Source organism: Xiphias gladius, chromosome 20 (genome assembly GCF_016859285.1).
Source record: "Xiphias gladius isolate SHS-SW01 ecotype Sanya breed wild chromosome 20, ASM1685928v1, whole genome shotgun sequence".
Taxonomy (NCBI): Eukaryota; Metazoa; Chordata; class Actinopteri; order Istiophoriformes; family Xiphiidae; genus Xiphias; species Xiphias gladius.
The window spans coordinates 12,214,183-12,346,389 of NC_053419.1; the positions used below are offsets into that span (position 1 = coordinate 12,214,183).

The 132,207-nt window shown below is 39.3% G+C and overlaps 8 protein-coding genes across 12 annotated transcripts; 4 read left to right on the forward strand and 4 right to left on the reverse strand.

The window, feature by feature from the left end:
* Nucleotides 1–7,669: 7,669 nt before the first annotated feature.
* rai14 (retinoic acid induced 14) lies at nucleotides 7,670–47,194 on the reverse strand. The gene is made up of 21 exons (XM_040157685.1): nucleotides 46,873–47,194; nucleotides 45,447–45,520; nucleotides 25,208–25,338; nucleotides 22,868–22,956; nucleotides 22,440–22,504; nucleotides 20,910–20,967; nucleotides 20,202–20,272; nucleotides 16,727–16,833; nucleotides 16,416–16,600; nucleotides 15,954–15,979; nucleotides 15,168–15,254; nucleotides 14,502–14,591; nucleotides 13,796–13,933; nucleotides 13,089–13,190; nucleotides 11,147–11,881; nucleotides 10,410–10,897; nucleotides 9,965–10,133; nucleotides 9,657–9,824; nucleotides 9,272–9,430; nucleotides 9,048–9,113; nucleotides 7,670–8,585 (listed from the first exon to the last, which is right to left on the reverse strand). The coding sequence occupies exons 2-21, from the start codon at nucleotides 45,480–45,482 to the stop codon at nucleotides 8,499–8,501; spliced, it is 3,057 nt and encodes a 1,018-aa protein (XP_040013619.1). The 5' UTR covers nucleotides 45,483–45,520; nucleotides 46,873–47,194; the 3' UTR covers nucleotides 7,670–8,498.
* A 2,717-nt stretch (nucleotides 47,195–49,911) lies between these two features.
* scarb2c (scavenger receptor class B, member 2c) lies at nucleotides 49,912–61,335 on the forward strand. Its single transcript, XM_040158000.1, has 12 exons — nucleotides 49,912–50,139; nucleotides 51,220–51,377; nucleotides 52,658–52,802; nucleotides 53,302–53,493; nucleotides 53,716–53,807; nucleotides 54,404–54,523; nucleotides 55,488–55,666; nucleotides 55,875–55,993; nucleotides 57,350–57,423; nucleotides 57,881–57,932; nucleotides 59,129–59,281; nucleotides 59,950–61,335. The coding sequence occupies exons 1-12, from the start codon at nucleotides 50,017–50,019 to the stop codon at nucleotides 59,986–59,988; spliced, it is 1,446 nt and encodes a 481-aa protein (XP_040013934.1). The 5' UTR covers nucleotides 49,912–50,016; the 3' UTR covers nucleotides 59,989–61,335.
* Nucleotides 61,336–62,984: 1,649 nt separating this feature from the next.
* On the forward strand, nucleotides 62,985–63,638 carry LOC120806685 (liver-expressed antimicrobial peptide 2). The gene is made up of 3 exons (XM_040158060.1): nucleotides 62,985–63,061; nucleotides 63,227–63,366; nucleotides 63,617–63,638. Exons 1-3 carry the CDS (start codon nucleotides 62,996–62,998, stop codon nucleotides 63,636–63,638), a joined length of 228 nt encoding a protein of 75 aa, XP_040013994.1. The 5' UTR covers nucleotides 62,985–62,995.
* A 5,849-nt stretch (nucleotides 63,639–69,487) lies between these two features.
* Nucleotides 69,488–76,588, forward strand: LOC120806686 (iporin). Its single transcript, XM_040158062.1, has 9 exons — nucleotides 69,488–70,834; nucleotides 71,549–71,837; nucleotides 72,000–73,031; nucleotides 74,147–74,223; nucleotides 74,337–74,511; nucleotides 74,702–74,807; nucleotides 74,917–74,963; nucleotides 75,597–76,281; nucleotides 76,474–76,588. Exons 1-9 carry the CDS (start codon nucleotides 69,488–69,490, stop codon nucleotides 76,586–76,588), a joined length of 3,873 nt encoding a protein of 1,290 aa, XP_040013996.1.
* Nucleotides 76,589–78,294: 1,706 nt separating this feature from the next.
* On the reverse strand, nucleotides 78,295–82,402 carry fam166b (family with sequence similarity 166 member B). The gene is made up of 6 exons (XM_040158003.1): nucleotides 82,338–82,402; nucleotides 81,524–81,729; nucleotides 80,316–80,470; nucleotides 79,681–79,807; nucleotides 78,525–78,737; nucleotides 78,295–78,389 (listed from the first exon to the last, which is right to left on the reverse strand). The coding sequence occupies exons 1-6, from the start codon at nucleotides 82,400–82,402 to the stop codon at nucleotides 78,295–78,297; spliced, it is 861 nt and encodes a 286-aa protein (XP_040013937.1).
* Nucleotides 82,403–88,244: 5,842 nt separating this feature from the next.
* si:dkey-106l3.7 lies at nucleotides 88,245–97,558 on the forward strand. Of its 5 annotated transcripts, none has more exons than XM_040158049.1 (8): nucleotides 88,607–88,671; nucleotides 90,106–90,241; nucleotides 93,053–93,735; nucleotides 95,800–95,952; nucleotides 96,154–96,337; nucleotides 96,497–96,579; nucleotides 96,791–96,888; nucleotides 97,189–97,558. In XM_040158049.1, exons 3-8 carry the CDS (start codon nucleotides 93,091–93,093, stop codon nucleotides 97,274–97,276), a joined length of 1,251 nt encoding a protein of 416 aa, XP_040013983.1. In that variant the 5' UTR covers nucleotides 88,607–88,671; nucleotides 90,106–90,241; nucleotides 93,053–93,090; the 3' UTR covers nucleotides 97,277–97,558. The 5 variants fall into 5 exon arrangements, with proteins under 5 accessions (XP_040013979.1, XP_040013980.1, XP_040013981.1 ...); XM_040158048.1 differs by having other exon boundaries at nucleotides 88,609–88,680; XM_040158045.1 differs by lacking the exon at nucleotides 90,106–90,241 and having other exon boundaries at nucleotides 88,245–88,680.
* Nucleotides 97,559–98,124: 566 nt separating this feature from the next.
* On the reverse strand, nucleotides 98,125–107,242 carry rnf208 (ring finger protein 208). Its single transcript, XM_040158050.1, has 2 exons — nucleotides 106,384–107,242; nucleotides 98,125–100,712 (listed from the first exon to the last, which is right to left on the reverse strand). Exon 2 carries the CDS (start codon nucleotides 99,642–99,644, stop codon nucleotides 98,868–98,870), a length of 777 nt encoding a protein of 258 aa, XP_040013984.1. The 5' UTR covers nucleotides 99,645–100,712; nucleotides 106,384–107,242; the 3' UTR covers nucleotides 98,125–98,867.
* A 3,791-nt stretch (nucleotides 107,243–111,033) lies between these two features.
* On the reverse strand, nucleotides 111,034–119,672 carry slc5a1 (solute carrier family 5 member 1). The gene is made up of 15 exons (XM_040158182.1): nucleotides 119,535–119,672; nucleotides 118,846–118,917; nucleotides 117,818–117,922; nucleotides 117,514–117,573; nucleotides 117,188–117,292; nucleotides 116,953–117,058; nucleotides 116,370–116,450; nucleotides 116,024–116,232; nucleotides 115,272–115,407; nucleotides 115,002–115,109; nucleotides 114,745–114,895; nucleotides 114,487–114,655; nucleotides 112,649–112,864; nucleotides 112,425–112,530; nucleotides 111,034–112,327 (listed from the first exon to the last, which is right to left on the reverse strand). The coding sequence occupies exons 1-15, from the start codon at nucleotides 119,670–119,672 to the stop codon at nucleotides 112,113–112,115; spliced, it is 1,977 nt and encodes a 658-aa protein (XP_040014116.1). The 3' UTR covers nucleotides 111,034–112,112.
* Nucleotides 119,673–132,207: the final 12,535 nt, after the last annotated feature.

Sequence of the window (132,207 nt, forward strand, 5' to 3'; positions counted from 1 at the left end):
GTCTTAAATATCATTGGAAGCTTCATTATAAGCATTTTCTTAATTAGAACCAAACTAACCTGAAAAACCTGCCTAGACCAAAAGTATGCAAAAGGGGTGTCCATTTATTTTTGGGCATGTAGTATCCATCCTATCATCAGTCCGAAGTGTGCCAAAGGGTCCAGAGCAGTGACATGGGGCTAAGCCGGCTGAGTATTGAGTTAGATTGAGAGGATATTATGCAAACACAGACGTGCTGCCTTCCTATAATAACTTCCTCAGAAGTGAGGGCAGCTCAGTGTTGAGCTATTTAAGACCAGCAATCCTTTGAGGAGAGAGGATTTTCCTTCCCCACTTCTCTCTCTCCCAACCTCTGTCTCTCTCTTTCTGTCATTAATAATATGATATTGTCCCATCTGTCGGGGCAGCCAGCATGGAGCACGTGTTTCCAGTTAAGCTCATCAGAACCTGATGTGGGGAGGCCGGAGTGAACACGAGGGACTGAAACTGGGAAGCCTGGCCTAGAGTGGGAACGGCGGCACAGGGCAAGGTAATTAAATCACAGGGCCTCCACCATTTCGGTGCACAGGTATACACTTCTGTGATGTATGAAAAGTCTGTTCGGAATGAGAAGGACTCATGGGAAAAACAGAGCTGCAAAAATGATTCTCCAGCTTGCACAATAAACTGTCAAATAAAGTGTTTTTTCTGACCTCGTTCGCGTGATTTAAAATTAACACACTGTACAAAACGTTTTTCCCTCCCAGATTCTTCTGTTACATGGCTCCCTGCCAAAACGTAACATGCACATAATTTTCATGATATACAGGTGATCATATAATTATATTGTCTAATGTGATTGCTTTACAAAGTAAAGCGTAGGTGCCCTGGGACACGAGTAAGTTGACATCACTATAAACATATTTCTAAGATGCCATAATGTAAAACACTGATGAGAAAATGGCCAGATCAAAGGCCTTGTTCTGCCCACTGTTATTACCCCACCTCCAGACAGTATTGCTGCAATCATTCTGTGCTAAATCAGACGCAGAAATAAACATATCTGGGGTTTGGATTTGTAGCCGAAACTCGCTGAGATCAGGGATTTCATCCAACTATCCCAAGTCCATACAGAGGAAAACAGCCCTTCTGATTCTGATGCATCATTGATTACAGGTTGAACATGATCAACACATGAGCAAAAATTGGAGATTTGTAGACGCAGAACTGTTCACGGTACACTTTTGGCACTGTTTCTGTGCAGTACCCTGTGGTCTGCTGTGTTGTGGTCTTCCAGTGTCATGAGTGTAACCGTATCTCAGTGACCCGGGTTACTGCCGCAGTCAGCACTATGATGTCAGGGAAGGCATCAGCGTGCCCGGAGATGGTGTAGTGGTTGTAGGGGAATACCCTTCAATGTAAGAAATCACATCTGCTATCATCATGGCATAGTAATGTCAAATCTCTTTTTTCAGGACCCGAGCAGCTTTTCTCCCAAAGCGAGAAACCAGAGAGCTGAGGCTTTAATCTGTGATGTCATCCGGATGTGCCGCCCGCAGTGACAATCACGATGAGACTGAATTTTGTAAAAATATTTTGTGATCTTTCGGTGATGTTTGATTTGAGTCATAAAGCTTACATTTTCCCGGAGGAAATGTCCCGGCATACTGTTACAGTCGCCTTTTCCAACTTCTAAAATTGATTCTCTATGGACCTGTGTGCTGGGCACAGACTCTTTATCGTTTCAGATTATAAGGGACAGCGTTAAATGTTCAGATGAAGGGTATGGTGTCAACAGTCTTAGAAATATTACACTGTACAATCCTCATATTTAAGATCAAATCAGACCAGAGCCTCTCTTCAGTCTCTCTGATCCTTCCGATTATCTAGCTGCTGTAATGCTTCATAAATGCTTACCAAGAGCCAGATATAGATTACTCCAAAGCATCTTTGCATTAATATTATCTTTTATCCATTAGACTTTGGTTCAAAGACCACCGTAAGAGGCCTCGAGGAAACACAACCCGTAGATTTTGAATCATTTAGATTTGGTTTGCTTCAGAGAGAAGAACCTTTGAATATTCTCCATCAAAGAACAGCCTTGTAGGAGAAGTAAAACCTTGTTTTTCCCCCAAAAAAACAAACGAAAAATGTGTCTATGAAGTGTGGACCAGTGCCTTGATACAGAGCAAAAAAAAAAGCCATGTTGTAAGTTAGTAACACACTTAGAACCGTTTGTGTTTTCTGTACTGCATATACTACACATTTGATTGCGTGCTTTTTTATCTGTGTGTGCATGCTTTAATGTGCATGAATGTGTGTGAGTGTGTTTGTGGGCCACAGTAGGCTGCAGGCGAGGTTACATCTTGCAGCAATTAAGCTGCATGCGTCTCTTACGCCCCTCCATTCGTCTACTACAGGGTCTTGTTTCAAGGCCAGCCTGCACTAGACAAACGGAGAACATTTGACGGCTTGGTGGCCGGGGCTAAACGGGGGAGCACAGCAACAACTTGTTGCACACAACAGATAATTACTCAACAATAAAATGTGGTTGTATTAGATGGAACATGAGCATGTTAACAATGTTGACAAACCATAGAGATGTGTAACAGAGGGAAAGGATGAAAAGGAGGAGGGAGAGGAGGAGGTGGAAGGAAGGAAAAAGAGAGTAAAAGGGGGATGGACAGATAGGTGAAAGATGTAGTTGCTGAAAAATGGGGACCAGAAATGAAAATAAGATTTTAATTTGGGAATGTGTCAGACATGTTTCATTTTATTCCTCCACAGTGCTCATTACCATCAGACCTCCCATCAAAATACACATATAAACACCCCTGCGGTCTCAATGTTCTGAGAATCCCTCTCTTTTTCTTGCCTTGAGCTCCCAGATGACAACATCCCTGGAACCATGCAAGTAGTTATCATTGCAGAGATTACTGACATACCAAAACCTTCCCTTGTTTAAGGAGCCTGGATCCCGAAACCCAATTGTCTCTAGCATTGCTGAGAGGCCCCTTAGCACAGTAAAATGTCACAATGTAGAGACAAGTATTTGTTTGTGGAGACTATGAGTATACTGAAAATATTCTTTTAGGCTTTGTAGTGGAAATGAGTATGTAGATAGCTCTACACTGCCCCTGGAAGGTAGCTGTAAGAGTGATTACATATTCCTAGAGTTTGAAAAACTGCCAGTGTTTAATCACATTTAAGAGACTCAATTATATCCCATTTTATATTTGACATTCTTTGGCAAATTTAGGTTTGGTCTCAAGTTACATAACCCCAGTGGTTATGGATAAGCAAGTTCTTTGCTCTCATTGACCCACCAGGAGCTACGCTACCCAGCCAAAAGTATGTGGACACCCAAAACATTACACCTATACGCACAATGTCACATTAATCCACCCTCCCACCAGAAGAAAAAGCTAAAGGCCTGCAGAGTCACAGATATGACACATGGGTTGCTGTGTGCACACACTTTCATGTACAGATGACAACCTGTATATTTCCCCTTGATGGCTGGACAATGCGAACCAGACTGGAGTGAGGTTCTTTAACAGTCTTTTTGAAACTGCATTTTATCGTGGGTACAACTGATCAGAATGTTATCAGTCGCAGGGCAGAGTTCAGCTGCACCACGGATATGTTGAAAGTGGTCACCAGGCAGAGGAACCTCTCAGCTTTGAAGGTTTTCTGATTTACCAATATTTCCAGTCCAGATGTGATTATTATGAGCTTAAAATATTCAAAAAACACTTTATTAATAAAGCGGCAGAAACATTAACAAGAAGATACAAATACCAACAGTTTATCAGATAACACAGCACAACACCTGCTCACTGAGTGCAAACATAGAGTCTATGACACAAATTTGTGGGAAGCCATTCATAGGTGTTAACCAAGCACACAAACCTCGATTAAAAGAAAATACACAGTATAAGCAAATAGCAATGACATGGATAGAAAAAATTTAAAATGTTCTAAAAGTGGTGAGTTTGTGGTGAGTTTGCAGCTGAAACTGCACTATTTTATTGATGCGATGCTTAATCAGTAGTGAGTTTTGGTAGACAAGTAAACTAACCAGAAAAGGTATTCTTTCATCTGCAGCTTCCGCTCCCCCTCCTTCTTTCCATCTCCAGACTGATCCCCTCATACTTCTAGCAGCTGATACAGGTTTGTATGCTCCTTCGAAAAGAGTCTCTTAGTCGCAGGTTAGTCATCCTTCCAGCAATTCAGCATGTACACTTGTCCCACTCTCTTGATCTGCAACTCTTGCTTCTCCATGTTTTTTTTTTTTGGCCACAACCTCTTCTCATTTCCTCCCCAAATGGGTTCCTTCAGCCGCAGTCCTCCTCTCCTGGGCTTTGACCTTCTGTTATGACTTCTTCACATCGTCTAAACTCTATCGCTACTCTTCATTTCTGATCTCCCGTCAGAAAATTATGAAAAATGCCCACCACAGTTTCTCAGAGCCAAAGGATACGTCTTAAAATAGTTTGTTTTGTTTGACGAACAGTCTGAAACCCAAACAACCCCATTTACTATTGAAGTTAACAGCTATTGAGTGGCTGTTGTATTTTTGCATGAAAAATTATTTAAACCATTAATGGATTACCAAAATTTTAGACACCTAATTTTTTTTATTAATTGTTGCAGTTCTGCTTCAGAGTCCTTGGAACAAGCAGATAAAGAACATATTTGTACCATTGTGTGGATAAATAGTTTTATCTAACGTTCAAGCCACTCAAAGAAATCAGATATTGAAGGAAAACACTGAAAAATCTATTTAATCTTAGTCAAATAAACAAACTGAAATAAAGAAATTACCAACAACAAAAAAAAAGTCCCATGTTTGATCATCCTCATCACATAACTTCAAATTGAACATTTCAGTTTAGCCAAGCGGAGTTCATCCTGCCACTCACAGACTCCTGACTTTGAGATTTTACTGCAGCCTGGGATGCTTGACAAATATGGGCCCTAGCTGGATTAGGATCACAGCACTAGATCTCTCTCCACTAACCCTCAAGGCCTGAGGCCAGAACGTGCTGGAAAGCAAGATTGACAGGAAGTTGTCGTGTAAAGGCCGAGGTGTATGTGTATGCGTGTGTGTGTGTGTGTGCTTTCTTGCGTGCATATGGGTAATGTGTGTGTTTGCCCAGCAGGCAGAACACAGGGCCAGGGCAGGAAACGAAGTGGTTGTGCCACCGGTTAGAGGAAACAGAACGGCAGATAAATTACCCAGAGTCGGGCTGGCAGGACTTCTGACAAGCCAAAGCTGAGTGGACACTGAGGGAGGACAGAGTGTTGACACGGATGAAGGTCTGCCTAACCCAACAGGAAAATAAACAATGCATCTGATATTTTTTAATTTGCCCAGTATTTCAAACTCTGCAGTGTATGTTTTACTCTGATTCAGGAAGATGTTATAGTAAATGCATGTGTTTTGAGAATAAGAACAGAAACAGAACATTATATATGCTATATCATGTGTATATATGTATAGATGGATGATAAATTAGGGAAAAACCAACATAAAATGTCTTAGCAAGGTGTTGGGCCACCACAGGCCACCAGAACAGCTTCAATGCACCTTGGCATTGATTCTCCAAGTCTCAGGATCTCTACCAGAGGGATGAACACCTTTCTCCCAAACGATACTCCCTGATTTGGTGTGTTGATGATGGTGGTGCAGTCCAATATGTCCCATCAGTTTGGTTTGGTGAGTGTGAGGGCTATTTAGTTTCTTATGTTTCTCCAGTCATTTATTCAGCCTTTTCCTTTATTCTCTCACCTAAATGTTAATTTTGTGAGGGAGGATGGCCTTATGGGAGAGATGAGATCCAGTTTTGGTAAAGGTTTCCATCTAGTGGCCATTTGTTGCCTGTTCAGTCTTATCCTGTTCTTGGACTTTACCAAACACTTCCCACAGGTTAAGTTTACACTGACTCTTTAATGAAAAAAAAGAGTTTGTGGCCCATTTTTGGCTAACAGAGGAACAGCTTCTGTCTTTGCCAACAAAGGTTTAATGAAACTGAACACTTGATAGGCTTAGAAACCCTCCCCTTCTAGCATATGTCCCTGAATCATACGTCATGTTCTGTTTACCTGGAGGCCAAAGATCTTTAGATGCACAGTTGAGAACTGGTGATCTTCCTCTGGCTGATTAAAAACAATCAAGAGGAAAACAGATTGTGTGAGCTCTGTTATTTGGGAGTGTGTCCCATTTTCTGTTGTACTGGACATACCATGATGTTCTAAGTAGCACAATTCTACATTCGAGCGTACAAGTGTAATGGTTGGTTAGTTTTGATATGTTTTAAGTTTGCCAACATGGTCTCAAAAGCCTGGGAAAGATGGTCATGTTGCTGTGTTGTATGTGGCATTCTGAATCTGGGTTATATTTATCTGTGGTGGCTTGTAAACCCATGTGAGCTGAGCACTTCCCATTTTATGCAAAACTACTATTAAGGTTTCAAATTAAGTAATACTATCTTCTGTGCAATAATCAGGTAATTTTCACACATTCTGATACATAAGAGATAGAAAACATAAAACAGACACACGGTGCAGTATCTTGAAAATTTATTAATGTGGGGAAAAAAAGAAGTTGGGAAAGGTGTTTTTTTTTCATGTCACTACAAAACTGTTGTTTAAGTTGGTTCTCTCTTTTCCCTTTCTTTGTACAAAACATTTCAGTCAAGGCCTAGAGAAAGAGAAAGTTGAAGACATGCAAAAGCTCTACACTGGGTGTAGCAAATCTCAGTCAGGTCTAAATCATGTTCAGTAAACAAAGTTCCTGGATGAGAAACGATTGTGGGAGCTTCAGTCAGTCAGATCCAAATTCATTTAATCTCACTCCAGTTGAACAGCGTTAGTGTTGTGCGTATTTTGAACAGCCTCAAAAAGCTGTTCAGAAGAAAGGCGACATCTCAGGGTGTATGGCTCTAAGTACAGTACTAAGGCAAAGGAGTGTGATGTGAACTCCATGCTCAAAGAAATCAGCCAAAACATATTCTCAAACACTGTACAGTGTACATCCGTACCTACAAGCGAACACTGAACGAGATCGCAAACAAAAAGACAAAAACAAACGAACAAAATGAATAGGATGAGGAGGCCCGGTGAAACTTGCATCCATAACAACTGAGAATAACTGATACTGATGGTAATTAATGTTGTAAGTACTGCAGAGGTGCAAAAATACTGTCTGATTACTAAGTGCAGGCACATGACACAAGACAGAACAAATGTTATGCAAAACTCAACCTTTTGCTTTCATGCCTTTTTTGCATGCTTTTCAAGTAAGGAAAAAACCAAAAGACTTCAACGCAAAAAAGAGGAGAGGAAATGTAAGAACTAAAAATCTTGCCTCCTATCTATCCTCTGAGTCATAAAGACAAAAATATTGAGCGCATACTGTTGGGTATTTGTTACAACTGAAATGTTTTGTTTTATGATTACAGTAAACAGTTATGGTCAACCCCTAATATGTAAAATATGAATACAAACAAGAAATGAAAGTAATTCACGTGTCACTAGATCACATAGTGCGATGTTATATTGGAGGAAAAAGCATCTCATTCACACAAAACACACACATAGACACAAAACAATGCCATTAGAAATACAGCTATCAAACCTCTTCATTTAAGTACAGTAACTTAGAAAACATGACAAAGCAATACAATTCAGTAAAATACATTTTTATAATTTTTTGTGCTAATAGGAAAATAGCAATACAAACAGTATCATGCTTTTCTTCATAGAAGTGCGGCAAAAAAACACATTTGTGTGATTTGGGCTGGCGCTGAGCAAAGTCACATGCATTGTTATCAGGGCACAAATAATTTAGATGGTATCAGGACATTGTGGACAACCATGAAACATTTAGACAAGTAAAATTGACTAACACTGTTTTATCACAAAAATAGATACTATTAACAACTGCGCCAACTGAGTCTTTTCTTTCTGTAAGCCAACGTTGTAACAGAAACAAACCATATCAAACTTCGTGCGCATACATGTATGTTAATGTCTGAGTGCACACACACACTGTATGTTTGCATTTTCACACTTGTGCAACTGCATGTGATTTAAAGTTACTGCACATTGTCAGTGTAGTGTTTATGTGAACATATATGTTTGGCTAGTACACAAAAGATAACCCCCTTGCTCCTACATTCATCTGAATGGTCAGTTGGCTGATGTACAGTATCTGAAAGCTGGGCTGGGGTTTCCCAAAAACATCTTCTATCATATGATTGATGACATTTTAGATCTTAATGGGTCAAAATGACAAAAGCAAAGGCAATGAACATATATAATTGTAAACCTATTTCTCATTTACAAATACTCAAGGTTTATCCAGAGGCACCATGTGTTGGCCTTGCTTGTTATCGGCACAAGCAACGTGTGAATTCGGACGGGAGGACATGTGGTGACAGATGCAGCTGACAGCAGCAGTTCACTACAACTTCAGTCACGACATGCTCTTGGGAAACCAGGCTCTTTGTGTCTCAGCAGGCCTCCTTGGCTTGGCTTGGCATCTTGCACATCATCAGGATCTGCTTCAAGGCTTTCTGGACATCCTCGTCCATCTGACCCTGAGGGCGCACAGCACGGGTTCAGTTAACTTAACTAACTAAAAATAAAATACATATGTCGGCTCATTTCAGTTTACAGTAAGCGAAACACAATGCGACGTGATTTAAAAGGGACAGATCACCAGAATACAACTGCCCTCACTGAACAGGTTTCAGTGGAACTACTTTTTACTAAAGAAATGATCACATATGATGCAGAATATATAAAAAAATTATTTTTTAGACTTGTGATTGGCTCAAACACTATTCTATTAACCGCCATTTTTTTGGGATGGAGGCAGAACTGTTAAGGGATTGATGTTTAAAAATCTTGGAAAATAAAACCAAAACTGTCTGCATGGCTAGATACCACAACTAGTAAGTGAGAGCATGTTTTTTTCATACTTTGGGTGAACCATTCCTTTAAAATTTAAGTTGAAAACTTAACTTGCAAGCTTTAGACAAAGTAATGGATGAATTTACCTGGACAGCATAAAGGAGGTGCATCCTATAGACTGACACTATGTCATGGTGCTGCTTCTTTGACTCCTACAAAGAAAAGGCGAGCTAATTACAAATTTCTTCAGTATACTAGTATACTACAGGTAGCATTCAGGAATCACATTTAAGTATTCAAAGTACACTCTCTTGGGTCTCAAAACGAGAATTCTTGTGTTCTGCTTTAAAATAAGTTGAACAAAGCATACCGCGAGCTGGTACTGCAATTGTTTGATTTGTTGCTGCATCGTCTCCAGCTGCTGGTTTTGCTGCTGTCTCTTGGAGGGGGAACTGGCGCTGTAAGAGAGCTGTGACAGGCTGTTTAAGGCATCCTTTAGCTTCCCCACCTCCCGTGACAGGTCATCTATCTGAGGGCGAATAACATAAAACATGTGGTGAATGAACTTTAAAGAGATCCATTTCCTTTACATTTCTAAGATGCTATGATAATAGAGAAACAACATGATTAGACTGAATGTAGTTATGTCTCAGTTTAGGTTGTAAAGTAAGTGCACTGTCAGACAGACACCACCGAAGTGTCAAGTACTACAGTAGTGATGGTACTTCTGCAGGAGCTACCAGATTACTACCGACCCTCTTGTTCTTTTCTCTTTCAGAGGCGACGTGGTTCTCCACCAGCTGTTTGAGCTGACACACAGCGTCCTGGGCCTCAGCCAGCCTGGAGGACAGCGTCTGGTTCTCCTTCTCCCTCGACATCACTAGCTCCTGCAGGGCTTCCCGCTCTGCACGATTTTCCCGTGCCTGATGAATGGATAAAAAGGTGCTTAGGTAAGTATTGGGAAATACATGGATTTAGTGATTTGATTATTAATATTTAAAAAATTTGTTCTCCAACTTTTTTCCCTCCTTCGATTTTCCCCTAGGCTCCTCTTTCTTCTCACCTTCTGCCAGGCATCAGCAGCCTCCAGAGCCATCTCATCCTGTTTCCTGAGGGCCCCCTGGAGGAGCTGCGTCAGGTGGTTCACTTCACCCTCTAGCTGCTCTCGCATGGTCTCATGCTCCGGACGGGAGACTGAATCATCTGGGTTGACATCTTTTTCTGCCATCGGTCTTTTCATGAAAGCAGCACCAGAACCACATGGTGACACACGCAAACAGATAATATTGGAGTGCATTTTTTTCAAGCAGACAAAAAAATAAATAAATATAAAAATAAAAAATTTGCAAGGCTGGCAAAGTAGTTTGACTACTGATCACAATGTTCAGATGCACAGTCAACTTGATCAGCCTACCACTACAATATGAGAAACAATCTTCATACTCATCACCTTTTAGCCCACACACACACCCACACACACACACGTGAAATCAGTATTCTCTCCTCACCTGTTCTGAAGAGCCTCCACCTGCAAGGTCTTCTGGTGTAGTTGCTCTTTCAGGGCTTCTGACTGGCTTTCCAACTCTTTGATGGCATTTCCCAGAGATGACATCACCTGTGTGTGATCGGCAAGGGCCACAGAGCTCTGTGCCTGAGCCTCTGCCTCCTGCCTCAGCGCTGAAATCTCCTCCTGAGCAGCCGAATACTTCTTCTCTGTGTCAACTAGCAAAGTCTGCAGCTCCTCCACCCTGCTGTTTAGCACCTGGATTTGCTGCTGTTGTTGTTCCAAAGAGGGAGATGATGGAGCACTGCTCTCAGCTCGGGCCTCAGCCAGCTGTTTCTGAGCAGCACTTAGCTGATTCTTGGTTTCGCTGTAGGAGTGTGAGAGTTCCAGCAAGCGACGCTGCAGCCCAACAATTACCTCGTTTAGCTCAGCCTTCATTTCTTCAAAGTCTTTGGCTGCGGCCTCAACAGGCACTGTGCCCCTCAGAGCCTCCTAAACAAGGAAGGAATAAATGGAAATAGAAATTAATGAAATGAAAGGAAAGATTAAAGATTATGGTAAAAAAGTCATTGAATTAAAGTAGTAAGTGATGTAATTAGACTAAAAGAGTGAAAGAATGATTAAATGACTGGACAAAATGTTGAAGGAATAGTTAAAAAACGTTTAGCTATTTCATTTGTGCTTTTCTGTATATTCAGTCATACAGAAATTCTGAGAGAAGAACAAGAGGCCTATATCCACCTGGAGCATCCTAATCTCTTCCTGTGCCTCCTTGTACAGCCCCTCAGTCTTTGCACTCCTCTGTTCCTTCTCCTTTACGCTCTGTCTTTCCTCCTCTGTTCTCCTCAGTGCCTCCTCCAGCTGTCCAATTCGTTGAGCTGCTTTCTCTTGTTCAGATCCCGATTGGATGAGCTGAGCCTTCAGCTGTTTTACTTCATGTTCAAGTGTGGATGATATACCTCTCTGGAACTCCTCTTCCTCCAGCAGCTCACCTTCTTCTCTTCCCATCTTTGCTCTCAGCTCTTCAACCTCCTCCACAGCTTGGTGGTACCTCTCCTGAGTGTCTGTCAGCTTCGCCTGCAGCTCTGCTAGACTCTCCACCAACTCTTCCTCTCTTCCCTTCTCCCTCACTCCTTCATCCTCTTCTCTTTCTCTGCCTCTCTCAGGTTTCAGCTGAGCCTGAAGTGAGCGGTTTTCCTTCCTGGTTTCGAGCAGTTTCATCTGAACGCTCTCTAATGCCTGTCTCAAAAGCCTGATCTCCTCTTTGCTCCCTCCTCTCCCTCCCTCACTCTCTTCTTCCTCCCGTCTGACAGAAACACCTACTGAACCATCCTCCCTTTCCACTTGGGTAGTGGAGGGGACTGGTGGCAGTAAATCAAACTCATCCTGGGTGGAGTGGAAGGAAGAATTGGAGGCCATGCTGTTCGGACGACTGGTCTCCTTCAGGTCTTCGTTTCCTTGGAGGGATGGATGTTTCTATGAAGTGAGGGTGCAAAGTGAGAAGAGATAAGACTGAAGTTAAGGGATAAAAACATTATTTTAAAAATAAGTGACTTGCTAAGTGTTTTTATAGAGGCTTCTCATTCAAATTGGAAATATAAAGCCACTCATAAACATTAAAGGGGAGTTCTACAAACAAAAGGGAATTTACTGCTTATACAACAGAAATAGGAAAGATGTGCCAATCTGAATAAACCCTCAATGTATGACTGGGTTGAAATTATTTATAATGGATTAGGCTTAGTTTGTGAAAAAATGGGAAAGTTGGGTCATTTATTTTACACCTTTACGTCCATCATTTGTTAATGTGAATTTTTTTAAGTTAAATATTATCATGGTACACCCAAGCTTCTGATTCTATTTCTTTTTTCTTTTCATTACAGATGTTTAGAGGTACAACAATTAACTGATCGAAAGAAAATTAATCTGCAACTATTCTGATGACTGATTAATTGTTTTTGTCATTTTTCAAGAAAGAATGGTGTATATTTGTCATATATGATCGTACACTTAATGTCTTTGGGTTTTGGACCGTTAGTAGAATAAAACAAGAGAAATTTAAAGGGCACTTTCCCCCACAATTTTCTGACATTTTATTGACGAAGCGATTCAGTGAGAAAATAATATTTATTTTCTTTTTCTTTGATTACCAGGTTAATTGACAATGAAAGTAATCATTAGTTCTTACCCTTCACATTTTATTGGTCTAATTATAGGTTATACATTAAACACTTTAACAGACAGGTTCACATTTTTTCAGGTTGACCTTAAGCGACGCTAATCTGCCCATATATACATTGAAAGAGTTTTGGGTTGCTGTAGTTGTTCTGTCCATACTGGCCATGGATTTTGTCCCTCATCCTTTCCTTACATTGGAGTATCATTAGCAGAGGATTTCTTCAAAGCCAGTATAACTATTTCAATGTACTCATGGGCGTGAGTAATGTTTTAAGACAGACTTGAAAAAATATCAACATATCCTTTAATTTTAGTGCTTGTATGTTATTTTAGGATGTGTGTGGGTTTTTTGGTTATAGTTTCAGTTTTTAGCCTCTCACATGAAGAATGTGCAGCAGTTGTTTTGCTTGATATAAAATAGTATACAGTGTATTACCCTTACTTTGAGGCATGTTCATTCATTTGTTTATGGTTTAACTCAAACATGAATGAAGGGGTTATATACCTTAAGTTTGCTTGCAAGTTGCTGGTTCTCCAAAGTAAGAGTGGTAATCTTGGCTTGCAGGGTAGAAACCAGAGCTGCAGATGCTGTAAAATTGTGCTCAACCTGTCAATACATACAACACATATATTACATGCAGAGGCACACAGAGAGGCATCAAAGCAACGTTAAGGACCACTAGTTACCTACTGAAAAACAAAACGAGTTGTGACACGTCGAAAGCTTAGGTTAGACCTCCTTCAAGAATGCTAAGGTGAAAAAGTTCAGCAGTTGTCTGGTGTCTGAGTATAGTGCTGATCTTAGAGAAATAGACTTAATTGAAGATTTTAACAACCAGAAAGACTTTTAGTAAACTGCAAGACATGGAAAAAAGTGAATTAAATATCCAAATAGCCACCATGTGAAATATCTGGCTATATCCAACTCAAAAATGTTTGAATAAAAGTACTTCTCCTCCAGTTGGGAAGAACATTTTAGTTGGATTGGGTAGATTTACAATATCTGTTTTCCATTTACAATATGTTTATACTCCAATAAATATATTCGCTGTATGTGCTGTACTCAACAATGTGTTTTAATGGTCTTCTTTCAAACTAAAAGTCTGACATCATTTACTCTCAGGTCTGCTGTTCTTGTCATCACATCTGTTTTAAAATTTGCTCATATGTAATGGAAGCACATCACTATAGAATTTCTTTGTTATATATTACCTTTGTATCCAGCTCAGGACCAGTCACTGTCTGCTCCACGGTCTGCTTCAGGTCTTCGATTGTTTCCAGCAACATGTTTCTCTCCTCATGGAGCTTCTCAACCTCTTCTTTCAGCACCGTTCCTCTAACCTCATCCTCCTTTGAAATGAGAAAGGGGAGGAGAGAGAGGTGAAGGGTGGAAGGAAAGAGGAAGGGGAGGGGAGAAGAGCACAAGGTGGGCAAGGAGAAGGAAGAGAAAGTAAAGGAAAGAGAAGGAGGAGAAAGTAGACTGACCTACTTATAAATGTACCATATTTAATTATGTATTTACACATCATCATTGCCCTTGTGGACCTTTACATATACAAACTGAAATTATCCCATAATATGCTCTATCTATTTTTATGGATCCTGTGAGTCTCATTATTCCTTTTGTACTACCACTGATACAGGCTTGAAGCCATTTACTTTAAGTTTGGGGATTACTGAATATTTTGTTTAATATATTAAGTAGCTGTATATTTACTCATCTTGTATCTTTTCCTTTGATAATATTAGCCATCTGGATGTCTGAGAAAAAAAAGACTCTTAAGCTCTGAAGAGGGTGGATAATTGCAGAAACATCATCTTATGGAATAAAATCTGTGCTGCACATCTGTCGTTTTTAAATGCCCCTGCTTCTTATTCAAGTAATTATATTTTATATGTTGATTGCTGTTTATATTACCTTGTAGTTGAATCTCTTGGGAGTGTCACTTTTGTCAGATGCAGGGGTCCCAGTAGAGGTAATGAGTGAAGGAGAGGAGGGTCCAGAGCTCTGAAGGAGGACAAAGTTGATTAGTTTTAGCTTAGTCAGTTTTTGGATTTGTTATCCTCATAAACCATTGTCATGTTCTGGTTGGAAAAATACAAAAATAAAACAAACTTCAGATTTTTTTTTATTTTTATAAACAAACAGTTGTTTGCAGTGCTAAAAGCCAGTGAGTGCATTAGGTTTATAATCTGTTGGTACAGAAACACAAGCAAAAAATTTAAAATTAAACGTTAGTATCCTTTTACAACAGTTAAGTTACAAAATTAGTCATTACTGCCCTAGATCTTTGTATTAAGTACATTTTTAAAATCATAATCTCTGGGAAAAAAAAAGACAGATTAGTATAAAAATTAAATGAACATATTACATGAATTGAATACTTTGTTATACTTTGACAAACAACAAAGTGATATCAGGTGAGAAAAGACTGACCGAGAAAACAAAAATATTACAGGTAATATGTAAATAGACAAACAAAAGTCAGACTACTCATTTTATGAAAATACTGCAGACATGCATTAATGTAAAGAGTGGCATATTGATACAAGCAGACAAATACACGGAGAGACATGCATTTACCTGCAGTGGGCTAATAGGAGGTGGAGGTGCTTTTCGTTTTTTGGGAGTTGTGATCCGTTCATCACTTAGCTTAGCTACTTGATCATGCTGAAGAGCCAGCAAAGGAGAAAGAATAAAGAGGTAACGAAAAGAGAGAAAAAGAAAGGTGGGATTCAGTGCTTGTTAGTAAAAGGATTGTCAATCAAGTCCTACAGTAAGATTCAAGTTTTGTTTTTCTGAAAAATGGCAACTAAAATATTTTTTACAAGCTGAAAAATTTAATATTGACACATTACAGAAGTTGACACTAAACTACTATCCATGAGATGTAGCTACACACCAGAAATTATAGACAAAATTCTGCTTTTGTTGCTCCTTTTTAGCTCTTCCTCATGATTTACTTTGTGGTACTAAAACCCATTAAGACTTGTTATTACTTCCGCCAAAGCGGTTATGTGACCTGCCATGTCTGTTTTTCTGTTTATTTATCTGCAGGATTACGTACAAACTAATGAATCTGTTTGCACTGAACTTGGTGGGGGGATGGGGCATGGGCCAGGGTAGACCCACGTAAGTTTTGGGGCTGATTTGGATCATTTACTATGAATTTAAATTTTTTCCTCTGAAAAAATCACTTAGCTTAAGCTAAGCTTAAAAAGTATGTTCTTTGACATTGACCTTGGTGGAGGTCTGCACTCTACTGAGTGCATTTTCTTGTTAATAAATGATTGGTTTGAGAACTTAGATATTCTTTTAACTTTGACTGCCTGTTTGTGAGAATCTCAAAAATTACTGAAAATATCTTACCTGGGGACTTTTAAGAGACTTTGTATCTGTCAAAGGAGATAGGAAGAACATCAAAAATGGACAGCACACCAAAAGAAAAAATTTTATCAAAAGAAACTTTAGCCTTTTCTTTAAAACATTAACATCTCGTTCAGAGAGAATGGCAAACACAGTAAATGTAAAAAATAATAAAAATACTAATAGTAAAACCAGTCATAATAACACGAGAAGTCCTCCAGATGGCAGTGTTGACTGCATTGAAACCATAGCAGTATGAATCTCTACCTGTGTTTGTATTTGTATTTGTATTATGATGTAGAGGCAAAGATCAGTTTAAACAGTCACATAAAGGGGACTAAACTCCTGTTGGGAGGTTAAGTCTTTGTGTTTTAAGGTTAGGGTTAGGTTTAGGCATGCTGTGGTCATGGTCAGGTCTCTAGGGAATGAATGTGGGTCAATACAATGTCCTTGAGTAACTCGCACCTGAAATCTGCTGTTTGTTCAGGGCTGCTGTGAGGGCAGTTTTGACTTCTGAGTTGCCCAACAGCTTGGCATAGTATAGGACATCATGGCCTTGTGAATCCACAGCTGACAGATCTGCTCCTCGGTGAACCAAGACTTCAACAACAGACACTGTGTTGAACTCGCTGGCCAGCATCAAGGCTGTCCTATGACACAAAAGCAAAAATATTGATCATCAGTGCAACATCCTCCAACATCCAAGTGTCTTTACTCAGTCATCACTACTCTTACATGTGTCATTCCTGAATTTTGTATCTTTACTGCGTTCGTACCTGCCACTGTTGTCAGAAGCGTTGATTTCAGCACCACAGTCCAGCAAAGTGCTGCATACTTCAGCATGACCGTGTTTGGCTGACAACAGCAGGCAGGTGAGTCCATCCTTTGAGACAAACAGACAGTCATTATAAGCATTAGATATGACTGAGATCATCTTATGGAGGGACCACACACACCCACAGATTGATAGGAGCACACACAGACATACATACATAATTTATCTTGTGTGACATCAGGACGTGAGCCCAGACATGGACTATGGTAAGTGTCTGCGTGGTGAGAGAAGTCTCAGATACATGTGAAAAAGGACTGAATGTCTCCTACTGTAAACAGAAAAGCCAAAGTTGTTCCACTTTGCAGAGTTACGTACGTCTTAGGATCAGAGAAATATGAGCAAGGGAAAATCCCAAAAATGATATATTTACAGTTTTAAATGAATGGGTTCAGAAGAGTTTATTGCCTTGAGCTGGGCAACTGGGGCAGTATTTTATGCAACGTAGACATCCCACATTTCTCACCAGGATTGACAGATCCTAACCCCAAGCATGGCCCTTAACCTAACCCTTAACCATCTATTACCTAAATTCAACCTAAAAATTTGATTGGCTGGGATTGTTGAGGGCGGTGTACGGCCTGGGAGGAGCTGCTGGCTGGAAGGCTCAACTGTGGCTCAACATTGAGGTTTGAATGCATAGTTTTTCAACACAATAAGTCAACACAGTACAAACAAAAAACAACAGATAAGGACCTCAGTATTAAACTGTATGAACAGACATTTCCACAGCTCATTTAGTGAAACAATAAGTAAAAAAACAAAACAAAAAAACCCCAGAAGCTCTGTCAAACTGGAAAAAGCAAAAGAATGTCAAGAAACAGTAAGTGTGTCAGCATAGCTTTATGTTTTGTATTACAAGGCTGCTGCTTCCATACCCGCAAAGAACAAAACTATGTTGTGGGTTCCTTCGAGCTCTGCTAAAGACTTTAACAGTCCTGTGTCTGCTCTGCTCAGTCTGTGTTTCTACTGAACTGTTTCTTCTCTGGAATCTAAATGACAGACACTATTTTTCTTCTCAGGGTAATAGATTCAGTGCCTGTGTGGATGTGTGTGGGTGCACAGGTGTATTAATACTTGTTTGTTTGCACGTGTTACTTAAGTTATGTTTACAACTAGCTACTATCCTGCCAATTGTTTAAAGCCAGATTGCCAAACAGCCTAAAGCCTGAGTAGAGCTGAAACGGGGCAAGCAATGATGGAAGTGGTCATTGTGCCCAAACAAGTGTGCTAATTCTTCATCACTGTGCAGTATGTGCTGCAGTTGAAGCAGTGGGGGTAGAGATACTATAAACCAGTGGTTCCCAACCTTTTTTTTTAGCAATGAAGAAGGAAATGTCTATGAGTGACCCTTCACCACATATTTCATGTGTCCAATGAGTTGAAAGTGATCCGATTGTTCAATTTAATCATTTAAGAGGAAAAGTTGAGAAGTTAAAAAGAAGTTAATCATATGATATGGTTTGTATGTAAAATGTTCATATGTAAAGTAACTAGTAACTCGAGATGCCAAATAAATTTAGTGGAGTAAATAATACAATAATTCCCTCTGAAATGTAGTGGAGTACAAGCATAAAGTGTAACAAAATGAAAATACTCACAATTTGTACAAGTACCTCAAATTTGCACTTAAGTACAGTACTCGAGTAAATGTACTTAGCCACATTCCACCACTGCCCTTTTGAAGTCCTCTTAAGAGTTTTCGACCAACTCAAACAAAGGTGGTTAAAGAATTACCAGGTCTGTGAATTATATCAAGGCCGAGTTCCCTTTAAGTAACAGAGAAATCTATTTCTTTCCAACAGCAAACATAAGGAAGCTTTTATACTACATAGTACCAATGTCTCTGAGCAGACTTTAGGTTTACATTCACTTGATTTTCTATAAACATTCTTTGTCTGACATATGTGAGAACCGGTAAATGTTCCTCTGTTTCGTGCAGTATCTCTGTGAGTGTTTACTGAGGTCAAATATAGATCAGATATAGATATGCTGTATGCTTCAGCCATGACGTATGCCTGAGGCTAACAAGCTGGCATGTTCAACTCAGCGCAGAAACAGCGATATGTTCCAGACAACTTTGAGGTTCTCAGTCTATATGTCCACTTACAGCAGACACAGCAGCTCAAATCACCCACCCACATGCACACGCACACACACACGCACACGCACACACACACACACACACACACACACACACACACACACACACACACAATTATGGCTGGAAAAGTAAATGCTGCTGAATTAAACTGATATCAGATTTTGCCTGTATGTTAACAGAAAACAGTGTTGTGACAATATGATTAATGTATAGAACACATACATCAAAATTTTGTTGACATGTTATGAGTGAAATGTGTATCATTTGCCCATGCCATTGACAGGTTCCTAAAAGCACTGAGGCGGAACCTTTTTGCTTAACAATTGTTGGATTGATTAGGAAAAAATTTTAAAAAGGCTACATAGGGGGAAAAAAGAATCCAAACGTGTTGTGGGGCCTTCTGTGATTGTACAAGGACTTCAGAAACCTTTTTGTTTAGCTTTAAAATCCTTCATGCCAGTGGTAAAGTGGTAGCATGGACCAATTTCAAAAGCCACAACATATAACTTGTCACAGGCTTAAACAACCAACAAGGCTGCATTACATTTTTATAAAAAAATAACATAACATCTTTATATGCAGGCTGAGAGACCTCTGTGAGTGAGTGTATGTGTGTTTATCTCCAACAGCCCAGCTGTGGCATGATAATAAAAAGGGAAATAAATGGGCAACACATTCTCTTCTCTTTTCTTTTCTCTCACTTGCTCTTTTGTACACACGCACGCACGCACGCACACACGCACACACAAAAAATATATCATGCTAACACACCCCAGTTGGGTAAAACCACAGGCATGGAGCGTCACTGCAATGGAGACCACATGTCTGCGGCTTGAGAACAGTTTCCCACATTACGCTGACCCTCTATCTCACACACATACACGCACATGCACACACTCTGAACAATATTAATCGATCTCAGAACACAGAAGGACAAGGAGAGGAAATGTCATTTTATGAGGATCCTTAATATTGTAGACTTACAGCTTTGAGAGACAACTGCAGTTAATAGGTTTCAAAACAACAATGCTTTACTTCTACTTTCTTAATAAACTTAAAAAAATGTGATTTAGGAAACAAGAGATTTGACAGCACATAGATACAGAGAGATAAATCCTAAAGAAAATCCAGAGCGCACAAAGAGTGATTTACCTTCCTCGAACAAATTCCTCTGAAAAACACGGTATAAAGTGATATGAATGAGACTGAATGGAGCATTTCTGTGGTCTTTATTCTGTTTCAGAGCCTCTTACTATCCTGCCAGGAAAAATAAGTCTGGGAAAGAAAGAGGGAAAGTAATAATGAAAGTACATACTGCATCTTTCAGGTTGACGGGACTTTTGAGTTCACACAGCAGCTGGACGGTCTGGATGTTCCCAGTGGCAGCTTAGGATAAAACAAAACAACAGTCAGACAATGAAAGAAAATACCCAGGTATCCAGAGATCGCAGCTTGGTCCATTTGGGTCTAAGTTTGAATTTGGCAAGAATTTCCCCTCATTTGTCTCCCTCTCTGATTCCCAAAAGACCAACTAAATAAAAAATAAAATGAGTCAAACACGATTGGACCGTCTACTTTACTTTTCATTAAAAAGCATAGGCAGGCTTATGGTAGCTGAAGGAAGACATGACACTAGTAAGCCTTTGCTTTGACTTTAAAAGTGAAAAAGTTATAAATACTTCCAATGATTAACCTATACAGCCCTGAAACATCAGTACTGTAACACAATCTGGGGAGATCCCTCATGAAAAACATAACCAATTATCAAGTCTGGGAGAATCTTCTCATCGCTCAGAGTAAGTGTAGAGTTGGGTTTGAGTATTAAAGATACTTTTGATTGAACGTTACTAGACTGAAATCACATTTAATCACTTCATTCCAAATATGGTCAAAGATTTCATCGAATAAAACTAGAGCTTAAAATTAATCTCACAAGATCTTTTCCCACGTTGTTCTCTAAGCGGACTAACTTTCAATAAAAGCACTTTTGTTTAATTAACTCTCCGGATACTGACACACTTACCAGCATGATGCAGGGCAGTCTTTCCTGAGCTGTCTACAGCATCGATAGGACATTTACTCTGGAGGGGAAACAGAAAAATATTAGACATGCAAATCAATGTTGACATGAATTATGAATGATTATGAAAAGAAAGTTAAATACTCTTACAGTTTGTTTTTTTTATATCAGTGGAATGCAGTACATTTCTGTTTGTGTTTTGTGATGAACCTCTGCGATTTAGTAGCCACTCTCCATTAACTTGTCACATCTACTAATTCTTACATTTCCCTAAATGCCTTTCAAAACCTTCCTTGCCTAACTGTGTCAAGACATGTGTCCAAATAATTCTCAAACTCAAAATATCTTGTGCCTGCATTTCTTCCTGCTGGAGAGTATCTGCAATATTGTTAGTGAAAAATATGGTTTGTCTGCTGATTGTTCCATTTTTGATTTCTTCAGAAAAACAGTGTGTATAGAAAGAGTTTATTTTCTGAGGAACTATTACCAAAATCCATTAACCACCAGAGGTTTATGTAGTTGGAATTTTGTTCTTTTCTCCCAATAGTCTGCTAGTAGCGATGACCTGCTTTTTAAATTTTAGAAATCATAGCATTATATGTTGCTTGTTATAAACAACCAGTTAACAGTTTGCAATTAACAACATTTTGGCAACAAACTGTCATTATTTGGCACAACTTTATGTCAAGGACAGACATATACTTTATGTTTGTCAGAACCTTGCAGTACAAAGTAGTGTGGAGGACAGGGGCAAAATAGGTGTTGAGAACTTTACGAATTTTGTTGTGTGTAGCAGCAGACTTGCATGGATGTTTGACCAGGCAGGTGTGTGTTGTTGAGATGCTGGAGACTGTCATGGGATAGGTAGGTCAGCAGATCAGAGCAGTGTGTGTGTGTGTGTGTGTGTGTGTGTGTGTGTGTGTGTGTGTGTGTGTGTGTGTGTGTGTGTGTGTGTGTGTGTGTGTGTGTGTCCGTCTGTCCTCCTGTTGAGATCTGCTGATCAGCGTGTGATCACAAACACACACACACACAAAAACACACAATCAGCAGACTGAAGAAATGAAGCAGTGAAACGGTCTGGTTTCAAACATCTTAACAGAATAGTGAGACTATTCAGAATGGTATTCAGAATAGGTTTCACACGCTTCATGCTACTGCTTTCACACAATCCTTATTTGCTGCACCAAGTAACGCGTCCAAGAAGGAGTCCTGCTGGCTGACTAGATGCCCTGCCATAAAAATATTTTTTGTTTCATATTTCTTGCACTTTTTATTGTATAACACATCTTGAAATATAAACCTTAAATCGTGCCCACCTATTATATTCAATCAAATGCTGTGGATTATTTTAACACCATTACAACGCTGTGGGATCATATTCTGGCAGTGATTATAAATACATGGCTTGTTATATTGCAGCCAGTTGTTGTATTATTGATCATCCCAGTGAGTTATGACTCGTATCCTAAGCATTTAGACTCACATATCGCGATTTGTTACTTTTGAAAGCCTCCCTCACTTTATCCATCTTACCTGAAGGAGCTTTTTGCAGCACTCAATGTGATTGTTTTTGGCAGCCAGGTGTAATGGATTGAAGCCTGAACATAAAGCAAAACAGACTTTAGTTGAGATCTTCATTAGGCCAAATATTTTAGTGACAAACTGAATCAAATGAAAAAGAAAATGATCACAAGAAATCCTCTTAGAAGGTAAAATGACACTAAAAAGTATATAAATCCTAAATTTGATGTAAAATGTTACAGAACTTTTATTAAGTCCTAAAACCAAACAACAATGACACAATAAACCAATAACCCAAGTAACACGAAAACATTTTAGTGTTTTATGTATCTATTGAGAAAAATACTATCATATCATATTTATGCAGAAATACAGAAGATTCTAAACAAATTCACATTCCATCTAGCACCACTGTTTTTATCAGCAGTAGAGTTACATACCTGCAGCATCAGTGACTGACAGGTCTGCTCCGTGGGCCAGGATGACAGAAAGGCAGTCTGTCTGACCGCGTGTAGCTGCTACATGAAGGCTGCACATAAGCCCAAAACAATAAAAAAATATGAAAAATAAACAACAGACTCAAAATGCAGTACACTAAATGTCAGTAGAGGCTAAAGTCATCACACAATCAAACAATCCCACTTTTCTTACCGTCCTATCAAATGCAACTGCTTCTGTCCATCACTAATGGCACTTTGGATTATAACGAAAATTGATCCCTCACTATCTTACTGAAATACATTATATTAATTGATTTTTCAACATTTTGGGAAGTACGCTTATTTGCTCTCTTGCCAAGGTTAGATTGAGAAGACTGATACCACTCTCATGTATGTCCATTAAAAATGAAGCAAAACTCCAGAGCCAGGCTAGCTGTTTCCCTTTTTATGCTAAACTAAGCTAACATGCTGCTGGCTGTGGCCTCAAATATAGCATTTAGATGTGAGTGTAATATCAATCTTCTCATCTAACGCTCAGCATGACAGTGAATAAGTGTATTTCCCGAGATAATCTGTTTTCATTAAGAAACTGATGATTTTGTGAGACTTTTAGGGTTATAACAGAAAACATGGTGTAGTGTTGAGCAGCTCCCCTGACGACATAAGAATAGTACCTTGACAATTTTATAGTGTAACTACAGTTTTTAGAATTTAAACTTTTCCACTGATCAGTGTAATTCTGGGTGCCTTGAGTGTAAGAGGTAAAGCACAGCCTCGTGTGCAGGAATGTCATAAGCTGATATCCCCCTTTAAGCAAAAAACACCCTTTGACTTTTGCGTGTCTCTTTGTGCATATGTGTGCAGTAGGCAATCAATGCAACCCCTTTCCACCTCAGCGAGCAGGGTGAAAAAAAACACTACACATGCCCAGCCTTCCCTTGGTGTGTGATTAGGACACACACACACACACACACACACACACACACACACACACACACACACACACACACACACACACACACACACACACACACACACACACACACACACACACACAAACACACACACACACACAAACACGCACACTCTTAAACACGCACACTCTTAAACACGCACACAACTATGCCCACATGCCTTTCAATCAGGTTTTATCACCATAGAGATACTGTAGACTCCTCTTTTGTGCTTTCTGAAAGACTGGAGCATTGCGATCCCAAACCACCACATTCATCATGGTTTACAAAGGCTGTGAGTATGCATCTGTATGTGTGTTTCTCTGTCCTAGTTGCACACGGAAAAAAGGTCAAGGATGTGAACTACTGGTGGAATAAAAAAGGCTGTGTGTTTGTTTCAGCACGTGAAAATCTGCACATTTGCTTCTCTCCACATTTTTTCCTGTGTTTTGATGTTCCTGGCTCTGCGTGAGCTGCTCAACACATTGAGGTCAGCGGGTGTTGTGTTACAGAAAAAGAAAGAGGTCAAATATTAACACTGAGCCTCTGTGTTATCAACTATCTCACACGGTGAGACAACGAGTTGCATTGCCTCTGCAGAAATGAACTGGCTCTCAAAACACTGAATGTCAGGGAGGCTGAATGAATGGTTGCAAAATGTCAACCTTTCAGGAACTAAGAAAAACTGTCGTATTTTTAGATCGGCCATTCATTTTTAACATTGTTCTGCGGTGCATTAAAGTAGCTTCATAAGCCCAAGACTTGAGAATCTGAGCTTATCCTGTAGAGATATATATAATGCTTTGGTGCAAGGGAAAAAAAAAAAAAAATCGCCAAGACTGAAGGATGTTTCCCTGAAAGTTACACTTTTATTTTACTATAGACACACTATTTCTTGTCAGACCTTTGTTGTTAAAGTGTTAGCAAAGCCCCAGACAATTCCTAAATAGCTGCACTTGTATTTACTTGACACTTATCACTAAACCAGGCAGCAAACTAAAATCTGTACATTTTATTCTACTCTGGTTTATGGTTTGTTTCCTTGTCAGAGAAGCAGATCTCAACCAAAGTTTCTTTCTTTTTTGGTTAAAGCCTCCTCTACCATCTCATGCTAAAGCAAAAGAAGCCATTGTAGCTTACCGTCTCTTGGCTCTGTAAATTAATTACTCCGCAGGAATAATTTTTTGCTGTAGGCATGTTATGATTCTGATGTACTTTATTGTCCCTATGGGGAAATTGAATCCACTGGGATTCATGCGCTGATTACAGAAACTTATAAATCCATATACAGCACAAATGGGCAAAAAAGTAAAATTCCTTGACTGCTAAATCTGTACCAAAGCCATTTTTCATTTATTCTTTTGTAGATAATAGTAAGAATGCTTACGCTGATTTGCCCTCGTTGTCCAGCTTTACAGCACTGGCACCTTTCTTGGCGAGAAGTGATGCAACCTTCTCCAACTCGCCATGCTCCACAGCAGCAAGCAGGCGCTCGTCATTTTTGTTCCACTCATTGACCTATAGTAGATAAAAAAAGAGAGAGGCAGAAAGGCAGAATGGAGGAAGGAGGAAAAGGGAAAATAAGAGGTGAAGTGAGATAAAAAGTTGATATCAAATGTCATCAATGGGGAATCGGGAACCAAGAGTTGGAAGACAGCAGAATGTATATATTGTGCTGTTTATGTATTTCAAATTAAGTATCACTAAACAAAACCATCATAATCATCAACATCATCATTAGCAGCATAGCTCACAGGCTGCAAAGAAAGACATTTTACAGATATGAGGATATTTATTTTACTTTCACTGTGATTTATGTATACATGATTTTTTTTAATTCTAAGAAAGTATGTTGTATCAACCATTTACTTCTCCCTAATAATAATGTCTATATTCCTAAAAACGACATAATGTTGTCAGACATGAACAGACACATTAGCAAAACTTTCTCTGCAGCCAAAATGGCTGAGATGCCCCAAACCTGAGTAATGTTTCTCAGAGGGAGAGTGTTTTCTTGGCTCTGCTATGGCCCACACAAAACATTTGTGAGCGCACGCGCACACACACACACGCGCGCACACGCACGCACACACACGCACACGCACACACACACACACACACACGCACACGCACACACACACCAAATGGCCCCACATTTGTATCGCTGACATGCTATTCAGATAGAGAGAAGTAAGCTATTGGAAAGCTTCAAGCATGATCTCATACAGAGACTACCTTGCAACACAGCAAGCTTTAAGAGCTATATACTACAGCCTTTAACTCTGGCCAAAAACACAACTCTAAAAAAACATTATGAAAACAAATCTAAAATAACCTTATAAAGAGAACTAGACTCAAACTGTGACAGGAATATCAAACCAGGAAAGAAGAAAAACGGCCATAAACATGTAGGGAATCTGATCATTTGACAGAGAGCTTATGTCAAATACTAGGGCTGGATTAAAAAAAAAAAAGAAGAAAAAAATCTTAAATCAAAAAGATTGATCATTACATTTTTGCCTTTTGTTCGTAAACACGTACATTTGTGCTAAATATTTTGTGTAGGCAGTGGTTACGTCTTGTAAGTGATTCAGTTAGGGCTGACTGATTTGTAAAATGTCTATTTCTTGGAAATCGAGTTATTACAATTTTCCCAACAAGAACGTTATTTAAACTTAAAAAGTAACATAGATGATAGCTGGCTACATGAGCCACCTTGAATCACGACAGTCCTGTAAACTGCGACGTGAATAATTAGTCAATGCGGACTAATTACAGGACTGTCGTGATTTGGGATGGTTAGCTGACTCTGGCTATCTCGTAGCAAATCTAGTGATCACTTCAATAGAGAAATCCCTACAACAGGAATAGACTGAAAAAAAGACTCTGCACATTGAACTGAGCTCTCAGTTTGTATTTGTTGAGGAGATATTATCACTTGCTATGAGATATGAAGCTGTGGAAGTTGACTGAACAGTGTGTGCATTCTACTCTATTCAGTCTGGCCCTGCTGGGGAGCTAATACTAGCTAGCCAGCTGTCTGCAGATATCAGGCTGATGTCTTGTCAACACAAACAGTGAATTATTGAGCAAACCTTCAGTTTTGCACATGTAGGCCTAAAAAAATATACATGTATCTTGTTTTAGTCATTTTGCATTTGCCAAAGAAAATAAATCCTTGTTATACAGTTTTATAACCATGAAATTTGTAAAAAAAAAAAAAAAATGTTTGCCAATAATGTGCACTTAACACTATTTAATTACAAGGAAAAAACAGTGTTTCTCACTTGTTGAATGTAAAAGAAACTTAAGTTCCCAGGATAAATTCTGAAAAGTGCTTTACGCAACATTGGTATTTATCTTATGTAACCAAATCATCAAGAATCTACGGCTCAATTCTTGAATTTGTGTACCCAAATCAAAATTGAATCAGGAGATAGGTGCCAATATCCAGCCCTGTCAGAGACAGATTAGAAAATGTGCTTGGATAAATTTTTGTTATTGGAGCAGTTATAAATGAATTTGTCTCCCTTCCTGAGAAAAGTAAGGGGGGGAATCAAACCCATGAACCCCAAACATGCCGGCAGCTCTAGTTCATTCGTTGGCTCTCCCTGCAACCACCTGTGCATATTGGGATGCTGTACAGTATTAGATTTGACCTGATAGCCAACTGCCCTACATGTGATGTGGGGCTGAGCTCTGCGACTAAATAAATACTTATGGTGGCAAACTGTACCCTATTTTAAGAGAGCAATAAGCCAACATAGCAATACACGGTGTAAATTGCCTCTGTGGCAAACACCGAAATGCAATCACTGCATACATTATGCACAGCTGGTGGAAAACTGCAGGGCTATAAAAATCCCCTCTGTCACTGAAACTGCTAGGAAGACCACTAAGCTCTGCAGCCTCAGCCACAGTCTCATTAATGTGGATCATTAAGGAAATAAAAAAATACCAAATTCTACCAGAGCTGAAGATGACTGAGAGTGGAGAAATATTCTTGCTTATCTTTCAAGGAGGTCTGGAAAATTGATTTTTATCCAGTTGCAAATGAATGCCCACACACTAGATATCCAAGATGCCTTGTGATCCAGGCTTCAAAGCATTAAAGTAAGAGGTGAGATACTATTTAGGAGGTGGTGTAAGACGAGAAGGTTCTCGGACAGATTGGAAATATCAGAGTGGATATAAAGACACTCAGCTGAGCACAGCCAGAAACATGTAAAAAAAGATATATGAATCTATCACGTATCCTACCATGTCTATGATGGGCAGCGATGGGGATACCTCGCAGAGTTTCCAAAAATATCCAAGACCAGTTCAGAGTTAATGAGATTTGTCAACTATTTGTCAGTGACATGGGAAAATTACCCAACAATGTGAGTTTATTTGGGTTTTAACATTTAGATTGCACAATTCCATTATTGTTGGAAAGACTGGCCACACACCTAGCGTTGACCTTTTATTTTTACTAGCATGTTCATCAGGATACCCCAGAAACTTCTGATGTATTGTGTGCGTCTTGCAGCGTTTCTGAATTTGCAGTGCACCTCTGAATGCTGCATATGTGTTGACAAATTTGTGAATGTGTCTCTCAATTTGCTTGTGTATTATGTACTTGCAGTTTTTTTTTTCTACATGCAACGTATATATTGGCAGAACAATGAAGACGGATTCTTAATTTGTGTTTTCTTAAGTTACAGTGCAGTGAATTGTGCATGCAGGCAACAACAGATGTGGACATGCATCAATAAGGTTTATTATATGGGAAATTCTGTTCTGGTTTCTATCAAAGGAGTTTTACAGACATTACGTTTACAGAGGAGATGGGGCACCTTGCCTGAGACGCTGACCACGTCTGCTAAAAATTTTTTGTAATGAAATAAGACTCAACCTTAAGGGGAAAGAGTTGAGGGCTATTTCACACACCAAATGCTATATTTTTAGCGTGTGTAGCTATTGTTTAGATTACTAACTGAATTTATTATTAGACAATATTTACTGGAACCTGCGTGGCTTACCACCTCTGTTAAACAATTTCCAGGGGGAAACCCTCTGGTCTTGAGCAAAACATCCTCTTCGGTACTGTGGATTTGGGGCACGAGTGAAAGTGGAAAGGAGAAGTCAGAGAATGTGCATCTGTCTGTCACTATGATTAGTGTGCAGGGAAACATGACACAGTATGACATAGCTGAAGCTATAAAGGACACATCTCATATGGTGTGGTGGATGGGAGTCCTGGTTTTCACAGAGATATGCTGGATTTGCCTCTCAGTGTGATGGTATGTCTCATGATTTTCATACAGACAGTCATGTGTTGTTCAATCAGCATGAAGAGCACCGAGGCAATTAATCAATCAAATTAGGTACACTTATAGGATGGTGGAAGAACTGAAGGAAAAAGAAGAACAGACAAAAGGCATAAGTGAAGAAATTGGAAAGGAATATGTATATACACGTGAATGTATCCTGTGCCTCTGTTGCTCAAGTTTTACCAAAATCAAAGAAAATGTTAACGCAACTTCAAAAGTGGTTTGTTTACATTATTCAACACATTTAATTGAAACAGATGCAAAGCTTACTTAACAGTACTCAGTACTCTCCTTATCTCGTTATGCGGATATGGGGAAGGGTGGAACTTACTGCTGTAATTGAGCGCCTTTGTGATCTGGAAACAGCATAACAGGAGCAGTCAGATCTTGTAGATGGTGAAGCAACACTTATGACTTATTATGACTTCAGTCAGGCTACTACAATTAAATTTAAGCCTAACCTGTATACTGTGCACCTGAATAACTTAATCAGATTTCAAAAAGGAAAAAAGTATGACAAACTACTTGGATCTGAATCTTCTCATTTCTAGTATATAACCCTGAAAGTAAACTCTACATTGCATGTATATGTGGAGCCCTGTGATTTACAAGGCACTTTTCAAGTTTATTTTTGTTCAGTGCATGCTGGGATTGGCTCCAGCTCCCCTGAAGCTGCTCTAATCAAACCAGAGTCAGCATCTTTTCTGGAAAATTAATCCTGCATCCATGCCAGTTCCACATTGAAAATCCAAATTCATTTATAAATTTTTTCAATGTCTGTGGCAAGTATTGGATAGGATTTGCTAAGTTCTTCCACACACCAGCATGCAGCAGGACATATATTGGATGTGCAATCACAATATATTGCCTATCTCGGTTCCTGGCTTCCATTCAAGCAGCAAATATTATACTCCTGCTATGAGATGATTTTTGGAGTTGTTCAATTGGAGGAGCATGTCACAAATGACACAGACTGATATGAAAAAGGCAAAATACTGGCACAATTGCACTCAGTCTAGCTACAGACATACGTTGGGAACATGTGACACAGAGAGATGATACAGGCATTTAAATGCACCATGCAATGAAACTACTAATAATCTTTAAAATGTACCCACCTATGATTTACAGAACAACCCAGACAAGACGGGACAGAGTTGCCATGAAAGGTGGTCAACCACACAAACCTGTCTGACATAACAGGGCAGTAAGAGATGTAACCTGGCAATTAGAAAAGTAAGAGTGTGGTTTTAAAGTGAAGGGGACCACAAAAAAGGTATGGGCTGGTGCAGCATTTTAAACTAAGGTCCAGCAATTAGGTTAATGTATATTTTCTTGTTTCAGAGCTCTGCACTGTCGTGAAATCACTACCAGTAAATCTGGACTACTAGTTTTCTGTACTAATATTCGCGTCAGTAAAGATTTCTTCATGCTGTTGTTGTTTGTCAGTTACTTTGTATCAAGAAACTACAGAGCATTTTGGGAAAAGAAAAGGGTAGGAAGGCTCGCTACTCTGTTTCTCTACAACTGCCTTGTTGGCAAAAGTTTCACTCTAAAAATACACAACTCTGCAAAAGCTTTTACCTCATCTGAACCTCCACTATGTCTACAGAATAGAGTCAACACTCTCTTTCTCTATCAGGCAGAAATATGTACTGTTACTGTTTATTACAATATAATTTATTATTACACAAAGGGGTCCGTATGACAGAGAAACCAGTCTTACAGTATCTGCACATTTAATTCTCAGAAGTGCACATTTTCCAGAGTCCATGATTAATTTCACTCGCCTCATACTGAACAGGACTTCTTTTTAAAATGAAGCATCACACTGGTCACACTCGACTGCAGCAAGAATCAAAATCAGAAAAATATCAAATTTAATTAAAGAACTGGCAATAATTAAATAACTGTTTGGGATAGCATCCATATTGTAATTAGCATTTGGGCAGGTGAATCGTTTGGTTTTTAAACACTACATTAACATAAAAAAACATCTCTATCCAAAAACTGACAAGTATACAATAGACATTTGCAATGAATTCTCCTATTATTGTTTCATTAACAAGACCTGCATCTGAGAGAAAAACTGGAACCAATACAAATGCCCCCTACCAGAACTAATAGAAAAAATTAAAGGGGAAACACTGATGTACTGTATGGCATGATCCTGCTTAATGGACTCTGTGGTTTTAATAGGCTGAACAAAAAATGACGGGCCGTCACCACAGAGCAGCATGACACCGATAGCATTAGAGTACATTGTAAGGGACAGGTTTAAGTGGAGCGGAATGCACTGCTCCAGTTTCGGCCACACACACAACTAGTGTCATCACTGGGAGACTGATGAAATAATCATGTGCTGGAGAGATGGTGCAACAAAGGCCTTTGGTTTAAACAAAAAGTGACAGAAGTGTGTTTAAGAGTTTTTCCACACCAAAAAAGACCATAAAACAGGAAAATGTTGCATGTTCTGTGTGTCTGTATGTGTGTGTGAGAGAGAGAGAGAAAGAGAGAGAGAGAGAGAGAGAAAGAGAGAGAGAGAGAGAGAGAGAGCCAACATTATCATACATATCAGCATATCGATAAGTAATAAAAATCTTCATATCCTTAAAGTAAACAATAACTTATGGTGGATACTTGTATGGATAAGAGCATTTTTAAATCAGGTACACATTCTGGAGAAATAACTTTTTTTTTTGTTTTATGGAATATTATTTAACAAATGGTTCTGTTATGGTTTGAAAACATTCCTGATTCCATGCAATGTAAAACAGTTGCATATATGGTGCCTATGCTGGATGGGAGTACCGGTGCAGAGACAACAAACTGATAGGGTTGGATTTCAAGAACCAGTTCAATGCTGAAAAAAAGTTACATTCTTGAGATGCCTTTGATTCATTTTTCAATCAATTGTATCAGGCCTTGCTGCTGTCATCAGAACTACCCCTAAACTCCTCATTAGAGTTGAAAGGATTAGTCGACAGATAATTAATCAATACCTATTTTGATAATCTATTCAATCATTTAAGTAATTTTTGTAGCCAAAAACATGACCTACTTCCAGCTCGAGAGTTATGACAATTATTTGCTGCTTTCCTTTTTTTTATGTGATAGTAAATTGAATATCTTTGGGTTTTAGAGTGTGAGGTGGGCAAAACCAGGTAATTTGAAGATGTCACTTGAGGCTTTAGGAAAGTTTGATTGTTTTTTGTTGTTGTTTTTTTTAAACAATTTTAATCAGCCAAATAATTAATCAAAGAGGTATTGGAAGATCAATTGTTAATGAAAATAATCATCAGTTGCAGCCATGCTCTGTAGTCTGGACACAGAAAGCATGTCAAATACTGTACAAACACCACACATTCAAAAAGTTAAACCAGCACATGAACTCTATATGACTTTGGACAACACATTCTTGTACTGAATATTGTAGGCTTCGCCCACATTGGTTTGCGCCAACTATAAGTCATAAGGTCACTAATCCTGAGATTATAAACCAATAAAAACCACTGTCCGTCCTTGTGTTACGTCAGGAAGTGGAATGGATCTCACTTCCCCTCTTCCTTTCAGTTCTGTTTCCTCGACTGTCCCCATTCTCTCCGGCTCTATCTGTCCGCCTGCCTCTCCTTCAGGTTCTCCCTCTCTTTCTGTTTCTTGTGCTGCGATAACTGTGTTTACAGTGGGATCTTGGTGTGGACGGTAGCGTTTATACCCTCTCTCTCTTTAGCCTGACACTCATTAAGACACACAAAGAGTTTGCTGGTAACACTAAGTGTTTCCTGTTTGTTCAGGCCCGAGGCTAGCTAAAAGAAGAGAGCAGTGAGACATGCTGAGAGACAAAGAAATATTGGAGTGGTATAAATAAGAAGTTTTACTAATCATAGCTTGTACATTGCTTTAAAGAGACTCATTCTTCCTTACCTCCCTCTCCTCTCCTCATATGTCTCACACGTGTTAATTTCTCCCTATTTGTGAAGTCTTGAAAACTAATTATGGAATCACAACTTCAAACATGCACTCATTACTACAGTTTAAGACTAAACTGCAAAGAAAGCAGATGTTCATCAAGTGTGTGTGACTGTTAATCTAATGGTTTTGCATAAGCATTTCTGCTCAGTGTATTTTTCTGTTTCTCTGAACTTTCTCAGTTCTCTAAAGTAAAAACAAACTAAGATCAGGAAACAGTAATTCCTACATTACATTTTGTATGTTTGTAGAGTTCAGCCGCTAAGAGCAGATAGAGTTTTAAGAGGAAAACATTTACTTTAGAAAACCTTCAGTATTCTCCTCCAAAAAAGACCAAACAACATTTTTGTTGATCTACAGATAAAAAGGTATTTGTTCTTCTTTAATTTTCTGGGTAATCCTGATTGCCTTCACTATGTTTTAAATCACTACCAAAAAAGATGAGAGAGGGAGACTCTACTGTACAGTATATTTCAATCACAATTCTTGAGTTCCACATATAAAGTAGTAAAAGCTTATAAGACTAAATTTAAAACTAAGTAAAGCTTGACCTGTAAAGAAAAGAGACCAGAAGGCCTTCATGGCTCTATTGTTTGTCAGACTTCCCATGAAGTCTAAAGATTAGAAAACTAATAATGCATATCCATGGAAAATTTCATGGAAATCTAAGAATTACTTTTCCAGATGACATTTATGGATGAAATTGTTGTTTAAGGGAAATTCGACCTGAGTGTGGCAGCAAAATCACTTGTAATCATAATCAGGGAATAAAAAATACCCCTAATAAATTTCATGTTGATCTTACCAGTAACTGCCAGGAAATCTTGCTCTGGAATGAAGCATTGGACAGACATACCAACCAACTAGGCCCTGCTGTTAGCTGGGCAAGAAAAGCAAAAAAAAACAAAAAAAAACTTTGCCATGAAAAGAGAACAAAAGGGAATAGATGGGAATAGACAGAGTAGACTGAGTGAGGAAGTATTATGTCTAAAGATAACACACAGAGAGACTGACTAACTGAAAAGCTAAACCATGGAAAGGAAATAAACACACCAACTCAGGTTATGTCACGTAGAAAAGGAAAAAAAAAAAAAAAAAAAAAAAACAAGTGGCACAAGATTATCAAAATGAAAATATAGAAAATCTCTTTTAAAGTCTCCCTCGCAGGTTCTCAGAGAGGCGAACTGACCGAACATAACACCATTCCCTGTTCCAATTCATACACTAAGCCAAACTTATCTTATGTGCAAATGAGAATTATGTTGTCTATGGGATTACATGCAGAGATGAGAGATAAAGCTAAATAAATGCATGAGGTGAGGTACGTTAGATGGGAGGTAAAAACAAACAAACAACACAGATTTAACTCCAGAGGGGAATAACCTCCATAAAGGTTAAGAGAATATTCTTTGTTTGAGAGAGTGGTTTAGAGACACAGGAGGGCAGTACAGACAGGAAGCTGAGGAGAGGATGGAAGGGTGAACAATATACAGGACAAAAAGGAAAAGAAACAGTGAAGGAATGACAGTTTGACACATCTACAATATCAATGCCCTTTGATCAGCAGTGGCTGTTAACTTCAAACCCCTTATCTGCAACAGAGCACATGCTCAGATGTACTCAAACAATACATCCTTTCTCTTGGGCCACAGCTGAAACCGCTTATTGCCCTGTGTAGCACAAACACACGTCAACACGAGCACACTCATGCACACACCAAAATAGTTTACTAGACTCTGAAACTAAAACCCAGAATAATAGAGTTAGGAGACAGAAAAGTTAAACAAAGACCAGATGGTTGTTCTCACAATGAAAGATGCTGCTATGTATTTCACAATACTCCCCAATTAGGAACACACGCTTAGATAATTTAAAAAATTTACATTTTTACAATTTTACTAAACACCACCATTTCCATTTAATGGGTTTTACTCTAAAAACTTGTGAACACTGGTACAGTCGATTTGTTATCCATATATGTACGTCAGACAACGATGTAATTAAAAGAGTACTTCCCTGATTTATCACTGCACTCCTATAACACTGTCGGACTCACAACGGAAAATTTTGGGGAAAACCTTTTCGAAATCAGTGCAGCGGAACCAGAGGTATCATCTTTTTTTTATTCCAAGTGCTCTTCGTCCTTATCAAAACCAGATGCCTACACTACTCACTATGCGACTCAACTGCCAACAGTTTGGCCTGCAATTCAGGTGTATTACACTGGCAGTGGCTAACTTAGCTTCAAGCCTCTAGCCTCAAGCAGATAAGGGGAGCGAGCTACGGAAGTCTTATTAGCTCACTTTCTAATTCCACAGATTTTTTTCCTTTTCAAAGTAGTCTTCAGACATAAGACATCACTTGCAGCAATTTATAAGACATTGCGTCACTCCCTCTGGGGCCACAAAAGGCTTCATACACAGTTTTTCTCACATGTGCAGTAGCACTCCCCATGACCTGTAAACAGACTTTGATGTGTAAAATTGGCGGAGTTACCCTTTACAGATGCTAATGAGAACCAAGATGAATGGTACCCCTATTAACAGCAAATGTCTGCCAAGGGAGCTTCTTTGCACCAATTTTGCCAACATCCGAGACTGCCAAGGAGAATATCTGTGCCCTAGATGCACTGATGAGAAATCATTTTCAAAACGAACCAAGTTGCACTTACCATGTAAATTTATCATTTATCAGACACAAATATGTTGATGTTGCAGCACTGTGAATAGTGCCTTAAAGACCTTATTTCAGTCATTTTAAGTTTTCCTCTGTTTGTGTTTATTAATACTGAGTCATTCAGTATTTCCTTGGATTTTTCTTGGAGTGATGCTGTGAATACAAGCATCAACGAATTTTGTGAAAGTTATAATGTGATTTCAGAAATTGTGTTTTCAGATATACTGCTGGAGCTCTCGAAATAAAACCTATTACATTGTTCTTGTCATTGAAAAGTAATTATTGTCCATTTTAAAGATGTCCAGCATGGGACATTTATTGATGTAAGAAGACCTCCAGTAGAAAACAGCCCTCATGCAACACTTCCTCCTGACACAAATAGCCTTTCCTGCCCTATAAATAAACACTGTTGGACTTGGAAAGGAACCAGCCTCATTACGTTGAAGGGCTGCTCATAAAGTCGGTGGAGTAGGGCAAAAATATACTGTAATGCTCACTTTAGATGGGATAGAGCAGGCAGTGCACGCAGACATCACTCAGTGAGCAAAGAGTCAAAGTAGAGTAAAACCTAAGTTACAAAGCCTCATTGACCATTGTGTTGAGCTCCAAGGACAAAATTTTGTGCAACAAACCTGAAAAAGGAAACAGTGTTTGTCTGGCTACTTAACTTTAATATTGTATCCATAAAACTGTGTCATTTACATCACCTAAATCATTAGACGGAACCAAAATCACATCTCACAAACATTTGCGAGTGAAAACAGTTCTCGGAAGTAACCAGCAAATCAAGCAGGGCAATGCCAAAAGTCTCTAATGAAGGAAAGTTCTCATAGTATATTCAGGTGAACTGTGTCTAACCCTTCCTCCATCCATCTGCTAGCATGAATATTGTTCCAGTTGTTCGGAGCAGGCCAAACTAAACAACCCGTCTGAACATAACTGGGGGCGGGGAGCCTGATTGCCCTTCTTACTCAAATAGCATTTCTCTCTGGCTTGCTTTCTTCCCCATCGTTCCCAATCTCCCCTCCTTTATCTTAGTCTTTTAATCATCTCTTCCTTTATCCAGTTCTTGTTCCTCATTACTTCTTCATCTGGGTCTCTCTTCTCTCATTATTCTTTACAACTCCACCCACTTTTCCTTCCTTTCAGCTGAATTCCCCTCATCCACCTCATCTGCGTCTCTCTATCTTTCTTGTGCTGCCATCATTATCAGTGATTAGTTGCATCTTACACCATTACTTCATCTACATGCAGTTCTGAAGCATGTTAACAGACGTGTCAGTTTAGTGAGTCATGCCACACTGGAACTTTAAATTCACACTGATAAATATACCTCCACAAAGAAAATTCTCATAAACACAAATACATAATGACACACACAAAGCAGCAGACAAACACCTTCCATCATCCCTAGTGTCCTTACACCCACAGCAGACAACAAAAAAGACCTTGCACAAACACACAGCCTCACATAACTGAGCATGCAAACACATGCACAGACACAGATCACACCAGCCTCCCTTTATCTTGCTCAGTGCTTCGTGTATTTGCTGACGAGCAGGCTTCCTGGCTATATGTTTGTAGTTCGTGTACACAGGCGATAAGGAATAAAGAGATCCCATGGACAGTTCCTGCTTTAATTGGATCCATGTTTAAACAGACCCTAAGCTATCTTCCTTTGCCCTGACTTGGATTAATTTAAACTATTTCAAGTCTGTATTTTTAACATTCTTGGAGTAGGCCATGTGGTCAAAATCAAGGGTGAAACTTTAGGATTACAAGCACAGTGATGCAATCAACATCTAACCAACTGTGGCGACTAATTGAGCAGCATAGGTGGACTGGACATCTGCATACTACATAAGCTACTGTAAGCAAGTAGACTATCACAAACACAGAGAAAAGACTCTTCATCATAAGACTATCTAGCCAGATCCACGAAGGAGACATAAAATAACACTTAGATAGATGACAACTGATACACCTTATGTCAAAATTGACATACTGAATTTATGACAAGGACTGCTACAATACCTTAGAAAGTACCACATGAAGCAGATGAGAAACTTAGGAATCAAAAAGCATCAACCAGGGATCATGTCTTGTCCTACACTTCTGAGATGACTACAGGTTACTGCTAAACACTGAATGCACCTTACGAGACTGTATCAATCTATCTAACACTTAAAAATGTAATTTTTCAATTAAAAGAAATCAGTAATAGATAGCTAGAAAAATCCTTTTAATAGTTCGTCAGAACTATTTAAAATTAAAATGTTGCATGTATTTTTTGAGTATTTTCTATCTTGTACATTTTTAAATTGAAAACGGAATTTTGAAAAGTGGACTAGTTTTTATTTCTGTTTAAGGCTGCAACTAACTATTATTTCATTGTTGATAAACACACAAATTATTTTCTCAATTAAATGCTTGGCCTATATTTCTTAAAGCCCAAGGTAACATCTTCAAACTTGTTTTGTCAGACCAACAGCCCAAAAGCCAAGCTTATTCAGTTTAAAATGTTTTACATCTAAGAAACAGAGCAAGTCTTTACATCGTAGAAGCTGGGGCAAAACAATGAAATTTTTGCTTGAAAAATCACAATATATCGATTATCCAAATAGCTGCAGATTAGTATTCTGTAGATCAACTAATCAATTAATCAACTAGTTTTTTAGCTCTATTTCTGTTCATGCCACTGGGTGAGTAAGTCAGGTGAAAACCTAAGACACGGCTTGACTTGCGTGTGATTGGTGGGCCGCTCATCCTCCTGACAATCATGATTGAATCAAACTGATAAGTGTTGCGAATCACCATCACCTTTATCTTTTCTTCTCTGCATTACTTAAATATGTGTTTTTAACATCAGTGTTGACACAGAACTGCATTTTCTCTCAGCTGGATCTGGATACAATCTGAATTTACTGTATGTAGTAACTGTGAACAGAGTCATAGTTATCCCTTGGAATCCTGAACTATTTCCTGCTGACAAGGAACAACACATAGACAGACACACACCCTTCCTCCACCTCCTCTCTACCAGATTAATGTTGGGCTGTCCCTGAGGTTTTACTGTCACTCCCAGTACTAATACCCTTTCACTACACCAAGCCAGAATAAACCATTCCATGCCAAACCAAGTCAGTTTGGGCCAAATCAAACAGGCCCTAGTGGAGATACTTCAGGCTGTGCTTCAGTTAAAAAGAAACCTATAATTGAAGGACTACTACATTATTAGGTTACTATATAGAGATTTTTATATTGTGGCTGCACTATGTGTCAACTTTTATGGAAAAAGTAGGGTGTAACATTTTTCTCTAATGGCTATATATTCCTTGATGCACTAAGAGGCCAAGGGAATGTTATACAAGGCATTTTTTAGAAATGTTTTCAGATGATCAGCATGTGATTTTCTTTGCAGTGCTGCTCCAGCAGACCCATTTCATAACTCCTGGTAAGGAGTACTCCACTCCTCCAATAGTTACAGAGCTAAATTCAGATTCTTTACGTGTAAAAAATATAGTAAGCAGTAGACATGCAATTTAGTCTCCTGTGTCATGTAGCTTGGATGAACTGAAGCCATGAAACAGCTGTGAAGAGAGAGAGGAGACAGCATAATCCATACATCAATTAGACACAGAGTGGATGATAAGGGGAGTGTCTGTGTGTGTGTGTGTGTGTGTGTGTGTGTGTGTGTGTGTGTGTGTCTGTGTGTTGTGTGTGTCTGCACAAATGCTGTATACTGGTCTATGCACATGGATGTGAAAGTATGTGTGTGTGCGTGCGTACGTACGTGCATGCGTGAAAGCCTTGAGTAATCCCGCTTAGTTTAGCAGCTGGGGGAGCAGGTTTAAGTAGTGTGACAGTATGAAGGGCTGGGTGATGGTTTAATACTAGAACCACTGTCAGTAACACAGATAATAAAAAGAAAGACTTGGTATGTCTAAGTGCGTGTGTGCACAACAGCACAGCCACAAAGTAATGTGCTTGGGGGATGGTAGTAAAGGGCTGAGAGTAAGATAATAGTCTAAGCAAATTAACTAATTTAGAGCAGCTCTGGTCAAACAGCAGGGCCTGAGTTGTTAATGTGGTCTCAAAGGGTCGACACACACTGCAAGATTTAATTAAGATTGCTCTAATTACACCAATGTTGTTCTGAGATTAAGATTGTTTCAAGAAACCAAGAAGAAAAAACAGTAATGTTTTTCTACATTATAGGATGGTGTTTCCATTCTTTTACTGTATGTAAAGTATTACAGTATACTATTTAGGGTTGGTTAGCAAATGTGTTCATAGCACCAAGTCTTGAGAATGATCCAGATAATTAGTCAAATTCGTAGACACAGTCAAAATTGTGTCAACTTTATCCTGTATCTTAAGGCAAAGTTCTTGTACAGATGCTCGTGTATTCACACTATTTCACATTTGACATCTTCAGCATCTTTTGTTGAATGAAAACAAGAGTTTGTAGAAAAACATCTTTATATATTTCTTAAACTAAGGTACCAAGAGAAGTATAATTTTGGTATCAGTACCAAAACTCCAATATGGTATTTCCAGTACTATCACACATTTTCAAACAATTTCCAGCAATAGTAATACTGAACTAAGCTGAATCTTTGTGTTATTCCAACTAAATCTAATGAAAATATTCACATTAATACAGATTGCTATGTTGGACCCACATATGTGAATACAAATAAATCTTCTACAATTAAACAGACTTAAATTAATTAAAAGTATATTAGTATAATTACAGGGGCAGAACTGGTTATTGATCAATTGATAGACATGATACAGTATAATTTACAATCTGTGTCAAAAAAAAGTGAAATTTATTGAATTGAATTTGAATTAAATCAATGAGGTCCAGTTTGAACACAACAAGAGAACCATTCTTAATGATTATATCAGTCCAGGTCACAGCAAAACCATTTCTGACAGCTGACTGTTCAGACATGGCTGAAGCAAAATGCCTGTAAGTCTCTCTGTGGCTGTTTGCCAAACCCATTCCCAGAAACCAGATTACACCGTCTGCTTGTCTTAAACACTGCTCTCACACACACACACACACACACACACACACACACACACACACACACACACACACACACACACACACACACACACACACACACACACACACACACACACACACACACACACACACACACACACACACACACACACACACACACACACAAAATAGTGACTGTTTGGCCAAACAGGCTTAGCTGAAACGATCCACAAATGAATCCCAAAATGTCAACGATGTATTCTAAAAACACAGTCAGACAGAGATAGACAAACATAAACAACACTCAAATGCAGGCACAGAGTCTAGCAGACTGACTTGCAAATATCTAAGAACACACACATACGTGGACACACACACAATTAAAAGAATTCCTCTTATTCACTTTGACCTTGCATAACTACACACTTGCTCTCAAGAGTTTGATAAAGCAACACCAGTATTTCTCCCTTTTAGGCACTTGGGTGCACAGAATTTTGGTGGAAAAATTTAAGATGGAAAAAGTCAGACCACAACACATCCATCACAAAAAATACTGTTATTACCACTGGTGCGAAATCACGGAGAAAAATCACATATTCAGTTGTGTTCTCAGTTCATCTTTTGTGCAGTTTTAATGCTGTTTCATATTGTGGTTGGAAATGCACAAGCACATTTAGTGTAGACGGCGTTTTCACACTACTTAGCCTTACAGTACAATCACAGTGTAGCATTTGAGAAAGCCGATCTACTTAACCTGGTGACACATTCTGCTGAGCCTGCCTGGCTGCAGAGTTTTAGAGAGTTGGTATTTCTATGGCCAAACATATTTTCCACCGATCAACTATGCTGGTAGGTCAAAAAATAATTAAAAGCATTCCCCAGACATAATGTGGGTTTTTTTCCTCCAATTCTTAAATCGAGTAGATCACATCAAGTTACTAAAGCCATGGTGGAGAATGGCAAATGTTGACTTAGTTAAGAGTAGGATGTGTTAGCACAGGCTATGACAGCTTTAAGAGCCACAAATGGTCTTTAGCCCTAATTCTTTAAGCACTTATACAGCTTCATGAAACATTTTTCTACACACTGTACCATAATGTCACATATACAGTATTCACTTTAAAATGTATCATCCCAGAGGAAATTGTTTTGCAGCTAGGCATTAAACATCACAAAGCATTAAAAGTACACACACACAAGGTCAAAGACGAAATAACAATAACCTATAAAACCATCATAAATATCAATGTATACATAGTGCAAAACTAACTAAAAGAAAAGAAAACACATCCTACCATCTGAATTTTAGAAATGAGGGTTATGATCCAGACAAAAGTGCATATGATCATGTGTATATCAGAGACTGAGTCTTTTCAAAGCTAATGGTATAAAGGGCAATCAGGTGCTGTATTCATATTCTTTATCTCCCTCTTAGAAACTACCATCCTTATTGTATATAGAGTTTCATATTCAAACCCCAAGATATCATTTATGGCTACCTCACTGCATCAAAGACGTTTTGTGCATAAATTGTTATGCAATCCCTGCTGTTCAGCATGAAATATTTCTCATGTTTGCAAAATTCATGATGTGAAACAATTTAAAATAAGGCTCTGTGAGTCTGCACAGTGCTTTGATATAATGACCCCTGTGCGGGTCAGGTGGCATTAAACAGGTAAAATCAATTAGTGATTATGTGTTTGCATGATGTGTAAAATGTCTGAATGATATAACTGAAATTTAAGGCTACAATGATGGGAAAGGTTTTTGTTAATAACATTAACATTTAGATGTGTCAGAGCAGGAAAAGCACAGGCGTAATTAATAACATAAATGATGGCTGCATACCATCTAGTTTTTTCAGTTCCAGGGCCCTGGTATTGATGGCTCATTGGTATGTCTTATTCAGACATCTAAATAGAACTGAGCCATGGTTAATATTATCATTTCCCCCTGTGCTTTTCCCAATCTGTGTCAAAATGTCTGTTACTACAAGTCGCGTCTTTTTAATAAAAATACAAAGTGTATTGTTGATGTATGCTTGAACTAGGTTGTGGTCTTTCTAGTTTGTGTACAATTAAATCATGAACCATCCATTAATTTGAAAAAATGTACAGTCAAGGTTTAATATTAGGCCCTATCAGTCAGCTCTAAATTTAGCCCATATACTGTCTATATCACATTACAGTTAAAAAAACATCCTGTTCTCTCCTTCAGTGCCATTTCTCACACTTCTACTTTATTTAGGCCTCATGCTGTAAAGGTTTTTGAGAAAAGGCTTGGCTGTCTGATGCGTTCAGTACACTGAACTGCAGAACAACCCTCAAAGTGAGACGTTTAGTAAAGATTTGACACTAAAACACATATTCCATTACACATTATCTGGAAATGTCTTGACTTTATAAAAAAAATATTTACGAGGGTATTAAGTTTCTGCTATTTTGTTAAAAAATGAAGGGCTGGTTTTGGGGGGAACATTCCTGAGTAATCTGTCACTGACACACAGCCTAAAATAGAACCAAAGAGATATTTTTTTTCTATTACGGTTGTTCAGGGTTTCTATAAAAAGCAATGGAATGACTATTGGCTCGAAGGATAAACATCCTGGCTTTTTAAACTTTTTTTTTTTGCATATCTTAATCATGACCATTCATTTTAAATCAGTAAGTGTGCAATATAATAGTGGCACTGTTTGACCAAGGTGTCCTCTGCATACAAAAAGAATGTGTACTTGAAAGAAGGCATAATGGTACTGTATTTCACAAAATTGCTCAAGAGAAAATAATTGTATCTGTAATCTCAGAATATAGTTGGCCAGACATGCTTTTCCAGAATGCAGCAGGACAGAAATACACTGTTTTCTGATTATGGTACATAAATCAATACACACAACGTGACATACATACAAAGAGGGTATAATATTGACTTGGATGATGGTCAAAGCTTTGCATGAAATATATATTGCATGTGCAGCACAACAGTGCAGAATAGTTTCCTTCTCCAAACATTAGCAATGCACACATGTGAAAACGGGTATTTATTACAATTAAAAGACAAACCAAAAAATAATGAGACATTCAAGCAATCAAACTGGGACAATGTATGGGGGTGTGAGGTCTGCAAAGGCATGCATGACTGCAAATGGCGTCAGTCGTGTTCCTAAGCAACATTCACATCCACTGCTCTTCTCTTTCTTCTCTCAAACCGCCTACAACTTGCTATTTTCGTGAGGACAAGCATTTCAGCCCAAAAACACCAATCTCAAACAATTTACAACTCTCACTGTAACAATACCGTATTTCTGGAAAACACCTTGTAAAGGTGTGACAGCCACCATCGATTTCACCCGCTAAGGAGGAACTATTGTGACCTGGCAGCCCAATCCTGGACTCAACATTTTCTAGAACAATGGACACTATTGTACTCTCCCACATAGCTGACTTAATTTGCAATCATGTATTAATATTTGGATGTAGGCCCATGCAAAATTGCAGACTGGTAGAATGAGATTATACGAAAAATGGCTGTTTTTCTGGATTTCTATTGAAATGTTTCTATATTCCTTATAAACAGTTTTAACTGTACGTTTTAATGTTCTTCAAGTCTCTGGTGTTTTGATTTGCTCTCCACCAGCCAAAGTTTTGCTCCCTACACAATAAACCATGTTTTAGTTATGCCTTGTAATACCTTGTGGCTATAATTGAGTAAAGGCAGGGATGTACTCCACCTAATTCTTCCCCTGTGGGACATTCCGCCTCTTAACCGGTGCTCACCATCCTGTCCTGCCACACGCTCTTAATCTCCTGGAAACTGTCTACATAAACCAAGTGTCTCATTTGGTTAGCCTTCTTCACTCCATTTCCCAACTTCTCTATTTGTTTCACTCCCTCTATCCACCAAAGCGTATCCCATTCATTCAGCAACCCTCCAGACTTTTCCTGTCTGGCGTTTGACTCTGTGTCATTAGGGTCACCATGACAACAGATGAGTCAGATGCTGTGGAGACGCCTCACTTCCTGTGAGTGCTAAGTATCTTAGACTGTGACTGAATGAATGACTGAATCAATATGGAGAAATTCCTCCCTAAAGACTGATTCATAGTCAGCAGGATCAAATCCTCATCTGGAGCAGTGCAGAGTCACAGTGTCTGAATATATTTGTGGTCTTTGTAGGATTAATAAAATAAACGACCATCCAAAGTGACTCAACATGAAAAGCATGTGGTTTCTGTGTTTTCTGTCTGTAAAAAAGTCTGTGTCATATCGCTAACACCACAAACCATGGTTTTCAACCTCATGACCCTAGTTTTGGGGTCCTAAAATTCTCATGACACCCACAATTAGAGCTGACATGTGAAATTGAGCATGGTATGCATTTTCTATTTACAATAGCATAGTGGGAGCTCTAAATTGATTACATAGGCATTATCATTAAAATCGGTTTATTTTATTTTCAGAACTATTTATCTTTTTTACACAAATAGCTAAATATCAACAAACCACTGGGTGCTGCTTACCCCAAGATTGAGAGACTCAATCATAAATCAAGTGCAATTGCTCAAGCCATACATACACAGACACTGACTCAGCCATGCAGACAAACACATGCATACACTTCACATATCCATGAACATATGTTACAGTACTTACATCAGTTTTTCTAAACTTGGCTTTAAGGCTCTTCATGTTCAGTCCAGTCCATGCAGTCACTCACTTAGTCAAGGCTGTGAAGAAGAAGAAAAAAAAAACAGATGTATAAACTTAGCCTCAGTGATGTTTGCTCTCTTTTCAAAAGCGATTTAGTGATTCTGAAAAGACCAAACTAACTGACTTATGAAATATTTTGTGACACTGTACCCACACAAGTTACAGTCAATATGAGGTGTAAATGTCCAGTGCAGCATCAGGGATTTATGGTGGCAGTAGTCTACAGCCTCAGTAAATCAACATTTTCCTGATACAAACTGAAATATGCTGTTTATTATGTTTTCATAAAGAGTTTGATCACAACACTATATACTCAAGCTGTAACAAATATGAGGAACGTTTATGGTTACGTTTGCCACTACAAAAGATAGGTAGTTTTGGGAATGGACTTAGCATTACACATGAAATTCTAATTTAAACGTGTTGCCTAAAATGATATCCGGCTTTGTATTGTTTCCTATTGGGATGTTTCAAATAACCACAAAACCCTTGGGGATGTCTGGGGACTGTATTTTTGCGCCTTAACTGCCTCGAGCATTTTCCAATTTTTCATGTCTGAAATGACCTTGTCTGTGATTTGCCCCCAAAATATCCTGGTGAGTGTTCCAGCCAAAATTAGGGTACTCACTTCATTACTTTTATGTCCAGAGTCCTTTTTGTCTGCTTGTATTTCAACTGAAATCCCCATGTAAGTACTTTAAGACTCTTTGCAATGAGTGCTGGTAGTTAGATCCCAAGGGGATAACATTTTTAAACGTTTTTCAGACAGGTTTTCAGTAAGTGAGTGCACCAAGGACAGCAATGTCTGGGCTCCTATTGCAACATTCAAGCCATTTAGGTTAATACATTTTCCTACCACATTCATAAAACAAATATTTTTCTGAGGACACCTGATGAGATCTACTGTAAAACATCAGCAACTCAAAACCATAATAAAGAAGTGCTAGTATGGCTTAAGAACATCTCTACAGATATCAGAAGCTAATTAGGAAATATCACACAAAACTTTACCACTGAATCCTTTGTCAGCTCTCTATTACAGCACGATTTAAGTCTGGTAATGGCCACATACTGCTACCGGCAAAGAGTTCAGACCCCAATTGATCAAATGGTCACCTGTGCATATTTTCATACAGCTCCTCAAACAATGGAAGTTGTGCTGCAACTCCTTTAGCACAAAAAGTATCAAATGCGCGCGCCGGGCGTCGTTGTACACAAAACACTTCAATATCAGATAGTAGCTTAGTAAATGCAGCGCACAGGAGATACTTGTTTGATTTACCACCGGGACTTACAAACAGTTAGTTCGGAGGCTTTTTTGAATAGCCACCGAAATCTTACATGATATGAAATTACTGGACACTCTTACCCTGTTATGTGTTGGAGTCGGAGGAGGGCTGGACACATAAAAGAAACTGTCACACAACCGCTTTTTCTGCCCAAACCAGACGAGCTACCGAACCGGTGAGAAAACAGCGAGCTGTTGTTAAGCTATGTCGAGTAGGAGGATGCATAAAGGAGAAGAAAACAGTGCGCCCGTGGCTACACACTGGCCCGACTCGGCTCGCATACATTAAAAGTTGAGCTGTTCACAGACTCTCGCCTGCCTCTCGCTCGGGACTCGACTCAACTCAACGGCTGTTGCCCGGTTTAGGAAAGTGACGTCACTCTCCCAGTGCTCTCGTGACCGCGGAGAGCGAGCCCTCTTGTGTTCTCCATTGTGGCCCATTCATGTTCTGGTTAAAGGGGTATTTACCAAAAAAAAAAAAAAAAAAGAGTAGTACAAATTAGAATAGCACCTGGATTTATGAGACAGTGGGCACAGACTTGTTTGAGTCTCTTTGTTGTCTTTTGCCACTCTGTGGTTGGTTTGCTTCCATTTGTAATCCCTTTGCATCTCTTTTTAGTCGTTTTGAGTCTCTGTAGTTGTTTTGTGGGGTTTTTTTGTCGCCGTCTTGAGTCTCTTTGTAGTCATTTTGAGTCTCTTTGTAGCTGTTTTGAGTCTCTTTGTTTGGAGTCTTTTTGTGGTCATTTGATTGACTTTCCCACAAGAAATGTTAACAGTCACTTCTAACAGACCCTTTGACCTAGGGGCCCCCAGACCCTTTGAACCTCTGGGCCTGTGCCTGGTGGGCCTGTTCAGTAATCCTTCCATGGGTAGAACTATCACATAGACCTATGCCATACCATTTAATGTATTTTTAATTTAAACAAATAAATCAGTCAATATACACTCTGTGGCCACTTCATTTGGTAAATGTAAATGCAATCCAATACAACAGCTCAGTCATACCAGCCATACATTCTAGAGGTGTTAACCACAGTGGGGTGGGGGGGGGATTAACACCTCTCAGAAAGCCATTACAAGATTCGTAAAGGTAGAATATGAGGCTGAGCTGTTATCCTGGATTGCACTAGATTGTGGCCTAGAGCTAGGTTTACTTCATAAAGTGGCCAGGGAGTGTATATTTGCTTAAAGGGGACCAGAAATTTAGTATTGCATATATAAAAAGGAGTGGACAAAATCAGAGCAGCAGGGGTTGGGGTATCCTGATTTTTAGCCCCTAAAATGGGTCAAGCTCCCAAAAAGCTGAATCATACATCTCCCATAATGTATCTCAGACTTGACAAAGCTCCTCCAGATCCACAGAAGACATTATTTAGCTGTCTCTACTGGCTGTCTAGTCCTCCCAGTCATGTGATACCTGGTCTTCATGAGAAAAATCAGTGTGAAGCAGTGTTTATCATCTGTAAAGTTGAGAAACTCTGCCAGTCAGACAAGTCATGTTGATGTTATGGCCCTATGTCGCAACAGAACTGCAATGAAACTTATTAATGCAGGTAAGAACGTGTCTGAGCTGTAAGGCTGTAATGCTGATGCAATCTGGTAAACTGAGATAATGTAACCTAGGCTTCCTTGCCGTCTGTGTGTCATAAACCAAAACTATTCATTCAAAGAAAATACTCAAATTTTTGAAATACAGCCTATCTCTGTTGAGTAAATTGACCACTTTTCACTCCATTCAGCATGTATCATTCATATACAGTTTACTTTGGTCTATTACAAACATTAACCTTGCTGATCTCAAAATATTTCCTTAATGAGTATAAGCAGCTGTGCCTTTCAAATTGTGTAATTTTGTAATTTCTGTGTAAACAATCAGGGAAGGAAAAATGATACAGTGTGACACAGATAAATAGGTCAGTGAGTTTAGGCAAGGTGTGGCCCCTTTTATATGACATTTTGACTCAACAAGTACTATGACTCCAGTTTACAGAGCAGCAAAGAATGTAGGCAATGGCACGAAGTCTTAATAAATGTTGAGACATTGACATCTAGTGGAGAATGTATTTACTACATTGTTGTTTTGCGAAATGAATACTGGCGCAAAAATGAGCTGTGCCCCCATATGACACGTTCCCTTTAGTAATTTAAACACTGTTGTGGGTCCCTATACAAGACATATAGACAGGACAGGTAATAATCCAGGACCCACTCTGCTGGTTCGGTAATCCAGCCTTGACCCTACACTAAAATGCTATAGTAGCAATAATCAGCTTCTTAGCATAATAGCATAATCTGCTAGTTTTCATTTTTATAAGAACAATGATGCAATACACGTAGGTAGCCAAAGCATAACCTGAGTTTTGATAGGGTTATGGAAACTTTCAAACTGTTGGCTTGTATTGTCACGTGAGAGGATTCGTTTGATGTAATTTTAGTGAAATATATGTTTATCTCAATGAATTTTGGTGGCCTCACATTAAGACTCAAACAGTTGCCGACATTACCACAGCATTGTGGTAAAATGGACATTTTCCTGGTTTCATGGAAAACCAGTGATTATTTATTGTTTCTCACATTTTTGCCGCTTTTTTGTCTTTAATTTTTTCTTAGTGCGTCAACAAATAAATTCAAAGCCAGTTATTTATCTCATACGAATCCATACTACGGTATTATATGTACATCAATGTTTTTTTCGTGTTTGAAACAAAATAGTCCACAAAAAGGTTCCGACTGAGGTTGGTTGAATGATGTTACTGTCATGTGATTAAAAACAAAGAGTGTTCATCTTGCAAGATAGACACTGCGCTGCATTTTAGCTTTAACAACCAGTTTATGTGGAAAAACGTCATTCTGTCTACCACTAAAAGGTTGTTGGAGCACTGTCACTTTTCAGCATTATTCAACTTACATAGGCTATTTTAAACACAATTCTGCGGTGTATCCGTCACGGTCTAATGTTCCAGGGCGCGGTTGACTGTCAAGGAAAGCGGAAGGGGTAATAGTGAACTATTTCATTCCGGATGTGTATCTTTGCATCGCCGAGCAAGGTCCTGGGATATCAAAACAAACACACACACACACACACACACACACACACACACAGAGAGAGAGAGAGAGAGAGAGACAGACAGACAGACAGACAAACAGACAGGCACGCACAGTAGCTAATGTCAGTGAACGCTTACTGAAAGCTCTAGCTGACACTGACCATCCTGCTGTCTCATCATGCTTCTAAAATCATGCTGCATTTACAGCACCGGAATTTTTTCTATGCTGTTTTTGTTCACTGGCATTTCTTTGGTCTTGTCTAACGTGTTTCCACATTTTGTGCAGTCGATGGTTAAAAAGGTAAGCATCTTTTTCAGGCTAAAGTTTTTTTTTTTAAAAGGGCGTTAACGACAGTTGCCCGGTTAGCTATCATTGGACATTTCAGCGACAGCTAATGGTAGCTCACTTAGCTTGATTTGACAAAACAGCAAAGCCACAGTCTTAGATGCTGTGTTTCGGGAAAAAATGTAGCTGAACGGCTCTGTAGCTCTTCAGCTTGCTTAGGAAGTTGAATGTTTTACAAATGACTTGCATTCAGAAATGTGATCTCAGACAACTCACTAAGCTGCTGCTGCCGATACTGACACAGACAACACGTTCGAAGTCAGTTTAATGAACAATGTTCTCAGCTGTCAGAGGGGTACTGCTATGTATGTTAACATTAAAATGAAATATCGGAGGAAATTTGGGTGACACTTTAACTCCCCGTTTCCCCTTTACAAGCAGTATACACATATTAGCTAGCTAATAAATGGTTTTAATAAGCACACTAATGTAGCTATACGCAGCTATAAAGATATTTAAAGTTTTAATTAAGGTAAAGCATTTTTTCAACAATTATAAATTATCATCTGTCTTTAACCATATTGTTATTCATTATCTGTGTATATACGAGCTCCCACGTGTGCAACGCTTATAGCTATTAACAAATACATTGATAAACAGTTATATCCACTAACAACTACATTCTATTCTGCTATAAATAATTTATTTAATTCTTATATAGTATTTAGAAATTATGAATAGGGGAACTTAATAGGTTGTTAAATATTGTATGTCACTAGCATTTATATGATCATCATAAACTCTGCATAGTTTTACATATTCAAAACAGCATCACCTGGAAATCTGCCTTAGTCTTTTTCACAGTTATTTTGCTTTCTATTCCTGCATATCGATAACCTCACCTTATTTGGCCTACTGTAATGTGAACTAAATTGCATATCGTGACACCTCACCCACAGCTAACAGCAGGTTTATGCAGCAGTGATGTTTATCACATGACGTGAAGACACCTTAGTCAGCATAAGTTCGGTCTGAAGTCACACGTTTTTTTCGACTGTGCAAGATAAGTAACGCACTGACCTTTGTCCCCCATAGGAAGTAGTTTTGAAGAATGACACAGAGGCATTTGAGGCATGGGAGAATCCACCGGCACCTATCTACATGCAGTTTTACTTCTTTAATCTGACCAATCCCCTGGAGGTACTGGATGGGGACAGGCCCGCAGTGGTGGAGATTGGACCATATACGTACAGGTGAGAGTGGAACAGGAGACAGGCTGCAATTTTGGTTCTCTATTCGTCTGTTCAATAAAACAGAAGTGCAGATGTCACAATAAGAAGACAAGCCACTGAGTCCTAGAGGAGGGGAAGCAAAAACTATTGTACTCAAGATGCTTCATGATGTACACATGAACAAAAAGTAACCGAAAAAGCCAAATTTTCAAATCGGTTAAAAAAAAAAAAAAAATCAAAAGTCATTTACATACAATCACTTACAACTATTTTTGGGCTGAGTACAAAGTTTGGGCTGTCTAGTACCCCAACGTGTTGCAGCTGTACATATACAGCTCACACAATGGAAACAAAGTCTGTCATCCTACAAGGTAGAAAAGTGCCAAAAAGCTGATGATTAGATTAACTTAAACACAAAGAGGAAAGACAGGACTCAAAGATCCACAGGGCAACGTTACCGTCTTTTTAGAAACAACATTGATAGTTTGCAGGGGCAAATCTGGAGAGATAGTAGTGCGGTCCTGTCTCTGGCTAGCTTGAAAAAGCATGTTCGTCTCTGGACATGGCACTGACAGACACAGTAGCTTTGTTTGAAATACGAATTGCATCTGAGACATATTTATATTTTTACTTCCTTATTTTCTGCCAAAAAAAGCATTTCATTATGTCAATTTAGCATTATTGTGCCTTGAAATTGTCCTGTGACCCATTAATCACCCAGTCCATACTTGCAGAATCCTGAAGTTCATATTATCCTGTAAAACCAGCTTTGGTAGATATTTTACCCTAGTTGAGATGTGTTTGTTTTTTTTTGTTTTTTTTCCCTAATGTTTTGTTGGCACTGAATTTCACTGAATCATTTAAACTGAGCAGTTTGAGGAGTTGTTGATAAAAGGCCACTATTACTCACTTTCCTGGTATATTTAGGTCAGATATAAAATATGATTTTAATGATAGAACTTTACAGTAATAGTCTTTTCTCTGTAGTCTGAGGTGTGGATATTGTAGATATAGTAAATGTGAGACTCTTGGCCATGGAAAGGTTGTTCATGGTGGAAAAAAAAAATATAACCATCCTAACTTCATGTATTGTATGATGCTAATGTAAAGTTGTGTTTAATATTGCACATAGGACTTTGGGAGATTGATATTGTATGTAGAAACAGAGAGGTATAAAATCCTCCTGGACAAACTTATATTTTGCTGCAGCACGGTGACAAGGAACTTGTTGTCATGTCGAACTATCAATAGTGAACCTCCTTCAACCTTAACCCAGTTGACTGTTATATTTTTCTACACAGGGAGTACCGGCCGATGGAGCAGGTAAACTTCCAGGATAATGGCACTAAAGTAACAGCTGTCAACACTAAAACCTACATATTCCAGCGTAACATGTCAAGAGGTCCCGAGAGTGACCTAATCAGGACAGTCAACATCCCTGCTATGGTGAGCCAAAAAAGAAAGGTTGTTTGATAATACATTATGGAGTCACAGTAGTTTTATTTTCTAGTGTTATTTATTAATGTTATCGAGTAGCAACATACCAACAAGGAAATGTGTTGTATTAATATTTTAGGAGTTTGTAGTATTTAGTAATATTTTTAAGGTAAGAGAGGATTAATACGTCCTCCATGTAACTAAATGGGGACCACATTCCTTTGAAACAAATAATAAGTGTACCTAACCTAATATGAAAATCTAATAACTAACTGTATCTAACTATCTTATTCCTCGTGGATATGATTTCCTTTTACTGTTACAAAGCACTCAGGCTGATAGTATGTTGTGTTTTTAATGTGCTTGTCATGTGAACTGCCCTATAGGTTTTTTAAAATGTTACTTTAGTAAATGTTTCACTATATTACTTGGTATTTTTTAATGGAACTTGTGCAGTTTATCGCTTTACACAACAGGTTGTCTTTAACTAGACTCCCCCCCCTGGTAGACGGTGATGGAGAGATTCAAGGACGAGTCTATCGTGGCCAATCTGATCGCCTCCTACATGAAGGCCACTGCGGTAGGCCTGTTCACCACCCGCACAGTTGGAGAGCTGCTGTGGGGATATGAAGATGCCCTGCTCAAGGCCCTCCAAACTTTAAAACCTGAGCTGGATGATGTTTTCGGACTCTTCTATAAGGTCTCATTTAAGCACTTCAGCACATAATAGTTAGTTCATATTCATTAAGTGGTACAAACGATATAAAATAAGCAGAGACATTTATTAAAATCACACAACATAATGAGTTTCTGTTTAATTGTATAGACCCTCATGGGACCAGCTGTTCCCTTGGGGCTGTTTTGGCTTTCTTGCGTGAAAGCTGTTCGTTTAAATTTTCCTTTTTTTTTTTTTTTCTTACAGAGCAATGCATCCAATGATGGTGAATATGTATTTTTCACTGGCCAGCAAAACTACGAGGACTTTGCTAGAGTGGATACATGGAACGGCGAAAGGTAATTGCCTCCACTCACCTCTGGCATAAAATAACAGAATTATCTATTACTCTGTAAATCCAAACAATGGGAATCATTGATTACATGGATTTTAAATGGATGGTAAGAAATTATTGTATCAGACAGGAATGGGATCAAAGCTTGTTTCATCACAGTTGATGTTTCATTGTTTCTGGGCCTGTCTTTATAATGATTAATGAAGTGATTATTCAGGTTCATTAGTTAGTTAAAGCCACTCTCATACAGTATCTGTCTGTTAAATATGTACCTACAGACAACAGATGGTTAGCTCAGCTTAGCACAAAACCCAAAATGTTGAACTATTCCTTTAACACACAATAGGACTGCTGTTCAGCAAAAGCACCAGTAGCTTTAGCCAAGCTTCTCCTGACCTAAAAACATTTTCAGTCTTGACCTACTGCAAGCCCACACTATTTAAAACATTTAAAAAACATATTTCTTGCCTTAAAAATAGGTTAGCAGTCCTAGGAAAAGTGATGGAATGCTTGAATGCTGGGCAGTCTAAATGCCTGCAACACCTTGATTTTTAAATATATAAATGACACACTGATTAGAATTTTTGTGCATGCGTACAGCTCGCTGAATTGGTGGACATCTGATGAGTGCAACATGATTAATGGAACCAACGGAGCATCTTTCCATCCTATCATCAGCAAGAATGAAGTGCTCTACATGTTCTCCTCTGACCTGTGCCGGTGAGTGGACGGCAAAGTGATCTACAGATGGCTTAAATAAATACTTTATGTTCACCAGTGTTGCTCGGCAAGCACCCAATCATTATATATATTTATCTATAGATTATATGCTCAGATGAAGCTCTAGTTGATGTTACAGTTACATACAGTAGTATTCCCTAAAGTGATGGATGGGAATCTCATTGGCTGCTAAAATGTTTATTAAAGGCAAAGTCCCTTTCAGATAATCCAGGGTTATTTTTTTCTGAAAATGTCAAGGGTTTGAATTTAGTTTGGAAATTGTCACAGCGGTTTTGTGACTTTATGTTGAACTTTGGCTTTCATTTTATTTGTCTATTTAGCACAGCTGAGCATTAAATGCTCTTATGTGGACAGCTTTACAGTGGGTAATGTGAAAGGGATTTCAGTCAGGTGTGTTTTTTTGCTTTTTCTTTTGCTGAAAATTATTTTTCTGGTATTACATATCCACCTGACTTGACTTGGCTATTAAAACAGCTTCCCCTCAATCATCCTGAGAATGTCTTCCTAAGCTTTTCCCCCTGCATTATTCAGGTCTGGATATCGGATTAATGATCCAAATTTAGCCTGGCTTTTTGCATTGCTGGTCGCTGTTAGCCTCTTGAGTGAAATCACTGCTAATGTTGATACCCATTAAGTGCCTCTTAAAGCACATAATATCAGCTCTCTTTGACTGTTCACACATCAGAACTGTGAGTGCAGCAAATGCACATCAACTCATTCTTACCGAGGTTGTGAAAAGACAGGTCTATGGTTTATGAGGCAGTAAGATGCTAAGACAAACTCTGAAAAATTTGTTTGTGCCATACAGGATTTCAGTAAATCAGCTTACCACAGAGCTCATGTACAAAAAGAATGCAAACCTTCCCTGTTTTGTTGCACTTTGAGCTTTATGGAATTTATTTTTACCTGCAAAGGTTAACCAGCACCTGACTCTATTTCTAAGGTCTCTGTACGCTTTGTATGAGGAGGATGTGACAGTGAAGGGGATCCCTGGGTATCGCTTTGTTCCCCCCAGTGAGGTGTTTGCAAATCTGACCGTGAACCCAGCAAACGCAGGCTTCTGTGTCCCTGCTGGAAATTGCCTGGGCTCTGGCGTGCTGAATGTCAGCGCATGTAAACAAGGTGGGAAGAGCATTAAGCAGCTGGTTTACATGATAAAAAGAAAAAAACAAATGCTTCATTGTGTCACATAGACAAATGTTCTTTAGAAAGCTGTTTCGTCATGAGTGAAATGCAGTCTTGGGCTTTCACCAGGATTGGGGTTTTTCTGCATCTGCCTTGCTTAATGTCCTCCGTAATGTTATTGTGGCTGAATCTTTCGTGTGTTTAGGAGCTCCCATCATAATGTCTTCACCACACTTCTACCAAGCAGATGAGAAATTTGTTGAGGATATATTTGGCATGAATCCTGACAAGGAGCAGCATGAGACTACAATTGATATAAATCCGGTAGGTAACAAAACTTCCATACTTAAATAATAAATTTATGTACATGTTCTTAGCCTTTCTTAACATTATACACGCAGGTTTTTAATATTTAAGTCATAAGTTTTTACTGTACAAAAATTAGTAGCAATGTAGAAAGCTGATTTGAAATTTGACACAGTGACAGTTACATTCATGTTAACCACTAGATGGTGTACTATCTCAGTTTTGTAACTGCAAGCCTATGGTTATCCACCTCTATAAATACTGGTTAAAAATTAAAGAAGGTGTCATGGTACGGAGCTGTCACCAAAGATAAGCTCTAACAACTGTTCATTTTACAGCATATTACAAACGAGCCTATCGTAAAACGGTGATAAAGAAAATCAAACTGAAAAACACTTCCACGAGAACAGCGTGTGGCTCGATGTCTTTTCATCGTTATGGAATCCTGTGAATACATCACTATTTAAAAAGCAACTCTGCAAATATAAACTACCTATTGAAATTAAGTACATTTGTGACACAAATACAGTCTCTATATTCACTTTTGTTATGCGGTGTTTGTGCCAGTGGTTGATATTGCACCACCCGACAACATTTAAAGTCATTGAAATTGATGAGAGATAATGCTTATTGGTAATTGCTCATTGGTAATTATTCTATAATAGTTCAGCCACCAATGGACGTTTCCTAATAATTGTAAAAATGGGAGCTAATAAATTGCTTATAATGCATGACCCCTGTAACAGTTTATTTTCTCTGGTCCTGAATATGACACACTTTGAATGCTGCAAGAAAGCAGACTGACTATGAAGAAAAAAAATAAATCACGTTCACTTCTTTTATAGTCGCATGTAAGGTGGTAGCATCATAAGTTCAAAGGGAATCTCTGAACCCAGTAAATTAGCTACTGTTGTCTGTTTATCCTCCTTCCTATATTGTAATCTTCACTGTGCCACCGCCTGAGATTATAGAGACTGAGCAAAGTCCTTTTACATCTGTCGTAAACACTCGGTTGTGACACCCTGAACATCTTCATGTGTAGAGCGAACCACCTTGACTGCCAACGTCAGGGCTGTGATTTTCACTTGGATCACCTACCATAAAGATGTATGTGGATATTTCCCTGTTAAGGCAATCACAAACATATGTGTAGGTTAGTGTCCAAAAATACATTTACTTCAAAAATATTTGCATTATAAAGATCTTGAACATAACACGTAGTATCTTGGTTATTGGTACAGAATATGCTATTATGAGGCGTAACTGTTCATACACCAGTAGCGAGAGGTCTAAGTATAGTTCTGCACACTGGTCAGCACTGCTGAGTTCCTCTTAAACCATGCATTCCTGGCAAAGTTTAAATGTGTTTTGCAGCTAACAGGAATCATTCTGCAAGCAGCAAAGCGGCTCCAGGTCAACGTGTATGTAGAGAAAATTCCCACCTTCAGGTAATCAGTTCATGGATTTCATCAGTATCTAGTTACTGCCTGGCAATTTGGTAACTGCTGTATTTTTTCATAAAAATCCCCTACATCATATTGGCTTTAAAAGAAGCTGTAACTGCTGTATGACTACCTAAGTGTGGGTAGGGTTGCCAGTAAGATAACTGTAAAGCAATTATGTCACCATCATCATAATTAATGGACTTTGGGACTTTCGTGGCTCATTTGTTATGCGTCTACTTGTTATCTGAAGGAAAAAACAGCAAGATAATCTTGAGTCTAGACCTCACAGGTGTTATCAAATGTTAAAATTAAATGTACACTATGCTGTAAATGTACACATCGAGCAGCAGGCCCAGGGAGGCAGGACATCATTTGTTCTCTGAATATCTTTGCAATTTATTCATTAACTCATAAGCGGGTGTTCAAACATTGTGAATAATTCTTACTTAATTTTTTTCAGTCAAACAGGAAACGTGAGGACAGTGGTTTTTCCTGTGGTGTACTTAAATGAGGTACAAACACACACACACACACACACACACACACACACACACACACACAAATACCTTTTTTAGTCTGGGTTTTTTCAGTCATATACTGAACACTGGTTGGCAAACAGAAAATAAACCCCCATCAGTCATCCAAATCCAATACAAATTTATTCCATATTCAAAGGGTAAAGAGTGGCATCTGTCTGCCAACAATTTATAGTTTTTTTTAGTTTCATATAAATTATTGCAGACAAAACTAATGGAACATCTTATACTAGTAGACCCACATTTAAATTTTTTGTATTTATTTTGTTGATAAGGTTCTGGTAAGTGTTGCTGATTGACTCAGACAGTGATTTGTTTGTAAATTGGATTTGTGTTATTCCAGAGGACTACCAATATCATTTTAGTTGAATTAAGTTTCAGTAATTTTTATACATCCCCAATATGTTTTTGTATTTTAAAATTAAAAACTTTGTTAAATCTAGCATGGAGTCAGGCTAATGGCTGTTCATTCTGATAAGACATGTTGTAGATGTGGCATTAAAACGTTTTTGTTAGGTGACCGTTTGCAAGTAGAGCCTAATTCAAAGACCCACTCTTACGAAACCAATTAACTTACTGTATGGAGGCAAAGAAAGGTCATAATAATTATAAATTTTTTAAGTAACTGAATTGAACAACTACTGAATACTGAATCCATAGCATTGCAGTATTTTAATTTAAAAGCATTTATAAAGTTACGTGGTTTGAATTATCCTCTATGAACTGTACAAAAGTTTTGTAAATTTAGAAAATGTTCTTTTTTTTTTTTTAGGGGTGGGTCATCGTGAATTTAGGTGTATGATTTTTAAATTTTGAAGAATCTGACTTTGTGGGCCCTAAAATACATAAATAATACATAAAATACATAATATCAAGTTTTTCAAATTATGCAACTTAAGTAAGAAATTTCAAATTGGCGAAATTAAACTACATAATTTCTGACAGATGTTTTAAAAAAGTGTTCAGCAGTGGTTAAATCTCATGATTAGGTACTCAGTTGCTCGTAAAACTCAAATTCTTAAGGCCTTCTCTGCTTTCATAAACTTGGCCCCAAACCATTGCAAACATGAAATGAGAGAATATTTAGTTTACTGGTTACTCTAACAGATAACCTGTCCCCGTCAGAGTTTTCTTTGTTCAGTGTTTTTATATGTTATCTCACCTCTTCTCAGAGCGTCGTCATCGACGACACGTCGGTCATGAAGCTGCATGTGATTGCTGTCGAGCAGAATGTCGTGGAGAACATTCCGTTCATGCTGATTGGTCTCGGCATCGTCCTGGGAGGAATCTTCATGTTCCTGATGTGTCGACAGAAGGTCCCTGAGGTGAGTGTTTGAGATGGACATTGATGAGTGTGTGACACCATTAGAGCGACAACTAAAAAAAAAAAAATGAAAAAAAAATTGAAAAATGCCCATTATGACGTCAAAACCCAAAGATATTCAACATGAAATAAAATAAAACAGAGAAGGACCAGGGCTTCACATTTAGAAACTGGTCTCATGAATATTTGCTATTTTTGCTTGAACCATTAACCGATTATCGAAATTGTTGTTGATTAATCTTCTGTCAATCGGCTAATCGATTATGCGGTCATATGATATGTGATCCGGTAGAAAAGTCTTTTTAATCTGAGTATGTTTTTTTTTATGTAATTGTTGGTTTTGTGTTAAATATGTATAATTGTACATTATTAGAAATCGTATATCATTACATCCCTATGTCCTGATCAATTTTTTAAATTTATACTTAACTTTAGTATTGGGGATACCAAGTCCAATCTGATACTTGTATTTACATTACTTAAATGTTGATTAAATAACTTATGTATCTGACACATTAAAATAATGTGTCAGAACACTTGATCCCACATCTTATTTTTGATGAGAACACAAGCAAGCTGAGGTTGAGAAAAACACAGCAGAGTACAGTAATGAAAGGATCAAATTTTGATCGGCATTAACATGTTCTGTGTCTGGTTTCACTTTTTCAGAGTACTGCTGCTGAACGACAGCCCCTGCTCTCAACATAGCACCAAACAGAATGTGAAAAGAAGACTTATAAACCAGAATTTCAAGGGTTCAATGGATCTGCAGTTTTTACCATTAACTCCTGAGTAACAGTTTCACAGTTTCCATTGTTTACTAAAATTCCACTTTTTAAGATGGTTTTTAATCTCATGGTTTTAGGAAACAAAGTGAAGTGAAATCTTTGTGTTATTTGTTACAGGGTTGGGACTAATGTCTTCCTCTCAAGTCAGTTGGAATGATGCCAAAACCCCCTTTTTTAAAATTAAATCTTAAATTGCAGAGTCAGCTCAGACCTAATCAAAAGATGTATGTGAATAAGTAGTTCACGGCCAATAGGTGGGATTTTGAGTAGTCTGGTGAGCTTGTTGAGGCGGCAGTAATAAGAAATGCAAGAGAAATGTCTTTCCTCTTTCACAATTTTGTATTTTCAAGGCATAAGCAAAGTGAAAAACCAAGTCAACGTATGCAAAAATACTGATAGCAGAATGTTTGATTCTTAACATGATGAATATTATTTCTTCTCTCAGACAGTGGTTCTCTGTCATTTTGAAATGAGAACTAAGGATTTGAATGTTTAGAGAACCTTTAATCTGATGCTTTTTTGTTTGGACTTATCGCACATTCTCTTGAGGTGTCCTGAGCTCTGAATCGCTCTTGAACTGGATCAGCTTAATTTCAAAATCATGTACTCTGTTGTAGCTTTCAGTGGAAACACAGTCATCTACAGTACGTGTAAACAGTAGGAGGCGGAATAGCAGTCAAACAGTATTACTTCAACAGTAGCAGTATAAAGGGAAGGTTGTTTGCCAGGTGTGGAAGTCTTCTTTTATGATGCCGTAGTTTCTCTCCCCTAATTCCAATATGTTGGCATGAATATGTGATGTTTAATTTCTACTGATATTATGCTAAAATCAGTGTATAAACGGCTTCATGCTGGAGACACTACTGATAAATACTTGCCAAATATAATGTTGTTCGTTTTTAACCACTAGGGGTGGTCTGTGATTTTTATGGTTAAATTCTGAACTTCTAAACAGAATTTTATCAGATTGTTACGACTTTGTTTAAAGTTTGCAGGAAAAAAATGTTGTTTTTGGACTATAGCTGTTTGGATCACTCATTCCTAAAATATAATGGATTTTCTGTCCAGCACTACACTGAATGTCATTATTTGTCTTTTTATTACATGTGTTTCAGAAACATCACTGACAAGCTGTCTTGTGTTAATGTTGTTGTGGAGTTGGTTTTATATGTAAAATCAATATGTAATCACTGTTTACATACTCTTAATAGGTCACGAATCTAACAATTTGCACATTGTCAATTCATCTGCTAAAATTTTAATAAACTTGGTGTATTTCATGTTCTCCGCAGCTGTGTTTGTATTTCCTCCATCACACATTGCAAAATGACTTGATAACGTACTTGGCTCACTTTTTTCCTTTTTCTAAAGAGGGTGTTTACCAAAAAAAGCTTGAATCACCTTTTGAATAACTTCAGAGATTGGTTTGACTAATTTATTATTTGCAGATAGCAGAAAATGGTGTTGAAACTTCTCTAGTAATAGCTGCACTTAATACACACGCATGCACACACACCCCTATTGAATTCAGCCGATGGATCATTATGTAGTAAAACTATACTACTATACATACTATACAACTATATAAACTACACTAAGTATTTTTGAAAGGCTGACACCTACAAACCTACTATATATGTAAATGAATTTTTGTTAGAACTTTTTTTAAAGGGAGGTTGCATTTGAGACTTAACTATACTGTAATTTTCTTCTGAAAGATAAATCTATATCTAGGTTATCCATTGATTTAGCATTGCACCCCTGTAGCATTGCCAGACTCACGATACACAGTTAAAAAAAAGTATCAAAATCAATACAGCAGAACCAGAGATAGCATTTTTTACTCCATGTCTTTTCTTCTTTGTCAGCACCTGGTCGCAAATTACCCATAATGCAACTTGGACGCTGTCGAAAAATCTGCCTTCCAGTACCCAAATATCTCCCCAATTCACACCTTATATCTATAAAAGTAGAAATCTCTAAAACAACTTGTCCTTTTTACTGATGTATTAATCACGTGTGGGTAGTTAGATTTTTTTTTCCAGTTTTGAAAGAGCTGTTTCACCCTTCTTCCATTTGTTATGCTAAGATAAGCTAACTGCCTGCTGACTATAGCCGTACCTTTACCGGACAGACGGGAGTGGTCATCCTGTCATCCAATGAAAAAAATATTGAACTGTTCCTTTAAGGACGTATGCTTTTTATAGTGTCACATTCAAACTTACAGTCACAGCAGTATAACCACAGGTTTGTATTTTTATCTAGTTAGACGCTCAGGTTGGAAGAGGGCTTATTCTCTGCCCCAAGGATAAACCAATGGTCTATTTTTCTCTAATTTTGGCAAACTTCCCTCAATTCCATTTGCCAGAATTTCTCAGCCATTCTTAGGATCCAAACTAGCTGGGGTCAGCTCTTGGACCTGGTTGTTTCTATGTGGAGTTCTCATGTTCTCCCTGTGTTTATATGGGTTTCCTTCAGTTTTCTCCCATAGTCCAAATCGTGCAGCTCAGATGAATTGGAGACTCCAGAGGTGACGTAAATGTATGGATGGGTACGCTACATTTCCACAGTCCATGACACATGTTAAGGCTTCAGTTTACACACCTCCGACGTGGAATTGTCCTCAATTAACAGGTTAAAGTGTACTTTGGCTCCCTGCAGATAAACTTTCACTTCAGTTGTTTTTATAAAACTGATAAGTACCTCTATACAAAGAGGTTTGCATCACTGGCCGTGATTCGAGGTCAGTTCCTCTGCCAAACCTCAGCCTCATTCTTTGACTTAGCACACTGACAAATTAATCTTTGATATCTGTCAGAGGATAACTCCTCCCCAACCCCATTAAAGCCTTTAATACAAGTCGCATGGGACAACACACGAGCCGCACTGCAGAGCAGCATCTAGCTTGAATTTGACCTGCAACCAGCATGAGGACTCTTAAGGAAAAAATCATCATAATATCGGTTTTCCTGTCTTTGATCTGTGCCATTCAGGTAAGTTAATAACCCTTGTGTTACTGTAGACTTTGCTCGATCTCTTCTCTGCTAATACAGCACACCATTTTTAATGTTTTTTTTATTTTTATTTTTTTATTACTGTATAATATATCATGAAGGTCGTCATGAGATCTTAAAAGGTCTTATATTTGACTTTTACAGGTCAATTCCCTGCCTCTGCCTGAACACTTGAATGATTTGATCCGGCGGACCAAACGATCCCTGCTGTGGCGTTGGAACAGCATGAAACCTGTTGGCGCCAGCTGCAGAGATCACTTAGAATGCGCTACAAAACACTGCAGGTACGGCAGAGCTCTCCAGAAATGCTGAAGCCTAAGTAATCACACATTTGGCATTTTAAGGAAACTCAAACGTCAGAACAGTCAGAAGATTGTGTTCTGATAAATTTTATTTACTACTTTTGGGGTCTCTCCTTAATGTTTTGCCATTTACATAAAACCAGATATGTTCCTCCAAATGATGCTATACAATATTAAATAGACATAATATTCCTTTTCTCGATTTTCACATCCAAAAGTATTTCTGCACTAGACAGTATTTGTGCAGTTTGTAAAGTTGGGTCCCCATGCATTTTGCAGGATGTGGAGAAAGTCAGAAAGTAATGGCACTGCAATAAAGTTGCTCCTTTTCTTCACAGGAAAAAAAGATGTGTCCTCTGGATTTACAACTAAAGAAGAGATACACAAACACGACTCAATCAGCGTGATTGTCTACAAAACAAGCACCTACCTGATGGATGGACGCCACCTGTCTCAACATTAACCCTGTATAAAATTATTGCTCTGATATTCTAGGTTGAATTGAAGACATGCTGGATGTTTATCAGTTAAAGTAATTTGATCTGGCACTGCACTGTAGCAAAACCACGCTGTAAAAGCTGGATTCACATAAACAGTAAAATGGCTCTATCTACAATGATACTGTTTTTAGCATTTCATTTCTTTACAAATCTGGCAAAACATTAGACAGGTTGTATTATACATCTGAACAAGTTTCTCGAAAGAAAATACAAATATTCACGAAGAGTTTGTGAGGTGCTCTGGGTTGGTTAATGTTATTATTATATATTTATTTGTACATTCTGTAAATAATGTAAATATGTAAATATACTTGACATTTTTATGAGGTTGTTTTGACAAATATTTGTTTTTCTTTAACTGTAATACAAATTGAAAACCAATTAAAATATTCCTCACAGTTCCCTCTACTCTTTTAATGTACTGGAATAACTAGAAAGTACAAGGAAATCATTCTGTATTTATTGATCCAAGGTCATGCTGGTGGTGATATTTAAGGTCTCAGTAACAAAGGGACAAGCTTTGTCTCACAGCTTTTACATATTTTTAATAATTATTATTTTTGTATTGCTGCTTTTCTATCAAAAGCTCTCGCGATAGAAAATAAAATACCAAAAAATGTTGAATTTCAAATAAATATGAATAAGTATTACATATGTGTGTGAATACTAACAGGAAACTGGTCATAGTTGCTGTGTCAAAGGTCACTTTTATCCTAAAAGGAGTAATTGTGGGAATTTTGACGATATTTTTGACCATATTCATATATCAAATTCTTGCTACTGTGTGGTTTGGAGAAAACAAATGTTATGTCACATGTTGATGAGATGAGCTGATTGTTAAAAAAAGTAATTGACCTCTAATATCTGTCCACTGTAACACTAATATCTGTGACTTAGTCCAGCACTTAAACAGGTTAACATGGTAGGCTTGGGGGGGTTTCCTCTTTCTCACCATGTTGGTATATATGCTCACATACAACATGTTTGATGCTCGGGATTGTGTCCCATGTTTAGCAAATAGTTTGGGTGGGGCTCCTCTCACACCTCTTTTTTCACATCCAGCATGCCTTGAGGCCTCGAGGCCCTCAGCTGTTCCACAGTTGAGAGCCCACGCTACCAGCTTGGAAGCCAGCTGGTAGAGGGGCTAATCCCTGAATGATCCAAAATACACAAGTGCTTATGTTTCTGGAGGTTAACATTTACGTGGAGTCCACCTGAAAGACTTCAAGAAACTTAGGCAAGGAGACAAGCCCTGTCCCTTGGTAAGTGAGGATTCCTTGTTGATACCCACATCATAGAACAGCATTACCTCTATGTCAATTATGGCTTTAGAAGTCAAATTTCCTTAAAATGGGGGTATTCAAATGAAATTTTCACCACTGGAGGGCGAGCTGAGCTGAATATGGCACCAGCACGTTTCTATTGTGACCAACACTGTGCTTTGCACTGTACTAACTGTATTATTTTTATAAACTAATCATTACATCAACGGTTTGCACTGTTAAAAAAATATTTTGAATGGTGAATACTAAATTACAGTCATTTTAGATAACAAAAAATGAAGTTAGAAATGAGAAAATAAGAATTTCAGATCATGAACAGTAATATGATTAGAATGTTATAGAGGTATAATGAATTAATATAATGGGTTTGTTTTCCCCTTAGTAGCCTATATTTTTTGATCACACTATTGTGACCTTATGTATCATATCTCCATTGTGTAGGGATTTTCACAATTGCACTGACTATTTCAACAAGAATGCCAAAATTATTTTGTCAATGATGTGAGGATCGCCGCCATGCTGCCCTTGAAAAAATTTTTTTGTTTTTTTTCAATTTACTTTGAATGGTCAATATTAAATTACGTTTATTCTAAATGATAAAAACTGAAGTTATAAATTAGAAAATATAAATATCCGCTCGTGAACAGTAATATGATCAGAATGTTATAGTGTATTATTAAATATCATTGTGTCATTTTCCTTAGTAGGTTGTATTTTTAATCACTTATAATGTAGTATGTCATATTTGTGACTCATCATTAAACGATACAGGACTCATCATTTCAGGCACTGTGCTGTAACTAGGCTATAAGCTATATGTCTACTCCTGAGGTTTATTTTTATCCTTCTTTTAAAAAAAGGGATGTGCTTACGGGCGTCTGACTCTTTTCCTACCGGGTGCCTCGGATGCTTTGATTGGCGGGGACTCCTCGCTCCTCATTGGCTAAAGCCGCCGTGACGTGTGCGTCTCCGCCGGCCGGAGCGGCGCTGAAGCGGCGGCGTGGGGACAGCTGCCCCTGTCCGGACCTCGGCGTCGGACCGGTTTTTCGTATGAACCTGTATTACAGTCGTAGACTGCCGGGATAAGGCATCGATTTTAATCGCAGATGTCAAGTAATAGAGCTGAAAATATGAGTTTTCTTATGCACATTCCACATGAAAGGTGCGTCGAGCACTCGCGTGATTTTTTTTTTTTTAAAGAAATGTTTGGCTGCGTGATTTTGGACTGAACCGCACCTGCAAATCAAAGTCACCTGGACGAGGCGGATGGATATCACCTTTGACTGACGACTGTCTTCAAGTAGGAGTTAATATTAAATTGTACCAGGAGATGATCCGGTGATGCTGCAAATGCATGGGCGCTTGTTTTTTTTGTGTGTTTTTTTGTAATGTGCTTTCGCTACTTTGGCTTGAAGTCAGTTTTCAACGGTCTCCTGACTGTGTGTGTGTGTGTGTGTGTGTGTGTGTGTGTGTGCGTGTGTGCGTGTGTGTGTGAGTTTGGGAGAGAGAGAGATGCTACTTGTGTCATGGATCGCTCCTTTGGCATGTATGCACACTAAAATCTCTTTCTCGTCCAACATGTCCCACTTTAACACCTTTTGAATAATTCATTTTCATTATGAAAACCGACAAACACACACACACACACACACACACACACAAAGCCATTTCACCATACACAACGGTTTTCCTCCATGACCTTCCCCACCTCTCTGTCTTGACTCAGGATTTAGGTCGAAGATCAGCTCACGTTTAACTACTACCGAGTTCTCACTGCAACTTTTCCTCACATCAGTATAGACCACTATGAGCTGTAATGATGCAGTCACGTTACAGAGAGACATCACTGATAACAAGCAGCATCATGATCTGAGTCTGTGTCCAAGCAAAACAGACACAACAACACCGCTTGTTCCACAGACTCGTCTCTTCCACAGAGCCACAGCCTCATCCTTCATGTGAGATGGCTAACGTGACCCGACAGACATTTCCAGTGAAATAATTCAGTTAATCACGAGCATCTCAGTGTGCTCCAGTACCCAGAGGACAGAGCTGTATGCCAGAGATATTTATGCTGCAAGCATGAGGGGACTTCCATCCTATCCACTGTGCGGGGAAATTGTTAGTCCTCTGTAGACAGCTAGTCAGTCCCACTGCCCTACTTTGCTGTGGTATTGAACTACTGAACTGTTGGAAATTAAGCAGGGACGGGAGAAATCAAGATTCAATGCAAAGCGGCCTCACCTTAATTATAGTATCATATTACATTACCAGAGACAATAATCTCAATAATTACATGTTAACATACTGATATAAAATGATTTAATGACAAACAAAACTTTTTTTTTTTCCCTTACATTTTTTCCCTCACACCTACACATCCACTAGGAGCAGCTTGGGATTCAGTGACTTGTTCAAGGACAAGACACCAACGCTATGATTAAGGGCCTACGTGCTCTACCTCCTGAGCTACAGCCATAAGAAAGATACTTTTATGCGGAGCTTTGCAATTCAGTGTCAAACAGTAGTCTGTTTTTTTGGTTTTTTTTTAAGCAATGGGTTAATGGCTAATCACATTTAAATATAACAATACCTTCAAATTGAGTCATATCTGAAGGAATAAAAACAGACTGTCCGCCAATTTTTAAAATTTTTTTTTAAATATTTGTTGTTTGAAATTGGGCTCTACAGAAGGTTCACCCGAAAATGTCGGATGTTGTTATTCTAGCAATGGGATGACAAAGAGGATTTACATCGTCATGGTCTTGTGCAACAGATGTTTAGATTGTTTACACGTTATGCCCAGACAGTAGCACACCAGTCTGACAGCCACGAACTGACACCTCTGTAACACACAAAGCCCAAACACTGTCTTAAGACAGAAGTTTTTGCATCTAAAATATTTAATTTTCTGAACACGATTTTCAGTCCACTATTAATTTGCAGCTATGTAATACTGTTGAAGGCAGATATCGGTAACTGGTGGTGGTTGCATCCTAGCAATATTGTTTTTATAACTGATGAATGGATGATTTTCGTCTTTATCCACTTTGGTTTCTTCTTCTCTATAACTGAATGTCATCAGCACTCTCCAGTGTTTAAATATTTCATTTGCAGAGTTTCCAGATGCTTTGTTATTACTTTTTTACTCATTAATAATCTTTGTAGTGGTATTTCATGAAGGGATGAGGATCATTATTATCATACCTGCATGTAGTTTTTTGTTTTGAGCTTGATATGTATACAATCAGGAGCAATATGTATGAATATGGTAACACGAATTAAATAAACTGATGGGAAAATGTATTTAGTCTTAGCAGTACCAACGGAGCGTGTCTGCAGTGCAGCTGTCCTAGTTACAGAGCAGCTGAGCAACTGTGAGAGACTGTGGTTGGCCCAGGCAGAGAGGGGAGGAGTTTGTTAATGGTTGACTGAATAATGGAGGGCTGGCTGTGCTGAGGGCCAGATGCAGACAACACAGTAGGACTTGAACTGGAGGACCAGCGATGTAAAGGGAGCGAGCAGACTCTGACAGCAGTAGCCTGCAGTTATGCTTTATGTTTTCATCGTTTTCTGTTCTGTTGGGATGCTCTTACCCCAGAATTAAAGATGAATTTTTTTTTTTAACTAACCACTAAAATCTGTATTTGGGTCCCTGGGGCAATGAGCCTGTTGTAGCTATACAGCTAGAAAAGCCACTGGTTAATTTTAGCACCTACACAGGTAATGTTTACTCCTTAATCTGTGTTTGTGATGAGCCCTGGATTACAAAGACCACTAAGAAAAACCCAGGGGCAGGCACAGGGAGATCAGCATAAACAATGCGGATACCAAAAACAGATATATGACTTATACGGATATCATTTACATGCAGCATTAATATTTGTCTTCATGGTCTGCACAGAATTCAAAATGTTTTCACTCATATTTAGCAAATTCAGATTTGTTTATTATTACACAAACATTTTTGTACTGCTTATAATGTCTGATGAGCCTCAGGAAGTGTGTCAAAGATCCATAAAACCTTTTACTTTTGAATATGTTTTTAATCTTCGACAACCTAACTGTGAATACGTAGTAGTAATAGTCGTAATTCACTTTCCATTTACTCTATTTTTTTACACATGTAATCTACTATTCTACTCCTGTATCCTTCCCGTTGCATAGTTGTGATTATATTTGTGCACCATTGATACCACATTCAAATCAGATTTATCACACATAAAAGTGATTCTCTTCTCTTCTACTCTATTCCGTTCTTTCAGGATTTAATTTTAGGAACATGGAGACAGTATCCATGGTCCAACCTCATCAAGCAGTATGATTGGAGCGTCCAGTCTCTCAGGGGACACCCTGATAGCGTGTCACTTCCCTGTGGTTCAGCTTCCCACATGGCAACTTCCAGTCCAGGCCTTGTGCAGCTCGGCCAAGAGGCCTGGCCGTCTGTGCTCAGTAGGCCTGACCCGAGCTGTGTCACTACCAGAGCAAGACTCGCTCGACCGAGAGCATGCCTTCACCGGTGGCCGAAGACATTTTTCCAGCAGCTACAGTAGTCTCAATGAGGACCGAGCGGAGGAGGAGGGGGCCAGCGACAGCAGCGGGAGATGCGACTCCACCTCGTCACCAGAGGAGACGAGCTCCCATCTAAAGAAGGAAAGCTCTGAGGGTAGAGGCAGTCTGCGGTCGCGCAACTCATTCCTTCCCAATACAGAGCTAGATGTGGATGAGGAAGATGAAGATAGTGATGGAGATAATCTGCACAGATATCATGAGGACTCATCTTTTGTATTGCATGGAAATTCTAATTGGCCACTAAGCAATCATGGCAGAAATTATACAATGCCACGTGGAGACATGGACAGTGAATGGGGAAATGAAGGGACAATGCTGGGCACTGAGAGTGACCAAGAGTGGCTCTCTAACCAGCCTAACCAGCTGGGCCCAATGCAGACTGAATGCCAGTGCTTTCATTTGAACAGATCTGGCATCACCATCAGGGCTTGTGGAGAGCAGGTCTCAGACAGACTGAAGGATAACACGTCCTGCGACATCCACAGCCAACACAAATTTTCCCCAGAATTGTTGTCCAACAGTCACACAGAGTATGTCAGCGACTCTTCCTGTAACAGTTCTGATGGCGTCTTGGTTAACTTCTGCACTATCTATAACAGGAGCAACAACCCCGCCACGCCTCATGACCTTAGCAGCCCTGCAGTTAACCTTTCTCAATCATGTGAGGGATCTGTGTTCCTTAACCTCCAACCTGTTCCCCAGACTCTGACCGAGGACCTCCAACAAGATGACATGACAGTTACCTCTCCCCCGAAAGACCAGTCTGACATGGCGCCCTCTGCTTCCTGCTGGTCTCCTCAGGGCCTCGACTCTAACTGCAACGTTTACTCCATGGAGACGCTAGCCCCAGGTCTCTCTTCTCTGGAGGTATCAGACCTGACTGCCTGTCTTCAAAGCCAGGCCACACTGACCATGGGGACCAACCAGAAGTACTACAAGCTTGTGACTTGTGACCTCTCCTCCCAGTCACCCAGCCCAGCCTGGTCCAGTCTCACCAGCTGCCCCGAGGGTCAGAAGAGAAGCAGCCCCTTCCCTCCCTTTGACCACCTCTTTATTCATCATAAGAAGGAAGGACAACACAAAGAAGAAAAGACGGTAACTTTTGAATAAAACAGCCCGTCTGATAGTACTCTATTCTAAACATCGAATTTTACAGGAAAAATATATTTAAAAAATAAGGTTCGGATGTTTTTGCTGTTCAGCAAAAACCACGTATCCTGAAATTTGGTGATTTGGAATTTTTTAATGTAAACCTAAAGGGTTGGGAAAATTCTCCTGCTTCGTAAGATAAGTAAACCATTTCAAACCACATTGGATTATCGGAGTGCATTTTCATAAAGCTGAAAAGAGGGCTGTTTTTCTAGATACTTGGGTTTTACAGGGCACAACTGAACAACATACACTAACACAGACATGGTATGTATGTTCTGTATTCTAAAGTATGAATATCGCCATCCCTCCAATGAACCATTTGATCCCTTACATTTTGGAAAACAGCTGCAGAGTACCACGTCCAAAATCCATTTATTAGAAACCTATTAACTTTTTCTGCGACTTGATGGATTAGTGTCAAAAGTCTTTAATTGTTACGTATCAACAGTTACAACTGCCTACTTAATTACTTATAAGTGAAAAACCCATGAATATTTATTAATGGTTTGCATTATACCCATAAAGCATTAGTAAATGATTGTAGCCGTTAGTTGGTTAGTTAAAGTGGTACCAATGGCTTGTTTAAAATTGACTGATTTTGTTGAGTAAACCTAAGGAGTTGTATCATTTGTTTTCTATCCCTTTCAGGAGAAAGAGGGTCAGCAAAAGGAAAAGAGGATTTCCTCAGCACAGTGCAGCACTGGGTTTGACTGCTCCCAGTTTCAGACCTATGATTACCGGCTTGCCACCACCTCCACTGACAAAGCCCTCTGCAGGAAGAAACAAACAGACAGCATCCGGAACCTCTCCCTAACTCCGTCTTCACTGTGCCCCAGCCAGTGTAGCCCACATAGCAGCAGTAAATGCCAAGACACAAGTGCTGTGTCCACACAGCCATCTGTGATTCTGGACCAGGAGCACTGTAATACTGACGCTACTGAGAAGGGTAAGACTGGTGAAGACATCTTTTTCTTTGTTGCTAGGTTTTATAAGAAGGAGAACAAATTATGCAAAGATACAATATCAGAAAAAATGAAAGTTTTTGTTAAGTGCAAAGCTAATCTAACATCTGTTCGGTCTCCTCCTCTTATCCTCTACCTCATTCTAGGCGCATGTTCATTGGAAAATGCAGTGGTGCGTTACAGTAAGGCCCAGAGGCCGACCTCGCTGCCCATTCAGCCCTTCATTCTGATTCCCACAGGCAAACCCCAGTCCCAGACCCAACACCTGGGCTGTCTTCTGGAACAGTACATAAATCAAAAGAGCAGCAAGTCTGGTATCTCCCAGCCAGGCTTCAAGGGGAAGGGAAAAAGCAGTCAGTGCTTTTCTAATCTTCAGCCATCACCCATGGGCAGCCACTGCCCCATCTTCCTGGAAGCTCCTTCAAGCTCTGATACCTGCTCCACCTGCACGCCGAGCCCGGAGTGCTTCCGCCGCAGACACACATGGAGCCAGTCCAGCAGAAGCCAAGGATGTCCGAATCCATGTACATCAAAAAATAGCTTTGATCCATCTCACCCCAACCCAAAGCCCAGAGTTCGGGTGCAAGATAGAACAAGCCCGTACTCAGGCAAAACTCAGACTAACAGTTTTTTAAATCTGATCTCAGCCCCAAATCAGTCGAAAAAATCAGTTGTTAAAATTCCCACCTACCAGGACCTGATTGACCTCACCCCTGAGCAGAGCCATGCCAACCTTAAGCCTGAAAGTCCCCATGAGTCCCAGAACCACACTTCCTACCATTCAGTATTCTCTCATACACCACCCACTTTACCCCTAACCACGGATACACATCACCCAAACCTGCAAGGCTCCTTATCTCCTCCCACATTCTCACAACCAGAAAAGAAATTCCCACAGTACAGAGCTGCAACTGCTCCCGACTCTGGCCTTTTTCACGGCAGTATTACAGCTGCCCTCTCCTCCGTAGCTCCTCTCTCGTCTTTGAGTTCTCTGCTCTCCTTGGCTGCCTCTGGGCTTCATCCACAGCAAATCCAGAACTCTGCTGGGTTCAGTGGGAAGCATAGTCAGAATCAGCACAGTGAATCTCTGATCCTGAGTGACAGGCCACCCACAGAATTCTGCCTCTCGCCCGACACATCATATGAGTCCCTGTCTATCAGCCATCTTCAGAGGAGAGGTGAGGGTCAACTAATGATGGATACACTATATTGGTTTGTATAAAACATGAGGTGAAACACAGTATATGACACACATAAGAATTTGAATGGAGTAAAAAGTGACTCAGTAGCAGTAACGACTTAAGGATTCCTCCTCGATTGGATTGTCTATCCAGTGATGAGCCGCTGAGAGCAACAATAAAATCTCACTGTGCTGCAGAAGTGCCTTCAATACCCTGAAGGGGCTTCCTTTCAAACATGACCTATTTTTAACTCTCCCTGCACAAGATTGGCTGAGCCATCTGGTCTGTAGCCTATGGGAGTGCGACTGCAAGAGGAAGAGAGGGAGAATGATGCAGTAGAAACAGTGTTAATGATTTACAACACACTTAATGATTTTGTATTAGTGCTACCACACAGGCCACTTGGTGCCAGTGTGATCATATAAATGCAAACCTTTTGTGATGGTTAATCATAGATGGAGGTATTTTCAGCAGCAGTGAAGAGTCAATGTGGTGCAGCACTGCAGGCAGCACCAACATGCATAAAGAATTTACCGTGACATTTGCAGAGGCTAGCCAGTATGAGATGAAGAAAGGAGGGCAGGGAGAAAAGCAATTCAATGAGGATCATTGCTGAAACGGAAACCTGGCTATTCCATCTTCGCTTCTCATTCACATTTGCGTTCCTGCAATATGATGAACCTTAAAAGCATCCTCTCTTCTGACTGTGCATTGACCCAGTTGATGAGGAAATCTTAACAAGTAAATTTTATTTATAATGGAGCCCTTAAAGTAAAAGAAAATCTGCCGGTGCTGTAAGATAATTTTAACCTGTTTCCAAAACCAATCAGCTTGTTTCAAGAATGTTCTAAAAATTATATCGCTGCACTACAAATCAAAAAAATGAATATTGTAGAAGATTCTTGAAACAAGTTGATATGTCCTGGAAACAGGTTAGATTCATCCCACACTGTTAGCAGATTGTTTTTCTGCTTATTCTAAGAAATAAGTTGTACACTGAAATTACATTAGATGGGGATTTTTGTTTGTGTTTTTGATCAGCCAAAAGAATGCATGAAGCATCAATTATAACTTCAGCTTGTCAAAACATCTTTGTTGTCCAATATTTCTAGGTTTGCTCAGGTCTGTGAGCAGGGCGGTGGATTTGATCATGGCTCATTTTGGCAGCAGCAGAGACCCTGACGAAAAGGTATGAATTGGCACAGCTCAGCACCTTCAGTACTGTGTCTTTCTAGGCCTGGAGTCAAATAACTTGTGTCAGCAGGAAATATACTGTATTTTATTTATTTCCCTTTGGCACAGATGCGTCTTGGTAACAGCTCTTGGAGTCCCACAATTGCCGGTCTGGTCCTGGAACATTTATGTCCAACGATCCAGAATATTTTAGAGGACGGGCTTAGGGATCACAAACTGGATCTCATCATCGGGCAGCGCCGCAACCACTCCTGGACTGTGGTGGAAGTCTCTACTAGGATCGGTATATGTAACTATAGCATAATTGAGTGATGGTGATTCTAAGGAACTGTCATGAATGTACCTTTGGGTCAGTTTGGCAAGCAGTAGCAGATGGCTTTGGCTTGATGTACAAGTAGAGCTGCATTGTTTGTGGTACACTGTTGTGGGGTCTTTGATGAACTTTCTTTGATGTCTGTCCAACTCGGCTACAGGTCCATCCACCAGGGTGCTCCGCAGTCTAGTTTCAAAAATCAAACAGTGTCCCCAGCTCAGTAGCCACTGCATGAGACTGAGAGCATTCATAATGGGCCTGCTTAAGTAAGTACCCAAATTACCTTTGATAATACTAATGATGCTAAAGAATGCTGATGAAATTACTGTACATAAAAGCCATTGTATCTTTTGATGGTTATTTGCTCTCTTTCAGCTTGAGAGCTTTGGAATTCTGGCTCAGTCACCTGCAGAGTCAGAAAGGTGAGTGCACCAAATTTTTTTTTTTTTTTTTGCCACACTAGCGTTTTGGCTCTAGGGATGTAATGTTGGTCGGTCAGTCGGTTGGTTAGTTTGGTCCACCCTGAAATATCTCAGCAACTATTGATTGTAATGAAATGTGGTACCATTATTCATGTTCCCCACAGGGTGAGGGTTAGACAATACTGTGGTCCAATATATGTGCTTGGTGTTTAGTGCTAATTAGCAAATGTTAGCATGTCGATTCTAAACTTAGATAATGAACATGGAAAACACAACTTTCTTAAAATCCACTTGTTTAGTTTGAAAAATCTCAGTTTTCATTTTTTCAGTCATGGCAGGTGAGCAAGCTCCATCTGCCAAGGAAGACTGTGAGATGTGGTTGAAAGGTCTGAAAAAGTAGACCATGAGTTAAGATTATTTTGTTGTCAGACTACTGTTTCCAAAGTCAAGAATGAAATAGGTATGTTAAACTTGTTATTGTGACCATGTTAGCCTGCTGACATTAACATTAGGCTCAAATACACACAGAGCCACAAGCACTTCTTTAAACCCTTGTTAAATAATTGTTAAATACTTGTTAAAACAAATAATATGTATGTTTGCATCTTTGTGTGTTCCTTACTGTCTCCACAGATGTCGTGACAACATACTACCACTCTTGGGGATTCTTGTCAATGTCACTGGGTCGGTGTCAGCCCTTGTTTCAGGAGCTGCTGCTTCTGTTGCAGCCACTCTCTGTGTTGCCCTTTGACCTCAACTTGCTCCTGGAGCCCCGACTATTACGTAACAGACAGCTGTGTCCTGAGGAGCAGGGTGCCTCTCCACCTACACCATGCTCAGCTCTCCTAGTGACCAGCTGGCCACTACTGCAAGCCGACAGAAAGGTGGACAGCAGCCACAGCAATCAGCAAACTAAGATTTCACACCAGTTAGGTCATCATTACGAAGAGTCACTCAGTCCTCTGAATTCAGGTTGCATCAAGCAGCAATGTGGAGGGATACACGTTAACAGTGGTCCATTGTTAGCTCCTATTCCAGAGTGGTGGCCAAAAGAGTCTGACCTTATGGATGGTGTGGTTGAAGGGGAGGACTGTAGCCAGAATTATGCAGACACTAGGTCTCAAATAAGTATGGACAGAAGGCACAAAGAGAGGAGGAGAGATGAAGACAATGGGACCCCAGATGTGTCAACTTGTTTCCAGGCGGAGAGTCCTTGTCAGGGTGGGCTGCGCTGGGCCAAACTATTTGGAGCAGCTGATACTTCCACCAGAGCAGAGACTGTTTCTCAGAGTCACATTGGAGCACAAACCAGAAGGTAAGAACCAGCAATGTGAAATGAAAACATCACAGATTGTGATTTTCACAGTACTTTAATCTGTGTTTCTCCTTAATCTTGGGCTACTTTTTTCTTGATCTTTTTTTATTTCCTTGTGAGAATGGGATCTAAATTCATGAAAAGATTTACAATGTAACTCTGTACTCATGACAAATATCTCTTTATGATTGGTTTCAGGCGACCATCACAGTGGCTTCATTTGGACAGATCTCGGTTTGGACTGTTGGCTCAATCCATTAGGTCAATGAAACTAGTAGGAGCAAAAATTGACAAAAACAAGGACTTCTGAAAACTTCACCCTCTCTGGTTGGAGGACAGATTAGGGCCTATTAACTGTAATAACTGTCTTAACTGCATGATAATACACTGGGCTAAATCACACTGCTGAACTGATCTGAAAATACATAAAATAGAAGAGATTAACAAAGAATAACAGTTTTGGCAATGGCCCAGATTCATCAAGCTTTCCGTTGCACCAGCTATTCATAAATCCAATACTAAGTTTGAGTGTTCCTATGTTCTTAGTAACTATCGCATAGTTTCAAACTATATTACTAATTGGGTTACACCATTAAAACTCAAGAAATGTTTGTTAAAAACTTTCAAACGCATTCAACAGAAAGTCACTTCAGCATCAGAAGTTGTAGCATAACTGCCAAAAATATATTGCCAAAGTATATATTACACTTAAATGCTAATCCTCTGCAAATGTTAGTATTACATTTTTTCTGTTTTTTTAGATCCTCACACATGGAGAAACATGTCTTTCAGTTAGTAGTATATTCCCAATAGTATATAATCCCAGTTTACATCATTCTTAAACAGCATTTTGAATAAGTGTCAGGTCAGATATATCAACCTAATTCCATATGACCTGTTTAGATTCCCATCTAAACAGGTCATATGTTAACTAGCAAGCTAACATTAGTTTTGTCAGTCGGTTCGGTTAGCTATGCAGCATTTACACCTGGCAGTTAGTGGGCGTTAATATTTAGAGATAGCTATTCCCTATGTAAGAGGTAGTTTGTGTGGTGCAACCTTTTTTTTTTTTTTGCAATAGCACTCTGGAATAACCGTAAGTAGGGGCTTCTGTATCTCTCCTTTGTATTTCTTGTAGGAGAATATCAATCATAAAATGTTAATACTGACCTGCTATAGACTGTTGGACATTCATGTGTTGCAAAATTATCCATTTCTCATATGTCACTGTCAGTTTCTCTATAGTGTAATCTCATCGATAGTTGAAAAAAAAAAAAAATCATGCAATACACTGTTACTGGTGCCAAATATGCCACACACCAGCCTCTCGTAGTGCACTGTCAGTGATGTTTTTATTTCTAGTAAAATGTTTTTATGAGCAAATTCCTAGCATGGATTTACTGTAGGTGCATGGGTTAACAAACATACCAAATACAACTATAGGTGCTCCAGTCTTTATTAGATCTCTTAACTTCCAGTTAAATTTTTTATAGCTGTAGTGTAAGCTTCTAGAAATTTTCCTGCACTGGAATTTTAAATTTGTGAAATTGTTTGATATAAGCAGTAGTATGTCTTCCAGTGAAGTTTGTTATTTTGCACAAATATAAGCCATCTTGTGGCTGTCTTGGGTATTTAAATGTGTGTAAGGTATATTTTGATAGACTGGTGGTTAGATACAAAGGAGGAAAGACTAGAAAATTTATTCTCCTCATTAGTTGAATGGAGAATTTTTAATGTCTGCACTAATATGAAGTCTGTTAAATTATGCCACCCACAATTATTTTTTCAGCCTCTGAATGCTTCCTCTAATGCCCTGTGACAATCAAACTCTGTCAATAAAGACATAATATATTTATCTGTCGTCTTTTTGTATGCCAAGTGCAAAAATGTATATTAATTTGCCAAAATATTTGTAATTCAGCACAAATTGTTCTCATGGGAATGTGAGGACTTCCTGATAAATTATTAGATTTGACTCATCATGCCAGTAATGATCATTTTATTGAGGTGATGGTTTTAAGACTTTTCTCGAAGGTTCCTCTTGATGCTGCTCTTTTCCAGTGCATTCTGGGAAAGTTGACCAAAGGTATGTCCATACATGAACTGGTATCCTGTGGGATGGTGTAGAGTTAGAAAGGTTTGATGTTTTCCCTGGCCAGTGATCAACTTCAGTTAAGTAACTTTTATAAATTTATCTGATCACTAGGCTTTGTGGTGTGAAATGTGTTGCTAGCTCAGACGCAGACCTGGGATGTGTCCTGTGAATGATGGCACCACACCCCTGTTTGATGGATAGATAGTGGGCATGGGAGGTGTTGTACTGTCCTTCCTCCATGGGATGTTTTGGGACGTGGGGTCATTCTGCTGCTGCTTTCCAAACTGGATCAGTGCCTGGTTGGTGGTGATGGGGTAGCCTTTACCAATTAGGAAACGACATTTTGGCACATGCCCTGTAAATCCTGTAAAAAAGACATCACTCACTAAGCGATTGGAGTATATTAATAATTCTTTGGCATTTCTATGCAAGAGTATATTAAATCGAAATCACAATATGAGTAATGAGAAAGGGAGTGCTCTAAGTAGTGAGCCGACAGAATGTTAACCCACTCACAGCTCTCAACAGCTTTTTAGCCTCCTTTAGCTCATTGTTTTGGTTTTACAGCCTGCGCGTTTGAATCAGACACTTTCATTAGACACCTGGTGAGAAAAGTTAAACATCTAGCAGCTAAAGACCTGGATATTTTTCACTTATATGTTAGCAATAAAAACTTTTCAATTCAATAGTATTTCTGGACTGTGTGTCTGTCAGCTTGTTTTGGAGGTCTTCTGCCCCCAAGTGGTCAAACATTGATTAACACAGCTTTGAAGTGGCTAATATAGTTATTTAAATTTTTATATTAATACTGGCTCACATAAGTACTTGTATATGAAAGAGGTCGCTCGTAGTGATCAGCTCACAGAGAATTAAAACCCGACTTAGCAGTTCCCCTCAGCTCAAGAGCGTTTTAGCATCTTTCAGTCTATTTTTCTTTGGTTTTCTAGCCTAAAACATTACTGTTTTTGTTCACTCTCACCGCTCTGATAGTGATATTTTTGACATCTTTTCAGTGAAAAATCTGCCTGCTGCCCTGTGCAAAGTGTCACACAGATGAAACTGGTGACTAGCTGGTGAGCATAGTGGAGATTTTAGCAGCTGAAGAACCAAATATTCCCTTAGGAGTTAGAGGAGACCAGAACAGAGCTAAAAGATTAAATATTGGATTTACATTTGTCCGGTGGCCAGAAACATGACTAAAAAGAATCTTAATGTTACTGTGTATGGATGTGTAAATAAGCAACTGTTTGTTTGTGTGTTAAAGCTGTAGCAACAGGTACCAACTTTAAAACTTTTCTGTCTTGTACCTGAGATAAAGTACTTGTGTGGGTTATCGTCCTCCATGAAATATGGTTTTCCAATGTGGTCGAAGGACTTCAAGGGCTTGTAGTGAATCACTTTGTTGGAGATTGATGTCTGGGAGGGTTCTGGTCTCTGGGCAAAATGACAACAGAGAACCATTAAAACATGCATGAATCAGAGATCGTATGATCTCTGTGATCACTACAAAAATAATGGCAAACCTATTTACAAACCTTGATCCAAATAACATGTAAACACAGATTTCATGTGTTCATTACCATGTAAACCTATACTCTAGTAAGAGTAACATCTAGCCACTTAGTGGAGGAGAATCATGCCAATCAGAAAACTGGTTCTGCTGGTAATATTTACTCCAACAAGGTTAGTCAATGTGAATCTCAGAGACATAATTGGTGAATCTGTGTTTGGCTGAGCTAGAGAGCTGTCCAGTTCTATCTTTCAGTCTTTTTTTTTTAAGATGGATTACATTACAGTCAACTGACAATGGAGCTCCACCATGGATAATTAAACAACCTACTCTGAGGTGTCATGTCAACATGTATGTGTATGTGGGCAGCTGAGTGAGAGAAATGGTATAGCCATGGCATGTGTGTGTACAACAATGAAAGAGAGAGTTTACTTCAAACTTTTGGTTGGTGTAGTTGACCACAACTGGCAGGTCTTTTGATTGCTGCCGGGTGCCCGCACACCCTTCCTGGTAAAACTCTGCCAGCGCTTTACGACATGTTTCAGAGTAGCTGCAGGAAAAGTAGTTCTGACTTCTTGGAATGAAGCCTAAAACAGGAACAAGAAACATTATTGGATTGTTTCATCTGGATTTCTAGTGGTGTCTAGACATGAAGATGGTATCATTTTTATTCGCTCAGGTTTTCATATATCAGTTTCCGATATTTATGCCTCTATCCCAGTACAACAGCGGTGAATGGCTCTTCCTTTGTGGTGAACACAGTACTGAAAAGTGACATTTAGAAAAAGTTAACAACAACCTATCTTTCCAGAAATACAGTCCCTGTAATTCTGGATAATCCACAAAATACAATGTAAACAGTTTTCACAAGGACTATTTCTCTGGCACAAAGTATTTCCTATGAAAACAGTCCACAGTAAAGTCTTCATATTATCCAGTTTAGTTGTTAATGCACAGAACTCCATTCACCTTCATTTGAAACGGGGTGACAGAGAAAGAAAACAAAAACCTGGGTAAATAAAACAAAATCTATCTATCTAAGTAAGTGAGAAAATATGTTGTTTGTGTGTAATTTAGGTGAACTGACCCTTTAAAATGTTCTGTAAAAGTCTGTCTGCATAAGTGTGTGACTTTCACACAAGATATTTCTATAGGTTTGAAGAAGCAAGGATTTTTTAACCTTGAAACCACCATTGCAAACAGTGTGGTCTTATTACATACCAATTAGCATGATTTGTCAGCCACTTACTGTACATACTGAATATTATGTTTATCATATCCCTGTTAGTTCCAGCCACAGTCCCTTTATGCAGCTGTTTGGTGCGGCTGCTTGACTGTCAACACTGTTCCACTTACCTGGTTGCTTATACTTAATAATTTAGCTGCTGGACGCGGATTATTTGTTCTCATGTTGCTGTGAAAACTCACATTTTTAAAGGCTTGCTGCCGGACTTCATTTATAACTGACACATACTGCTAACTGGCATGTGTTTATTTCACAACATAACAAAACAATTAACACAGCTTGTGAATTCAAATGTTACCAACCTTTGTAGTACTGTTTGTGCCCAACATAATATAATTTTCCATGAGGTGTGCAGTTACTTTGCTGTCCTGATGTGTTAGTTTGTGATACCTACCTGTGTATCCTGGTATCATCTTCTTCAGGTCACTGTCCGGGATGCCTCTCAGTGTCAGAGCATCTGTGTCAGTGGAGGGGACGTGACCCGTGTGGAGGACCGGACGACTGGAGCGCTTCACATCAGGACTGGTCAGCAGCTCGGCTGTGAGCCGGGCGTATGACTTCCCCAAATTAAACTTCAGCTGTGGGCAATACCCTGCATACCTGGAAAGAAAAAAAAAAAAAAATCATCTGCAGTTCAGTGCCTCGGTAGCAGCTTTTGAGTTTGAAACAGTGAAAAATTAGTAAGAAATTACATAAACATACAGTATATATCATTTTAACAGATTTCATATTGTGTTCTCCAACAGTGGGCTTCACTGTTGTTTTACTAGTGTAATTTACTGTAGTACACTGTACTGTAAGTGTTTAATTTTGTGGACAAGTTAATAGGAACAACTTACTATATAATGCAGGACTGCAGAGAAGGCTAATAGCAAATTAGGTCTTAAAAATATCTACATTTAACAACACTCTTACAAAACTTTGAATAAATAATTACAATGTCATTATTATAATTTAAGTGTTTTTTTCCCCTAAGGCTGTAACACCGTATTTCAGTATATGACCTTTTCATATTATATCTCCTCCCTATGAATTGTAATAACTTAACAGCAATTGTGATCCCAGACGACATGCGCGTCCTGCGCAATTGGCAGCTACATGTTTTTTTGTTGTTGTTTTGTTTGGTTTTTTTTTAATTTTTTAAAATATTGAAATTATATTTTAACCGTATTTCTTACCCCTTCTCATGCCTGTAGGTATGTACTTACCCCGGTATATAGTGTGGATCAGGTGTCAGCAGAACTTTGCTAAATTTAGGGGCGTATTTCTCCATATCGACCCTGTTAAGGAGTGAGGCAGGTCGTCTTCTCGCGTTGTTGGCTGGTTGCTACAGAGAAATCAAACGCAAACACACTGATGGAGCCCAGTGTCACTAAACCGACGTGTGCGCCGAAACGTGTTCTGCGAAATAACACATATGATGTGATGAAAATAATAATAATAAATAAACAAACAATAAAAACAAAAACCTGTTCAGCTGATTAGTGTCAAGTGTAATTATACAGAGATCTTTCTAATAACTAGTTTTTCTTCCAAATGTGACGTACATGTGTGTGTTTTTGTTGTTGTTGTTGTATCGTTATTCTTTTCTGTTTATCACCCACTATTTGAACAGTTCGTTTGACCTATTCGAGACCCAGAATCAGTGTTACACAGTTTAATTAAGTTTCGAAGCGAGAGTCCAGAGCCCAGAGTAGCAAAACCTTTAATACACAAACCTTCATGTAATAGATGGAGTCTTAATACTGGGAATGTGACATGTAGTACTGTACAAAGGAAGGGTGACGGGGATTTTAGGCGACAACGTTTTTGCAGTGGGTGCTCCTATGTTTCGTCTGTGTACCACAGTGATGCATTCTAATGACAAAAACACTGAAGTAACTCAAACCAGTTGTTTTTTTGTTTTTGTTTTTTTGCTGTAAGACATATTTACGAGCCGCAAAACTTACATCACTAAATACGGTTGTTTTTTTTTTTACCAGGATGAAACTGATAGTGGAGTCGCCTGACTGCCGTTTTAATTGCACCAGAAATTCAGCGTCAGTCACAATATCCCCGTAAATGCCACATTGTGTTGCCGGGGCAACCAGAGCACGCTTTCATGCCAAGGTGAGTGGTTTCAACATGGCGCCGGAGGTGCTGCAGTAAATACTGCGACCCTTCAGATGTTGCGCCCTGTTTTATCACACTTTGTGACACGGGCATGTTTTATTTTGATAGCAGCTGTTACCAAAACGTATGCCTGTATAGTGTTAAGATGGGGTTTCTTGGATACATTGGAGTTTTTTGATCGAATCAACGACGATTTATCAGATGCATAAAATGAGTGTTAGCCGAGAACCAAAATATTCGGAATCTGTGTTGAGAGGTCTGCCCATGGGACCATGTAGATAAGATGTCAGTAATGGGGCTCGGCAGAGTGGGGTGTTATCTCCGTTCCCGCTTCACTTGTGTGTTGATGACATGCTTGTGCAGTTAGATGACTGTAAAGAAGGTTGCGTTTTTGGTCATTTAATGATCATTTTATTATTGTATATTGCACAGCAGGACTTAAAGCCACTATGCGTGGGATTTGAAAACGTCTCTCTTTGGTGCCATCTGGTGGTAATGTAATATAATAACACTGTGGCTGACAGCAATGCACACCACTTGTTTAAAATTTTAACTATTTTATAAATGACCAACAGACCAAATGTGACTAAATGTGCATATAAGGACACAAAAATCAAGACAGAGTTGGTTTATATTATGTATGAATAAACATGACAACAAACATAACAAGCGATGAATTATGGTTACTATTATATGACCTCTGTTTAACATACATCTAATTATTAAAGAGCCAGGTTTTAGCCTAAATAAAGTATGACACTAGGTTTTATAGATCAGTGTGGCTTTGATTAAGAATGTGATGTGTTCTATGAATTTCAACCATATGATTTATGGTTGGCTGATGAAAGATGAAACCCATTTTTGTGAAAAAAGTTTTGAGTTTTAGCGTTATTTTAACTCTATTACATCCACATTCACAGCAGTTTAAACCATTTCTGTGCTGAATTTCTAAAATGTCTTTATCATTGTCTCACAGGTATTGCCCTGGGCTGGATTCTCGCGATCTATGTCTCTGTGTCCCAACGCGACCAAGTCTTAATCCGTCTTCCAGGAGAAATACTCATGCAGATGCTTCAGACGGTTACTCTTCCTCTCATTATGGAAAGTGTGATAACAGCAGTTGTTGGGTGTGGTCCAGTACTCATGGGTCAGAACATCGAAGTATTGACGAGTGTCATGGCTGGTGTGATCCCATCACAAGACGTATATATTTTGTTGTATAATGTAGTAATATGAGCAACAACAGACCCCAGCTGGTGGAGTCTGACTGGCACTGCCCTATGTATACACTTTTTCATGTGACTTTCATTAAACACTGTCTGTGGCTGATGGGAGGCTCGTAAAGACTCAAAGCTAACAGATTTTACAGTCATTATATTGTATATTTGCCCAGTAGAAATATTACAATGTTTGTGTAGCCCAGGTGGTGGATACTGATTGGTTGCCAGGTTACAGGTATAAAAATGTGTAAATTACCTCTCGGCCAGTCACAACACGAGATTTGATCAAGCTGTGGTGCAAATTGCATCTTTTCAAGGTTTTGAATACAATTTCATGGAAAGAATACCTAATTTGAAATCAACTGTTTATTAACTAAAGCCAAGTTTTAAATTTTGAACAGGCTGTGATTCATATTTTACACGTCGGTTACCAATGGCTGACAATTTGGCAATATGTCTCAAAATGATCCTCAGAGGTCTTGAACAACACCTACTTGGTATTCCTGAGATGTAACTGTGTAGCCCTAACTCTCCATTACATTGAAGTGATGTCACACTCACACATGACTTTACTGATACCTCCAACCTTAGTCTGAAGACCATAGCTTCTGTCTGCTGTTTCTGGTCTAAGTGTTGAAACCTCTTAAAAGATCATATACAGAAGTCTTAAATATTTCCTCTTGCCTGCTGTTTTTGTTTGTTTTGTTTTGTCTGTCCATCAGTCAGAAAGTCAAACATATTTTATTTACTATTATGTATAATCATAAAGCAGCAAATCTTTACATTTTGTGATTAAAAGTGGCAAATGTTGGACATTTTTGCTTCAGGTGGCAGGATATTATTCTCATTGGTTGACAGGAAATCCTTTCATACATTGTTCATTGTTCACGATGTCAGTAAGAGGTAAGTGAACAAGTCAGGGTTAGCCTCCCCATAGCTGAGAGCCGTGATTTTAAAAATGCTTTTTCCTGCTTCACAGTGATGCCAAGTGAGCCACAAGATCTGCTCTGCAGCAAATGGTTGCCCAGAAAACTTCGACCTAGTGGACAGTTCACCAAACAAATATTACTTATATGTAATACTGAAAATCACGTTGTTGTTTTTTTTATTTAAAGGATATCAGTCATTTGTAATTCTGCATCAGTTTTGCTGATTGTCCGTTTTTCTTCTTATGTTTCAGCTTTTACACCATGTGCAGAACTTTGTAATTTTATTTTAATTTTTGTGAAGCACTGCTGAAAAAAATATTTTTAAAATTATTAACAGTAATTGCACTATTATTTCCTTTTCAGTCAAGTATGACATTTTAATCTAGCAGCTTTGTCATGTTGTGTTCATATATGATACAGATGGCACATACACCCAGTTTTTGCCTCTTACATTATGTTTTGTAGGTTTAATATTGGCCCTGATTATCAAGCCCGGGGAAGCTTATGCTGTTGAGAGAGGTGAGAGAGAAGTTGAGGAGTCCTTCTCCACTGTCAGAGCCTTACTGGATCTAATCGGGTAAGAAGAAAGTGTATATTCCACCATAACATCTGTTTTTTCTGCATATTCAAGTTACAATTTCCAGTTCAGCAAGGTTTTTAGGTCAGTCAGTACCATCAAGTAGAGAATCTAAAATCACTTATATTTCTTTAGAGTTGAAAATATTTTTTAAGCAGAAATGGTTGTTGATGTCAGGTTCTGAAGAGTTACACAAATGTTCAGCAAATGTCACATCATATCCTTGATTAGGTTGCATTTCTTGTCATTGGCCAACATTTACAATCTTGCTCATACTGTGACTTTGTTTATTGGTTATAGTAACATGGTCCCAGAAAACGTGATTCAGGCTTCCTTCCAGGTATGTTCTTCATTAAGGCATACTATAGTATATACTGCCCATTTCCTTTCTTTGAACACTGAATATCTTTTCTTTTCATAGCACAAGACTGAGAGGGTGGAGTTTGAAAGTGAAGCAGTTGAGCAAAGCTCTCGCCTGGAAATGGTAAATATTTATCCCTTGTCCCTATGAAGATTATTTTGTGAAGTTTCCATTTTCAGTGATTATACTTGATACACTAAGTTGCTCTCAGACCCTTATTGGTAATGAAATTGTGGTTGGAATGCGACAGAAGTGCGACTGGTCGGCCACTATCATGATGAGCTGCTCTCCATTGACTAAATCAGTTCAGTGTTGCTTTTTGCCATTGCCAGATGAAGTGCAAAAATACTTTGTGGAGGTTATGGCCAGTATATTCTCTTGCAGGATTATGGCATCCTCTGCCAACTGCTATTCCCTTGGAGATAACAGAAGTTAGGTATATTATAATACTGCTAACGCTGCCTATAAAGTCACAATCCAAATATAAATCAAGGGTAGCTCCACCTACTAAAAATCAAAACATAGGGCCGGAGCCCTCTATCACTCTAATAGATTTACTGATCTTTTAGCACAGGGAGTCAACAGCTGTTCTGAATGATACAGCAATAAAAAGCCAATTTATGATCAGTAACCAAACAGAAAATAAGTCATTCTAAAAAAGTACTGAGTGGGCCTTTAAAGCAAGACCATGTAACTTTTTAAGGAAGAAATAACACCTTCCTCTTACAAATGAAAAGTTCAATTCATCAATTCATCAAACTAAGGACTTATGTGGGCTAATGTAAGCAAACTGTAAGTAGATATTGCATTATCACTGGCATTGTGCTTTCTTATACCTAATATCTAGCTAAAGTTTGCTAACATAGCTAGCACCAGCCATCGTAAGCTACTGGTCATACCAGCCCATGTAAGTCTGTAGCAGTAAAACCTCTAAGTATGATGAACTGAGCTGTGGTGTGTTTTACTGCATATGAATTCGACTTAGCATTTATAAGAGGAGTGTAGAGACACTCTTAAAAATGCTGATTAAGGGCACAAAGTGACGTCCATACTGACTTAACTTCTCTGAAACTACTGGCTACCCAGCAGACATCCAGTATTCTGCTGTGGCTTCCAGCAGGTCTCATTGGTTGTTGCTTGACTGACTTTTCCACAAATGCCTGGTTTACAAGCTTCAAGAGTGACAATCGTTGGTGTATTTCCACCAGTTGGTTGGACAGACAATTTGCTTGATGATTGCATTAAGTATTTACTAGACTCTTTTTCATTTGTGTTGCAATATGTTCCACTATTTTAGTGCATTTATATTGTTATATTAAGTTATACTAAGATTTTTTATTACAAATCATTCAGTTTCTGAAATTCAATAAGGTACTCGTGGTCATCAAATGGGTAGATTTTTTTGGCCAAATACTAAGCAATTCTAAAAGCAACAGCTTCTTTCAGTACTGTCTCTGACAAAGTCTCTATCAAGGGCCCAATGCTGCCCCTTTGCCTTTGTTCAAATATGATCTGAGCCAATTCATGGTCCTTTGAATGTAGATGGCTTCTTATCTTATTTTGCATGACTGTCAGGAGACTTTTTCTTTGCCCTGTCCCACATATCTCAATAGAAAAGTCCCTCCCCACCCAATATTCCAGTGGATTCGACTGAGCTGCAGATTTCACAAGCTACAATAAAAAGGGAAAAATGAGAAGTTAGAAAAAGAAACTCGGATAACACTTCAAACTTCACTCCACCACCAAGTACTCACTTAAGCAAAAAGTACATAACTATTATTGGCAAAATTTATTTTTAACGTAGAGTAACAAGTAACTACAGCTGTCTGAGAAATATAGAGGAGTAAGAAGTAAAAATACTTCCCGCTGAATTGCAGTGGAAACACATGCTGACATGCATTCACCCACTTACACGCCTGTTACTATTCACCACTGTTCTCTTTCTTATTCTGCGGCAGGTCAGAGGAATTCACCTGAGCAAACTTCAACTTCTTCTTCTTCGTAAACTCCTGCTGCTGAGTCGCAGTCCATAGGTCTGGCCATCGGTTATTGTAGTCGGAAAAGTGTAGCTGTTAAACTGGGGGCGACAGCTCAGTAAGTTTTAACAGCTAATAACTGATATTGTTAATGTTTAACCAGTCCGGGCTAAAGGTCAGTCAGAAAAAAAAAAACTTCTCTTTGTGAATGAACTGAGAAAACACGTTGCACGGCGGATGTTAAACGTTTACGTTACCTGAAGGTTCCCTGTCCCCTGCCAGGGCCGCCATGGCAACGTTGTCACTTACCGGTATGTCCGTGTCCACAGTTTCTCCCTGGAGATGCTTCTCCCTCTGGCTCAGAGCTGTCAGCAATGTAATTATTGTCATGCCTTTTTTTTTTTTTTTTTTTAATCTTTCTGAGGAAGTTTGGTGGTGTGCTTTGGTGTGTTCGCTTTGTTTTCGTAGTTGTGCGGGTGCAAACTTTGCTAGTTTCCAGTGTTTCAACCATACCCATCCCTTCTATGCCTCCCTACACGAAACTCGTGGGTTAGGGGGTACAGACAAAAACGGGATTTCCCTCTTGCGTTTCCCCGCTTGCCTCGTTGCTGTTTAAGGATGGTAATTCTAACAACTCATATTGTCTGGGAGAAGGCAATTCCTTAAAGACTGAGGTCAGGGGGGAAAAAAAGTCTAGCAAATAAGTTCCCGGTGAACGGCACCGATCAGATGGACAGTGTCTCTGGGCACTTTTAGGTAGGTAGACAGTAAATCGCCGTGCTCGGACACCTCTTTGTAGGGTTAGGGTTAGGGTTTCCTAATGTGCCGGCTGATAACCAACATATGTGTGTCCCCAAGCAACAAGGTGCGACCAAAGGTTCCACTATTAGGGCAGGCACTAATTACACACCCCAGTGGGTGGCAGTAGTGAGTCACTCTAGAGTTTCCCAGCGACCATTTATCACGAAAAGAACAAAAGGGAAGGTCAAGTCAAACCAAAACTTATTTATATAGTTCAATATTATAAATCACAAATGTGTCTAAAGGGGCTTGATAGTCTTTACATTATATGACCCCCTCTGTCCTTAGACCATCGAGTCGGACAGCAACGAGGACCCCCCCCAAACCGGTAACGGCAAAAAATGGAAAATACCTCAAGAAGAGCAGAGGAGGGATCCCTCCTCCAGGCCGGACAGACAGGAAATAGACGTCATGTGTACAGAATAGAACAACATGGTATATTTAGAGTATGGACAATCAGGATGACAACATTATGGATGAAGAACATGATCTGGAAGGACATCAAGCAACTTCCAGTTGCTGCCAACAGACAGGACCTGAGCCGCACAAGCTCCTTTCCACCTTTAAGACCTGGAAAGAGGACAGACTACACAAACACACAAGCACATCATTCACATGTCTAGGAGAAGGAAGCCCAGGATGGCTGATAGTCCAGCACAGGGAGCCTGAGTGAAAAGTTAACACAGGAAGAAAAAAAAAGGAGAGAGAGGGAGGGAGAGAGATAGGCACACAGCCTGGACTTTCACGTGTCCCAGGGAATAAACAAACAGAGAGTTACAGAAATGCAGTGGCTAGCAGAAAGTTTACATTAATCTTGTCAGCAGAACATAATGGACTATAATGTAAGTACTAGGTTTAATGGATTCGCAGAGGCCGAGACCGATCCACGGGCAGGAGAATAGTAAAAGGCACCAGGCCTGAAGTAATCAAAGAATAAATCCCTGAATGAAAGTTAAGGCATAAATATGAGTTTTAAGTTTGGATTTAAATGCCTCAACAGAGTCGGACAGTCTGATGTCGGCAGGGAGGTTGTTCCAGGGGGAAGGGGCACGGTAGGAAAAGGCTCTGCAGCCCGCTGACTTCTCTTTAACTCTGGGGACAGACAGGAGCCCTGCAGGTTTAAGAAAATCAGACAGGTATGAATGGGCCTGCCCATTTAAGACTTTGAATGTCATTACAGGCACCATAAAGCACGAGTGTCCTTCCCCAGAAAAAAAAAAAGAAAATTATGCAATTTTCTGCAATTTGACATATATTCAGAGACTTTGGGGAATTATTTTTAAAACTATGCTAAATCAGTTTTTGTAGCTCAGTAATCTCCAACTTTGAATATACAGTAATTATGGTGTATACTGTATATTTATTTAGAGAGTTTCATGCCAATTTTTGTGCTGTTATGGTTACTGAAAATGACACTTATTGTCACTTAATGTCACTTATTCACTCACTTTTACACTAAATACACACCAAATAGGCTAATTGACTGCCTCTTACACAGTACTATGACAACATATTATTATTATTAGGTGGTTGTTGTGAGAATCATCATCAGTCTGGTATACTTTGCCTGTATTTCTCAAATGCAATTAAATGTGTATAACTAATTGCATTTCATTGTCACATATTTCATCTTCATACATGTACCAAAAAGGGACTGATGCTCTGCTAACCACTTCAGCAACACACCGTTGCGGTGGCCTACATCTCCTCCAGCACTGATGCGCCAGAGTGCTGTGTGCGTTTGTACTTGTTGCAGGGCCGGCTATTGCCATCTTGGTGCGCTACGCGAGACTAGGATTTTGTCACATTTCATGTATCTATGAGTTGTTAACAGCTCCATCAAATAAACTTCTCAAATGTTTTCATATCAGGAAATGTTCAAATTATCCAATATATGCCAAAAATCAAATATCAGAGGGAAATTCCAAAAATTGGAAACAGATTTGTGTATCAGAACTTTGTTTTCTACTTTCCTCTCCCATTAATCATCTCATGATCCTCAGATTTATCTGGGGTCCCTGTATATAAAACTGTATAGAAAGTAGTTCAAACTAGCTCCACCTCCAGCAGCTACAACAGTAACACGCAGCTTACACAATGATGCTTCAGTATTAATCATCTAATGACGTCGATCAGTCAGAGGAACCAAACCAGTACTTTCACTTTAATATTTTAACTAAACTTTGCTGCTAATACATATGTACTTTTACTTAAGTAGGATTTTAATGCAGGACTTTTACTGGATATTACTTTATTGGTACTTTTTCTTAAGTAAAGGATTTGAATACTTGTTGCCATTCAGATTCCATCCATCAACCTGTATCTGAGTCTAGCAGCTATTGTAGTGTCATTATATAGCATTAGTGTCAGTGATACTTAGCTTGCTAGCCGCTATAAAAGAAACATCTACACACAAAAATGGCATTTTAATGTTAACATAAGATGACATACCTCTATATTGGGCTTTCTTTTCCTCGTCCTCCTTTCTCCGTTTTCGTCCTTGCCCACCTGAAGGTTTGGACCTTTTCATTATGAAATAATTTGAGCTAATAATAATTGAAGTGTACCTCGGCTGATCCAATTTAGCATTTGCCGTCAGTTACTTGGGCTGAGGGATGCACAATTGTGCATCAAATGGTTGCCATCATCCTCCATTTTCAGCATGCAGTGTGAACAGTACAAATGCAGTCCAGGGCAAATGAAAAATTGTGAGGAGCAGCAGTGTTTATTCCATCATGTTGTCAACTTGTGACTGACAATTCAGTGTGTAAAGTATGTTTTTTGTTGTAATTTAAAAGGCTGTTTTGGTTGATAATGCTGTTACAGTAACCATGATTAATAACAGTTTGTTAGTGCCACATTCCATTCCATGCAGCGCCCCCCTGACATTCTGCGCCCCGGGCAGCTGTCTATGTCACCTATTTCACGAGCCAGCCCTGACGCTTAGTTATGTGTATGACTGTATGGAAAAGTACAGTATTTTTCCACTCATAATTTATATATAAATAAACAAATAAAAAAAAAGGAAGAATGGTTAAATCCGTTTTAACATTTATTAGGACAACAACGGATGTAAATTTGAGCCGTCTGTGCCCTGAGTCGTTATAATTTACTTTTGTGTTGTGTTTCCAGGACTGTGAGTGAGCCTGTGTGTCTGATCAGATGACCTGTGCTGTCACTGTTCACCTGGTGCATGTAGATCGTATCAACAGACAGGAGTACATTCCTGCATACACATTCCTACAGTCTCAGATGAATCTTGGTTTGTTGAAATGACCAAACAGCGTTCACTGTTACTGCACCGTCTTACAGTTCCCCTATTCACACACATACCATAATACTGTATATCCACTGAGGAATTTTAAAATATTATGTTCCCGTTCTCATATACTCACACTCATGAATAAATGGGTTATGTTAATGCATGTAGGTCATAGCAGTGAGTTTTGTTTCCATGTCGAGTTGTGGATAACATTTGAATGGCAGTTCACAGACTTGTTGTTTTATCTTTGAAATCTCTAGACACTCTGTTTTTACTCCCTTTACAGCACCTCTGTTTCTGAAAAGCACTATATAATGGAAGTTTGTTATGTGTTTTTCCCTTCTGAGCATTGTCTGTAAATACACAGAGTATCCCAGGGTAAATCTGTGTGCCCATGTCATGGCTTGTTCGTGTTATGTCCTGGATTTTTTACAGGTGTGGGGACAAATCAGACGTGCCAAATAGTGCTGCAGATGAGTCACTCTTTTCCCAGTATTTAGTGACAGGAAGGAGCGGGTATCAACACGCAGCTAACCGCTGGGACAGGACAGATGATGGGGAGGGGCGTGACCAAGGAGGAGAGGCGGATCCTAGGGGATGTTTTAAGTGATTCATCACCAGCTCACCTCAGCTAATGACTGCGTGGGTTGTCTAAACTGGTGTCTTGTTCGTGTTCCCGTTGCAGTTCAACAGCTCAGGTGTGAGGGACAGCGACATTTGGAGATGAATCTCTACAGGAGCTTTGGAAACCTTATGGAGGCTTGGGTAACTGAAGGACGACTGTATTCTGACACAGTATCGCTTAGAAACAATAATGAAGACTCTCCTACATCTTCCTCTGACATGGGGACAAACCTGCGCTCAGAATCAGTGGACTCGGGGGTGGAGACAGCCAGCTCTGACACATTGTTTCCTGCTACATCCTGCCTCGTCTCTGCAGATAATGCAGAGATAGATGCATTTATACCAGAAAGAGAAGTTGATGGACTCACTCCAGCCTCTACATCCCAGTCTCCTGTCCTCTCCTCTCCTGTGCCTTCCTCCTCCTCCTCTGCATCCCTGCACCTCTGTCCCAGCAGACCTCAGGAGGGCTCCGCCGCCTTGCACCTAAAAGTGGAGCAAGCACTACAGAGGACTGACTCTAAACATCAAAAGGACAACCCAGAGCCCCTTACAGTGGAGGAGGTGCTCAGGCGACAGCCTCGAGCATCTTCTCTGCACAAATGGCACAAACCGGAGTTAGTGAGAGGTCAAAGGTCAAAGAGTTTTGGTCTAAGGAGGACAGCCAACCCATCGGTGTCTGTCAGGCAGATGTCAGAAAAGTGCAGACAGCCGATGTCTATGAATTGTGACAAGCAGAGATCAGCGGTGAGATACTGTTTATGTCACGAACCACATGTTGCTCAGATCTCTGAGAATTTATTTTTCAGTTTTTGGAAAAGCAGGAGAGATACAAATATTTAGAAACTGTGTCTTAGTCTTGGCACTTAAAAGACAAAAAGTTGCTGTTATTTGTTCTTCCAGTTTCAGAATTACACAAGTTTCACGCTAACATGTATGGTTTTGCACAGCACTGGCTTGTAAATGTTAAAGGGAAGTCTGAAAGAAAGTCCCAGATGTGTAACAAGACCTCTATTTTTTACCGTAGTTAAAGGGTTGCAACACACATTCACAAAGTTGCTCTCCAGTTTAAAGTAGGACAGGTATGTCATTAGTCATAGAGGATTTCTTTCATGCTCGCAACCTGCAATGAGTCCGTCCGTGGTGTGAGGGATCATAAACCAGTCTGCCCAGGTGACTTTACACCAGCAGGCACGAGAGGAATGGTTGGAGCCCTGTGGGGGAAGTTGAGCAGTCTGCGACATGTTGTTCACCAGACAATTTGTCTCGATTTAGAATCTGATTTTTGACCCAAAATTGAAAAGAACATTGGGGACATTTGTCACGAGTGGGTGAGCTCAGTGTGAAACTCGGTTCATGCTGACAGCACACAGAGGTGTTGAAACAACTGGATTAATTTAACCATTTCTATGTAATTAAGTCCTCACTGTTTTGTTAGTCCTTGGGTGTGTGTGCACTGTTTATTTCCATGTATGTGGGCCAGGGTTAAAAGGCTTTGAGGAATGCATCACTGAGAAACCAAGTATATACTGTGGCAACCAAGTACACGTACTTACCCAATTATATATTTTTGTAATTATATTTAATTATACGTATTCACTTCAGCGTATACAAGCATTAATAGTAGATGAGAAACGACAGTCACTCAGACATATCTGGATATTCTGGCTGAACTGATTGAGGTTTTCATTTTTCATTTCAAAGTTCATTGGAAGATTCATGAGAAAGAATAACTAAATAAATTCAAAAAGTAGTACAATGAAACATAACACAATCTTTAATACCAAAATCTACTGTAATCTATGTCCTGAAATTGTAAACAACCGTATAATATCTATTCTCTGTATAATCTTAATATTGATATATCGGTATCTATAATTCTGTTATATTTAATGTTATTCTGTTTAGGGATGAAATTTGTCAGACAACGAAATCAACTGCAGTTTGTTGAATATGTTTGAGTTTTTTTCTGTCTGTTGGTTAAAACAGACAACATGAAGACAGCTCCTCGGACTCGGGGAAATGGTGATGGGTGTTTTTTCACTATTTTTTAACATTTTGTAGACAGAACAATAAATCGAAAAAAAATAATAAACCGATTAATTGACAATGAACAATAATCTTTAGTTACATAAAGCCAGGTTAGCAGCTCTGTGGGGTTGTACTTAGATACAACAGTGCTTTGACCTAAATGCCATAGTCAGCATGCTCACAATGACACTATTAACATGTTGATGTTTAGCGGACATAATGTTTACCATTTTCACCATCTTAGTTTAGCATGTTGGCATGATAACATTTGCTAATTAGCCCCGAGCACAAGGTACAACTCAGGCTGATGGGTTTGCCATTATTTTTGCAGGAATTTGGTCATAAACCAAAGTATTGGACAGATTGAAAATATGACCTGGCGATGGTGCTGTATGAGACATTAAGGAAACACCAAAGTTATTATAAATGTGTTTAACAATGTTTATGGTAATCCATCGAATGGTTTCACTCAAAACCACAATTTACAAACTCACGGTCACTCTATAGGATAGCTAAAGTCATCAGCATTGATTCTCTGAGAGCCATGAAGGTTTTCTCAAAATTTCATGGTAGTCCATCTAATACTGTTGCGATATTATAATTATTCCAACAGGAGGAGGTCATATATATGTAATATTTTTTAAACTGCTGTATATTGCAGAATTTCTCAAACACTATGAAGAGGTGAAGAAAATTGTACAAGTTTGCTAAACTTATATTCATTGTAGTTTTCGTTGTATCTTACGAAGTAGCACTTTTCTTGCTTAATGATCTGTGCAGGAGCTTGGTGAGGAGGAGTCGACAGGACTGAGTCCCGGGCTGAACTACCTGGAGCAGGTGTGCCAAATGTTGGAGGGAATTGCCAGACAACAGATGCACAACCGAGCGTTACGAATGGAGATGGATGCCCTGCGGGAACATCAAGACGCGCAGGTGAGCCAGGTTAACACAATCATGTGTCGCATCTTTGCAAGGCAATTAAGAAGCTGTCACAGTTTTCACACTGAGCTGGGTTTATAAACATGACATGGACTTGTCAAGCTGGTGTCGACAAGCTGTCTTCTTGCCGCCTGAGGGTTCATATGAATCAAACCATGACGACATCGTCCTTCTCATCACTTGACTCTCTTTCAGGCTCCCCACATCTGTCAGAGAGACTCTAAAGCTGCTGGGGAGGACCTCTCTCTTTGTCAAAGGCTTGAAAACATAGAAAATGCAGAACACAATTCTAGTGAACCCCAGCAGCAGAAAGATAACTCTTATAGACATTTTCGGCAGAGATCGGCTTCAGACACAACTATCGCCACTCTGCATTTGAGTGAGTCATCTTCTACCTCTTTCTTTCCATTTTCACCTTACTTTTTTTTTAGTGGTATGTTTTGTATGTTTAAGATATTTATGGAAATGGACCACCAGTCGTAAGAGAAGAAGAGAACATTCTTATGTGTTCATATTATCGTGTGTGTGTTTGGTGCAGGGAAGATGAAATCAGACTGCAGAGGGCAGCATCTGAGTATAAATGACCTGCTGGAGAAGACAGAGGAAGACCATGAAAAGGAGGTATAAAGCATCCTAATACAACACGTAATTTCTTATCTAGGTAAAAAAAATAAAAAAAAAACACAATCAAAATACCAGCTTAAAAGTTTAGGTACTATGTCATTTGTGTTGTGTCATACTGAGTTTTGTAAGAAATTTGTTATTTTTATTTTCCTTTTTCTCACATAGTTCTATTGTTTTCATTCACAAATGTTTCAATATGTCTTTTCAGGATTCTGAAAAGGAGGAGAGTAATAAAAGTAACAAGAATTGGAAAATAAAAATTGGGTCTTTGAGGAGAGTGGGGTCTTCTCTGAGAAATACAGAGGGGTAAGATATTGCATTAATAACAGTAACCTCTGGGGGGGGGGCAGCATTATTAATCCCATATGATGCTCTTAGGAAATGTGTGTGTGCTGTTTCAACATGGCAGCCGGCCACACTGATTCCGTGGTCCACAGCTAATGCACAGTAGATACAGAGGTGCTGGTGGGAGTTCATTTTCAGTCTGTGCATCTGTTCCTCTTGAACATTTTGTCCTTTTTTTTCATGAAATTTAGCTCACACACTGCCCCCGGTTTTCCACGAAGACTTACTTTAGTTATGTCTCATGAATTTTTATCTGTGCAGCCAACAGATGCAGTCATGTGAGAAAAAGTCGACCCAACGACGGTTGAGCCAGCTGTTCAGGAGGAAAACGAAGAATCTGCCTGTATAAATGGACAAAAGTGTCTGTCATGATGTTTAGACATTTTTTGGTTTCATTTCTGCAGAGGAATAAGCTTTTCTTTAAATGTCTGAGCACTATCTTCGCTATCAAACTGACTTCCTATTCAGCCCATCTGATGTAACAGTCTGCCATGATTATTTATTGCCCACTCTATTGTTTCCTCCATTATTTATATTGATAAATGGTGTCATTCTCTGTAAAACTTTGATGTGAAACAAAATACATGTAGAGTTTTTTTCTCTGTCATGTAAAGCCGTACAAAGCCTCAAACTTGTAATTTTTTTCCTGTGAAAGCTGCAGATCAGTAAAGAATACTAGTATGCACTCTACACCACACTATAAATGTCGAAGAAAATAATGTAAATATGATCTCTGGAATTCTTATTAATTTTGCTTGTTTCTGCAACATAAAAAGAACATATACAGTACACCCATCAAATGCTGCAATCGCATATGAAGGAATGACTGCACTGCGGCTGCAGCTGTTAATTGTACTGATTGTTTTTTGATAAAGCCATGAATTGTTTAGTCTATGTAATGTCAAAAAATAGTGGAAAGAGCCCATCGCAGGTTTCTACTGCCAAAGGTGAAGTCTTCTACTTGCTTTATTTCTAAAGATGATACATTTACAATTTCAAAGCAAATGTTTGTTTCTATCAACACTTCCTCAAGTGTTGATAGATTTTCAGCGAAATGGTCTGATCAATTAATTTTTCCAGATTTGGAGTTGATTAAATTGAAAGGTTGTAAAAAAGGATTTTTAGCTGGATTTCTGCATGAATTAGGGGTTTTTGTAATAGGAAAAAAAAACAACCTTTAAATTTAACAAAATACAGTGAAAAGTATCCCCTATTTTGTGCAACATCAGAGTCATTTCAAAATTTTCATCTTGGCTACATTGGTGAATTGTAAATAAAGGGATGATCTCCATGGTATTTGGTACATTTCAAGGAGTTTTTACAAAACCATTTAAACCCCCTTAAACTGAGCAGAAAACCTGTAAGAAAGTACTTCAGTAAAGTGTAATTCATTAATTAATCCATTAGCATCCCCATAAAATCTAACTATATCTATTTTAAGGTAAAAAATTAAGTGATTCAGTTTCATTCTACTGATAAATAAGAAAAGGAACGGCAGTGCTTTGCACCCATAAATGCTCTGTAGCTTGACAGATAACAACTGCAGGCCACACAGAGTTACTTTTTTAATTATTTAATCTTTATTCACCTAGGTTGGGGGGGGGTAGACCTCCCCTGGCATTCCCATGTAAAGAGATGTCAATGACAAACACGTCCAACCAAACGAGAGAGGGTGAATAGGATTCCAGTCCATACATAAAATACATTTATTTACTATTTATTGAATCACCAGCATCCATTAGTCCCACACAGCATCCATCTGTGCTATTAAATATATAGAGTTAACATCTGTGGAGGGATTTGTTTACTGTATGTGTGTGAAAGGGGGAATTGGCAGAGAGGGTAGAGCTTATAGAAGAAGAGAGAGGTTGGGGTGGAGGTGGTGGTGGATGGGGGTGGGGGCGGCATCGTCGGGCCATGCCTGCAGTGTACCCCCTTGTCTACATGATGCCACAGGAGGACAAGGGGTTGGCGATCTGGCAGGTGCAGGCTGACTGGCAGTATTGGCGCACAGTCTGGTAGCAGCTGCGGTCGGCGTCCCCGCCCCACTGCACGGGCCCATTGGGGTCAGAGGGCAAGCGGCTCAGGATGCTGGTGTTGATGGCCAGAGCAGCCAGGCCATAGTCAGTGAACAGCACTGTCTCGCGCCGGCACGTGGGGCAGGAGATGAACTTGTACTTGGGACAGGACTCGTAGAGGATCTGCAGGCACTCCTCACACACCGAGTGCAGGCAGGAGAGGATGCGCGGGCGCTTGCCGGCGAAGTTGTAGGTATGACCGCAGGTGGGGCAGTCCAGGGGCTCGCAGGGCATGACAGGTCCCGAGGAGGAGGAGGACGAAGTGGAGGAAGAGGTGGAGGAGGAGCGCAGCACGTACTGGTTGACTATGACGTCTTCCATCTTGTAGTGGAACTGGTGGTAGCAGATTTCGTTGGCACTGGTTTTGCGCTGCGCCAGGAAGCTCTGCTCCCTGCGCGTCACGGGGGCCGGGGGGGACAGCATCGGCCGGGGAGACCCACCTATGTCCAGGGTCAGGTCACTGCAGGCCTGGTTGACGATGATCTCGCCTTCGCCTCCCCCGTCCCACGCCACTCTAGGGGGCGGGGCATAGCGCGGCTGGGTGACCGGCACGGGGCACTCTCTGGGGAACTTCTCCGACTGGATGATCTTGACGGTGTCCATGGGGATGGTGACGGGCTGACGCCTGAGGCAGGACATTCGCACGTTTTTGGAGGTGGACGAGAGAGGGGCTGTGGCTCTGATCAGCGCTGGACGCCCCTGCCTGCTTCTGCGCAAGGGGAAAAAGACTGGGCTCCTTTCCTGGAGTCAGCCATTGGAAGGGACATGGGGACGGATGGTTGCCTCCATGTTTCCCTCAGAGACTCCCCCCTGGCGTGCGATGCCGTCAGCCTGAGTCTTTATGAGGGGAAGACGGATAGCGGAGCTCAGCCAGAGCACCACGAGCTGCAGGTCTTATTCTGTCACAGTTGATATGTACAGACGATTTAACAGTCCAGCTTACAGTATCTGACCAGTGTTGACTACTTAAAGGTAGTTGTTCGTTGTTTTAAATGACATATGCTGATGTTCCTGTCCTGTATTTGATGCCTATTTACAGAAATGTATATTCTCACACAAGGACAGTTAGTACTTCAGCACAAGGATATGTTCTCACCCAGTGAACACCAATAAATAATCTCGTATGCACACAGATGCTCACATATAAGCACACAGTGCAGGTTGGTGGATTTCTGCATTCACAGGGGGATGGCTGTGTCGAGTACAGGCAGTTCAGAAAGGTCCAAGAGGTATTGTCTTAAACCATATCCTGTGGCCTGCCAAGGGAAACTCAAACTAGCCTTAACATGTGTGTCTTGGTTAAACGCCCACTAAACTTCCTGTTTTTGGCTCCGGGTGTGTTACACTTCCATTCGAATGTGTGAGAAAGAAAGAAAGAATAACCTCTCTCCCCTTGCTCTTGGCGAGGTGACCCTGTTTGACCCTCTCAGTGGGTTGTTGATAAGATGGAGGGAGGAGGAGGTCTTTTTTCGGGTGGTGTCCTGTAATGCTCGAGAAAGCTTGTTAGAGTGACCCCTTCAAACTCCAAGGCTCCTGAATTCCTCAATGGTGGGAGTGAAGGTTTTTTTTTTTTTTTCTTTTTTTGGACTTTCAAACAGTCCTCCCAACTGAGCAGCAGAAGTGATAACAGTCTGAAGGATGCCTCTGTGCTTGTCTCCCCTTTTTCAGTGAGTCAGACTCATAACCTGATTCCTTTGGTACGTCCACCTGTGAAAACAGGAAAAGGGATATATATATATATATTTAAATATAAAATATGTGAATTTCTGCTGTTCAACTGTTTTTTAGTTTTACTGAATTTTAATGACATTTAATATTGACTACAAATGAAAGACAAATGTAGAGAGCTGGGTCAGCTGAGATTTACTGAAGCATTTTTTTTTAAGTATGTTTAAGGTATGTATGTACTGTAGATGTATGCAGGTTTCATTGTGCTCTATACCTGCGAATGAAAGAACACTTGAAAATACGAGAATATTTATTTCATTCCCCTTATAAATGTTATATTTCTGTGTATGATTTTAGAATATTTCACATTGGAATTTTTTTTTTATTGAAAAAAAGAAAGTGTTCAATCAACTATATCTATGACGGTCAGTTTCTTTGTGTTTATCTGATGATGGTGGATGCCAGGATGGCTCACTCGGGTGAAAACAAAGTTTTGTTCCATTTCCTTTCGCATCTTGGCCTAAGCCCAGGTGTATTCATGTTGACACGTGCTCTGGGGCATAGCACTGAGTGTACGTCTTTTATTTGACAATTAAAATTTTTAAAATTGCTGTCAATTTCCTGTCCATTGGTTAATGAAGTAATTGTTTCAGTAATTGTTCTTATTAGATACATCTGTAAAAACATATGCAATCAAATATGTTAATATGACTAATGTTCAGTTTTTGTTGATATTTTCACATCTATCTATCTATCTATATCTATCAATTATATGTTTTAGCACTGAGGTCGTTATTCAGGGTCATGTTCTAAAATTATATTAGGAGGAATTTCTAATATTTTTCCCCCATAATGTATGTAAATAGGAAATACAAAAAATAGAGACACCTCTCAATGAGTGAGCTGTTCTGTGTGTTCTTGTGCACACACACACACACACACACACATATGTGTATATCAAAATGTATGCCATTTTGGTTTTAAGTTAAACTGTGCTGTATACTGCAGATAAAGAGTAAGTAGACTCTAAAAACCTGCCACACCGTCATTTCAGAGCAAGTGATTATGACACATGTTGCGTTCCTTCTCTTGTCATGGTTCCTGCTTCCTGTCAACACTAGTCATCTTGTGAGTTGCGTCAGTTAGACTCTAGCATGAGTGGGAACAGGTTAAGATCTGCATGGAGGGTTTGTGTCATTCTGTGTGTGGGTTTATGAATGGTTTTTTTGCATGGCCAAAACACTTGCTGCCAAACAAATGAAGAGGGATGATGACACATCTTTCATTCTCCGCACAGCTATCAACAGTGATGATTCATTAGAGGGGGAAAAAAAAAAGAAAAAAAAAAACGGAGCAGAGGAGGTGACCTACATGGTGAGGCAGAAAGAGAGAGCGAGAGAAAGAGAGGAGAGGGAGCACATCGCTAGTCCTGGTTTCTATTTATGGTTTGTTTATCTATGCACCTCTCAGTGGTTTCCTGCCCCCAACAAGACTCACACCGAATGAGAGAGATGTATCTAACAGACGGAAGTGGATTAGGCCGTTACTTTCACGTGAGGCAGTGAGCCATACTGGGTGCGCAGGCAGATATTTGTTTCATCCATTTATTCTTTTCTCCATGAATCCTATACCATATTTATACAGTCAAAAACACAGAGCTGTTAGCCAGAATCACTCAATCTCACCTAATGTGTCAGCGCTGCTGTGCTGCTGCACTTCTCCAAGAATAGCCCATGTTTCTTTCTCATTGTTCTTTGTCGTTCAATTGTAAAATATCTTAAAAAATGTAACAGTTAACACTAACCCAGGCTGTAAGATCAGGAAAAGACTTTTTTCCTAGATCACACTATTAAGGTAACTGGATGTTAACCCCAGACGATATCTAGTTTTACATCACCATACAAACACTGTGAGTGATATGGCTAAAATCAATATCCCAATATTAACAAGCATAATTGTTTGATATTTATATGTATTGCAATGGCAAATGTTGCAAAATCAAACAAGAATAATCAAATTGATGATCAGTACATTTAACTGCGTTCCATTGTTATGTATTTTATGTGCTAAAACTCCTCACAAATGTAAAAGAAAACCTTTAGCAGCTCATTTTGTTAGTTTTTAAGTACAAATTTTTAAAAATGATTGATCGGGACATTTCGAAAAACAATACACACAATATGATCATAAAGTAATTATTATGGCTGGATATCAAACTAAAATATGTCTGTGGCACAGTGAATCTAGAACTGTCATATCCCACATGTTGCCATTGAATGCTCGGTAAGGTTCTTTGTCGTGTTTACTAATTCTAGGATCAGTTAATGACTGATTTAAATAATAACCAGTTTTGCCACTTTTAGACTCTGTTCTATTTAGAAAAGGTTTTGCTTGCGTTTAAACACAGAGTTCTGGCTTCTTTCGCTAAATTAAAAAAAAAAATGTTTTGTAGAAAATCATGTTCGTATTCATCAACGTAAGGAATCAAAAATACATCAACTAGTAACTAAACTTATGATGATAATATCGGCATCAACAGATTTTAAATTATGATACTATAGTATACTATATTATATTAACGAGAGATTTATGAATTTTAATTTGATTCAAACTATAAAGAATGATGGTTTGAATTAGAGCTAGACTTATATCCCATTATATCAAAACTAAAAACAAAAAAAATTGTTTTTATTTAATGTTTAAGTTAAAAAAAATGTATGTTCAGCTGATACATGATTATCTAATTTTTCAAACACACAAATACTGATACACTGTAGGTATTGTACTAAAAAAAAAAATCCAATATCATTTGGGCTATTGTTTGAACCTTTAAGCAATTTCAAATAATCAGCTCCAATTCTCTCAGATAGTATAAATCCAGATGCATTTTGTGGATATAAACAGCCCGTGAAAATACTTGTCTGGCAGTGGCAAGGGGTCGAGTTGATAAAGCAACCAGACTGTACGAGGAGCCTTAGAGTCTGGGGAGATGAAGCAGCTAAAATTACCCTCTAATTTGGTGACAGTGCTATGAAAAGGGCTGATAACTGATGCAGGCTGCCTGCTGATGGGCCCATTTTGGCGCAGACTCCTCCTAAACGACAGAGCCCTCTCCAGTTATGTAAGGAGCTCATCTCTGGCCCTGCTACCATATTAACACAGTGTAAACTGCTGCGGCTCTCCCACAGTCTTGACATTGAGTGTGTGTGCACATATCTCTGGATCCTCTCCCTGCAGAGGAATGATCACACTAATGAAATCATGGCAGGCATTTGACCTCGTCATCACAAGCAAGAGAAGGAAGAGGAGAGCTGACCACAGGGATGTCGGGGAGTCTGTCTCGGCAGCACATTCCTCATACCGTTAAACACACAGACACACGCACACATATGTCCTAGAACATTCTCACCCTCAGACATCTCCTCATCGCGTACACGAAACCATCCTTTACATTCACACAAACAAACAGATAACAATCAGATAGGAACTGCTAAAAGGAATATTTTTAAATGTGCACACTATCAGTCATGCTAGCTTTACTGTTGACTGACTGAGCTGACACAAACAAACACCTGACCTGGAGAGAGAGAGAGAGAGAAAAAAAAACACTCACACAGCTCCACATGCCTAGAATAGTCCTATCCTCTCACACTCCCACTGTGTTCCTTCATCTCTTTCACAGACACACACATGCATCAGGTCCTCATGATGGATAGATTCCACCTATGCAGATCGGAGAGCAGGAGAAGGGCACCATGTTCTGAATGAGCCATAAAGACCCTGCACATCAGTCTGTCTCCTTGCCCGTCTTTTCTCTCTCAATGAAAATCTATCTATCTATCTATCTATCTATCTATCTATCTATCTATCTATCTATCTATCTATCTATCTATCTATCTACCTGTATGAGCAGTCTGTTTGCCTGGATGGAACATACGGTCCAGGTCTTTGTGCCCCTACACCACATACCAGCAGTATGTCAGGTATGCCAGCTATGTTGAGATGTGTATCCACATTCATGCCTCGGCTGGTAAAAAGCGTCGCCACATGTCTACTCTGACCTGTTTGGGATATTGTGTTGTATTTTGATTACATAACATATTATGACCGTAGCTTGATCTGAGGACAAATCCCCAGATTTACTGTATGTTTTGCTGGCTGCAGCTCCTCTCTGGGAATCGTGGCTCTTTCAGTGATTCAGTGAATTACTGAGAATAATTTAAATTCAGGTATATTTTACAATTTGTAAAGTATATTAAGTGTGATGTTGTATAAATGCAGATGATTTATACATCTCAGTATCTTGTTAGTTTTTATAGTTGTGTGTTTTAAACAAAATCTATAAAACTTTTATTTTTAAATGTCATGCCTTTCTCAATGGAGTTTTGCATACAATTTTCTGAATAAGGGATTGACTTTCATGCCCATATGACATGCAGTAGGTTGGTGTCAGGCTGATTTAATTAAAAGATTTATATACATCTTGATTTTTTTTTTCCTAGAATTCAGATGCAGATATGATGTTTGGCTCTAAGGGATGATTTATACATTTACAGACAAGCCATCGCGCTGTTATTACATACGGGCTACTGTATAATTGCAGTCTGTTGTATGTACATTTGGCATGGGCAGAAAGTGGTTGTTGAGTATGTGGGGAGGTTTTTAATAATTCTGCCTGCTGTCATTCAAGGCAGACATCGGCCATTTTGCCTCGCAATTCATCACAGCCGAATGCTCTTTGTTCTCATCTATGTAGCTCCCACAGCAACACGGCAGAGCTGCACACAGGCAGAAAAATAAAAGCAATAACCCGCATCGCTCAGCTTGACACAGGCCTCATTGAAGATTTATGAGGGAAATGTTCGGCAAATGCACAGCTCTTCAATAACAACAGTGGCTTGATTGATTATGGCAAGTGATTTCTCGTTAATGGAGGCTGTCTCAGCACAGGGTTAGGGTGGACGCTGTTGTTGATGTTATGTGAGCTGGAGGTGAGATAGAGGTGAAGTGGCCAAAATGTTTGGACAGTGTGAGACGGAGCAGCTTTATTTTGCTGCTTCGCATGTGGGAGGGGTGCGCTCAGGAGCAGCGGTTATGCAATCTTAGCATGGTGTACCCAGCACTCTCACTGCAGCGCAAATGTATGGCCAATGTAGGGATGCCTTAGTGCCGCTGACAACTACAGAACAGGCCGTTCTCGCCCTCTCCCTGTAACCCCAACCCTCCCTCCTCCTGCCCCCAATGTCTGTCTGTGCAGAGGTCTGTCAAATGTCATAACCGTCGGTGACATGACACCCACAAGATACCATCTACACTCAAACTCAAACATCACCACGGTCTATTCATAGATTCTAACCGTTTTTGTGGTCTGTGCGGATAAGAACGTGCGCAGATGTGTGCGGCCATATACGTCTCCATTCATGCATCCATGCGTGTGTGTCTGCGAAATGGACGTCCATGATGCAACAACCATGTAAATCCCCGCTCAACGTAACAAAAGCGTAAAGGGAAAGACTGACACTGTCCATTGTATTCTTCCACAAAGAGAGCTAGAAAGAAGAGAACATTAGAATGAAACCAACATAGAGGAGCCCAACCTCACACATCTGGACCAAACAGATCACGCAGACACAGAATACGAAGATTAACACACAGGAAATTCTCAGTATTTTTGCCACAAAACAGATGCAAAGCCTTTTCTCATCCTCACCTGTCTCCTTACGCACTTGTCTTGTCCCAATCCTTTCTCGCCTCCTCCCTCCTGTTCCAGTTTTTGCCAACGTCGACGGTGTTGATGCTGCTCTGCCAAGATAAACCAAGCCGCTCAGTCTCTTTGTTCAGGGGATGTCTCACAAGAGGGAGGATGCTTTCTTCTGTCCATTTGACTCTAGCAGGATGAACAACAAGCAGCAGTGGAGGGAGGAAAAGATGGAGGAGATGTAAGATGGAGGAAGCTGTTGCAAGGTGGATGCGTCATGTCCCTGGCTGCTCTGGTCGAGCTCTGCATCCCTTGTTCCTCTTCTCCTCTCCTCTCTGGTACCTTTGTCCTTCACTCTCCCACCCTTGCTCCTCCTCTGACGAGCTGTGGCTGAGCGTCTCCCTCTGGTATCTGTTTCTCCATCCCTCTATTTCTCCCTGTCTCTTCCTAAGCCTCTCAAATCGTTCAGTTTATTTTGTGCAGTGACCTGAGTATCTTAGCTGTGCTTTGCTGTTCTCTGCATGCACGTCCCCTTCTCTTCCTTTCTTTCTTTTTGCCCCTCTCTGGCTTCTGGTCCTCAGGTAAACCTCACTTCTCCTCCTTTCCCTCTCCTCTGCTGTAACTTCTCCTCTCGACTCAGCTGCCGTTCATTACTCCTCTTTTGCCTCCTCTGTCTGCTTCAGCCAGTGCGCCTCACAGTCACACATGCGCAGTGTTTTCACACACACATGCACACACCCACGCACACACTCCCCCTCTCTGTGTCTGTGCTTCTGGCTCCCTCCTTATGCATGTGGCTTGTTTTTCCTGCCCACCCCCCCACGCACACACAGACACACACTCCCTCTCTTTCTCTGTCGTCCACTCTCTCTCGCTGCAGCACACACTGCAGTGCCTCTGCAGGCAGGATCACGTTTTCTAGTGCCAGAGAAAATATTTCAGCCAATGAGGAACCTTGACAATGCCCCCCCCCCTCAGCCCCATCTAAACACACATATGCTTACACACATAAACACACTTTTGTAGATAAACATGCACACAGCCCTCTGAGATATGAAAGGTTTGCACAGAGCCATCAATCACACTTTTACACTATGTGCAATATCAATACACACTCAAACATGGTTTACACCAGCCAGACACAGAGGAAATGTAGGAAGCTGGGGCAAATGGATCTCATCTACACAGTGCAGCACTTATGAGAAGTGAAACCAAAACATAAATTCACTGTCTGGATGCTGAATGGAAGCTTAGCGAAAACCGATCCATTGTATTCGGATGTGGCCACATGTATCTCATTCGTGTTTGTCGAGTGCAGAAAATGGATTCCCACAAGCACGGCCTCAAAGCAAAAACGTTAACAACACAGCGGAGAGGTGTCTTTTGCATTAATTCCTCCTTGACCTGACTGCTAAATCTGACACTGCTGAGTTTCTACATATTCACTCAGTGAATTGAAGGCAGCATCCTAAGCTCCCGCTACAAATCTGCACATGCAGCGATATTGCATAACGAGGATTTTAATAAGTTTTGTATCTGCTCGAGCCTTCACGCTGGCCAATAAATAATCCTCAGATCAAAGAAGGGGGAAAAAACCATGATGTGATTTTTCGTTCAATGTAAGAGGGTTATGCTTACATAATGTGGGCATCAAATGCATAATGTAATGAGAGGCAATGGAGCAATGAGTCACAGGTTATAGCAGAAAATCTGAACACCAAGTAACTCCAGTTTGAAGAAGTTTTAGCAGTAAGTACTGTACGTATTAGTTCCATAAACTTACTCTTCTCTAGAGCTTCAGACTTGTCAGAAGTCTGTGGGAAAGTTTGTGAAAGAGCCAAAGTACGTGCTCATCGCATCACTGATGCAATATAAGTTCCTTAAAAGTGGGGCTTCTTGCTGTTCTCTGTTATGCTCCGGTATCTATCATTTCCTTTACCCAGCAGCCTTTTTCAGGTAAATGGATCTGCATGTCATGTTCATACTCATGTTCAGAACAGATGTTTCTCTGGAACATTACATATTCATGACCAGTGTTTGGCAGTAATGAATTACCTAGTAACGTGTTGCAAGTAAGGTGTTAGTGTTTTTTGAGCAACAATTACAACATTTGATTCGATGTCCCCCTATTTACCATTTATGAGCAGTATATAAACATTTAATGAATGTTTCTAACACGCTATGATGTAGTAATAAGTGTTTATTATTATTGTATTGTACTATAACTCCTCCTGTATAAACAGATAATGAACGACAGTATAGTAAAAGACAGGTTTAATAATGTTCAATATGTCTTCATAGGAGAAGTTATATTTCCTTTACATATACTAGACATTAATAAACACAATGTCCATTGCTGCGTGCAGCTGCATAAGTGTGATTCAAAACCATTTATTTCAAACCATTTCTTAAATGTTTTACACAGTGTATAAATGCTAAACTAAGGTGTTTACGGGGTTAGTTGAAGGAGAAATTCAGCTCAAAACAAGAACAACAGCAACAAAAAAATAAAACTGTTTTTGTACCATCAAACTTAAAGCTATGGCTTTATTCATTTGGCTATGGCTCCAAGTCTAAAATGTGCAGCCTCATTACAAACTCCCCCCCAAAAAAACACGAGGCATTTGGTTTTCTCAATGTGAAATCAATCAGTCTAGATCGTAATAATCCTATAGATATGAATAAAGAATTGAAAATACTGATTTGCAACTAGTGTAAGAGATCAGAAAAGCACTTGCAGGAGGACAAAATTGTTGTCTTGTTGAAAAATAGCCCAAGGCCAAGCACGTCGTCATTATAAACACTTTGCAAATCCCAGTGGACCAAAACTTTGCAAAAATGTGTGTCTGCGGGGCACTGGCCATAATCTAGGGCCAGTGTACGAGTTGTTTTCTCCTTTAAGAATTTTCCCACTGCTGTCTTAAGAGGTGAAGTGCAGTTCAGAGGTAGGTATTAGTAAGTGAAAACCTATATAATTGTAGTTGTTGGAACAATGAGACCTGTGACATGCAAAGAGGGTCCAACTTGCCCTGAGGCATACTTCTTTCAACAAGGCCGGATTTCTACTTTAGCTGCAGTGTAGAGATACTCTAACTTTAAGTAAAAGTACACAAGCATTAGCATTAAAATATACTTAAAGTACCAAAAGTAAAAGTACTCATCATGCATAATGACCCATTTCAGAATAATTCATTATAATGTATTGTTTGATTATAGTTATTGATGCATTATTGCTTACATCACTTTAATGTTATAGCTGGTAAGTAGTTTATAGTCTCCTTGGTAGCTCAGTCTACAATAATATGATGTGTCAGGTTAAAGACAAACTAACCAAATGCAGCCCAAGTAGCCTTTACAGTAAAAGGATTTAAGCCGTTTGAAGTTTATCTCTCGCAGAGACTTGCATGGTGTAATGTTGCATCTTGTCCTTTGTAATGAGACTGTGGTGCCAGTAGGAGGCCATCTTACCTTATTTTGTGTCCACATGTTTTTACATGTTTTCCAGATTTAGGCGGGACTTGTGCCATAAATTTATCAAAAGTGCTTCTATTCAGACAGACGATGGACTATTTCACACTCATTCGAGCACTGCTTATGGAAGCTCACACAATATTGTGCGTCTGTACGGTTTTTGATGAATTCTAACACAATAGTCCCACAACTTTTGTGCTCTTATTCTGTTAAATATTTGGTAATATTTGAGAGATGTTGATTAATTTGGTAATTATTTTTGTACCAGCTGAATGCACGTTACTATGTAATTTTTCATAGCAATCATCATCATCATGAGTCTTTGAATATACAGCAGATTTACACTGCGATGGATGTTTAGGCTGACATGTCAGCAAAACCTTTACATAGTTATTTGATTGTTTGTATGTGGATAACCAAATCATTTCGTATTCATGTCCATTTTGTTTAATTGCAGGGCTCAGCTCAGCTCAGGGCAGGACAGGACAACGAATAAAATATCAAAACGCTGTGCATTAAGCACTCACGTGTTCACACGGTAGTTTCGATATGGGTTTGCCATGTAACCTTATTTTCAATTGTAAAGGGACATTCTGCTAACAGACTTTTCTTCTTCAAACTTTTATCCACTAGTCTATCACAGGGTCTTCAGTCTTTGTTCGCCATTTTTGACGAATTCAAAACATGTCTGGTCTCCTCATTACTCGACATGGTGGGTAAATGCGGCTGACAGATGGGATGCAGCGCTAGAATCAAAATGTGTCTTCTGACTGTTGACAGCGAGACAAGCGTCCATGTTGACCTTTGACTGCGGTTTTTTACATGTAGTCACGTGGGTCAGCAAAATCACTCCCGGACGTGTGATTCAAAAAACTATAAAGCTGGTGGAGAGTTAGTCAGGAATAAAAGAGACAAAACTCCGAGTCACAGATCATGCAATTCCAAGGCAGAAGTCATAAACTGTTCAACGTTGTTGCTATTCCCTCACACATTAACACAGAGTGATAAGAGATAATAAAAGTATCATAATGGGAATGACTCAAGTCTTGCAGTAAATTAAAAAGCGATGTGTGTTTGTCATTCAGCATTTATGTACTATGTACCTAAAAGACAGTAGAATTTACCTCACTAAGAGCAGATTTTTTACCAGAAATTGAATGTGTTGTCAAATAAATAGCAAACTAGTCGTACATTTTCAGCAGGAACAACAATGAACCACCAGAGGGAAGTAAAGAGAGTCTCTGTGACTCTGAGTTATTCACAAACCTTCTTCCCTGAGATGTTTTTATTCATTAACACCTAAAATAACATACAGTAATGTGCCTAGATTTACGAAGTGACAGATCTCATGGACTTTGAGCACACATGACAGAGAAAACAAGGGCTTAGTTAGAATGAGGTAGCAAATACAGTTTTTATCATTACCTATAAAATCTTCTATTTTGTACTCAGAGACCATTTATTATGTATTAAAGGTAATTCACTGGTATTTTCACATGCTCTCTCTTTTTTATGATTTAAGGAAACATGCATGACTTAAAACACACAAAAAAACGTTCCAAAAATGAGCCTGGGTCATGTCGCTTACATGCCACTTACATGCAAACTAGAAAGTCTATGGAACAGTAAAGAAACTTTCAGAAGGGGTAGTCACTATGATCCAATTTTACAGTCCTTACTGCAAATGCTAAAAACATTTTAATGATTTTATTGAGGACCTGATAAAACTCTTTCCCTCTCTCATTATGGTTACACTCATAAAAGCAACAGTAAAAACAAGAAAGAAAACTCCCAGCTAACACCGGAAGATCTACAGTTGTGCAGGGGGGTCAGAACAATTTGTACCATACTGATGTGTGAATGTTTATGCACAATACTAATGTGTTTGAAGTGCAACACATGTTAATATATTATATGGTTTGCTGGTTTACGTCAGCTGCAAAATAGCAGAAAAAGTTAACCGATGAACAATTATAAAAAAATCATATGCCCTAAAAAGGTTTACATTAGACCTGTGTACAGTAATGGAATATTTTCTGAGTTTTAGGCAGGCACATACTTAGTAAAAATACATTTTATGTCCTGTGAGAGTTCAGTAGCCATACACAACATACATACGTAATTATGATAGTGATAGAGTGTAAAACTGTCTGCAAGTGCAGTGTGGCTACTGTCTAGTTTTTTTTGGTCATAAATTACTTTCATGTAAAATCCTGTCAGTTGAAAATAATCTACAGTATCCAAGAGTAACTGGTGTCAGTTGAGTTTCTTTAACCGAAAAAACCATGACAGAAAACAGCCACACACAGGAGGATGATCGCGTTGGTATTGACAACGTTCCTCCATAGAGGCACCTCTGTGATGTCTGTGAGCTTATTCTGCAGTGCCTTCTGCTCCTCTAGACTCAGCTTGGGGGCTTTCTTCTGCTCCAGGCCACAGAAGCACATCACTGCCTTCTTGCACAAGCCGGGCTCCTCCTCAGGTTCTGTGATGGAAGAGACAAGAACGATGAGGAAATTCTGCTTGTATGTGTGTGTGTGTGTGTGTGTGTGTGTGTGTGTGTGTGTAAGTCTGCTGATTACCTATTACGTCCATATTGTCGGAATTGTTGTTATCAACCCAGTCATCCTGTTCAAGGTCCACTCTGTCCTCCGTCCGGTTCCTCAGGCTCCAGCAGAGTCGATACAACTACACAAGCATCCAAACACATGGGTTGAAACAAAATTTGTCATGGCAATGTCTTCCAGTGAAGGGTTTGGGGAAATTAATGATTTATCCAGCCTTATCTCAAAGCACAGTCACGTACATGCTTGTCCTCGATGGGTTTGGTCATTAGAGAAACTCCCAGGATGATGACACAGGAGACAACAAACAGGATGATAGAAAAGTAGAGGTAGTGGACTCCACATATGATGGTGGGGCAGTCACTGGGATTACCACAGCTGCCTGTCCCATACGAGAACTCAGCTATCATCCTGGACAGTCCGATAAAGAGGCCAATAATAAGGCCATAGAATGCACCCTGAGGAAAGAAAGACGTTTAGACAGAAGCACTTGCTTTAAAACGGTGATTGTATCCAGTGTAGAAAATATGGTCATAATCTGTATTTGCTTTCTTGCCAAGAGTTATAAGAGTTATATAAGAAAATTGAAACTGATCTCATGTCTGTACAATAAATATGAAGCTACATATATGATGGTTATCTTAGCTTGGCATAAAGACTGGAAAAAGGGGTTGATTTTGTTACTTTTGGACAGAGCCAGGCTAGCTGTTCCCCCCTGTCTCCAGTCTTCATGCTAAGCTAACCAGCTGCTAGCTCCAGCTTCAAATTGACTGTACAAATATGAGAGTGGCATTGATCTTCTCCTCTTATTTTCAGCAAAAAAGCGTATGAGTACTTCCCAAAATGTCAAACTATTCCTTTAAGACTCTGCTTCTGAGGTGCAGATTTGCTGAAGTAATTCCAAATAGCATGTAATAGAGTATATGGAGCCACAAAGCCACCACATGGATTTATGGAGCAGCAGACACAACTGAGATATGAAATATACTGTGCATGATGTAGATTGCAAGACATCACAACATATACGATTAACAAGAAACCAGGGTAGGAAGAAGGTGGAGCACTGGAGGGAGAAATCAGCTGTAGCAGTAATGGGAGCAGCATGAGTGAGAATGAGTCAGATTATAAAAACCTCCTCACTGACTGGTTTGAATGGGACTGGTCATTGTATGAATCTGCTGATTAACTGACGTTGATCAGCTGATAGCATGCAAAATATCAGTTTTTTTGCTAATGTGGCAATCGTGAGTGAAAAAAATCCTCACAGGGACTATGTGTTTACACCAGATATTAACAGAAAATATGTTGACCCTACCCCCCATGTTTTCAGACCATATAACATATGTTTATGTTATTCAACTGCTTCCTTGTCAGGAGACATCCAATCACACAAGAAGTCAGAGGAAGCAGTAAAAAAGAAAGATGTTACGAATGACCTTTGGTCAGGAATTAAGATCTTCATAACAGACTGCATTTGATCACAAATATAAGTTCACTTCTTTGTTTTTAGTCATGTTAGCGCCATCGTTCTAGGATTGGCAGTGTTGGTTGGTCAGTCCACCATTTTGAGCCAGACTCAAACATCTCAACAACTATTCTATGGATTGCCATGAATTTTGGTAACACACATTAGTGGGTCCCAGATGATGTGTCCTGCTGACTTTGGTGATCCCCTGACTTTTGTTCTTGTGCAACCACGAGGTTGACAACTACTGGATGGATTTCAATTTTTCCAGTAATTTAGTTTATGAACAAATACCTGCAAAACAAGTGACACTGCCAGGAGCCCGAACTGTACTTTGCATTTAGTGCTAATTAGCAAACATTAGAATTCTAACATTTTAAACTAACATGGGTAACATAGTAAACATTGTACCTACTTAACATCACCATGTTGATATCGTCATTGTGAACATATTAGCATGATGACAGTAGCTCAAAGCACCTCTGCACTTAATTAGAGCCTCACAGAGCACCTGGCTTGGTAGTAGCCTCTTACACATGTTTATATGGAACAGACAGCAGATTTCACTTAAAAATGAAATGTGAAAATAAAGACATGATTGAAGTGGAAACTTACAGCTTCATTGACACGTTTGCAGAAGATGGCAAGCATGAAGACAGCTGCAACAGGTGGTGTGAGGTAGCTGGTGATGGACTGGATGTAGTCAAAGAGCTGACCACTACTGGCTGACTGCACCACAGGGATCCATGCTATGCTCACACCAATCAGGACCAAGATAAACACTCTATACACAGTCAAATACACACATTGAAATAGTAGCAGTTACGAATTTTAATAGAAATCAAACTGAACACAACCCTGAAATTGTCTTACCGGCCGGCAATCATGAGTTCCCTCTCACTGGCGAAGCGGCGAATCTTAGTGTAGATGTCCATTGTAAAGAGAGTACTGGCACTGTTGAAGATGGAGGTAAGAGAGCTCATCAGAGAGGCCAGCATCACAGATAGCATAAGACCTCGCAGACCTGAAATAGATAGAAAGACAGATTTAGCAGGGGAACAAGATAACTTGAAGAAGCAGGCTGCAGTTTGCATTCTAAGCTCAGCGGACAAAGGTGTTCAGCCACTTACCATCAGGCATGAGATCCACCACCAATTTGGGATACGCAATGTTGGTGCAGCCCACACTAGCCCCACAGTATTTTTCACATTCACTTGGGTCCACACACGCCACCTCATCTAGAATAAAATGAGTAAAATATTTCGGATTTATTTCGAATTTAAATATTCGGAAATATTTAAATCCACCGTTATCTCTGTGGTAACATATGCATGAGCCGCAGTGATGCATTCAGCCTGTGAGCGTAATGACAAGCTTAAAAAAAACCACAACACACTCACCAGTATAGAGGATCCTGCTGATCATCCCAGGGAAAACCATGAGGAACATAGGCAGCAGCTTTAGGTAGCCACATAAGATACAGCCTCCCTTAACATGAGATAAATTCTTGGCTGAGAGGCAGCGCTGGACAATGACCTACAGAGAAACACCAGTTAGGAAAAGATCGGTAGAAACCATGATACAATCAACCGTAAATGGGATGGGTAAATGGAAGGAAAAACGGTTGTAGACTCTAAACTATTCTCTTCATTTCAGGTTCAACTCAACATATTTGCAGAGTAAATACAACACTTAAGCCAAAGAAGCCCATCATACATGCTTATTGATAAGTATTCTCTTCTGTTAAATGAGCAGGAATTGAAGGAAAATTATCATAATGTGTCTGTGTGCACTGGATGTCAGCATTTGATTTAGTATCCAGTTCTTCTGTGAGGTCCAGCGTTAGTCTGTCTGTTAATCTTATCTCAGTATATGGGAGTGCATTAAGGTCTAACTAAAAGCAGGCAAACGCTGACCGCTTGAGTACTGTCTGGCAAAAAGAGGCGAGATAAAGGCACATAAATGTGTGTATAAATGTGTAGGAATCAATTGAATGGGTCTCTCTGTGTGGTTTTGTATGTGTGTGTGTGTGTGTGTGTTTATGACCATGGATTGTTGCTAGTGTTTAGTAATAACTGCCACTGAGTCGGCACAAGTATAGTATGCTCACTATCACAGTGTCCCATCATTGCTGGCCATTTGCTTGACTGACCTGATCAGTGCACCAGTACCAGGTGGCCTGAATGGTGAGCCCAAACACCAGGCCGGGCCACGGCAGGTCTCCTGTAATTGCATCCCTAAAAATATGGAAGGAGTCTGCCCGAGGCTCATAGCAGCTTGCACTGATGTTACTCGTGATGGAAGGAATGGACTCCATGTAGCGCTCCTGGAAGCGTTCATAGCCTCCCACCTCATGGAAAGCTGAAGACGTGTGTACAAGTTACACTAACTTACAGTGATTTTTACTCTTCAACAGTTTGATGTCACAAACAGGATTTGTCCTGTTGTAATAATTAATTTGAAAAAAAAAAAGCAAAAAAAGGAAAATACCATATTACCAAAGCCCATAAGGATGAATGATCCGACAATCATGATGACGGTCTGTAAGGTGTCTGTATAGATCACTGCAGCCAATCCACCTGAGATACAATATGCAGTGTTATCAACCTAGAAAGGTTTCATTCAAAATCAACACATTTTAACACCACTAATGTACATAACTGAACTTGCTGGAGAGAATAAAATCAAGCAACGTTTGCACATGATCCAGTTGATCATATCGCCACATTAGGTATTAAGTGTTAAGTGGTGTTATGTAAGTGTTGTTTCACTGCTTGACATGTAAAGCTAAAGTTCAGGTGTGGATGCATTAATATAGTGCAGCAACAGAAGGCCAGTTCCTGCTTATCGCAGTCCATGGGTAATTAACCACATTAACACACCACAGATAAACTAGCCAGGTGGAGAGACTGTGCATGTGTATCTACATACATCTCTACAGATGGGCTTACCTTTATCCCCAGTAAAGATCCCATTCACAAAGTAGATAAGACTTGCCATCTTCTGGCTTTAGTTTATGAGTAAAATGTCAATCTGTGCGTTCAGTGGAAAAGGAAGTGAATGCATCCTAAGTGGACACACCTGTGACGGTGTACAAAGCAGTAATCAGTAGTAGCATGACAATAGCAATGTAGATGTTCAACCCAAGAGCCTGGTTGATAAAAATGGCGCCAGAGAACATGTCTGCCTGTGTGGAGCGAAGAGGAGAAAACAAATCATTTCAATCCACAACGTCCAATACTGGTGCAATGATGAAATAGAAACATGGCATGCGAGAGACGCTGTAGACTTGGCATGTGGTGTCACAGGGACTTACTGAGATCTTAGTGAAAACATACAGGAATAGGGACAGCACAGAGAGATAGATGCGAATACGCTGTCCTCCAAACCTCTTCTTCAGGTACTCAGGCATGGTGACCACCTAAACACACCCGCAAATCATTAGATGTTTACTTGTGTTTGTTTTACTAATGTTGCTGTTTTTATGACCTCCCAATCCTCTTTATTTTCACTGCTCAAACTGTAAATTAAGATATAAGTTCACAACAGTTATGAATGCACATTTGGATAGGGGAGATAAATATGTATATGTATATTATATGTTCTTTTGTGCCCAACATGTGGCCTGTGTGTTCTGTTTACCCCAGCTTTAATGTAGATGGGCACAAAGAGCCATCCCAGGATGACGACCACAATAAGAGCCTGAAACATACACATATACAATGACACAAACAATAAATAATCAATGCCACCATTTGCTCAAAATATTCCTATAGAGATAAAGTTGACTTTTGTTCTTGCTGTGATTCCCTTCATCCACTGTAAGATGAATCTCAGCTCCCCTGACAGAGATAACACCTAATATCTCTGTCACAGGTTTGAATTAAATTATATTTGTGTAAGAAGTGATAATGGTGTAATTGGCACATCAGACGCAGTCACTCACGTTCCATTCGAATCCACCGATGGCTATTCCTGCAGCTGCAGCAGTCCCAGCGATTCCTACAAAGTGGCCACTGCCAATGTTGCTTGCAAAGAGTGATGCTCCGATCTGTGGAGTGCATTGTTAAATCTGTCGATGATTTGCGTACATGATTTCCAAAATTCCAACAGTTTTTTTTGGATTGCATTTGATAACAAGAATGGCCTCAGATGTATATAAAAAAAAGCAGAGGATTTACAGGGTGCACTGAGGATTCTGTCCTCTTGTTCCATCCTCTGGACCTGCCATCCCCTCCCACCTTGTTTCCCTCCAGTACAGTCAACTGTCGTACTCCATCTGCCCACCAGATGTCTCCAGACTTTCTTCCTGTGTCCAGATCCACTTGCTCACCTGTTTTCCCTTCTCTCAATCACCTGAGCGTCCCTGCCCACAGACACACCTATTCCCAGTCTCTCGTTATCCCAGGCAATACTTATACCAGCCCTTTGTCCCCAGTCAGTGTCAGATAATCTGATTATGTTTCCATGTGTGTACCTTTGTGCTTACTACCTGAGTTCAGTTACCTGTTGTTTGTGTGTGCCTGCCTGCCTGCCTGCTTGCTTGCTTGCTTGCTTGCTTGCTTGCTTGTCCACCCATCCATTTGTAAGCCTGGTGCTTCAGTTAATTTGTCAAAGTTCCATGACTGACCCTGCCTACATTCGTTTCTGCGTTTGGGTCCTCCCTTCCTGTGCTGCTACCAGCAATTGTGACAGATTCCAGCTGACTATACATTTATGGTATGTCACATACTCAGTGTAATAAATAATACTGAATGATTTATACGCCTAATTACTCTAATAAAATGTGATGTTACACCAAGTGCTTTCGAAATGACGCTGCATTATATTTTATACTATCAAGTAGTGCAGTCAGCATGTGTCTCTCTGCAGCCATTATTGCTGTATGATTACTGTAGACTGGAACTGGATGAGCTTAATATCAACGATCATAGAGGTGACTTTCTGTCTTATTCTGAGCAATGAGATACCCACCGGCCACCACACCATACTCCTCCCTGCAAGGAAGAAGCCACCGACAGTGGCTCTGTTGGTGCGAACCATAGCCTGCAACAAGAGAGGCTGGCATTTTAGAGAATCAATAAACGAATCTGTGAAAAACAGTAACATACTGACACACACTATTTCAACACTTGCTGCATATTTGTTAATGATTACATTCTATTTGATACACAGCCACTGTGTTCAAAAGAGTGAAGGGACACAACACAATCATTGCATACAACTCAAGAAATATCACAGTAGCATTACTGCTAATAAATGAATCAAATTTAACTAAATCTGCACATTCTGGGGGTAAAATTACTTTCTGATCTGCTATAAAACAATTGTGAACAAGGTGAGTAAGATGCTGTGATTGCACAATATCAGTCCGCTCCCTTGTCTCATTTTTTCCAAGGAGCTGCTGTAAAGGTGTTGAAAAAAACTTTTCTTGCTAAAAGTGAGATGTATCTTATATCAGTGTATAAATAATGATAATTTTGACTCTCGAACATATACAATAAGTATTAAATTTTCCACTGTGGCCCAATAAAGACAGAGTGTCTTTTCATTTCATAGACTGAAATAAAATAAGCTACAACTCTCACAGCTATAAAACTGGCAAGGAGTTAACCATTCACAGGAGAGAAGGATTTAAAGAATGGTCAAGATGGAAAACTCACCCATACTCCAACAGCCAAGACAACCAAAAAGTAAATCACAATAACGGAGATATCTGCTGGGTTGTTAAGTGCCACAGTGGTGCTGTTGTTTCTTGCATTGCTCCTTATGAAGGAGAATCCAAAGTAATCTTGAGCCATTTTGCTAAGAGGGTGACGAATGAACAGGAGTGTTGCTGCAGTTGCTCGTCTTTGACTGAAGCACCTGCACAGACAGACTTATGTACTGTGGGGGGGGCAGAGAAAGCGGGAAAGAGAGACCTTATCCAAAAAATTACCAGATATTGTGTTTGGTTGAAAGTGTAGCTGGATGCGCAAATAAACTTTGCTGATACATGAGTGGATGTAAAAATTACATGTGTACAAATGTGTAACCTTTTAGCAAATAATGTTGTTAATCATCAACCCACAAGGAAATACCTCAAGTAATGAAACAGGTGTTCCTTTAAAACAAAGAGCCTACAGATAAACTCCATCAGCGGTGCAGATAATTTCAATTCAATTCAAACACATATGATGACATGATGTTTTACAGTTGACAATTAAAGTGGCTTTTTTTCAATGCTACTGAGTGGCTGCCTCCTGATAGAAGTAAGACTACGTTAATGTATGTTAACCCATAAAAGCTCTGTTAAATAAGCCTCATTTGCCCTCTCATTGCCCTGAAACACCGACTTTGAGACCTCTGTCAATAAGCACAACGGGAATAACCGATAAGTACAGTTGCTGATAAGACAATAAAACTGATATTTTGAGTGTCAGAGAAGAGTTTTGGCCATTTCTGTCCACAGACTGAGAAATCAACAAACAAGCTCAAAATGAAGTCAAAGTTTGGATTTCACTTTTGATATTCAAATAATACCTACCATAAAGGAAATGTTTTCCCATTTACTGTAAGTCTCTTACAAATAGTCAATAAAAAATAAAAGCATTTAACCCCTGACGTCACCCCACCCACAGTGAACACGACATCTTTCATGTTTGTGTGTTATTATTAGTCAAAAGGTTGAAGTTTGAGGGATGGTTGTAACAGAGACTGAAAAATAGAAGATGACAGTTTTTTAAAATATTTTATTCACGAGATTTCAGTGAGACACATTCGACACAGAAGTAACATCACATCAACAAAATATCCTTAATTGAAATGAACATAAATTAACAAGGAAAGGAAAAACAAACAAAACATCAACAATAAAGACGCCAGAACCAGGTCACCTCTACATCTCCGCTCATGTTAAGGCAGGAATAAAACAAACAAACAAACAAAACAAAAAAAACACACAAGTGAACCATCATTTATCTTGTCTCAAGATATTGTAGAAGAGGTGCATGAGAATGTCCCCATGTGGACAGACATTTCGAGTTGTTTAAACAAATGTATAACAGAAATGAATTCTTGTACCCATCTCTGGACACAAGTTGCAATTGTCGTCTTCCAGTTTTTGAGAATATGTTTTTTGGCCCTCAGTGTTCCCATCATCCGTGCTGATTGTACCATATATGAATGGGAAGCGATAGAGTTTCCCCCGAGCGTCCAAAAATAACCCGCAGGGAAGGAGACTTGGTTTATATACAGTTTAAAACAGATAGAAAATATTTGACCAAAATAAGTCTAGCTTTGGACAATTCCAAAATAAACGAACGGGGTTCCTTCTGTTGTTTTGTAGAGAAAAAAATGTGTGTAAAAAGGTAATGAAAGAGTAATGGAAACTATCTTTAACTTTAAATGACCGTCTTCAGCTGTTAAAGGCCTTTTCACACAAAGGTGTTTGTGATTCCCTGGGGGGCTGTAGAAGTATAAAGAAAGAACTAACTGCAACCACTAGGTGTCTCTACAGGACAGTGAAACTAATCTAGGGGCCAAGTGACCATTAGCTCATACAGGTGAGGTACAGATATTTAAGGGTATGTGTGTTGTTCCTCACTCTTATTTCACAATCATTTTGCATCACGCCTGAAAGATTAACCATACAATAGCGTTTAAGCCCCCACATAGTCCAGCCCCACTTAGGTTGCATGATGAGACTTTGTGTCTCAAGACTGGTTGTACAGACCGTGCCTGACTGACAGCTCCCTCACTTTCCTGTTAGCTTTAAATTTGGTAACATCACGTAATTTCCAAGCCCAACTTCAGCCTGACTAGAGGCAGACAGATTTACCTTTAGGGCGTCCTGGTCACTCGCATACAGCAGGCCCCAGCATTACTCACGTTTGCATAGGTTTAACTAACAAAATCAACAATGGCAACAACAGAACAGTTTTTACGATATGAGAGAGATGATCAAGATTTGCGTTTCTATTTGTGCATAGGAAGGTTTTATGTATGTCCTGCAACAAAAATCCATGGTTACAGATCGGGGCTCCTTGAGATTAAACACCCATAGCAGCTGATTACTCACAAGCAAAGCAAAAATGGCCTTATAATAAGTGACTCTTAAAAAATATCAGACATTTATGAGCTACTGTAATTAAAAGAGTAATTAAGTCTTGTCATTAAATGGCCTTGAGCAACCATCACCCAAAAATACCACCATCTACTTTGCACTCAGTAAACGGTGATTGGTTTATTGAAGGCTGTTGTACTGAATTGAATCAGGTGTACCTACAGTAATAATCTTGAAACTCAGTGGACAGGATGTGTTCAAGCCTGAGTTAATTCGCCTTACTCCTGGCAGATGTACGAGTAACCCCACTATTCTAGCCACTAAATCCAATTTGTACCAGATTTCATACACCAACCTACCGTCCACATTTGTGTCATTTCTCACCTCCTGTGCCTCCAGTGTTACCGGGTTGCTTCATCCTAATTGTAGGACATTAGATTCATACAATCATTAATTCATGAGTTTATTACTACGTATTTGAATATTCGAAGCTTGAATCCAACTCTGTGCCGTACAAATTCCTGTTAAAGCAATGTGAGAATCAGAAAAAAGGAATATGGATGTTAACTAGTTCTCGTTAAACCAGAGGAGACCTGTCTAGTTAAACACAATAAACATACTTTTCCAAATTTAACTGCAAAAACATTAATTATAGAGAGTGAAAAGGGAGGCAAAACTTAAACAGTGTCAGTTGTGTTTCGTTATCATTCCATATTAAAAAGGGTAAATAAACAGGAAATGAATTTAACCATTACAATGACTACTACCACCTAGGTGTTGTGGCAAAATGCAGCAGCCCGGATTGTGTGGAAAGGAAGACATGTAAGGCAGTGAGAAGAGGGAGTTCTCAGACTGGCACTGTTACAAATGGTTGCTTGAAATCTCTAAATGGGGACAATCAATATTCACTTGAATGAGAATCAATCACTGGAATTAGGCCAGTGCTCTGTGGGGATTAAGGCTCAGTCATACCCGTTGATGCCCTGATTTTAAACCCAAGGGGACACTTCTCCCTCTCCAACAGCTCTGTGCACGTCAACATTTTCTCAGATAAATTTTGACTTTATGTGGCCCACTTTACTTCTATGTTCTCCGAGATTGAAATCTGAGCATAAACCTGGCAAGAGCCTGTTGGTGTTTAAATGCCACAGAGTCAATCACATCCCAGGGCAGCAAGACTGCAAACAAACACTGCTGATCGGTGCAAGAAATTGATCTGTTGCAGGAGTCCATTCCCCATACACGGTCGTCTTTATAAAAGTGTGGAAAAATACTGTAGTTGGCTTTGGCAAGCAGTGATTGAATGTCCTGTGGTCAACACAGACACCGTTGTGTCTTATGAACTTCTCCGTGTGTCGGCATATACTGTACATGTGATTCAGGAAACTCGGGCAGCCTGAACCAAACAAACCTGGAGGCCTGCCCTCAGATGACAGACTTATGGACATTATTTATGTTGTAACTTTAGCACCACAAGTTAGTGCTTCACCTTGTGCTTCGTTCATGTTTCAGTTCCAGTAACATTCGTAGCTTGTGATTGCACTGATGTGTAGCCAGCTTTCCAATCTTGTCAGAGCATCCCACCACCGCCCACATAAACACCTTATGTGTCACCTTTTTTTTTTTTTTTTTTTTAGAAAGTTAATTGAAAGACACCAGTATCAATCAGTGGAAAACACAGAGGTTGGCCTGGAAGTGGGGCAGAACATTAAATGGTTATTTTACTGAGAGGGAAAATATTTCAAAATTTACATTTACATTCCTCCAATATACAGTACTACAGTGCTAAATTTCAATCAGTCATTGGCATACGGCTAAAAAATGACAGCAAAACATAATATAGACTACCCCTTTGACTGTCTCTATTTTGAGTGCATTTCCTCTATGGAAGGCAACAAGGACATTTGGTAGCTGCTGTTCAGCTGTGGTTGTTTGATGCAAACTGTAAAAACAACCTTTCAAAATTTTATTTCTGTATGTATGTAAAATATTTAGTTGTTATGTCAAAATGTTATCAGTTTTTTGCATTATTTTGTTTTGTGACAAAGTGTTCTCATGCAATAAAATGCATTCAAAAACAGTCAGAGTTGGGTTTTGTTGTTGCTCTGAATGCCTTTTTGAATGCATCTGCAACATCAAATCATATACAATGGATCTATATAATGAATCACATAATGATACTTCATAAACTTGGTATGAAATAAAATATATGAATTCTTAGTGGCCCCTGTACCTATCTGGATGAATGAACCTGCAGCTGGAGGTCAATGTCTACTGCCAACTGAAGTCTGGTCAGGATTTCACCATTTTCTGATAAATCTTTTACATACAAATGGAAACATGCCCAAGAGCAGGGCTGAAGAAGTAACTACTGATGAATCTTGACTTAAGAAAGCTCACTTTCACAGTAGCAGATACTTATCAATACAATGACTAAATCATTGGACTTATCTACGGTGCAGTCTTCTAACAGTAAAGAGGGATGTGGCAGAGTTCACTTGTATGCAAACATAATTCATATCCAGAGGTTCAAGAGTTGTAATCACACACCATCTCTGGGCACGGTTCCATATTCTGTAACAGAGGAGCTTTGTAACCACAAGTCATGACAAAGACTGAGGGGTTTTCATCCAGGGAGCTGTTGATGCCATGCAGGGTAGTAGACACGAGTGAAGTGAGGGCTTTAGGTTTATCAGCTGGAACTTGCCCACGGGCCCAGTCGCAGTCATAGACAAAACCACAATGCCCTTTCCCTCTGATCACACTCGGGTTGACGTGACCAGAAAGGTGGGAGCTGGGACTCGGCCGATGTCATCGAGCGTCTTTCTTCAATTCCCCAGTTGCATCCTCTGAGCCTCAGATCCTTCATCAAATAACAGTTACTCTTCTTCAACAGTTAGGTTAGGAGAAAAGGAGGTTCCCAAAACTGGAGGTATTGCAGGGGCGCATGACTAGTAAGAAGAATTTGGACTGATACTACAGACAGGTTCAACTACTTATATTGTTAATAATTATTATTATCGTTGGTTCCACCTGTGCTTTTATTGCAATAACAAGTAAAACTGTCTGCTGTGAAAATATATATAAATCTGACTGATTTGGGAACAAAAGTGATCTGATGTTATCAAGGCTGTCAGGTTATCAAGATTTATTTAGAAAAGAAAAATAACACGTTAAGTACAAGATGCACAGATACGACAGAGGAGAGGAGAAAAACTGACATCAGACAAAACCAAAATATGAAGAACCTGCTCAAGTTCATTGTGTCTTAAGAGCCTTGTGTCTTTGGTGTGCAAATTCACACTAGTGTGGGCAAAGTTTAACTTGCAAGTTTCCCTTGCACAACAGAAGCTAAATATGAAACATGCTAAAGAAACATGGAGTTCATGTTCTTGACAATGTTATTTCAATGTAATTCAACTTTTTTTGCCATTGAGTTTGTAATAGAGAAAATCTCACTTGTGTGAAATGTAAGATCTCATTGCTTTGAATTTGTGATGAAAAAAGAAATTCAACACAACATCTTTAGGCAGGTGCGTCAGTATTGTAGTCTGCTAGTATGAGCAGTGAGGTCTGACAAAAAGCTGGAGAAAATCAATGAGTCAAACGTGGGATTGCATTAAAAGTGAAATATTAACTAAAACTTGCTGTGGTTTTTCCTGTTCAGTATATATATATATATATATATATATATATATATATATATATATATATATATACACATACACATACACATACATACAGACATACATAAATATATATGTATATGTATGAATACATATACATATATATTTATGTACAAAAAAAGGCTATGTTAGCCACAAGGTGGCACATTGGTACAGCTCTGCAAAAATGATGCATCACTCTGACGTGAGGTAGAATAAACTAATAGAGCTCTGGTCGCACAAAAATTCTGACATTACCAAAAACAGTCTGAGATAGAGTCTATATTTTAGTCTAAACATTGCTTCATTCCATGAACTTTACCGCCTCCTTAAACTGTAGGTCAGAGGTTGATTTTTAGCTGATGTACTGTTTGGCAGCAACTCAGCATCAGAAAAGGTAAGTCACTAACCACTGAATGGAGCCCAGATGATATCCGAATATCTGAAATAACTTTTACTCCAGGTACATGCTGCTTCCTTGTGTTTCACAATGTCATTTGTGTCATGATGGGTGTGAAACAGTGTGTGTGTGTGTGTGTGTGTGTATGCAGTCCACTTCGACCACCATACCTACCTTGAAAACAAATACAATGAGACATTTTTGCTCTTAAAACGAAACAATGTTTCCATTCTGCCTTTTAAAAAAGTGCTGTTGTATTTATTTGTTCCTTTCCACAAAAGATGAAGCAAGTGAGACAATTACTTTAAGAGAGCGTAGCTTTAATGTTGCTAGGCTAAGGAGTTTGCATCTGTACAGCTGTAGTTTATCTGCTAATTAGTCCCACAACTGTCCACTCAGTCCAGTTTAAGGTACAGGGATCTCCACTGGAGACCTAGAGGCTGCAAGAAGCTGAAAGGAAAGCTCATGCTGGAGTGACTGAAAAACAGCCTGAAGCATGAAGCAAGGCGTGAAAACAGGTGTGCTACCTGCAGTTAGCATACATGGACAAAGCTACAGAAAGGTGAGCTTTATTGTCAAATGTTATTGGAAGTGTTTTCAAACACAACACCACCCTAATCAACACTAATCAACCAGGTTGAGAAAAGTCTTTGCTTTTTTTAAATGAAATTATAGATAATTTTTACCTCTTTGGTCCTCAAACCTTTAATTTAAACCATCTGTGATATGGCACACAAGGGTTTTATCCGATTTTTGAAAACACCTGCTCAGATCACACATTTGATTCAAAATTCATAAGAGAAAGTACTGATTAAAGCAGCTATGGGAAAAGTCAACCTTCCATCACAGATAGGAGGAGGCATAGGAGATAACTCTCTGGAATTCATTCTCATTCGGTCTGTCAACTATCTTAAACCAATTTCAGTCAAACTTTCTTAACTGCAGGAACTTTTTTTGCCTCCTTCTTTTAAGGCCCGATTATCTTCAATCTTCTCTCTTTTTTGTGGAAGATATCGCCTACTTTGAGAATTATTTTAAGGGTGGCTAAAAAAACCTATTAAAACCAAGGCAGTGGTTCCCCTTGGCCTAAATTTCATGTCATATATGTACCCAAGATCACCTGTCATTTGAACTCTTTTCCTTATCCATTTTTAAATAATTGCATGTATTTCCTACCCTACTCAATGAAATTTACCTTGTACCTCAGCAACCTTAGCTGCTCTTAGCTTTGTGTTCTTGTTATCAATTTGCTACTTTTTGTGATGTTGATTGTACATAAATGGTGACGTTATGTTTTTTACTCTGGATGCTCGGTTGCATCTGCTTGTTTCCTTAAAACTCCATTTTATATGACGCATAAGCACTGCTCTTTCACTGGAAGCCACATAGAGCTTTTTGGTCACTATGTAAGACATCACTGATCGACTGACCCTGTCCCATTTGCTGAAACTGAAGTATGAACGTACCTTCACAGCAGATCAGCGATGACATGTTGTTCAAAGGTTTCATGCCATGTCTGATAAATGATGATCTCTGGATAATAACAAAACACCCATTACAGTCCAACATGTAAGTGGTGTAACTTTGTGCACCAGTATTTGAGACTTTTTATTTTGAGGCTGCGCATATTTAAAGATACATTTAGCACACTTTGACTTGTATTCATCTCACAATAATATCAAGCAAAAATGAAAAACAAAGAATATAATATGAAACAAAATAAATAAAAATCAAATAATTTATTATTTCTCTAGAACAATTAAAATATTGATCATGTCAGTTAACCAGAAAACCTACTTTTGAATAGAAAGTTAATCAGCTAAATTTAATTTGTTATACATTTACAAATGGTGTTACTGCTTTACAATCCATGATATTTTTACATGGAAACTTGACCCCCCTAGTCCTCCCACTTTTCGTGGATTTTGTGTGTAGCCTGTCATAATCAAGTATCCATCAGCAGAAACAGCAAACTTTTCATGGCAGTTTAGTTATAATATTTCCAGAGCCCAAGAATCCAATCAGTACTTCTAATCAGTGTTCCTGCCTGACCCCAGGCTTGCAATGTATCAATTAATGTGGGGCAATTTGATTAAAGACAAAAATTATTTAGGAACATACACCATGTGAGCACAAAATTACACTAGAGCTAGACGGATAAACCAAAAATCCAAGGGATCTGTAGCAAGTTTGGTTGTTTATGTTGTGTGTTTATGTTCTAACTATTGGCTGATGTGTCATTAATAGAATTTTTAAAACTCCCAAAATATCAATATCATTATCGGCTTCAAAACTCCAGTATTGGTTTGGCTATTAATTACACAAGCTAAAATAATAAGATTAGTGAGAAATGCAGGAGCCATGTTTTTTAAGGCCAGTGTCATTTCAGTTGCTGTCCTGGTGTGTGTTCCCAGACAAATAGGCCTTTTTCACAACTGACACTGTGACTTGTCATGGCAGGAAAAGCACAGGCGTCAACTAGATTGACAGTCTGTCCGTTACGGGTGATTTAATGACCCTGGAAAGTAGCATATGAGTAAAGATATACTCAGTGGCTTGCATTAAAGGTAAATACTGTATAATTGAGGTGAACTGGGTGAACTGTGTTATTTTGAGCATTAACTGATCTCTGACCTGTAGGGAGTGGTGGAGATGTGGGTGGGATAGCTGTGAATTAGTATTTGGGTAATTTGACTGTGGTGGGGGGAGGGCAGGTGAAAATTGCTGAGGGTGAAGGTAATTAAGGTGCCTAACAGTGGGGATTGTAGCTCCGAGGGGATGTTTGCAGGGGAAGGTGGTGACCCCACCCTCTCCCTAATGTGTGCTGGGAAAGACTTAAGCTTCGTACGACCCTAAACAGGAAAAGCAGTTTAGAGAGTGGATGGATGGATGGGTGTTGCTAGTGTATTTATATGTACCTTGGGTAAAAAGAAAATTATCTCTGCTTTATAAACAAAAACTTTATGTATTTTATACAATCTCCATCTTACCATATACTAACGATTAATGTATCAAAAGCTGTGTATTGTAAGAACAAAATGTTAAAGGTTTTTGGGTAAGTATAAACCACATTTTAAAACTGAAAGGTATGTCTGGAAAAAAGCATCATATTGTTTTTCTAGCTTTACCACATGTCAAATGATAAAATAAATGGATGAGAAGCAACAAGGGGGAAAAAAGTATAATATTTCATGTGTGAGTACGTAATAAATGCATTTTTCTTACCATTAGAAGATTATAAATCAAGCCTAAAATGATCAAAAAGGTTAGGTTAGATCATGTTAGTGATAACGCATTACAGGCATTTTTAGACTAGCGTAATAAAGTATGGCAGGAGGGCAGACTGCCCAGAATTTGGAAGCCAGTAAGCCTATTAATTATAGGTGGATGGCTCGTCTCAAATTGTATCTTTGTGATCTTTGTGCAGTAATGGAACATATGATGACGAAAGGATTTAAAGAGGCTGGAAATGTATCATGTCTTTAAGTAGGGCCATGAAATTTTGGGTCACCATGGAAATGGAGATAAAGAGAAGATAAATTGGGAAATGGTTGCTGCTGTGTCCTTGATGTGGATGAAAATTAGGATTTAATATGTAAGAATTACTCATTTATCAGAAAGAAATGATTCACAATGTCAGGTATTGTATTTACCTGGACAGAGGATTTTTACTCTGGCCGTCCTGTTCAGGGGAGACTATGAAGAATGTTCTCATCTTGTATTTTGTTCATTAATGTGAAATATACATTAGTTGACCGGAAAGGAGCTCACAAGCTACAGTTCAAACAACATTTCTGCCAGTTGTGTAACCAGGGCTTGTATACCTTGCCCCTCTTGAACCAGTCATTGACATTTTGGAAATGCTTGGTCAAGAAACTGTAAACATCGTTATACTCCTTCTTCCCTTAACTGAGCAGAAGTGACAATCAAATTGTGTGTGAGTTATCCATACTCCCTCCTCGGATTTAAAAGGTTAAACTTGGTGATATTCTACACTTTTCTCACTGTCAACAAATCCCATTAACGATAAAAGCCAACAGTAAACTGATCCTACTAACAAGTATTGTTTTCTATATCCAAAACCTGATATAGCCTATATCCCTATTACTGTACAGCAGACTAATAGCTAGGTCAAAACCTAGTATATGGCTGGACAACCCTTTATCTGTTAGTAGTCTCTGTTAGTTAGTTAGTTATTTCTCCTACTCTCTGTGCTCTCATATACAGTAATTTCATACAGCTGATTCTCAATAAAATTGTTTTCATTTACACATATTTCTGTTTCTGTTGTCAAACGAGTGTGAAATAGTGACGGAAACGCGGCCCGTTCAGACTACATGTTAACCAGCAGTCACTTCCAAGCCATTTCCAAGCCGCTGCTCTGCACTGCTCAAATCCGGATTTTATAACCACGACGTCATCTGACAAAAATCACCGCACAAACAAGTTAAAGACAACGGCTTGATAATAGTCCCCGACAAATGCAATATTTACTCCTGTTTGAGTAATTAAAAACTGCAGGTCCCAGGAAATTACCGATATTTTTTAGAAGTGAAACTATATATTTGTAAGCCATTTTTAAGATTTAAGTCTTCAGTAGGAAATGAAGGAATTGAGTTGGGTGGACACATTATGAGACAGACTCCTACAAGTTTGAATAGAAATTCTCTATTTATTTCTTTAATTACTTTTAGAGAGATGTTCAAGAAATGAAGGAGAAAAATGTGATATAATGAGATTAACGCATTAGCTTGTCAGTTGGTAAGAGTGATGCATCCACTCAGTTGTTTCCAGTTGCTATTAAGCAAAATGAACCAAACAAAAGCAGCAGTAGAGTTAGATCAAGAAGAATGAGGAGTAAAAAGTCCCTCAACCTGGTCAGGTCTTCATCCCGATGGCCAGCAAAGTTTCTATTAAGCACCAACTAAGTGCCATGATATTGAATTGGAAACCTGGCATTGATGAAACAGAGCAACTTCTGCTTGTCAGCCTGAAACCCTCCCTGAGCTGTATTATTATAACAAGAGCAGGCCAGTGATTTGACTTTATGCACATGCACATTGATATGTCAGTCAGTCATGAAAATTATTTACTAGAGGACCATCGCCAATTAAGGTCACGCTCATGCAAAAGTGACACCCCAGTTCGCTCCCAGAGCAGCAGATGTACAGAGCCTCGCAGTCTGTCAATAAGGGCAATACAGTATGTGTTTGTGTACAGTAGGCGGTACACCAAATGACAGGTGGAGTCACTAAAGTCAGTATATTTTTACTCAACCCAATAATACCTACAGGCCATTCTGCCAAAATCCAAACACCTAAAAAGTGTTAAGAGATACAGTAACCTCCACAGACAAGCCACAAATTATTGCAATTAGGGGGAGCTCGCATTTAGCAAATGCGAACAGGCGACACATTCATTCACAGTTCTAATAGGTGGATCAGTATTGCAATTCAATACAGAGCAAGCTATTCATAAAATCAGCGTGCCAAGATAGGGCTTTTTACAGCCTCTGCTTAACACAAGAATAGACCGGACTAAAAGCAGAGGCATAGTGAGGATGAAGAGAGACACGGTACACCCTGTGGAAGTTGGCTGATTTTCATTTGTTGAATGAAAGAAAACAAAAAACGGCTCCTCTCGCATCCCGAACCAGCTGCCAACCACAAGTCACACTGTCCTGAACCCATGATTGGCAGATGACCTGACCAAAGCTAACCGCTGAAACTGCAAGCATACTACAACTCAGTGCATATTGTGTGATACTTCTGAATTCATCACCCACTAACAGTAACTACTACATAACAATGACATAGCATTATCTGTAAGACATCACAAGGACACTGTTCAGTTAAGTTTCGGTAACTTTAATTTTAATAAAGTAGTGTCATTGTGATCATGATCTCTTTTCAAGAGACACCAGAGAACAAGAAACGTTCATCCTAAGATAACCTCATGTTCAGTAACAAATGGAAGTAGTGATTATGGAGGTATGGAATAAGAGAGAAAGAAGAAGTTGAAGAAGAGAGGAAGTTGAACTTGAATGAATAGTTTGCAGATGAAAATGTAAAACACCGGTGCGACTAAGCTCTAACCATGCCATGTGCCATCGCATCCAACCTCTGCTGCCGAGTTAACTATCAGTCACATTTCATAGCCTTTGCTTCAGCAGAGGAGAAGGATGTTGGCACACACCGTTACATGATGCTGAAAAGCACCGTGAGATG

Excerpts from the sequence above, each read along its gene's own strand:
- rai14 (XM_040157685.1), bottom strand. The coding sequence starts at position 45,482 with ATGAAGAGCCTTAAAGCCAAGTTTAGAAAAACTGAT. Across the intron at positions 20,273-20,909 it reads GACTGCCCTGCATCATGCTG|CTGCCACTGGGAACATCCAG; the intron begins GTAAGTGTGTCA and ends TTTTATCCTAAG. Across the intron at positions 9,114-9,271 it reads AATTGCAGTACCAGCTCGCG|GAGTCAAAGAAGCAGCACCA; the intron begins GTATGCTTTGTT and ends TTTTCTTTGTAG.
- scarb2c (XM_040158000.1), top strand. The coding sequence starts at position 50,017 with ATGCTTCTAAAATCATGCTGCATTTACAGCACCGGAATTTTTTCTATG. Across the intron at positions 52,803-53,301 it reads CAGTCAACATCCCTGCTATG|ACGGTGATGGAGAGATTCAA; the intron begins GTGAGCCAAAAA and ends CCCCCCTGGTAG. Across the intron at positions 55,994-57,349 it reads CTACAATTGATATAAATCCG|CTAACAGGAATCATTCTGCA; the intron begins GTAGGTAACAAA and ends TGTGTTTTGCAG.
- LOC120806685 (XM_040158060.1), top strand. The coding sequence starts at position 62,996 with ATGAGGACTCTTAAGGAAAAAATCATCATAATATCGGTTTTCCTGTCT. Across the intron at positions 63,062-63,226 it reads CTTTGATCTGTGCCATTCAG|GTCAATTCCCTGCCTCTGCC; the intron begins GTAAGTTAATAA and ends TGACTTTTACAG. Across the intron at positions 63,367-63,616 it reads TGCGCTACAAAACACTGCAG|ACAGTATTTGTGCAGTTTGT; the intron begins GTACGGCAGAGC and ends TTTCTGCACTAG.
- LOC120806686 (XM_040158062.1), top strand. The coding sequence starts at position 69,488 with ATGATTGGAGCGTCCAGTCTCTCAGGGGACACCCTGATAGCGTGTCAC. Across the intron at positions 73,032-74,146 it reads CAGCCATCTTCAGAGGAGAG|GTTTGCTCAGGTCTGTGAGC; the intron begins GTGAGGGTCAAC and ends CAATATTTCTAG. Across the intron at positions 76,282-76,473 it reads GGAGCACAAACCAGAAGGTA|CAGGCGACCATCACAGTGGC; the intron begins AGAACCAGCAAT and ends TATGATTGGTTT.
- fam166b (XM_040158003.1), bottom strand. The coding sequence starts at position 82,402 with ATGGAGAAATACGCCCCTAAATTTAGCAAAGTTCTGCTGACACCTGAT. Across the intron at positions 78,738-79,680 it reads ACACAAGTACTTTATCTCAG|GATTTACAGGGCATGTGCCA; the intron begins GTACAAGACAGA and ends TCTTTTTTACAG. Across the intron at positions 78,390-78,524 it reads ATTCACAGGACACATCCCAG|GATACCAGTTCATGTATGGA; the intron begins GTCTGCGTCTGA and ends ACCATCCCACAG.
- si:dkey-106l3.7 (XM_040158045.1), top strand. The coding sequence starts at position 88,647 with ATGCTTCTCCCTCTGGCTCAGAGCTGTCAGCAAT. Across the intron at positions 93,736-95,799 it reads GTGACAAGCAGAGATCAGCG|GAGCTTGGTGAGGAGGAGTC; the intron begins GTGAGATACTGT and ends TGATCTGTGCAG. Across the intron at positions 96,580-96,790 it reads AGGAAGACCATGAAAAGGAG|GATTCTGAAAAGGAGGAGAG; the intron begins GTATAAAGCATC and ends ATGTCTTTTCAG.
- rnf208 (XM_040158050.1), bottom strand. The coding sequence starts at position 99,644 with ATGTCCTGCCTCAGGCGTCAGCCCGTCACCATCCCCATGGACACCGTC.
- slc5a1 (XM_040158182.1), bottom strand. The coding sequence starts at position 119,672 with ATGGCTCAAGATTACTTTGGATTCTCCTTCATAAGGAGCAATGCAAGA. Across the intron at positions 117,923-118,845 it reads GGAGTATGGTGTGGTGGCCG|ATCGGAGCATCACTCTTTGC; the intron begins GTGGGTATCTCA and ends TGCACTCCACAG. Across the intron at positions 116,233-116,369 it reads ATTCATCCTTATGGGCTTTG|CTTTCCATGAGGTGGGAGGC; the intron begins GTAATATGGTAT and ends ACACGTCTTCAG.